The following is a 144,179-nucleotide window of genomic DNA, read 5'->3' on the forward strand; positions in this document are numbered from 1 at the left end:
AATTCGATTTCATTTTTTGGAGTCCTAATGTAGCTGAACTCTATTAATCTATTGTTTTAAGAATGCTTTTCTGTCAGTTACCAAGATATAAATGATATGGTTATAGTAACATTCTAGAAACAGAATTCTGGCTGCTAAACTGGCTTATTGACATTTTTTACACTTCTAAATGATTTTTTAATTTTAAAGTTGCTTTGGTGAGGCTCTTTGGACCAGACTGTCTGTTCAGGCACATCTAACGTTATGGAACATTTACAGATTTTCCTACTTGTGCTTCTATTGGAACATAGATTCACTGAATGTTATTTGCAAGTTATTAAGTGGTTTAAGGCCATGACCTTTTGGATGATGTGGTGGACCAGACTGAAATGTGTGGTTAATTAATTTGGAAATGATAAATGCATAAGTATAGCCAGCGAATTATTTGATGCTGTTTAAATGGCAATATTAGAATACTGATCAGGGTGATAAAAACAGTGGCCTGAAATAGACTTTGTTCTTGTCACTACTAAGGGACAATTTTGGCTCTCAGTTCTGAGTGTTGGAACCTCCTATTTGCACAACCCATGCAAGGGAAGAATTCAACCCCGATCAATCTACTGATTTCTGTTTCAAGGCAGAGAGGTATTTTTTTATTTTGCTTAGAATTTACACCACAAGCCTTATAAAAATTTGCATCTTGCTTATATTTGAAATCTCTGTTAGGGCCCACCATGACAAATTTCAGTGACAATATTGTCAGACATGAATGGAATTAGTTTGAGGTACAAGACACTATGTGATTTCCTTCCCTGGAAAGGTTACTTTTGGAGTCACGAAGTTTGCCAACTTGATCATGTCTTTAGATGCAGAGGTTTGTCCCTGTTCTGCGTCTCTGCTACTTTCTGAGTTACTGATTTCTTAGACAGCCCATGTCTTCGGCTCTTCAGGGACATCACTTTGCACTCGCGCTCCTGTTCCGTCACTTTAGGCGCTTTTTAGACTTTGTTGCATGTCCTCACCAGGATTCCCCCTGTGAAAAGTCATAGTCAGCTGCTAGTAAAGCTTGTTATTAATAAGGTATCTCCCTTAATTTTCATCTCACTGGATATTAGCTGTGCAGGATCACTAGGCTTTTCAGGTTTAACCTTATGTGGGATGTTTTATTTCCTATTGATTAGGCTTTTTCAGTGAGGATTCTCAACCTTTGGCTTCTCATTTTCAGTTCGTTAACAGGCTGTTGCAATCAGTCTTTCAGCTGTCCCAGTCTTAATGGAGTTTTGTTTCAAGTCTGTAGGCTACTTATAAAGACTTAAATGATGATTCTGCTGGAAAAGTGTCTTGAAAGGAGAGATGTGTGGGCCTGTTTTGACAGAGCAAAAGGCAGAGAGGGATAATTAGCACTACATTCATTGCCAGGGACAAAATGCCTATACATGTGTCCTTTGTTAATCTTCCATCTCTCTTGTTATCCTAGCACACCAGCTGTCTGAAGCACCATTTACAGGTACCTGTATGTAATGCAGAAAAACAGGAGTCTATGCAGGCCTAAAGGTGTTACCATTATTGAGGATAATATCAACTACAGGCCTGTTCTCATTTGTTTTCCATGTGTCCATGATATCAAATAGTCCCAAGAAGAGAACAGAACTATATTCAATTCTTTCTTAGTTGAATAAAATTATTGTTTTCTGCCACATTTTGTACATCAGCAGCCCTTTATTAATGCAATATGTGCAAGTAGGCTAGATCTTCCAAATGCGAAGAGACTGAGCTTATCCCTAAAGAGACAGAGAAACTCTTACTTAATTAGATGTCATGCACAACCCTTGCTGATGGATATATAATTTCAGTTGATGTGAAAGAAAGACAAGAAAAAGGACAAGAGTATCGCCTTCTTAGGTGTAGTTTGTGTGGTCATACCGGATACATCTGTGCTCTTTTTTCCATTTGTTTCTGGGCTCCGTCAGGGGACCCCTGGGAATTTCCCTGAGCTACATGTCAGGTGTTGACAGGAGGATTGCTAATTTTGCTAGCCTGCCATGCTAAATACTAATTTTGATAATTTAACACACTGTCACTTGGTAGAAGCACTTCTGTAGCTTCTTTATTTTCTTCTTAATATTAGGTATAGATGAGATTCATGTTTGATATCCCTCAAAATCTTTCTGTAATAATGATTGTGGCCATGAGGTGAAACAAGAGGATGTTTCAGTACCCAAACCCCCAAATTATGTTTGAGTACTGTAAAGTAACTGTCATTTTAACAGCTTTGTCTCTCTGGTCTCATTTATTTTATCAAAACACAACATCTACGGAGAAAAATTGAGTTAAAACATTTCCAAAGTGTTTGCTGGCTTTCTGAATAATGAATTGAACTTTAATATATTAATACAAAATAGTAATAAATTACAATTGCACAGTTTCTTACAGAGTTTTTATTAAGATCAAAACTTATTTGTTCAGACTAGATTTATATAAATAAATCACAGTACATTTTTACTTGTGTTTAGAAGATTGTAATACGTATTATAAAATTAAGAAATTTTTTGTCCCTCAAACCATCACTGCAAAAGGAATCATGCATTATTTCTACTAAACAAACAAAATGCCCACCTAATTGAGAGAGCCTTGATACAGGTATGGCTCTACTCTCCAAAATTAGACATGAAACATAGAGATACCAGGACTATTTATTGAACAAGAAATAATAAAGTATAGTACAATGTTCATGTGTTATTAGAAACAAAAGTATACCAAAACAACACACCTCTCTTCACGCACCTTTGCAATGGGTATTAAAAATGACAGCTGGCCAGCATGCAACTGAATAAAACATTCCAGTTTTACAATGTCTACATTTGAGCAAAAGAAGGAGGAACTAAAAAACCCAGACAAAACAAACAAACAAACAAACAAGCAGCTCAGATGCTTACACATCCTCATGTCATCTTCCCCTCTGTGCCATGTGTGCTCTGGTCGGGCAGCAGTTGAGGTATGTCCTGATGATACCTTTTCTGAATAGTGCCCATCACTGCCGTCTGGATTAGTGCTCTTTACGGACCTTCAAGGAGATGGAGGTCCTTTCAGAGAACTGCAGGACCCTGGAGAATTTCCAGCTGTAGTTCCTTGCCCAACCCACTGTACCAGAAATTAACTGTAAACGCAGCTCTTGAAACTACTCAGCCTTGAATGTGCAGTGCCCTTACAAGATAATTCACACCTTGCATAGCTTGGTTCACATATTCTAAGGCTGTCACTTCAGAACAGAATTATGGTTGCAAGCAAGGCCTTGCACTAATTATAGCAAGATTCAAGGTGATGCTGTTACAAAGTCTGTCCTGCTGCCATTTTTTTCAGCACAGAGGGCTTCTATTAAATTCTACATTATTGTGGATTACTTTCTTTACATGCTTTTTTCTTTCTAGATAAGAAAGCCATTGTTTTCTCACTTGATACTGAGATGTAATCATTTGACAATGCACTGTTCTAAAGGGAAGAAAGCATATAATTGAAGACACTTCAGATTGAGTCCCCTAGTCTGTTTTTTCACTTCTTTCTGTTCAAACAAAATGCATTAACAGTAAAGTAATTTCAGATAGATTTCTAACTGGGTCAAACAGACTTTTCAGCTGCATTTCCAGTCCTCTTTCTCCCTTCCTTTGTTTTTTTCTCCCTTGTTTGTTACTTTTAAACTAAAAGAGAATTTGCAGCTATTTTTTTTCAATGGCAAATAGGTCCCCTCAGTGCTTGAATGTTGCCAAGTGATAAACATGTAAATATGTCTCTTGTACCTCTGACTTTGCGTGCTCATGTTAATATAGCCACATGCCATGTTTGGTCTTTAAAAACACAGAAATGAAACCAAACCAAATCAAAAAAACAAAGAGCAAAACCAACAAACACCACCACCCCACCCCCCCCAACAACAGCTATCCCCTGAAGCCAAGAAGGGTAAACTAAAATAACCTCTTATTTTTTACTCTTTTGCATTGCCCTTTCCTGTTGTCTCACTTTGAATTGAACCAGCAGTTTCCCTACTGGTAGTTAAATTGGACCTCTATATAACAAGTTTCTCATATGTACTGCTTTGATGTTTTATGGATCTGCTGGCATAGAAAGCTGAAGTGCGCATTGACTGGTAGGAACAGTTTGAGCACTGGGGCTTTTATGCCACATGTTTGCTTTCTGTTCTGACAGTGCCTGCTTCCCCACATTGAGATGCATGTGTGTTTGTCCACTGCCAGGATTATTTACAGGGAAAAAGGAAACAAAAGAGAACAGAAATGCTTTTAATATCTTGTGATTTCAGTGGAAACAGATAAAGAAATATTTGAGTGCTCAACTGCAGAAGGGTTGTGCTGTGAGTATTTTGGCATGGGAATATCACATAACTGCCCATTATACTCTGCCTCAGTGTCAGCAGCTTGGAAGGCTTTCCCATTGACACACTTCTTTTTCATAAAACAACATCTGAAATGGTGGCTTGTTACGGAATACTAAAAGTAACAGTTTAATAGCACATTGTTAATGAGTGAAGTGGGATTAAAATCTTGCTGAGATGCATTTCTAAGGGATTTCCTTTTCTATTTTAGAATTATGATACTTGTCATACAGCGTAATTATGTATTCTCAGGAAATAAGAAAACAAATGAGGGTTGCAGCTTTGAAATTATTCCTGTAAGCCTTCTACTAATTTACCTCTGAGAATCATATTTCAGAAAAGAAAGGCTGAACAGTATTGGGATCATATTTTTCCCTGGGTCCTCAGGTGATTTTGTAGCAGTATATCCTCTGTTCCTTCCAGTGTGCTGTTCTATTATTGTACTACAGTCCAAAGAGAGCAGCAGTCTACTGGCCCACCAGAACCATAACATGAAAATATTTCAGGTCTAGGGAATAGCATTGGTTAAGTGAAATATAAAGGTGATGAGTGAAGCATCCAAATACAGAAAATAGCTATCATTCCATATATGCTCTGCAATGATAAGGCAGGTATTTGTAAAAGTCATATAGTAATGCCACAGCCTGAATAACCATTTGCAAGTCATGAATCAGCAAGAATTAGGAGAATTTAATTAAAAATTAGCTTTTCTTCCTCATCCCTAAGCCTTTGAGGTGTGCTGGATTCCACTTTAAATGCTCACTGAACAGAGTTTTCTTTTATTTTCTCTTTTTTTTTTTTTTTTAATAGAGCTGTGTTCAAAATCATTCTCTTGATGCCAGACCCTTGAGCAATAAATAAACTGAGTATGGTAATAAAATAAAAAAACCACTGGCAATTATAATGATACTACTTTTCAGTTGATGCCCCTTTGAGTTGCTAGAGACAAATCTTAGAAAGGCTTCTGCGCTCTTTCATGGACACAAAATGAGCCTTCTGCATAGGTGTTTTCCTGTTTACAGAAGTTACTGTTGCTATTATCGCAGTGGGAAAGCATGCAGCTGCCTGCTCTGCATTCCAGGCAGGGATGCATGTATAATGATTTGTCCAGGAAACCCAAGAACTCTATTCCAAAGGAAGAGGTCCTCCTTCTTTGCTTATGCCCATCTCCCCATGTGACTCATGGGAGATAAGCCTGGCTAAAGAGTGCAGGATTTTGCTTGAAGTGAGGATCATGCATGAACAGGTACGAACGTTGTACCTATCACTGGCCTGCTGATATAAAACTTCAGTTGAAAGTGTAGTGAAATAGTTTTGCCAGGGCAACCTTATATCTGTATTTTTCTTCTGGAAATGCCCAGTTACCCATCTGAAATTTTGCTTGGGCAAGTTTTGAAGAGTTGTTTAGTTTGCCAAGTGTATCCTTGTAAGTGGTAGCTGTATTCTCCATAGCATGGCATGAGATTTTTGAAAACCACTGTACTTACAGGACTTCTGCTTTATAGCTGCAGCACACATTTACAACAGATCCAAGATTTCCTGCAAGTCCCAAGCTGTGCTTTACCCACTAACAATTCTGATTTTCTGGAATATCCTCAATTGATAGGTTATAAAACTAATTTTGCAGATTTTGGATCAAAATTTCAAATATTTTCTTCAATATTTGTGTCAGCAAAATTGCAAATCCAAAATGCTTGGTGAGCATTCAACATGGACAAGACATGAAGCAATGTGTGTGCACACAAACTTATCTGACGTATATATAAAGACCAGGGCTCCCTATCTGTAAGTACGTAGCAGGCAACTAGATTGTATAAAATACCCATACTTCGAATTTGCATTTTTTGAATAAAAATCCCCATGTAAAAGCTTGAATCAAATTATCTCTAGGAAAGTTTGAAGGAAGAGAGAACTCCATGCATGGCTAAGTAAGTGGCAAAAATTTATCCCAGGGGGCCTTTTTTGGGGGACATAGATATAATGTGAAAGAGTTCAGTGTTTTGATTTTTTTTTTTTTTTAATGGTCAGAATTTGACAGCATTTACAATATACCATCATGTAAAATAGCCCTGTTAATTCTACTACAAATAATAAAGAAAGTCTTCACAGGCACTATATATTTGGAACAGCATTTTAAAATGACATTGTGTGTGTATGTGCACATGCACGCACATGTGTGTGCTTGTTAGTATGATAGAGCATAGCCACCTGTGATATGCTTCCAACTTTTTGCAACAGCATGGACACAACTAAGAAACATTGACTGGAAAATCATCTACAAAGGTTGAGGACTAACAGCCTCCATGTTATACAGATGGTTATCTTCTTTCTAAAAGAACATACTGTCATTATAAATACCATATGTATCTTGTTCTCACCCAACAGAACTTTTTTTCAGTTTTTCAGATTTGAAGGATTTCTGCAAAGAACCATATCAATTTGTTTTCATGTAAGGTGAAAGGAGGCACCAACTGAGATGGAGGATGCAACTTGTCATCAAAAAATAAACATCTGATGACAATAATTCTTGAAAAAAAAAGACTTAGCTATTGATTCACAATACTGCACCTTTTTTACAAATACAAGAACCATATTTGTTGTTGCTTCCCATATTTGTTGGTTTTCATTGCTATCATGTTGCTTGTAAAACCTGGGTTTTTCTAATGAACAGAAATTATGACTTGAATTTGGGTAATGCTTGCGACCATACAAATAATCTATCAGTAGCAAGAGTGTCAGCTGGAGAATTAATGCTACAAGTGGATAACATTACACTACTTGAAACCAATAGCTCTTCACATAGTAGAAGACTGAGGGTCCTATTCAGCAAATATTCAGGTTCCTATGGCTGTGGCCACAGAGGTTCCAGAAGCTCTCGCTGAGTCTAATCCTGATTCAGGAACCAAAATGATATGCTGTGTATATATTTCTCTGCACAGCCTGGATGCGCTGGACACCCTCCCCCACTTGATTCCTGGGAAGGAAAAAAATATGTCTCTGTTTAGCTCAGTGACATGAAAAGCAATCCACAGTAATGAAATCTAAAGAAGTTAGCCAGGCATGTATGAAAAGAACAGGATGCCTGTAGGAAGGCAAGAGCTGTCAAAACCTAATTGTGGGCTCTGGCTGCAATAAAATTTATCAGAGGGAAGACGGGTTGGATATAAGGATGTACACAACTTCTGCTAAGAGACACTTCTCTTATTCTGGGAAATAGTAACCATTACACTACTCCTTACGTGCTTTGTCAAGCCATTCCTATCACTGCTTGGCTACAGCTGAGAGCTGGGTGGTGTGTTTTCTAAACCCAGCTCCCAAATGCCCAGGTAGTCATTTCAAGTATGGCACTTCAGCCAGTAGCTAGCTTGTCACTGAAGGCACAAAAATATAGGCAGAGCTCCCCTACTTTGCTCAATCTTCTTTCATAACATACTTGCATGTTGGCAGCACCCATGCTCTGAAAAGGCATGGTACATTCCGACTGCAACAGAGCCTGTGAGCACTCAAAGGTCTCCCTGCTGAAACTTGTGCTGCTGTGGTCCCCAGGCACTAGTAAAGGTAATCGCTTATGGACACAGGGCAAGACTGTGGTATTTTTGCCATTCTGTAGCACCTTCCTATTGCCCAACAATTATTTATGGAAATGCCTAGGGTTAGTGCTTACAACCAAGTAGATGAAGTCCTCAGTTGCTTTCTAGTAACACGGCTGCACTCTGATGCATAAAGTATGCTCAGAGGCTGCGAACTGCCTGCCTCTGTATATTAGGCGCTTATGGCATCGTTTGTGGCTTCATATGAATACCATGGTCTTTCCTGTCTTTCAGCATTGCGGGTAACATTGTGGCTGTTCATAAATGTAGTAGTTTCTTTTGACTGGGATTACTGCCTGACTTTAGCCAGTGATAGCAATAATAGAAGTAAGTCATGGTAACTCTTAGGAAGCAATTTAGTTAGATCTTTGATGAATTTTTGTGTCTCATGAATCAGGGTTAGTATTCCCTGTATTGGGGAGAGGATTAGACAGAGGGATTAAAAGGACATCTTTACCCCACTGGACTCTGTGGAATAGCCCCTGAGGATATGGCTAAGAAAGAGTTCAACAGGAATGCCAAATTTCTGCTGAATAGGTTAAAAGGGTGAGGAAGCCTCTTCGGCAGCCATCCAAGCGCAGAAGACCTGCATAACATTTCTGCTGAATAGGGCCCTAAAGACAAAAAACAAAACAAAACAAAACAAAAAACCATAGGAACCTTGAAAAGCTTTTCTGATTGTGTCGCTTCTTATCAGCGCCTCAGATCTCCAGAGACACTTAAACATTTTTTTTTTCAGTGCAGTTAGGCATCCCTTGAGATGTGCTAGTGACATGGATGTTATATTGTTACGAGAGAAGAAGTCAAATTAGGTTGTTATATATAAAAAAATAGGTCTTGGTTGTTCTGTAAACAAGGTCCATTTCTTTATATCAATTATCAGCGAAAGTTACCCAAGATCTTATTTAAAAAACAAAACCAAACCCTTAATCCAGTGTATAATGTTTGGTGTTTTCATGTATATATTAAAGACATTAATTACTTTCTGTCTCCCTAAAATTGAAAGGAGCAGACTTGCGTGTTATGCTTGACTTTAATATCAGAGTTTCCAAGCCCTTTTGTAGGATTTAGTGCATGCATGTGGATCTTGGTTTTGTTCATAAAATTTTATCCAACGTCTAATGCCATATGGAAGGATATTCACAGTTATAGTAATGGAGAAGCAAGAAATAAAAGTCTTACCTCTGCAAGAGGGTGCCAGTGAGCAATGGGTTTCCGAGGGTATGAGAGCATTTCGTTCCAGTGGTCACGACCTAGACTTTCTGCATCGTTGCCTACTTGACATACTCCAATGACCTCATTGTGACCTACACTGTGAAAATGTTCCATAATATTTTTTTCTTAAAATTTTACCTTTAGAACCATAGCATTTACATATTTCATTAGAAACATTAATCATGGATTTTTAGAGTTAATTCTTGCCTGAAAAATATAATGAACAATAAAATATGTAGGTTTGCTCTTTGCATTTCCCACTAGTCAGGATAATTTAGTATTTTCCCCATTATAGGATACACTGTGTGTCTGCGTGCATTTGTTTCTTATTTTTGCATGAAGAATGTAAAAAGTTCTTTGCCTGTGTTCTGTAATTAGTTGCAAACACAAGTAAACTCTAAGCCACAGTTTTAGAAACGGAGGCATGTGTCTAAGGGGTTAGCATAATTGTGCACAAACAGAACATCAGTGTGTGGACTGACTACATGTTCAGTTATTTCAGTTCTGGCAAACATATATGCAGCTTAGTTATGTCAGTTATGGATGCAAATCTATATTTTAAAATTTAGAAAGGAAATTCTGCCTTATGATCCAAGAAATTTTAGTCTTCTACCAAACTCAACATGACATTAATTTCCCATTTATTGGGAAAAAATGATAACTTTGTTTCTGGATGCAAATCTACTGTGCAAGATTTTATAAGCCAATAGATGATGTTATTTTACAGCTACAGGTATCTCACCGGTCATAATCCATAACAGCTATCGACAAGTTAATTTGGTCAATGTTTTCTGGAGGGACGTCAAAGACTATGGCTTCATTGTAAACGGGATTAAGGGTATTCCTCTTGGTGGAAGTTTTTCTTTTCTTTAGTCGCCTTCCTTCACACATTAAAGAAACCTTCACGTAGGGATCTGTGTGAATCATAAGAACAACGTTGGTTTTCTTTTGTTGTTTTTAAGCAAACATAAATGGAAAGTGAAGGGAGCAGTCTTCTTGTATGCCCATACCTGCTTGCAGAATTAGTCACCTGGACCTGACTGGAATTTGAGCTTCTTTTTTTACCATGGAATGCCTGGGAGGCAGTGCAGCTTTGAAAGCTTTACCTGGTTGACTGCTTATAATGAACAGTTTAGGTTCAAGAAGCTCCTTGTTGTGTACCGACTTCTCAAAGGGTATTAAAATATCCACCGAACCGTGTTATACATGACTGTTTTATACAACAGCCTGTGTATCAGCCTATTTATAACAGCCTAATTACTTGTACAGATTTGTAGGACAGACAGAAGATGACAATATTCTACACAGTGGGATTTTCTGATGTATGGTTAAATATAATTCAAACTGTAACAATTAGTGGCTTATATTTCTCAAGAGAATTATAATTATTTTAAACTCCTGAATGTAGTAAAACCAGCTATTTCTTTGTAGCTCCTTTCTGGGAGCTCTGCAGCTCCCTGCTAGTATTTAAAAGTCATCTATGAACTCTTATTTAAATTAGTTTCTGGGATCTGACAGTGCTGAATTCTGTGTCTCAGGAGGGAAATGGGACAGAAATCCACATTGAGCATTAAATTCATTCCTACCTGATGCTCCTGTGATATCCATTGCCTTTAAATTTCTTGCCTTTATTATTGTAATAGTTAGTCTACCAGCTGTTGGAAGGTAGCAGAGTGAAAACATCAGGTCACCAAGATCCACGTTATCCTGTTCCAAGGAAAGAGAGATAACGTGAAGCAATAATAACAACTTTGCCTACCCACAACAGGAGCTAAAGATTAAAATATACCTTTGGGGATCTACAGTTATGTAAGCAAAAGCCGAATTCTCATTCTGAAGCATATCTGAAAAAACAGATATCCATCTGCATACAAGGTTCAAGTCACTACATTTGTTGCTAGACCACCGAAGTTCTCAACTGTAAATGTGGTTATAGTTTCTAGCACTCAGTCCTTGGAGATGAAACACATTTAATTGTTGAGGTACAGTGTGAGGCACTGGAATACCTGTGTTCTAAAGTTTCGTAGTGATTTGCCTGTATCGCTGACAAGCTGCAACAGATCTCTGCGCCTTTCCTTCTGGTCTGCAGAAGGGTACCCATAGAGAGGTTCACAGAAAAAAACATTGGTTGCGCAGGGCAAAGTTTTATGCAACTCTCAAGCTTGCATAAACTCAGGTGTGATAGATGTGAAGTCACTACGGTAATGGGGCAGTCTCTACCAGAAGTAAAGACATTACTTCCTGTGCCGTGTGCAGACAAGCTCTCTCAAGTAAGCTAATCCACCTGTTTCATTGATAGAATGATTTGCAATCCTTTCCCGTGTCCATGGTATCAGGGTTTCAGAAAGGTAGTAGAAAATGAGCAAACCCTGTTTGCAGTTACAAAGCATCTGTCTTTTTTTTTTAAAAAAAGAAATCCAGGTCTTTTATAAAAGAACATAGCGAATAAAGGATTGTATTAAATGATTTCTGGGATTTGATTTGCATTTTTTTGACTGAGCAGTGAACTGGTACTTTCATAGACCTATCTCCTGTAACCTAATATTTAATTCTTGACTGAAAAGTGTTATCCTGTTCAGCAAATTCAAAGCTATGTTCTAGGTTTGATAGGGAAGGGAAATACAGCTGCTGTAGAATATGTGTATCTTGCCCACTTAGCTTTGTGCAATAGCTACTCTCCTTTCCCAGGTTGGCTCCTTCTGTGTCAGTCACCAAAAATGAAGGGTGGTGGATGACGTAGAAGGTGAGTGAAAATACCTCAAAACAGCACCTAGCAGGTTAGTGTTTGTCTCTGAACTAGCTGCTGTATAGACCAATGCCCAGAGCCTATGCAGTCACTTTACGTAGCTTCATAAGTTAGCAGGGGAGACATGCAGGACAGAAAGAATTGCTGTCACGGAGTTGTAGAAAAATGTTATGTCGGAAGGGATTTCTAGAGGTCATTTGATCCAAGCCCTTGCTCAAGAGAGGCATCTTCGCTTTAGTTCTCAGCTCATGCAAAGAAAAAAAATAATCATGTACATTCATTCAGAAGTAGGTCCTTTCCTTGTGCTGTTATGGGAGAGACATTCTGTCAAGAAGGAAAAAGCTGATATTATGGGCCCTTTGTCAGTAATAACTAGCTTTTAACCCTGGCTTGACTTCATCAACTATCATCTTTTCCATTCTAAAGATCAGTGTTTCATGGTAGCCGTAAAGCTGATAAAGGTCGTGACAATATCAAGATAGCTGATAAGACTCACCCTGTTTAGTGTCTCTTGATGGCTCATGCTTGGAAGCAGACCTGCTGCAACAAACTCTGTGCCACTGACTCAATTTGACTGTGGGAGGATCAAAGTGCTGTTTGAGAAGGTGATGCTGTAAGAAGTCCTACAGGCTAAAGTGATGTCAGCACATTCAAGAGAAATTTCTCTTGGCTGACACCTGCACTTAACATTACAGGAGGAATAACTGATCTCTGAAATTTTCCCAGTGGTCAGCTGGAGCTTGATACCTATAACCTGGGGAACAGGAAGCAAAGATTTCACTTATCCTTCCCATTGTGAGGAAGAACAACTTCCAGCATTTAAGTGTACTTCCCCAGCACTGAGGTGCTGAGATTTGTAGCTGTGGAATTCTCTCCCGTGCTGCAACTCTGAGGGGAGCAGAATTTCGTAAGCCATTTAAAGAAATTATTGAGTGAAACCACCTTTTGGCAATTTGGGGAATTTGTCACTCTGACAAATTTTGACTGAGAGGTTATTTTTCATGAATTGGTCACAAACTTTTAGGAGAACATAGCATTGTTGAATCACTCAGGTTTTCCCTGACCATTAAGCAGCCCACCAGGCATCTGCTGTTTTAACTATGAATCTTGGTATTCTTAGATATTGTCAACCATGGCAAAGCCATTCTGTATTCAACTCCAGTGCTCCACATGGTCACTAGGTAATTCATTATGTGAGTACTTAAATGTTTTACTGTTACTACCAAATACAAGAGTTTCCATTCCAGACTTGATCATCCTGAATGAATATTTTAAAACCTTTTATCAATTCTTATCAAGAAGTTCATAGGTAAATTAATTACTATACAATTGTTTTAGATGCAAATTCCAAGAAAAATGTTAACCCTCTGCATAAATGAACTGGTTAGGAAAGAATGGATCACATGTGTTGAATGCAGTGTTAGGAATTATGCCATAATATACTTATCCACAAGCTTTGCCTTATGTTTGAAAAATAATCATCACCTACGCTGTGATGTATTTTTTAGCAAATGCTGCAATGACAATAATACTTTGTTAATGCTTTTTCAAAAATTGCACTGGGCATTATACAGGAAAAACATTGTTAAACTGGAAATAGAGCCTGTAATTTCTTCAGTCTTTTCCAGTTCTAGAGGTTGTAGGTGTTGTAGCAATAGATCACAGATGATTTTGAGATTCAGTCTGTTCATAAGCCAGTGCTAGTAGTAATCTAACCATGGCAGTCTAAGAATGCAATTGAAAGAAAGCTTGCAGGCAGCAGCAGGAAAGAGATGTACTTTTTGGCATGTAAATCCTTCTCTGAGTCTGAAAAAGAAGCCCTGTCTTCTTACATTTTCATTTTGATTTGTAGGGAATTAACTACTGCTTCATAATACTTGTTACTTGTAAATGTTTTCTTAATTTTGAAAAGAGAGATTTCATAACAGAGTGAGCCTTTCCCTTTGCCCTGGTTATTCCACCCTGCTTACCCCTATTTTCTGTAACAGAAGGGCAACATTTTTAACTGTTCCAAACATCGTAAATTTTGCTGTTGGAGCTTCAAGGTTCAACTTAATGAGGGAATGTTCTTCAAAGAGTACCACAAACCGTGACTGCACCACAGAATTTGCATGCGTGTGTTCATCTGTCTGGGTAACTGGAGTGGAACAGGCAACATGCTCTGACTGGAGATCAGCAGTGTCACAGGCGTGAGCGTTACATCCAGCAAACACAGGTCCTTACTATAAATTGAGTTTCTTAACAGAACCAAGGTCTATGTAACAGAGCACAGAGAGGCTTTTTACACATCTTCACTAGTTTAAAATCGCTGAGCCACATGGCTTAAGCCATGGATTGTCACTAAAGGTATACTGTATTGTCAAGAAATAGCTTTAAGGAACAGCATTAACAAGCATAGAGGGTAGGATCTTCTGCAAGGATTATGCTTCTGTTTGAATTGAGTATTTACTTGTTACTATGTATGCTTGACAAAATGTGGCGATATAAATATTACACTGCCAGAGACATATAAAAATTCCTGCTTAGGAAAAGATTTCATAATATTGTAGGTTATCAAGTCATGCTTTTTGTACATTCCAAATTTGTGTCTAACTTTGTTTAGTGTGGTAGTAATACCATACTGTGCATGTTACAGTGCAACCAGGACAGCCCTAATATAACCAGACCAAAAGGCTGGTTAATAATGTTAATAACGTAAAAGAAAATATTCAGAAGATAATTAATTTACAATAATAATTTCTTTATATGAGTATGGCCTATATTATTTTTCTTTTGGTCCTGATCAGCAGGAAGCATATTGTAAGAACTGAATAAATATGCTATAATAAACATACCTAAGGTCCAAGCTCTTCTCCCATTGTCCTCAAAAACTGTCCATGTTCAGAGGAAGAAAGCACTGCCTCCATTTTTAATCTATAACCTGCTCATTCCTGTATTCTAAAAACGGTAGAACAAGATTGACGTCTGCTTTGCTTTTCCAGTGCCCCAGGCTTTGGCTTCAGGCTTGGGGTGACAGCTGAGTGCCTTGATGTTAGCTGTGAGCCACACGACCTGTCTGTTTCTGATAATCCTGCCTAGATTTGCCTCTGAGCCCTTGTTCTGTTAATGCAGTCCTTTACTCAACAGGGCAAGAGCATGAAGTTTCTTCCTTAAAAAATTGCCCAGTGTTACCTGGGAGAGTTAGATGTATTCAATATTGGGTAAGCAGTCAGCTGGAGAGTTCAAATGAGAGGTGTAAATCACAAGGTTTGCCTGAAAATTGTATCTTCACAAAGGGAACAAATCCCATACTGGAACCTCAAGATAAATAAGACCCTTTCATTGCTGTTAGGAGCACAGAGATAACAACCTCCCTCACATTACGCTTCCTCCTTGTTCAATTTCTAGTGGAGATACTTGATATATCATAAAAACCATATTATTTGAATAATTTTCAGTGGCTTCTACTGAAAGGTTTATTGTTCCTGCTTTTCCCAGAAAACATTTCTGGTTTCCCCCCTGTAAAATTAACACAAAATTAATATATCTTTTAAAATGCTGAATTCCAATAGTAATGTTAATAGCTTGTTAGTCTATAGTCACACAGTATTTATAGATTTTAAAATTATTAATTTCCTTAGATATTAGCCTGCAGGATAAATCACTCCCTAGTGCTGTGTCAACAGCTCCATGCTGGTGCTTAGGTGAGTATAACTCAGCATATTAAACAGGGAGATGTTTAATCTTAGAGGACTGCAACAATGGGCCCTTTAATGGCTTCACCTTTGATTCCTTGGAGGCTGTGTTAAGAAGCTCTGGCTGGGTCAAACCTTCCCAGTGAAACCTGTAAGTTACCTGGTAGTTAGGCAGTTTCTGACAAATGGGGATGACATTTGGGATCAGATTTCTCCTCTCCCTTCTCATAAATACATTTGGGTGCAGAGAATGGCTGTGTAAAACCATGCAAAACAGGCAGCAAGCGGTGGAAGGAAACAAGACAAATTATAGGTTACAGCCTTTGCCTCTGGTCTAGAAGAAGATATGCTGTCCTTGAGTTAGGCAATCATAAGTTTTGTGCCCATTTCTTCTGAAACTTGCATTTTTTATTTCTGCAGCAGACAAGCTGTGATAGGCCTGCTATCACACAGTGCCTGTGCCACTCTAATTAAAGCATATGTCTCAATTATACCAGGTTCCTCTGTTCCCCATCTATAAAAAGACAGACACTATTTTTTTACTTTTCTAGTATGTTGCAAAAATAATGCTAATTATGGATCGTGAGGTGCTCAGATGTATTTTTATGCGTCTCATCAACTTACCATTAATGGGAGCACGTACAGGCAGTGATGCCCTTGCTTATTTCTTTTAAAGTTGCTAAGTTTTGAAAGAGGTTTTCAAGGCACTAGTGATTTTAGAGATCTTATAAATTCTTATTGCTATGTCAGAGCTGTACAGCTCAGGCAATGGTAACTTTGCACACTACCTCCTTTAGCAGTTATACATGTATCTGCAAAGATCACTGGAAAACAGAAAAATAGCAGAGGTTTCATGAAATGAGGTGATATCATTTGAGCTTTTGGAGCACAGAAAGGATTGATTACTAGTATTTAATTAAATTCTCTCTTTTATTTCCCTCCTAGCTGAGGAGTATTAGTTGTATTTAAAAAAAAAAAAAATAATCTTCCTACTTATTTCATAATCTTTCCTGAAATTAATGGAATTATACTTCTGTAATGCAAGACAAATTTTACTGTACATCATTCTAATATTTGATAATGTGGGGTTTTGAATTTTGCAAGGATTTATTTTAGAGGAGGTTCACTCTGCTAAGATGAGGATAGTTTATGTATACTAGGTATATGTGTTAAGTCTAAATGAATTAAAAATACTTTAAGAACTGCTATCTGCTTTTGGGGATATACATTTATTAAATTGTTCATCTGTGTTGAGAAGTCTGGATTCAGATTTGCGTGAGCTAAGATATTAATTCAGTTCAGGTACATGTCCAGGACACAAATATTATGCAAATATCATACTAAAAAAATTCGAGACTCTAATCTGTTTGGGAATGATAGTAAATCTACAGTATCTAACATGATGAATTCATGAAGTTAGCTCTACATTTTTTATTATTTCATCATAGAATTATTTTGAGTTATATCTATGAGAAAATATATCGAGAAAAACTCCTTAGAAATGTTGTTTTTAATTGAATTTGCATGTGACTAGAAGAGTGCCAGCTGCTTTCTCATTATACATTTTAAGATGAATAGAGAAGATATGACTGGAAAATTCTATTTTCATAACATCTTAAATCAAAGAAATGAACTCTAGTAAAGTAGATATTTATTAATGCCTCAATCAAACTATATCTACAAAGATATGATTAAGTAAAGTTTGTGGAAAATGGGAATGGCCTATCTTTTACAATTATTCTTTCAATACATCAATGTCGGGCTATATTTCATGTTTTAAGTTAATTTGCAAATTGTATTATTTTCTCAGTATGATTCCATTTTTTGCATTTCATTGTCTTTATTTCTTTTATTCATGGTTTTCTTAAAAAATGAAAGCAAATAAGTAAAGAAGCTTTTAGAGGTAGGTATGTGAAAATGAGTCTGATTTCACTTACTAGGAAAGAACATTAAAAACCAGTTCTGAAGCTTGATTTCACTACAGTGAAGGAATATAAGAAAGCTGAAATGTTTGCATGTCATTCACTCCAGATTTTATGCTGCTTTGGGTACACAATATAATTTTCATGTCAAGTCACAGACTGGCTATCAGCTTTTATGCCTATACAACTGAACGGAGTGTATATATAGAAGCTAGTCTGATGGGATGCACAAAAAGGCAGGATAAGAAAGGGCACCTTTGAATCCCTAGTACTCTCTCCATGGGCTTGTCTGTGGCACAGCATTTGCTACTTAGCACACATTGATATAAATGCTGGACCTGAGAGATTCTCGCATGACTAATACAGTGAAAAGTATCATCAGCTAAAGAATCTACGCAAAAAACCCTTACAAGGGGGAAATAAAGCACTTAGGCCAGCCAGCCAACAGAAGGTGTTGCGTGTTCTAATTTAAAAAAAATGTCCTCTGACAGCTAAGTACAACTTCAGCTTTGCTGCTTAACTAAGTACGTAGCTTGATTTTTCTCTATTAGGATTTATATTAGTAATGCCACAACAGAGTTTCTGTTACCTTTTCTCGGAGGTATTCTGGAGCACCTTCTAGTCAGACAGACATCTTGCCCGACAGACCAATTCTGAATACCACAACTTCGTGCTCTACTTCGTAGGGACTGAAAGAAGTGGGAATCCTTCCTGGAGACTGGGTCGTAGAGAGCCACTATGATTATCAGCTTAGGGAGTTTATGTTCTTATTTTAACTTACTCATAGTTTTGCCTAGCATCTTGGCAACTTCTATATAAAGACAGTATCAAAAGTAAAGCATCCAGCAGACAGCATATCCTCCATCTCCACTTCAGAGCCTGAAGATCTTTTGATACGGATTTTGGTGGGTTTTTTTCCCTCCTGTTTCCATCATCCTTGTGTCATGAATACTTTTCTTTAAGGCAGATCACTGCAGTCCACATAAGAAGGATCCTCCAGACATGACTCTGTGTTATGCCAGTCAGTCAAGATATCTTAGAATGTGGGTAGCTGGAGTCAAAGAATAAGACTTTTGCCTTCATATACGTTTCAGAACAAACCTAGTTAATGTCTTTGAGAAGAACATACACGTAACTTGCTCTTGCCACAATGTCCTTAGTAAGTCAAGGAGAGAGGCCTTTTCCTGTAGGCAGTCAATGTACTTATCTCTCTAAAGACCCAACATCTCCATTGTCATAATTTATATCCTATAAATAGGATGGCAGTGATTTACTGAAACTGCCTTTCCAGTCAGTTAGCTGCATATTGTCCTCAGTTATCTGAATGCATTTACAGAATATATTTGTTCTTACTGAGTCATTTAAGACTTTATTGGTAAATTATTCTGTAATAAGTTCCTTACTTTAAAAAAGCCTCCATTCAGTAAAGATAAACTTCATACACACCTTATTTTTAAACATACACTTAAATCCTATAGATTTTACTGGCTTTGAATCCTTTACATAGATTTTCAATTCCCAACAACTAAAGTGCATTGCTGAATCTTGGCCTAGGACTGAATCTAATGAATTATCCTGTAGCTATTGAGATAGAGATAATGTATTAATTTGTTCAAAACTAAATTGATGAACTGAGGAGATAGTCTGAATTGAGCTAATGAAAATTAGTAGAGACATGATTGGAAAAGCTGGAGTACTTGTCCTGTTGATGTGTGTGTGGCCGTGTCAGAAATTGATTTCACAGGAAAAACAGCAATGAGGCATTCTGAAAATGAAACTTCTGTAGAAAGTTAATATAAGTAATTTTTTAACTTCCTCATCAGTTATTAAGAGGAGGAAAGAGTGTGTACAGAGTTGTTTCTGAAGGCTTGCTAGATGGCATTGTTGGTCAGAGAAAGAAGTTAATTAAAGTTTAAGTTTCTCCTTGCATGTTAAACTGTTCCTCTGAAAACTATTTTGTTTTCTTGAATTGTTACTGCTTTTTGCAGTTCTTCTATGACTTGTTGCTTTCTACAAAATACAAAGTTCAGTATAGATTCAATAATACATAAAAGTCTGCCCTGACTCTTCTTTTCCAGGCATTGCAGGCTGCCTTTTAACATTTTGATTGTTACTGGGAGGCAGGGGGTGCGTGTGTGTGTGTGTGTGGGGATAGGCAACGCTTGAGAGCTAGAGAAGATAATTGCATCTTCCTGATCTAATATTTAAAAATGAAGAGGTCATAACCTGTAAGATGTGGGTTTACAAGTGAGATGCTGTGGACAGATTTGCTCCTCCCTTTCTTCCAGTATATCCCACTTCAGTGTATCCCACCTTGTCAGTGTTAACAGGTTGCCACCTTTGGTATTGTGCTTCGAAAGTCTTTTGAAAGGGAAGCCTCTTGAGGGTGGGTTTGATTTCACAATGCAAAGCTTTAAAGAAGAGTAGCACAGAGCTGACTCAAACCTTTCCCTCTGCAGAGAAGGCACTGGTGCTTTAGAAATGTTGACAAGCTTGGGAACAGCAATGAAATGTAAATTGTTCTATATAGGAATAGATGTTTGGAGGGAAAGTGTTTTCTCGAAAGGAAATGTAAGCGAGAGCTTCAGCTGGGAAATGTAAGAGTTTTGATGTTATGTGAAGATGGTAAAAAGGGAAGGACAGGTAGGTCAGGCAGACAGGGCAAGCCTCACAGGGTGAAGTTTCACAAAACAATCTAACAGTGCAATCTGGAAAATGGGCAATAGTTTCCCCAAGTGAGGACCAAAGTTTTTCATGAATGTCCATCAGTATCTGTTACGTCAAATCCAATAATTTTTCAACAGGCTGCAATTAATTTGGATTAGACCTCAATTTTTTGTGAAATACCGAGATTGAAAAAACAAAGAAAAACAGAGGTTAATAGCATTCTAGTGTGCAGTATCTTACCATACAAGCTAACCTGGGTGGGCCAACCTTGCTGACTTAAAAGAAAACTCTTGATGAACATCACACAGATGGAAGGAGACGAGAAAATAAAACCCTCACGGTTTCAAGGCTAAATGGTAGCTTGTTGTAAGAAGGGGAGGCTAAATTACATGTTAAGTGTTCACTATCTCTAGGCAAACGTGATCTTGAAGAAAATGAAGCAGCAAATCCATTCTAAGGCATAAAATTATTTCTACCATGAATTATTTGTCAGTTACCTCTTGCTTCCATTCTGACATAAGTTGAAAGTAATGTTTAATTATTTCAATATCCCACTAATAATGAAAATCTCAAATACACCCAAGAAAAATTGCAAGGGAGGAAGCTGGTTTTAAAAATCAGGTAACTAATCAAAATATTTTAATCCAAAATGTCTTGCCTGGTAATATTTTTTTTCCTAGAGCGTTAAAATGAAAATGTCAGTTTAAACTAAATGTGTATGCAAATTAACAGATTGGCCTTTCGCTCTACCTTGAGCTACAACGGCTGCACGCGAACTTACAAATCCGCTAAAGCATCAGAAGATGCTCTGCCTTCTAACCCCACTCAATCATCTGTTCACGTCCAGGGACGGAAAGCAATCGGGAGGTCAGGGCCCCAAGGGCATTAACGGGCCTCGCCGGCCCTGACCACCCCCCAGGGCTTCCCCCCCAGCCCACGGCCCGGTCCCCACGTCGGCCGGTCCCCACGACCAGCCCGGTCCCCACGCCGGCCGGTCCCCACGACCAGCCCGGTCCCCACGCCGGCCGGTCCCCACGCCGGCCCGGCCCGGGGCTGTCGGACGCCCTGGGGCTCTGCTCTCCAGCTCCCCGCAGACGCGGCCTGCCCGCCCACGGGCCCCGCTGACCCGGGCCCACAGGCCCCGCTGACCCGGGCCCGCGGCCTGGCCTGGCGTGGCCCACCCCCACGGAGCCGGCTGAGGCCGGGGGCTGCCCCCCGGCCCCCCGGCCTGCCCTGCTCCCTGGGTGGGGTGGTGGGACGGGACCGGCCCGGCGAGGTCCTGCCCGGCAGCGCCGGCGTCCCCCGCTGCCCATGGCGTCTCAGCCCCAGGGAGCAGCCAGCCCTCGTGCCCTGCTCACGCAGCCTTAGCTAAGGATAAAGTCTCGCAGAGTGGCCGTTCTGCGTAAAAAAGCTAGTGTAAACGTGCTGCCGGAATGAGATGATATTGAAGCTTTGGCCCTACTAACGGTCCCTCACCTTGCCTTAGCACTGAATGTCACTCTCAGTGCAGGCGTTTTGTGTTGCGTGACGCAGCCGTCTTTCATATCGTGCGTTCTGAGCACATCATTCTGAAAAGGAGAGAAACTAAGTATCTGGGTAGTGCTGAAAAAAGGTGGGGAGAGTCACAGTATCAGGAAAAAAAAAGATGTTCTTTTCAGTCCGTGTAAGCACCTGTAGCGTTTTCTGGACCTATTCATTATCCTCACATTAGGTGCTCTGTGCCGACTTCCTTGCTACTCAGGCTTAGCACAGGTTGTATGCAAAAAGGGTAATAAAGAAAGGCCATTTTTATAAATCTGAATCTACTTTTAGTCTAAGTAAAAGTTTGCTCTGCAATTTTGGTTTTGAAGAAGTGGATATGAAAAAGAGAATGGTCCAGATAATACAGTATGCTTGAAAAATAGAAAGCTAATGTCAAACTATGTTGCAGTAGCATGTCTTTCTTGCCATTCCAGAGCTTTTCTCCGAGATACGTTTAATTTATTTTTTTTTTTTAATCAGATATCTTTTGTTGGATTTTGCCATTTGCTGGGTAATTCCACCCCAGGTCTAATTTCAGTAGAGAAGATATGGTGGCCCGCTCTACCCTTTTCTGTGTACGTGCCCTGGAAAGGCCAGGAGGGGATCATTCTGCTCAGGACTCTAGTGTAATGAATGCAGAAGCTGGAGAAGCACATGTGCGTTGTTCATTGTAAACAGGCAGCGAAGAAGCGCTTTGCCCCTAGATTTTGACCACTTAAATATAATGGACTCCTTTCACAGACCACTAAAATAACTATTAGTGAACAGTGTATTGCCATTAATCCAAACTCTGCCTAATCATTTAAAAATTCTTGTGATATCTGGAAATCAAATCCAAGTTCAATGAAATCCCTAGTGTGCCCTTCCTCTCTCTCTTTCTGATCCTTTTTGGCTTGTCATCCCACTAAAAAGTACTAAAAGAATTATGACCTCTGTTAATAAGGTATACCTATGGCAGACTTTTCAAAAATAGTATTTTCTATGTGCAGCTCCCTTTAATTTCAGTGCCCATTTAGCAGGTGGGGAAAGAAACATGGTTTTATGAATCTATTTCTCCTATTTTTTTTCTGAGTTACGCAGACATTTTCTTCATCATGATTTAGATTAAAGTTACTTTTTCTTTCAAATAGGTACCTTTCCTGGGTTTCCCTCTGATTTTAAAGCTAAGGATCAAGTATCTTTCTGTTGAAGTTTCTTCATGTGTTTGTTTCTCTAGAGACAATTCTGTCGTGTCATGTCATACACCCCCTCAGTGTCAGGAACCACTGAAAATATTTCATGTTTTTTCTGGTAAAAAGTAGCTTTTTTTCTAGAGCTCCCTGATGTGGAAATCATGTTACCTTTGAAGTTGACTTGACTACTATTAAGTGGTGCAACTAAATACAAAAAGTTGGCTTGTGATTTGTCACCTGTATAAACAATAACACTGATGCCCTGCAAGACTCAAATGCACCATCCACAGAAAGTATCGATATAAGAGAGAGGGTGAAAAGGGATCATTATGGCTTAAAAACATGTCTGAGAGCATTCCATGTAACCTTCCATTAGACTGAAAGCACAACTAAATTTCACAACAGGCATTTTACTAGTAACACTTCTTTATAAAATTATCCACTTTTAACAATAGAAAAGCAATTTCCGTAGAAGTTTCATTTACTTTTTAGCAATTTATTTAAATGGGTCATATAGAAAAGAAAATCACTGCAAATTTCAAAGCGAAGCAGGCAAGATAAAGAGACTACTTCACTGCTACCCATATTCTGTTAATGGATTGGATGAAAAGGTATGCAGTTGTACTGCTTTGATTGTCCTTGCACAGCAATTCCATTTTAATTGCAAGTTAAATGGAAGAATATAATCATGGACGCTAAGGTTAATCCTACAAAACACATGTATTAAATATGTCAAAATAGACAAAACCCCTAAATCTTCAATACTGCAAAATTGTCTCATTTTACACCTTAGAATCTCTCTGGTTTTCAAATACAAAAGGAATTAAAATAATAGAGGGAAGAAGGAAGAATGAGAATGACAATAAAATTAATGATAACAAGACAGTGTCACTCCAGAAGTGTAAAAAGAGGACTGCTTTCATCCTTTATTTCTTAAACCACGCTACAAAGAAAACTTCACGTTGGAATCAGGAGAGAAGTTGGGATTTTGGTTGGGTTTTTTTAAGGTTGGGGGGGAAACATGGGAGAGAAGGTTCTGTTTCCCCCCAGAGATGCTACTGACAATTTCATAACAGACTGCTATGTAAATTTTGCTGACTGCATAACATGCCAGTATGCTGTTGGTATATAACCCCCTAAGGGCAAACCTCCCTCCCGCATCTCCTGAATCAATGCCGTGGAAAATCTGTGGTGATCTAGCAACAAGGGGTTACCTTCCCCGCTTCTCTTAGGCAATGCAGGAACATTTCAGTGTTTCTCAGTATCTTAATTACTGATGCTGCCCCAAAGCTCATGCAAATCCAGCTACCCTCCTTTCTTCAGACACAGTCCTGGACTGTCGCCATTAGGACACTTAGGCTATGTGGATCTGGTGAAGGAGAATTTATGCTGTTGCCATGTATCATTCACCTACCTTGCAAATAAATAGAATATTTTAATCTTGAAGCTGCTAGGCAGTTTACCAATCCAGTACTACATCTCCTTAGGAGCTGTACAGAAAAAACAGCTTTAAAATAAAACTAAAGACTGTGAGGAAGCTGAAGGAAGGGGAAGGAAGAAGACAGAAATCCATTTTAGAAAATGCAGACTCTGAAATAAAGTGTATCATCCAGGTGTCTACAGTGTGAGCAGGGGAAGATGTGATTGTGTACAGTGTGATAACAGTTCTTTTTCTGTAATACTTGTTCTCTATCAGATATGCTTGTGCCTCCCTATTATATTTAGATGTGTACTGTAGGCAATTTTAGGACCACTTTAGTGAGCATGTTTTCTCTCTTAAAGAATGCACAGAGGGTACTGTAAGATGTGAGATAAAGAGAGCACTAAATATAGAAGTGCTCTAGTGCTTTAAGTCCATAAAAGTGAGTTGAAAGAACTTCCTTCTCTTAGAAGACTTTTCTTCTAACTTGTTTTACTTTACACGTGCTACATGTGAAATGTACCTACAGAGGAAAATTATTTTTTTCTGTGGCTTGCTTTACTCTCTTCCTCATGGCATGATATGCATTTGTGTGAGGTGAGTCTGGTGAGCTGCCCAGACTTTTACCTGGTTACATTTGTATTCAGAATAACTAGTGTTATTAAGTACATACTAGCCTACGGGTAGGAAAAAAAAGTTGCAAAGTCTGTGAGTGACTTAGTGAACAGTATCTCGCAGTCACTTAGATGCCTTCTCAGATTTTTGGTTTAGTTTCTTGCAATTTAAATAATTTGATAGTTTTTAAATGAAATCAAAGTTGTGAGTTGACTTGTCCTAAATGGCAAGTTCACTTTAGAACTCTGTTGCTTTGAGAATGATCAGTGATTCTGGGTACTCAGTTTGACACCTTAAAAGGGTCTAACTTCAATTTTTTGGAAGGAAGTATGATTCTGAAAGAATTTAGTGTAGTTATCTCTGACCATCCTGACTCCTAATTTTGGAGCAAGACTGTCTGAAAAGAAGGATAGTATCCTTTTTTTGTGTGTGCTGCTTTAGCACTGAAAGATTTCCTGAAATAAATGATTTTTGAGAAGGACAACAGAGTAGCTGGATGGGGGTGAGGAGAGTGAGCATCTACTGCTATATCTACTGGTTTGTTTTTAAAAAAATATCTATATTTTGATGAAAAAATTATTACAGTTATAGATAGGATGAAAAGCTTTTTCTATGTTGTTTTACCATAAAAGCTTTGTGTTGAATGAAGTGTTTCTCGCTGCTTTCCCAAGAATGCTGGCACCCTATACACTGATTAAAGTGAAGAATTTGGAAAAGGAGCTGGCAAATCAGAAACTCTGCTGAGCTACTGAAAAGAATGGGTCAGGGGTGCTCACTGCAGAAATCTTGAGAGAAAATAATCTATTCTGTTTTCATTCTATTAGGACTGCTGCAGCCACTCAAAAGTTGAAGATGTGGATGTAGAACTCAGGTCATTCCTGATGGAGAGATTTCTATCTGCTTTCTTCAGGACCAAATTTTATAGCTCACTCATATTTTAGCCATCAAATTTTGGGGGAGGGGGAGGAGGAGAAGATTCAAACCTTTGTTGAGCAGGTCATTGTCACATATTTATTTTGCAGAGAGGAATAAAAGGACAGTAATTTGGTTGTTCTGCTGTTCTAGTGAATTTTCTGATGTACCGCTCAAGTTGTTTAGATTATTTCTTGTGGCTTTTTGTACTGTTTACAAGATACTATTCCCAAACTATAGCAACAGGGTATGTATGAAATCTGAGCTTCAGTGGGAATTCTTTCCCTGACTTTACAGTAGAGTCAAGATCTCATCCCGAGTACTACTCATTTCTACTTGCATAAAATGTTGCGGTCCCAACAGAGTGAAATTTATTGTTAGATTAGCATTTACTGTAAGATCTGTGCTCAGTGGAGTACAGACATTGAAAGGTTTTCATTATTTTAAAGTGATTCCTTTCTTCCTGATGATCATAAATAACTCTCTAGGGGGCTTGAAAACAAAGTCTGCTGTTTTCTTCCTATCTTTTTTGTACACACTTTTATTTCCCTTTACTGCATACATATTTATTTTATTGTTTGGGTTGTTTAGAAGAGTTATCGTAATGTAGATCAGATGGTTGATTAAACCACAGCTGGCTTTTAAAAATAATTATACAACCCCAGCATGCTTTTAAAAAGAAAACATGTAAAGGGTTCTATGAATTCTGAAAACAAATATACAAAATACAGTATGGGGAATTGTTATTTTCCTCTTCTGTTTTAACTTTCATAGTGTTTGAGTAGCAGTTTCTATATGAATAGAAAATGTTAGATATTGTGTGATATTGCTAATCTCCTATTCACTACTCCTTTTAAAATAATTTTACTGCAAGAAATGGAAGAGGAAATGCTAGGTAGGAGGAGCGGTGGATTTCAATGACTCGTACTGTGGCTGTTAGTAATTGGTTGCCTGGCAAACAAGGTTATGCTTTCTGATGTTGTGACAAACTGCTATTTTTAAGATGCCAGTTTTGGCCCAAGTATCTGTGTGGGGAATTTTATCCCAATAGTTCGTATAATCGGCTGTGAAAACCTCCATCAGTTGTTTTCTATTCCCTGCCTATCACAAGCAAGATGCCAAAACTAGTTGGAAATCTTCTTCCAGACGTTGTACGTAGCTTTAATGTTGAGTTTGTCTCATGAAAGGAGTAGTGAATGATTAAGCACTCACGAAGGTAAGCTGTAGCTTCTGACTACTGGTTTCTTGAGTAAATAGAGCAAGGTGTTTAATCAAGCAATGAAGTGCCAGAAATGTAGCTATACAAATCTCAAATGTCATGATAACACAGATGTTGCTAATGCAGCCTCGTCATTTGAGCCTGTCACTTCACCAAAGTACATGGTGTGAAATACTCATTCTAATTCTCTGTGAGGGAGCCATGGGAAGGCTCAGACACTGCAAAAGACTATATGCTTCATTTACCCACGTGAATACTTCCAGTGACTTCAGTTGGGCTAACTACAGAAGTTATTATATCTGTAATTCTACAATTTAAGTGTGCATTGCAAATTGCCTTTCAGTGTTTGTGAGGACGAGTGAAGAATTCAGAGGTTTGCATGTGTTTGTCATTTAATCCTACCCAGGCAAGCACAAAGTGATGTTGCAGTGGCCTGTTGTATTTTTTCAGGAAACACTATACTTTATACGTTGTTCCTCATACATGTATAACTTTCTGAATGTTTAGAGAAATGTATATGCATGAGGAGAATAAAACAGTGAGTTAAAATGAAGATCTCTGCTGTAAAAAGTTAGTAAACTTGGGACTAATAAATCTTGATATAAAGCTTTTAGTCAGATTATAGGTCCCCCAGTTTTGCCATTGTTTCTTTAGCCCTGCTCTCAGAAAAATAGCTCAATTGCCATGAAAGAATGACATCTTTCTGTCCCTCTTCCCTTGGATAGTTTGGCTGCCAAGTAATCTATTTTTTACAAACTGAAATAGCGGAAGAGCATAGCTATGTATCTTTCTGCAATAATCTGAGCAAGGTTCTCTACAGAGCCTCAGAAGTGGCCCTCATGCTCTAAAGGGCTGGGGACTGAAGAGATAAAAGCTGTCATGTACATCTCTGAGCCCTCCCAGGGACAATTAGGGCCCATATAATATCTGGTATTGTACTTGTTGACCATATAACCAAATCTTAGCAAAATGTAGTGTGTGTGTGTCTTTTAAAGTTTCTACTCTGATTTATGTCAGTTCAGTTGTTTGATCTTTTATTTCTTTCAAACTACATTATCAGCTGCTAAAAGTCTCCTAGACTTTTAGGAGAAAAGCTAGAAGATATATAGATATAGATATAGATATATAGATATGAATGATATATTGTTCCCACAATATGTCCTTCTCCACCAGTCAGCTCAAACCTCAGCTGCAACTCCTAATGCTTTCCCCCCACAAAGACAGTGGGGAGGTCTGAAGAGAGCCCTTGTGTGATTATTTAGCAAATGGTATCATCTTTTCTTAATTTCAGCAAGCTCTATAATTTACCCTATAAGCATAAAAAACATGCCTCTGAAGCACTACAGTTATGGTCCAGTAATTCCTTCCTTCTGTACAGATGATGTTTTGTCCTCCGTAACAGGACTCTGGAAAGACCCTGGAATCCTGAATGGTTGAAGTGTGAGACAGGTTACACATCCTCTAAAGTGAGTTTGAAAGGGGACAGAGAAATCTTTTGGTGAGAAGAGCCTGTGGGTAGTGGCACTTTATTTTTCTACCTATTTACCTGGGACACAGGTGTACTAGAAAAGATGAAGTCAAGACTGTACCCCAGCGAGCACACATTTTAGGTAATGTTAGGATGGCAGCCTGTCAGTTATGGTGTGCAGGAGGTGCTTCCCAAGTAGCTAGGCTATCCCCTGCACAAATATCCAGTATGTCTTGGTAAGAGTTCAGAGCACAGTTACAGTTAATCCCTAAGTAAATAATACACAATAACAAAATAGTCCACTTACTGCTTAAATATAAGACCATGGGAAAATAACATGAGAACTGGATAAACAGACTATACACAGAGGAAAACTGCAAAACTCTGAAATACCCTGTCTGGTGGAGAAAGACGCCTGATGGCTGTGGTATCTTGTGGGGATTAAAGACTAAAAATGGCTTCACATAAGTACAGTATGTTCAGAGGGAAGAATACTTTCAAGTTTGGCTCCAAATATTGAAACTAAATTTAAAGAGTAGGACTTTTCAGAAATTTTGACGAGTCCACAAGCTATTGAAATGCTTTCTGTGACCTCTAGTAGAAAAAAAGACAAAGTAAGCACTCCCAAAACTGTTCAATAATTAAATGCATGTTTGAAGTGGTTTTTTTCCCTGCCTGGCTAAACACATGTTTAAATTGAAAGTTATACAACCCTGTAGAAAAAAGGCTATGGCACGGTCTAATCTTGAATTACGTGCAGAATGGTTACAGCCAAGATCACCTTAATACGGCTATTTTAGCCTTAACGCTGTGCAGGTGCTCTTTGCTCATCTTGAAGAATTGCTGCCTATGAATTGTAAAATAGTAGAGCAATTTTTTCTGTGTTTGCGGCTCCCACTAACAATTTTGGATGGCATAATTGAAGGACAGGCTTGGCTGACCAGGACCACATTTTTGCTTTATGTGCAATGTGTATGTTACTGTGAGCTGTTTCACTGAAGGCTATCTCTGAGAGCCTTGTTTAGAGACAGATTTCTGGAAAAAAAAACGAATTGGCAGAGGATTGTGAGAAGAAAGGAGAAAGGGGATGTGTAGAACAGGGATAGTTACAGACTCTTCCACTAATCTAGAAAAACAGGAATTTAGGATTGGGTCTAACCTTTCTTAGCATGCAGCTAGTGTGTGGAGGAAAATGTTCTTCATACACTATTGCTGTTCTGGGGCTGTTGCACCAGGGAAACATGTATGATATAAAGACAAAAGAGGGAGCTCAAGAATATGCAGCATTGATGGTCAGGGTAAGAACCAGTGTGGAAACCAGGATTTTGTTTTCATAAGGAATTTTGAGTTATTTCAGTTTTGAAGCAGAATATCCCTCGCTTGACTTGAAACATTTTGCTTTGATAAAAAACAGGATGTTTTGTTCCTATTTCAACTTTCAAAATATTTGAAAATATTGCAGTAGAAGGGCATTCCAAATGAGAAATCAAAACATCTTATTCCGAAATGTCAGTCTTCTCAAAATATTGACTTTAAAAATTTTTTTTTTCTTATAAATTCTTTAACTGAAATGGTCCCATTTCTGCTACATGGTTTTTTTGTTTTGTTTTGTTTTGGGGTTTTTTTTTGTCTACTTTAGTTTTGACTTTGTTTCTTTTGTTTGTGTGTTTGTTTGTATGTATGTTTTTTGTAGAGAAGTATCCAGACTGAAAAAGCTCACTTGAAAACTCTGATGGCCATACTCCCGGGTTCTGTAAACTTCAAGTGGTATATACATATACGCACAATTCTCTGAACTATCATTTTCTTAAACTAGTCCCAAAACCCCTATAAATGTTAGCTGAGGCTTCACTGATATTACAAGATTCATCCTGTTTCTGACCATGCCTGTGGAGCTACAAGGCTGTTAGATAATCACTTGCACTGAATAGTCACCATTATTTTTAGAGCCAAGCTTGGAGTGCTTGTACCACTGACTCGGGACCAGCCTAGCTACATCTCAAACCATTGCTCCTCGAGGCATTTGACTTTTTTTTACTTCCAACCATTCCCAAGCTTTATTGAATATTATTCTTACAGTTACCCAGTTGCTCCAAACAGAATTAGGCATCTGCTGTCTTTAAGGTTTCTGACAATACATGTCACTATTTTATCTCTACCCCATACAGTTGTATGAAACTGTATCTGTCCTTTGTTTAGCCATGTTGAGTGCTGCCTCCTCATCATTTAAACGTGTGTCATTTCTGACAAATCTTCTCCTACCAAGTAATTAGCAAAATCATTAGATTAAAAAAGAAACACAAAAAGACAAAAGGAAAAGCTCAGTTTTTAAAATGAACGCATTTAAATAGATGCTTATTAAAAAATGTAAAAACCATAGGAAAAACACTGGCTGCAGCCGTTCTCCACTGTACGGTGACTACTATACCTGCTGTGCTGATGCTGAAGGCTAATTAATTTCTTGTTCATCCTTACTATGGGTATCCTTAGAAATCTGAAAGATTAAAGATCTATGACTTTTCAGCATTTTTTCGCTATGAAATGATTCATTACACATGGACTTTTATTTTTTTCTGTACATTTGATTACATAAGAATAGTCAGAAAAAATCATGAAACAAAGAGTGACCTTTGTGACTTAGGAGAAGATGAACAACCACTGATCTGCCTCTTGAAGGTAATTATGCTTCCTGTATTCTTTTGAGTTTGGATGTTTTTGGGTTTTTTTTAATAAATCTAAAATTTAAGTGAGGTGAATCTTACCTCTTGTGTTTACTGCCTTAATTTGTCTAGCCATTAAATAGTTGTTGCTCCTTAAGCTTTTGGCATGCTTGAACGTGGGCAAGATATATGGGTATGTAAATCTCTCTTCTAGAGAAACTTGCATTTGCAATTCAATTAAATGGGTACGTGTCCACATCAACAACTGATTGCCTCCTGATGCCAAAGCCTATGCATTTTAAAGAAATGGAACATAGGGTTAATACCAGATATGTCTTCTGTATTACAAAAGAAATCAACTAGTCTTTCCCATTTACTGCTACTGTCCTAAAAAGTAGGCATGGCACTTAACACTGATGGTTTGAATTTTAATTCATATGTAGAGCCAGAGATTTTATTTGTTTCTGTTCCTTCTCAAACTGTTGAGTCCAAAAATTTTGTTAACCATTGTAAACATTTTAAATGTTTTTCTGAGATCTTGCTCAATGCCATCGCTTTTCTAAACCCAGCAACTTGCCAAAACAGGAATTTTATATACTGGCTAAAACATCTTGACAAGCTAAACATTTTTTAAAAGCGGAGTAGTGGACTTAGTTGACTTACTGCCAGCTGCAGTATCTCTACACTGCCGAAGAAGATAAGCAGTGCTACACAGAATGGATTAAGGCTGGTGCCAGGAATCTGCAGATTCTGGACCTGGTCTCATTTTGGCTATTCAGTAGTGTCATGTCTTGAGCAAGCCACATCCTTCTTGTCTGTGTCTGTTCCCCTGTCCATGAATTAGGGACAGTATTTACCTACTTCTTTCAATGAAGGAAGTTTATTTTCCTCAAGTTTTGAGGGTGTAAGCCCTAAGGATTATGACCTGCACCTATGCATGTGCATTTGGCACACATTAAATTGCTCACAGCCTCTTAGCAGGAGTGGTCCAGAGCAATGCAACCTTTGGGGAAGTTTTTTTCAGTTTGAGGACAGACTAGAGTTTTGAACTGTAGAAGATCTGGTAGGTTTGGTCAGGTTTCAAAGTTTTAGACTTTTATTATGCTTTCTATAAGGAACTGACTGAAATACTTTAGTCTCTTTTTGTCTCTCTTTCACACATGCTGTGGTTGGCATTAACATCTCTGAAACAGGGAACTTGAAACTTCCTTCCGGTGATGTTACGATTCTAGTTGCACCTCAGTTATACAATATAAATGCCTAAAAATACAAATTCTCAAATCTTTCTTTCTTGGTCAAACTTGAGAACAGCAGCAGTGACCAATTAGCATTTTTAGAAAACACAATTTCAAATACTGATAACCATCCTACTTTTTAACTCTCTCTTTGTCAAACCACTAGCATGTATACCAACACGCAACTTAAATTCATTTATTTTTTAAAATACGGTTTTGTTTACTGCTTCTGTGCAAAAGGAGTTCAGCATTCTCTGACACACTGTTTTATTCTTGACCACTACCTATAACCTAAAAGAGCTTGATGATTCTTAAAAGCTGATGCAATCATTTTCTTGGCTTTGCAACTTCTAGCATATGCTGGCTCTTTCTGGATGTCAAACAACTTGATATATAGCTCATGTTTCTTTACAGCTTTGAACTCTCCATGATTATCTTTTGGATTCTCAGCAAACCATCCACATTCTCTAAAGTCTGTGACATGTTACTTCTCAAATTCTGTATGTATTACCCAGGGTTTTCTTTCTGTAATTTCTTCTCTGCTCTCTTTCTTTTGGAAATATTTTTCTTCTATATTTTCACTCTCCTTTTGTACCCTGATATATGTTTTTTTAAGTTTGGGGGCTGGATGCTACATTCATCAAGGCTTAGCTAGAAACAAAAGCAGAAGTACTTCAAAATAGCTATATTCGAAACAGAGTAACCTTTTGAATCCTTTCTAGTACTTTGATTGTTTGCAGATAGAGAATAAACCATGGTTTGAATCTGACCAACTGCTTTCACCTTTATCAGAGTTTCAATTTACTTCACACATTCACAGGAGGTGGATACAGCAAACAGCCTCAAAGGAACCACAAGATAAGGATAAATGGTAGCAGTCAATATGGCAGCTACGATTTATAGAATATTAGGTGCATAATCACTGCAAATCTTGTAAATATCCTTTGAGAATATAATGTTATAGAAAGATTCATGAAAACAGGTTAGTCTGGGATGTTCAACCTCAGGGTGAGATGAGAGAAAGTTGCCAATGGGGTGTTGTGAATAAGATTTTTTTTTTTAAAGTGTATGTATATAAGCTTAGACATTCAGAAAAAGAACAGTTTTCGTTGTACCATGCCTAAATCTCAAGTATAACTATATTTGACAGCAGAAAAGATAGCATCAATGTCAAAAGCTACATATACTATAAGACCAAAGTCACAAATTTGCCTCCTAGTAGTCATTTTGGAAACTGCTGGCCCAGGTAAGAATGCAAATTTATATTGTTCTTTCTTACTCTGATTATCCCCCTGCTTTAAGTGGAGGCCACTTTTAAATACTCCTCTCGTCTAGAAAGATCACCTGTTTAGCAACTGACAAAGGCCAAGCATTTTGAGAATGCAAACAGCCAGTATGAACCAGAGCTAGGTTTCCAGTTCCCAGAAATCCTTCTCTGTGCCCTATAGCTGCCTGGTGATGTTTAACAAGCAATTCTTGAGAAAAGATTTTGCTTTCTGGGTGCAAGTTATGCAAGTGGTTACATAGCATCTTCTGAAAGAGAAGGTTCTCCTTTATCTGAAATGCACTGACAGCTTCCTGTCCTTCATAGTTGTTTATTTTATTTTGTGACAAAGCCATGTATTTTTGCCTGATCACATTTGAGTTTGCAGATGGCAACCAAGGAAATATTAGCAACTCTTTTCTCTTCAAAACATGTCACCAGTCTATGAACATTACAAAAACCAAACAAAAAACCCCACCCCAAACCCTGAATATGTTTGAGAGGCTACTAAACAAAACATACCAACTACTGAAACCCAGCCTAAAAATAAAGAGTATCATTTTTCTTGATGGGCCAGAAACCAGTGTAAACTGTCCGGTAGATATACAAACAGCTTATCTAGTTCATTTCATGTTCATCTAAAGTTGATCCACTTAATTATTTCTTACATTAAACAGCCCACTGCTGCTGTTTTCTGGTTAGAAAAAGTGTCACTGTTACAGGAGAGGGATTTTATGCTCAGAGGACCTGGGATTAGAAGAACAATCATTTTGATATTGGAGATTTGTGTTTGGAGGCAGATTGCTTTTGAGCGTGTAGAAAACTTTTATGCTGACATGCATCTATGTTATGAAAATTTCAAACTCTGAGATGGTAGCAGATGTTATAGTCCAAAGAACCCAAACTGTTGGTTTTAGATAAAAAAATCTTCCAGTCTTATTAGAAAACAGAAGAAAGCACATGGCATAATAGGTCAATTTAATGGCATTGTTTGCAGTAAAGCTGACATTTCAGGCATAATCTGCAGTGCTCACTTGAAGTAGGCCATTTTGCTGGGCAGAGAAGGACTTGATACATTCTTTTATATTATATATTTATATATATAATTATATATATAATATATCAAATTGGATTAGAACATAATAAAATGGAGAATGTAAAATAAAGGCCTTTGGGATCGCTGGTTATGCAGTGTAATAAGATGCACAAGGAATTAAAATGAATGTACTGTTCAGAAATATGACAAACTTGTCATGTGTAGTTGTGCGGACCTTCCCGTCTTCTAGTACATTTGCTTGGCTTATCCCTCCTGAGTTGCACTCTTTGTTGATCTACATCGAGTGAATTTCCTTCAGTAAGCTTGCCTAGCATTTGTCTGTTTTGTAATTATTATTATTTGAAACGATAAGATAAAATGATTAAAAACCTGCTCCAGTTGATTCAGTTTCTGTTTGTAACCATAAACTGCTCAACAGTGCTCAAAACTTTGCTAAAATTTATTTGAGACATTCACTAATACTGCCTGCTGGCCTGGTCTGGAGTGCAGCCACAGGAGCATTCACTTCAGCAGCTTCACTGAGCAGCCTGTAGGATTCAGCTTCTGCTGTCAGTCTGGGAGATATCTAAGCTACACAGACAAGAAAATGTGCTGAAACTTGGTTTCTTAAATGATGCTTGGAGGGTTTCTCATAACTTTATGGAGTAAGTTCTAACCTTTGAAATTTTGGAAATGTTAATTAGTAAGCTGAGTACTCCACACTTTCATTTATCTGATACTCTTATCTCAGAACTCACATTAGCCAAAATTGGATTGTGTCTCCTATGTACCATGAGTCATTTGCTTTGAAAAGGTCTCTGTTAGCCGAAAACCCAATGACAAGTCTAGATGGCAGGTCATGTGTTCTGTTTGGATAAACAGGGTTACACTTCACACAGGCATGAATATTAGTAGGAATTAATAAATGACTCATGTTTCGGTCCTGAATTTAATTTCAGAGATCACAGAAAATCTGAATACAAACTATATGCTGCATCGCTTTTGAAATTTGGAAGGGGAAGTGATTAAAAAGAAAATACCAGAGCCAATCTTTTGCCTAAGTTAAAGCATGGAAGAAGGACTAGTACATATCAAAGCAACTCCAGCGTGCATGTGCATTCAACTTTCAGTTAATTGTAAAACTGAAAAGTTGAGCTTGGGACACTTAATGCTGTACAAAGGCAGGCTTTCACTTGGAATGACTGTCATCTGCTCTGTCTTTCCCTTGTGGTTGAAGAGCAGTAACTTCTCATAGAAAAGCCAGGTTCACCCTTCTCTGACACTGAGCATCCATGCCCCTGCCTGTACCTTGGGTGAGGGAACTGCTAGTGCTGCTGCTGCAGTTCCATTCTAGTGTGGAAGAGGATTGTGCAGTGGGTGCACAGCATGTTCCACACACGAATATGGAACACTGACTAAGAACACTCAGAAATCGCCTTAGAACCAGAACAACATCAATTTTCAAAAACAAATCCATCCCCCCCCCCCCCCCCAAAGGATTTAATCAAATTTGGTCTGTAACATGGGCATGCTACCAGATCACGGAGGTGTAAGGTGAGGGTCTGAATACACAAAAGTACTTGTCTCAACATCCTTTGCTTTTCAATGGCTTCTTACACTGAGCTGAACATATGCTTAAATGCTTTCCTGAACTGAGGTCTCACAAACTTACACTTTGATCTTACTGCTAAAGATGTTTGGTTTATTTGGCTCTAAAATGTGCACTCTGTTTGAGTACGGTTTGACATAGCAAATGAAATAGTTACTGACTCTTGGCACTAGTACCTTCACCTTTGTGGATTTCTGTAATGTATCATTCTCACTGAAAGTCTGTTCTCCATAGGATGCACGTGATTAATTTCTAATAGTATTACAAGGAGGTCGGCTCATGTTTTGAGAAGAAAGTTCTTTCTCTTCCAAAAGTATTTTTTGTGATTTTGTACCTAATCACTAATTGGATTCCTGCACAGAATTTGATACCAAAGACTTTGGGATAACAGAAATATAGACTTGCTTTATAAGTTTCCCATTTCACTATGTACCAAAGTGATGCCAAATAAAGAGTTAAACCAATTCAGTGTGTTTCATTGCTTTCATGGAACAGCATTGTCTGAACTCCGTTGCCTGGATTATAGATGTGGTGTTATCTCACTTTATGAGAATATAGCCTTTGAAGGACTGAAGATCACTAGGTAAGAAATCTTGAATCTGCAGTTCTGGCTGATTAGTATGCTGTAACTTATGTGGCAAATTACACAATACACAGAAAGACAGGCAAAATAAGAAAAGTAGTATTTCCTTAAGTAAATTTTAGATTAAGTAAGATTAAGAGAAAAACATTGTCTAGCTTTTCTAACCTATCAGTACGGCAATGACTAAATCCACTATCTCCTGCATAAGACATTCTTTAATATATCCAAAGAATAAGAAATGAGGACTGAAAATGTACTGTCAATTTCCTTGGATTAAGGTCAAAACTTCAGAGAGAATAGAGTATTTTCCTTCATAAATTTATCAGACAATTTCAGTTACAATCAGATTAAGGAAATAAAATCAGAAACAAAAAAATTTCAAAAAGAAAAATTATAATACTTACATTGGTGACATATTCAATATCCTTCCAAATATTACATTCCCTGGGAAAATCTGCCAAATCTAAAAAATTATCCACTATCACTTGGCCAATCAAGTCATGCCTGGAGAATCTGTCAAAGTCATACACAGAGAAATGGAGTTTCCTTGTGTTCAGATCATTGTATGGGACAGTAAATAAAAAAACTTCATCAAATACTGGATTTAGGGTCTTTCTGTGCACTTTAGTCTGGTGTTTTGTTTTCCTGTCAGGAAGCAGATATATCTTCACATATGGGTCTGAAGTTCCAGAGAAGTCCTTTGCTGGCAGGTTGATGGCCTTGTGTATCTTCACTATCAGCTGCTCTAAATCACAATCATATTTCAGAATAAAGTTCAGTCTTCCACATGCCTTGCTATTACTCCTCCGGCTATCGTCTGTGTCCACTGATCTTTGTTTATATAGCTCTGGCTTAATGCGGCCAATCCCCGTCAGTTGCTCCTGTTTCTGAACCTGCTGGATGTTGAAGTCGGGGTTGGAGAGGTTGAGCTGTCTTCGGATTGAATTATGCCTTAAGTGAAAATGAAAGAATTGAAACAGATTGTGTTGAAGATGATAAGAATCTGTGCACACACACTAAAGATCCTGTTCTCATTTGATGTGTTTTTGTAATGTATGGTGGGGTCAGATTTTCAGTCACATAAAGTGATAAAGCATGATACCCAACAGTTGTGAGAGCTCACCTTCAGCATTAGACTGCTAATATCACATAACTTTCTGTTGCTATGTCTCAAGCTAGTGGTATGCACTTTCCAAACCTGGCTGAAGAAAGTGACAAATGCAAATTCATGGCCACTGCAAATCCAAAGGATCTGCCTTACTGGCAAGGATAATGTGATATGATAAGAACTGTCGCTGTTCTTATCAGTTACCATTTTCAACTGAATCCTTTGGATTAATGCCTATGAAATGAGTAACATTATGTAAGTGGCAGCAGGATCTGGCCTATTATGCCAGCTGAGCTTGCTGATTTTTGGTTCTAAAGTAAAGCTGGACAAAGGAGGATAATTCCTGACATCTCTGCATTTTAATTACTTGTTGATCTCTACAACTACTTCATTTACAAGTGAGCTGTTCTGGTCTGAAATGGTTTGTTGAGCACCCCAACAATTGTTTTGTTTTTTCTCTCATACCTGGTGTAATAAGCTCTGTGGTACTTTGGCTGAAAAGCTCCTTTAGTTTCATTACTCTGAGGAGAGAAAGTTGCTTTTAGCTTCGGTCCAGTGAAATTTATTACCTGGAGTCACTCAGGTATTGTGATTGAAATTTCCACTTCATGAGATGGTAACAGAAAGCAAATTTGCAAACCCTGTCAGGGTAGTGGGATGTGAAAGCTGGATTAGGTAAAATCCTAATCTTATATGAGTGGGATTCCACTTTGTTGTCCTATTCATATGCAGCAATCATTCAGTGTATTGGAGTACCACGAGCTGTGGTTGAACACAGAAAGAGCACGTGGAAAATGCTAGCACAGGATTAGTCCAAAGCTATTTATGTTGAATGTAATCAGCAATAATTCCTCTGCTATCATTGTTCATTCATTCCTTGTAAATATGTGTTTATGCATGCTTGAAACAGGAACAGCCTCTTAAATACTATCCTAATTTTTTTCTCTTGTTGCACAATAAATACATTTTATAGCTATACATTAGTCATTTCCACGATAAAATATTATCAAGTCACAAAAAAAGATTTTTATCGTTCAACCCTTAAGCTCCTCATCGCAGCGGGAGGTGCAGAGTACCCTGGGGAGGAATAAAAAGGAGAGTACTGGAGAGATGGCTTAGCGAGGATTGTAGCAGGGGCAGGTGCCTGGTCTCTGTGGCCACACAGGAAAGCCCCAGCTGGCTACCCAGTTATGCCAGAAAGCAGCAGAGACAAAGGGAAACAAACAAAGGATGCAGTACAAGGAAGATGGGCCCTCCTGCGGAGTGAAAGAGTCTTTTGGAGAAGAGCTGGGCAAAAGTAAGGGGCGATGAAAGAGAGGAGTCAAGAGCAAAGCCTGTATCAGCAAATGGTATAGGGTAGGGGTGGGACCCGGACAAGTCATGCCCTTGTGGACAGAGAGCCAGGCTGGGAACAGTTGCCAGAAGAAAGACCCGCAGAGATTCACAGGAGTGAAGATGTTGTCCATGCACTGAGGGTGCTGAGGCAAGTTCTTTTACAGACTGGGATTGCTGCTGCTTCTTGTGAGATGACTATGCTGTGGTGATACTGTGCATTTGTCATTTGATTAAGTATCAGAATTGCTGCCCCGTTGTAGCAGAGAAAGCCTGTACCTGACTCAATACTTTCAAAATACCGAAGACACACAAGAGCTCTTGCTGTTAGATGTTGGATATGAAATCTTTTGTTGTTGATGAATCTCAGGACATACTTATTTCCCAGCAGTTTGAAAACACAGAGGCACCAGCCCTGTACTGTACTTCTGCACTATTAGCCCTTAGTTGCAATGCAACCTTGCGTGTGGTAGCATGCAAGCTTCAGTATCCATAATTATAGCTTTGACTTCCCCATAGGTTCCTACAACAATATAAGCCCAAGCCATTCTTATGCTAATCTAAGGAGGAAGGGCACCTGGAGCTTTTGCTGCATAGCATTAATAATATTCTGGGGAATTCTCAAATTCTTTCTGAGACACGTTTTGGACAACTGGCAATTACTGAACTGGCTGCTAGCTGCTGTCATCTTACCCATGTTCAGGTGTGCCTGCAGGCAAACCTTGGCTAAACTTGCTCTCCCAGATGGCCAGAAAGGAGCCTAGCAAGAGCAATTGGGCTAGTGCTGTACCTTCTCCAGCTGAAGTGCTCTGACTCAGAAATTTACTGTCTCTTCACGTGCTGATCCTTCTTCTTACTGTGTGAAATATAATCCTTTTATCACCTGCCCCTGCATGCACTCCTACCCTCCCTCTTTCCTCTTCCCTCCTGTACTGGTTCTCCAGTTCCCCGGAGACATCACTGATTCTTGTTCACTCACTTTTCCCCCCACGGTCATAATTGTGGCTAAAATCTATGATTTTTAATCCCATTTCTAACTCTTGCAAGTGCTTCATTAGCTTGCCCTACTTTTCTTCTTTGGCCATTTTAAAAATCTTTGAGGAGATATTACCGAGTGTTCGGCATCAGCGCTAAGTGCAAATGAATATGCCTTACAAGCTAAATCTAGGCTGTTCTGGTACTTTAAGGGACACACAGTGCTCTGTCTTGCCTAGCTTCTGGGGGAGAAGCACAAATGAGACAGTATTTGATAGACGAGTGGAATAGCATTGTGATCCTGTCCTTTTAACCTAAGAGGTTTGTGCACCTCGAAGAATAACTTTTGTGCATTATTTTTTTTTTAAAAAGAATGTGGCAAGTAAATTATGCATTTTTAATGGATTATTGTACTGGATAATCAAGCTGTGCTCTTTTGACTGTATCTGTATTCATTAATGTCAGAGAGAAATTGGAGTTACTGACCGAGCAGAAGAGGTTGGTTCAGTGATCTGACGATGCATTCGCACATTGTGTACGCAGTTCTCCTTCGTTCCCGCCTGAGCATCTAACGGAATATCAGGGGAGGTGTGGCTGATCTTCATGGAGGACTCCGGATAGGCTGTAGGCTGACCCAGATAATCCTCACTGTAGTCATGGTCATTGGTCTCCGTATCTGTGTAGTTCAGTGATTCTTGTTTGTTGTCTTTGTTCCCAAATGGCAGACCACGCTCTCGCCAAGGGATCCAACAAAGCTTCCAGGATACGAACAGAGAGACACCAAACAGAGCAAGACCACAGGCTGTGACAACTAAGGAGAGCAAGCTTATTGAGATATCTGCAAACAAGAAAAACACATGCATGTCACATCTTTGTGCTCTTTGGAGCTCTGCATCTCCAAGGCATACAATATGTGAAGTAATCATCTCTGGATTGCAGATCTACAAAAATTAAATTCTGGTCCCTGCAACAGACATGTAATAGAAACACATTAAATGTTCTCTTCTCCCCCCCCCCCCCGAAAAAAATTAACCTTGTTTGGAATTCATTATAAGGCTTGTCTTGACAGAACTTAGTTTGTGTTTTCTCTCCATAACCTGGGTGGGATGAAGGGTCATTCTAAGTAACAAAAGGGCTGTTCATTTGTTCACCCAGCTTTCTACCGATGCAAGAGCAGCGCCTGCAGTACATTTTGTCTTTTATTCTCCTTTTATGTAGTGCACTTTCCTCCACCTCCTTTGCCAGCTCTTACTATCTTCTCTTCCAGAGGCTGTATTATACTTAAACACCATGAAAATATGCGCACATGCATGTGCACAACATGGGTTTTTTTTAGTTATTCAAATGAAGTATCTTGTTTCATTATTTTAATTCCCTTCTAATCTTAGACTCATGTTTGCAAATTATTTTGGACTATCAATACATGGCTTGCTATTCATAATTTAGTTTAGGTACCAATATCTCTTTGAAGCTGAGATTTTTCTGGTTTTTAACTCCAAAGGCTTTTTTTTTCTGTTTCCAAACTTCTGCTATAAAAAGGAATGTGGAGATGAGTTTTCTGTTGTTTTCCCCCACATTCCTAGCATTATCCTACTCCATAAGCATATCAGCACAAATAAGTTACAACTGGGAGAGGCTTTTTCTCTGTTTTGCTTTGGTTTAAGTTGCACGTTGGGAAAATGACTCAGTGGAACAGCTGTTTTTATGGTTACAGTGTTTTTGAAATGAGTTTCTCTGTGGATTACATAACACATCATGCCCTAAACACAATTAGTAAGAATTCTATTTTACTGCCTCAAATTATAAACACAACCTGATCAAAGCAATTTTTCACACTACGTGTAGGTTCAGAATGTCAGGCTGCATCTCTCTAGCTAACAGCTAGCCTGAATTTTCAAAGGATGGCATGAGGTTGAAATGTACTGCTCCTACTAGGACAATTATTTAAGAAGGACAATTCAGATGAAACAGCCTCAGCCAATTTGAAAAAAAAAAAAAAGAAAGAATATTTTTCAAAAAAGTGGAAAAGTCAATACCTTCTGCCCCTGCTGTGAGTCTCATTCTCACTAGCCAGACAGATTAAATTTCTGCAGAGGGGTGAGTGACACTACCATCAGTTTCACACAGGAGCTGTTCAGTTTGTTTTGCATGCTGAAAACCCATTTTAAACAATTTTAGCCAGCGTGGCCCTTTCTGTCCTTCTTCCAGTCATATGAAGACAAAGCTCATTAACAGTGGGGACAGCACAGCAGCTGTTTGGAATTATAGCAAAGAGTTTCGGAACGGAAATTCATTAAAGAAATTCCTCCCGTGCATAAAAGGCAATCTGGGAGAAAGCAGAATGGTGGTTCTCGATATTTTTGAAATATTTACTGGTAAGCAAGCCTGGCAGTGGAGGCAGAGCACAACCTCTCCATTTGATTAAAAAGCAGAGGAACTGGGATGCAATAGTGAAAGAAGACCTTCAGAATAAAGCAATTTGTCTTGGATTCCCTGAAGGAGAAGGAAGATATACATCAGAGGTCTGCAAAAATGTCACTTTTTCAAAGAACCGAATCAAGTAAATGGTCCAGCATTGAAAGAAATGAGAAATTGGGAGTTGTCAGAACAAGCCAGAAGATTACAAGGTGAGAACTGGAGACTGCCTAATGCCAAGGATGTGTGAAGGTGAGGAACAATTGGAAAGGTAGACCAACATTCCCCTACCTTGAGGATGGCTTCAGTAGAGGACAGAGTCATCTAGAGAACTGACATCGTAAGAAAAAATACACAAGTGTAATACAAACTACTTTTCACTTGGAGAGTTTGAAGGGCTTTAATAATGTACCTCTGCATTTAACAGCGTAACATTGAGAACCCTTATCTCACAGCTTACTTTCGGAGAAGCTGGGTAATAAACAGTTCAGGTAAGTTGCCAAGTTGCAGAATAAGAAGGGATTATTATTCATTATCTTGGCTTTACTTCTTTCTCACTCCTTGGGAACCACTTTTGTATGAAATTTTTGTTTCTGTGGGTGGAAAAGGGGCAATCATGTATCTGTCTTACTTCTATGAAAGACAGTGGGGCTAAAGGGCAGTGCTCTAAACTGTTTACCTTTTACTGGACAGTAATTTTCATTTACTGCACACCTGGCTGGCAATTTTCAGCAACTGGGCAGGGCCAGTGTGAATAGCTGGGTTGAGTGCAGTCCCAAGTGAAGATTTTTGGCTGCATCCTGGAGCTGCTTTTACGTTAGCCATTTGTACTGTTACATACTGTATTTTCTGTACAGTTTTTACTCCATCCTTCCAGATGTCTCAGTTTTTCTAAGCCTATTTGTCTGTATTCCCATGTGGTAGCAGTACACATCTGATGCCAGTGATGTTCTCTGCTTCGTAACGAGAGCAGGGTCAGCCTTTACCTGTTTCTCCTTACAAAAATCAGAGATCTGCAGCACAGAAAGTGTTCCTCAAAAATCCAGCTGCTTCTCAATTCACTCTGCTTTCACAAGAATTAGAGCAATGTGTTTTCCAGAGCAGTATCTGATCTAAGTCTACACTGCAACTGTGAATCAAAGTGCAGGCGAGCACTATAGGCAAGGCTGAGCAGTTTACAGGCAGGCATGGGCTTCGGGAGCAGTGAGGAAAGGTGCTCACTATTTCAGAAGGAAGGTTTTTTTCAGTGTGCATGTTTTGCCATGTTTTTGATGGTCATCTGTGCTCACTTTTAGCATTTGGCCAGTTCCATTAGTGGCTCACTAAAATACCTACTCTCTGTACCTACTCTGCATCGATACGAGCTCTTGATGCTCTGCAACGGAGAACCTCGCGAACAGAAGGCAGGCCCCGGTGCCACAGGTACTTGCATCGATCTCTTTCCTGGTGCAACCACGAAGCCAGCCAAGTGTCTTGAGGTGTTGATGTGAATACAAGTCAAAATTTCTTAACTATAGCTTCTTGATCATGGCTGCAGAGTGACCTGAGCTCCCAAATTCCAGCAGGTCAGAATACCTGGACAATAGTATGTGTTGATAATGGGTAATTTGTTCCATAGAAAGTAAGCCCAAATTTTTTGTTAAAAACATGTTCTTTTAAAATGGGTTAAAGGAACCAATCAATGCAATTGCATATACAAACAGTTAATTTTTATAAGCACATCCTCTGCAATGTGCTTTCATATACCAGTAGAGGCAGCCTTTTGATAGACAGAAAATAAGAAGACAGATCTTACGGGTGGCCCCAGATTAAACACTCTTGAGACTAGAGAGCTTCATCTAATTTTTTGCCTATTAAGACTGTAACTTCATTGTTAGAGGACTTGGAAGACACTGCCATTATTTCCATGCAGTTGTAATAACTCAGGTACTCAGCTGTGGTTTGCAGTAAGGCCACAGACACATAGGTTCCCTGAATATCTTACTCATGGCATGTCTTAAAGATATTCTGATGTACTAATCAATTTTTGACCAGGTTTTCATGTCTGAACCCTTTTTAATCTACTGACTTTCAATTTCTTATTAATCTCCTGTACTTATCAGCATAATTAGTGCATTTGTTCATTTTTTGGTAGCAATCACAAGGTTAGAAACAATGCAGAAATAGCAAGTCAAATAATAGAATTTTCTACCTATGGATCACATCATCAGTTATTATCACAGACTGGAGAGATGAGCATGGCCTTTGTCTCTGGGACAGATTTTATTACAATCAGTTTTATGACAGCTTTATCAAAAAGACCTAGTTTGGTTATTGAGTCATTGTTGGATCTTTTTTAAATTTTTTACATTTTAAAGTAGACCTAAAGAAAAATCTTTATGTCAAGAGAATGTATGATAGGAATATAAATTCTCTCGTCTTCAGATTACCCTATTAAACAGAATCACAGAATCACTGGGGAAGGGACCCTCCAGATCATCTAGTTCAACACCCTGCTCAAGCAAGATCACCTAAAGTAGGCTGCCCAGGACCATGCCCAGACAAAATCTCTCCAAAGATGGAAACTCCACAGCCTCTGTGAGCAATGTATTCCAAAGTTTGACGACCCTCAAACAGGCTAATAATGTAATTTTATTTTGGTAGGGAGAAGATAGTAAGTGGGTAACATTTTTTTAGATCACAATACAAAAATATCAATGAAGCTCTAAGATATAGCTACACTTTGTAGATTATCTAGTAAAAAAAATAATTATGCCCCTATTTATATTGCGCAGGTTTTTAGTACAGACCTACTGAACATAAGCTCTTCTATTGACTTTGAATGAAATCGTAGATTGTTCCAAAAGAATTTTAGGTAGTGTTGAATTTATATATACGTACTGCATGTTTCTTGTTCAGTATTGGAGGTTGTAAGACCAAAGGTAAATGTATAATGATTCCATTCAAATTCTGACAGTACAAAACTGCAGGCCTGTGCCTTGTTTTTTCTGGCACAAATGGTTGTGCCATACCCTCTAAAACTCTGATGTTGAAAAAATTTATGAAAAATTTAGACATGTGAAATACATAAATAATAGTGGTGGTTTTGACTGTTCATATGTGAAACAAGGAATGAAATATTTTTTTTTCCTTCTTGTGTTTATTAAGTTACCATTTGGATTGCTAAATATTATACAAAATCCAATATCTAAGTTAGCCAACAATGGGAGAGATCAATACCTAACGCAGATCAATGCATGTGTCCAGATATGCAATTGGAGTTACAGAGTCAAAAGGCACAAACTAAACTATTTGGATTCATCTGACTCCAAAAGATGCAAATAAGAACAAACATATGAAGAGGAAAAAACTACCGGGGATTTCTGATCAACCAGGCACAGACAGGACATTCGATTAAAAGAATTGCTGATCATTAATATAATTATTTGGGTAATGAAGTTGTTGGTTGCCTAGATGTGATTGGTGTTCTATCAAATGAACTCCTTTCCCAACAAACTGGCTGTAATCTGGTTTAACTTGAAGATGAAAGAGTTTTACCAGAAATCCTAACTGGGAGAGTTCTTTTAACAAGTTCTTATTGAAATAAAACAAGCTTTCTTCTCTATGCTTATTTACTTTTCTATTAAAATGAGTATTCAGATATTCCAGCATTATTGTAATACACACATTGATTTATTAGGTGAAGTTTGGCTAGCAAGAAGTGAAAAGAAATTTAGTAATTTAAAATCTTGCAATAGAAGCAATCTTTTCTGATTTAAAACCCAACAAATTTTGAAAGGCGTTCCATTAAAATGCTAAAATTAACTTGTTCTGAATAATCATGTTACTAATCTTTAGGATATATTGGGACAGATCACTCAATCTGTGAATATGATTCTGTCCAAATTCAATGGTAATTTCAAGCTGTTACTTCCTGAGAAAAAAAATGTTCCTCCTTTCATTAAGTTTTTGTTGCTTAGGGGGAGATTTTAAGGAATGGGAAGTGGTTAGACATCTAACTTCTTGAAAAACAATGGAAACATCAGTGCCTATTGTTTAAATCCTAGCTGTGCTTTTGAAAAACCTAATTGTCTTTCTTTCATGCAAATACATCTACAGAAGGTTAGCCACAATTCAGCTCAGTAATTGTACTGTAAGAGCAACTTTTTTTCTTTTTAAACCTAGAAGTCTAAGACCCTAACTTTTCCAGAGGAGATGTGTTGTTAGGATGAAGTATCTGAAGTACTTACTGAAGCAGTTTTAACCTAATATTGCAGTGTAGTTTCATTTGTGCCTCACAAGTTTTTCTTAATTAACATAGCTGGCGCTTGTTCAGGATGAAAGGTGTCTCTTTGCAAAGACTCCTGAGACAAAGGAATAATTCTCAGCTAATATATTCTTCTCTGAAATATTCCTGAACACAGTTAATTATCGTTAACACTGTGTTTAGAAACTTTCTGGAAAATTCTTTAAAGTAAGGCAGCTGAAAACCAAGGGGGTGAATCTCAGATTATATTAATTTTATTACACATACAGACTCCAAGTCTTATCTGTCTGACCCTGAAATTTATGAACATGGACCAACAAAACAGGCCTAAGTGAGATCAGTGACAGGGTTTCATATAGTAATAACATTTTCCATGATCTAAAAATGTATTTGTAACTGGGCTTTACTGGTATTTGAGGCTGTCATTAGCTTTTAGATACTTTTTTTTCAAGTTATGTGTTCTACATCTTATAGGTAGGCCTTAGGGTATGTAAAGCTCTTGTGTTGGTTAAGACACTGTTCTAATTCTCGGAGTGTCTTGCATATGTTTTTATTTACAAATTTCAGTTTATCAGTGTATGCTTTCTCTTCATCTGCTTTGCTTGGGTTACAAATTTGTGTAAAGTTTTTTCCAGGTATTGCTTAAAATTAACTAAGTTTCATAAATGAACTAGATCAATGAAATATAATCCTAAGACTTCACCAAGGTAATTATTAATTAGTTTAAATGTACATAAATTCCACAGCACAATTTCAATATGAAATGAGAATTACTAAATGGCCATACAAAATACTCACAACAAAAAGTGCATGAGCAATAGAGGTTTCTTTACTCAGAATATTTTTCCAGTAGCAATTGCAGCGATATAATTCAAAACTGACACAAGATTGACATGATAGTTTATTGGTAAGATCACAAAATTAGAGCTTTAAGCAAAAAAAAAAAAATTAAAGCAAATTGTTCATGGACATTCATAAACAGGAAAAAAGGACTCAAAAGATAGCAAAGTAGTCTTTTTTATTTTGTATCAGAAGAAAGATTTTAGTTTTGCTTATTAAGAAGGAAAGTTATGTAAGCAAAATGTTTTGTTTGTAATACAGGTAAGGTGACTCCATATTGAGAGAGTTTATTAACTGCAATCAAAATTGTATGTAAGCACAACACTCGAAAGTATACTTGCTGAAGAAAACTGATCAGTCTCTATGATAAAGCTTAACATCTGTAACCCAGTAAGTTAAACTTGTTATAAGAATTTCCTCGTTTGCACATCTATTTCCTCTTAATATATTTAGTCTGCATTAATGCACATTTCCTTGACAACTTAGCTGACGTAATATTCTGCTACAGTTTGTAAGTGACAAAAAATGTCTTTACTAATCGGAGAGCCGACTGAATGAGCTTTAAGTGATTCTTAAAGACACAGTTGAGAGGAGTCATATGTTCAAGGGCTTGCATTTTTCTTTCTGACATCTTGCAGTAGTATCTACTGACAAAGAATTATGTTGTTCCTCTTGTGAAAACTAAAGCTTCTGTTTCACAAGCAACATGGATACAAACAAGGCATAGTAGAAAATAAAATTTGTCATGACTGCATATACGCAACTTTAATAAGATTTATCGAGGTTCCCAGGCCGCAGACTTGGTTCTTTTTGGTTATTCCCACATTCTCTTTGAATGCAAACTTCGCACAACTGGTAACATATGCAAAATTACTGTATACGTTTGGTCTTCTAATATCCAGTGAAAAATAGTATAATCTGGAAAAAATGCATAAATAATACAACAGAAGAGAGGACACCAGTTTAAAAGATACCATGCCAGACTGTCAAGTACTCTATGTGTAACATGACATGGAGATGGCTTCAATGGCTCTATTTCATCCTGTTAGGCAGAATCAGTTAGGGTGCTACATTTGCAGGACAGGAAATGTAGCTGGAGCAAATGGATATGAATCTTCTAAAAGCCATTTGGCATTGTTAGCTTGTTAGCTAAAGGGAGAAGCTGGCGATCTGCTGAGTGGGAAAGACATTTTTGGAGTATACGTTTATACTGCAAATTCATACGACCATCAGGCCTGTTAGGTCCTTCGTGCTGCAAAAACTGAGTAGCTGTGCTTTTTAAGAGTTGCAGTTCCCATGACTGTAGTCAAGAGCTGTAATGCACATTTCCACCCACTCACTTTCTCTGCTACTTCTTGGGATATGTTAAATAGAATCAGATTAATTATTTGCTTGGAATAAATAATATGATATAGTTAGACTTTTCTTTTTCTTGTAGGACCATTCACAAGGCGAACTGAGTTGCTAATTAATAATTTGCAAATGTTTATCCTGTTTTTTTTAGGGGATGAAAAATAGTAGTTCATAGGGTTATTGAAGAATTTAACTTCTCATCTAGTTGTAGAAAGTCACTAGTCACTTTTGGCAAATACCATATATGTTCCCTCATTGGCAGAATGAAAGGTTTTAATAGAGAAATGAATGATGAAGAATGAATAAAGAACAACCATGCTTTCTAGTAGAAATTTTTGGACAAATTGTGTGTGTTAACAAGTATGAAACTTTCAAGATTTGTGAACATTTTCATGAATAAGCCATCAGAGCACACATTAATCTTGAATGTTATGACCCTATGAATAATAATGAAGAGAAATTGCCATTTATTTCTTCAATATACAGCCAGTAGCAGGAAGTCCCCAGGTTATGAAGAAGAGCAAACAGCTTATTTGAACCGTGCCAATAAGCTTTAAACTCCATTATAGTCCTTGAAAGCCCAGTAAGTTGCAATAAATAGTAAAGAAGCATTTGAGAGCACTAAAAGAAATGAGAAGCATTTCATTTCCCACTTGTATGTATCTGTACAATAATTTTTGTATCAAAGTGCTCAAAAGAATAGTTACAGAGATATGTTATAAAAAAATAATAACAAAGTGGCAACATTTTCTGCAAATTTTTAACAAATTCATTTTAATTTTGATCCCCTTTAGGGCACAATCTTTCCTGGGGAAAAACAACAAAAAAGTACTTACCCAAATGCTTCATTGAATGACTTTCTTTTGGTGGGAAAAATCTGGTGGAATTAAATGACTTTAAAGGACCATGGGAGATGTGGACAGACCACTAAAGTGTTTAAAGGAGGTTTAGCAAAATTTAAGTTTCACATTAATATCTAAAGACATGTATATGTAAATATATATACAAACACATCTATAATGTGATGAATATGATGTAATATGATGAAAAAATATTTTCACAGAACTAGCCATAATGATTAATAGGAATTGCATCGCTCATATAGTTCTAGAAAAAATCTACAGAACATATTTTTCTTTCAATTTTCCATTTTCTTTTCTATTGGAAGCACTGAGTTTCATCTACCAGTTGGCTACTTGTCCCTTTAATTTTCTTAAGCCCAGTAGAAACCATTAGCCTTTCTAATTTTGAATAACCTAAAAAAAATTATCTATTTTTGAACCTTACTTTCTTCATTTTGGTTTTTTTTAGGAAATAAGTATGTAAGAAATAAGAAGAGTATTACTCTTCTGGGCAATTTATGTGGAATAAAAGTGCAAGCTTCTCTTTAAAGTCAGATTGCTTGGAATGGAAATGAGGTCAATTATTTCATTAGCTTGCTTTTCAGAATCAAATACTCTAAGCCTATATTATGGGAGTTTGGCACATCGCAGTGGTTCAATATTTACCATCCTTCCTTTACATTTAAGAAAGAGCCAAAATTCATTTGCTTCCTGTATACTGGCAGATCATAAAAAGTTTGCCGCAAGTGTTGAAACCTCACAAGGGACTTCAGGAAAGTTGCCTGCATAGACTGATGTGGATAAAGAGGAAATTTATTACTTATCTTGACCTTCATGAAGATAATGAGATGTTTATATCTGTTTTTCAGTTTGCCTGGTCTTTACTTTTTTTTTTCCTGAATGACTGCACTCTCAGCCCTACATAATATCTAGACTAGAAAGATAGTTTACAATATTCTTAAACTGCTCTCGTTAGGACTTCTTCATACTAACTGATTGTCCTGGACCTGTTACACATTATTCTTCCTGAAAAGTAAACTATCATAAACCACTAGCATCTTAAACTGACTAAATAGCCTCATTTTTCCTTTAGGAGGCAGCTGGTGGCATAAGGAGAAATAAAGACAGCTTTGAAAGCATTTATCCTTCTCAGATGAGGAGCCAGATGCAGTGTAATGCTCACGTTGACTTTTTTTTTTTAAAGTATTTCAGAAAATCAGCCATGGTGAATGTATTATCTATCTGCTCCCATTTTATAAAATGAAGCTTTTTGGTCTGATCCATATGTATTAGGGTGTAATGGAAGTCTTACTGACAGGGACATTTACTACTAGGAAAGATAATGAATTAGTAATTTACAATCAGATCAAGTTTACTATGAATTTACTGTTAGAAAAAAAAAAAATGGACTGTACTTCTTTCCCATTCACACTCCTCTTCATCTCCAGAGAGCAAAAGAAATGAGTTCAAGGCTTCTACAGACTTAGGAGTGGGTGGGTAATTCTGGAAATCCTGTCTGTCTAAAATACTGTCTAAGAGAAAATTGTAGAACAGATACAAAACCAGAGACATTGGGAGCAGAAATTCAAGAGAAATCTAAAGTGAAACAGCTTAAAAATGTAACAGCCAAAGAACAGAACTGAGAAACAGATTTGGTAAAAAATTATCGTTCAGACTGCTCTTCTGCTTTTTCATTCCTAGAAAATGTTTACTTTAAAGCTGAGATGCTTTCGGAAGCCTTCCTAATTTTGGCAAATCCAAATAGAAAGGAGAACTTCAACTTCCTTATTTTTGCAAAGCGTATCCTAAATAATGTATGCCTTGAGTAAGAATTGAACATATCTGGATTTCTGCTTTCCTAGGTGTAATTGTACAGTCGTGCAAGACATTCCTTATATTAAAGGGAATCTGTAAAAAGAACTAGTAGCAACAACTCTTTGAAGTTTTCTTATGAACTACACAATTTCATGTTATACTTAGTTGTGAATGTAAAATTGAAACTGGACAGCCCGAGGAGTTTTTCTTCTTGTATTTAACTACTGTTATGGAGAGGAAAGCTGATATACTCTAATTATGACCAACAAAGCAAATACTAAACACCGTGTAGTAGTGACAGAGGCCCACCCACCCCAGATTACCAGACCCACCCTGATCAATATTTGTTACCAAGAAACAAGCAGTAGAGTCTTATCCTGTTATTGCAGTGAGCGTACCCAAATTGCGCACTGGGTTACAGAAATGAATGCACTGAAGTTTGGATATTGACAAGGATGGTAATAATCTTCATGCCCAACAGTTACTTTCTGAGGCTTGTCAGTATTCTTACTCCACATCATGGAGGAGGCATCCAAATATGTGGCTTTCTCACTGAGTAGCAAACTGGCAGGCAGCTTGCTGTCCGATAGTTGACCGCAGGGACAAATTCAGGGGTTTACTCTCTACAGCTGCTGATCTAAGCACTTTTATTGAGCTACAACAGATTAAAAAAAGAAAAAATCAAGAAGATAATAAATCAGAACCGTGCATTTTTAGCATCAGTGAAGTAACTGTGGGATTGCTACTCTCCAAAATCTAGATGTCAGAGTTTATAGATGTGATGCAAACTGTTGTCAGTGACTGGTGAAGATTAATGTACCCTTAAATTCCTTGAGTAAAATTGGGCAGAGTTATACCTGGAGAAATGTGGCCCTACCACATGGCCAAAGGGGCATGCTCAACAGACCAGTTACTGTGAAAGATCAGGAGTTTCTGAGAACCTGATGGATTCACAGGGAAAACAAATCTTTAGAAGGAGAGAGGTGGGGGACAAGGGACGAAGATGAAGGCTTGATATAACCCTCTGTGCCGTTAAGTTCTAAATTTGCCAATCCCTCTTGTACCTTTCTGTCAACAATACCCATAGCTGTGTACTATAGAAACAATCAGATTATAATAAAATATAAATGCCAAAGAACAGTATCAATAGCTAGTTCATTAAGGCTAGAAATTCTGGCAACTGTCAAGATTAAGATGTTTCCGCTTTTATGGAAAACAGCTTATTTTTGCCCTTACACCTATGTGTAAAAACAGAGACATTTTCTAACAAACACAATCCTTCAGAAAGGCCTGCTGAATCAGAATTTGATTTGTTCTTCATTCATCTTAACATAGAGGTCAAGATACTAACACTTCAGCATTTCAGGGTTTTAAGGCTGATAGTAACTGAACTGAATACATTAGCTTTGCATCTGTCTGGAGGCTTCAAAAGCTGCAAGGGGCTTCATGGTGCATTTTGCACCCAAGAAAAGCAGGAAGTGTTTTTATTTTAGATGTTTAAGAAACACTGTGAGCCTTTTTGCACAAATAAGGCAACATCCACTTGCGAGCACCAGAGACTCTAAGGTCAGTGGAAGGATCAGAAGCTCTTACATTTCATACAAGAAGTCATTTATAGCAATGTCTCCCTGTTGAACCCTATTTACCAGTGTCAACCACTGTGAAGAAGTGCATTACTTCAATGCATCTAAAAATGTTCAGCAATTAAAAATTAACAGTTAATACTTTAAAAGTGTCCTGAAGATTTTGATCTACTTCCCTCAATGATCATGAACAGAAGCAGTTCATACACTCCGTTTTTCAAACATTGCAGACTCAGGCAGATGGCTCCACACCAATTTACCTTGTTTTGTGTGTTCCAAGGTTTCACCTTTGCTTTCTGTTCTTCTCCCTCACTCCATCCCTCCCCTCCGATACACACACTCACACACGTACATCCCAAGTCTAAGATATATCAGCGTGGGTGGAAAGCTAAGATCCTGAAGTATATATTAAATTCATAGAAAGTGACCACTGACATAAGCTTAATGAATGATGTTGCCTCTAGGGCTTTGGTGTTTTAAAAAATTACTAAGTTCTGATGAGTAAAATAGATATTGAGGGGCATGACTCCTCCCAGATCTGTAAGGCTGGAGCCACAGTTTACTGTAAGGACCTCGCTCCATTCTGACTGAGTTTTGATGAGTTGTATGAGAAAGCACTGCAAAATGCAAGCTTCCCTCCTTGATCATACAGGTACTGAGTCACCATCCCTGGAGGTATTTAAAAGACGTGTAGACATGGCGCTTAGGGACATGGTTTAGCGGTGGACTTGGCACTGTGAGGTTTATGGTTGGACTTGATGATCTCAAAGGTCTTTTCCAACCTAAATGATTCTATGAAAAAGCCATCAGTTGATGGCTTATCACAGTGACCTCAGAATTACAAAAATAAATCCTCTGTGCGCCTATGATACCCTGATTTTTACTACCAACTAGATACAGGCTTAGTGCGTGCCCAGCAGTATAACTTTTCAGGAGTGATTAAGATAAGGGGTCATCTGACACCTTTCTTGTCAAAGTCTTCAGACTACCTCTCAGGCATGATGTATTCATCATTACTGTCCATTGACTAACAGTATGCCTCCTGCCCTCTTGGATGACGACAAGAAGGTCATATGGATGGAAAAAAAATGCAAATCCAGATTTTTAAGAGAAAGATGTAATGTCAAAGATTTTTAAGAGAAATATGTAATGTAAAAGATTAAGAGAAATTTGCAAGCTATCTTTTTTCAGATTTTGTCTTTATTTAACAGCTTAGTGACCTCTGCTACATATCTGAGAAATAAATGACAGCCTTCTGTCCTTATTTAACTAATTGGTTATGTTGCCATTGTTGATAGGATGAATAATTTTTTTTTTTTTTTTTTAAATCAAGGTTTATTCAGGAAAGCCACTAGAAAGCATTAAAATTTTGCATGTGTTCTCTCCGAGTGTCTGGACATACACAGTTAAAACCACTGGGAGTAAATCTGGATCTGACAAATGTTAATGGAATGTAAACAGGGCAACAAATGTGTTCAGAAACCCTAATGGATATTTGAAGAATTGTTTATAGTGTTTTTCAATCCACATTACCAAGTAGCTTTGGAACAAAGCTGTTAAATTATCACAAAGATTAACCTGTTTATCACTAAGTAGCTTTTTCCCTCCTTTTATACATGTCAATGTTATTTAAATGCCTTTTTACAAATAGGCAACAGAAAGCAAGATGGAGCACAGTTGCTCAAGGTGAAATTGGGTAAATCAGTTGAAAAGTTAAAAATGGAACCCAGATCTTCTCACTTCTAATTTTGAGTCTAGCAACTTTCCAGTTGCTTCTAGTGAAACAGCATGCAACTAAATAGAAGGGATGCAGAGAGTTTAATAAGCATTGCTTAGCACACAAGCAAGACTTTGACCACTAAACAGATGGTATGGCTTTTTCAAATAATCTAGTTATAAATGAGTTAATTAAATAATTGAGTTCTGAGAAAGCTGTCATCTCTCCAAATGCACCTGCTTTCTGTGAGACAGCAGGCATATTGCCAACACGTAAAGTACCAACTGATACAATGAACAGACATTTGCGGAAAGAAAGTGGAACAGACAACTGAAAAGCCATGTCACCATACTCTGTAGCATAAAGGGACTGCTAAGCATCAGTTCTTAGGTTGTAAAGCAAAATAATTTGGTTTTTTTCAGAGTAGATCCCAGAAAGCCTGAAATACCACAAAAAGCAATTACAATCAACATCTGTAATAAAAAAATGAAACATAGGTTTTGATAAATGTAACAATGCTGGAAGATCTAAGCAGAAAATCCAAGCAATGGTATTTATGTACAATCCTAAACGATTCCTACAGTAAAGATTTGTAGTAGTCTTCTATACCCCATGTAATATAACACATCTTCTTTTGGTATATACATGTACATGTAATTGCCATCACAGTTAACAGCCTCTTTTAACTTGGAATAATGCAGATTCCAGTCTTGCTATGCTTTCTTCTAAAGCAAACTCTGCAGTATTTCTTTTATAATCTTTTAGTATCAAAACACTATTTTACATATATAAGAACTTTAATCAGATAATTAATTGAATGGAGAATAGCAAAATAATTAACTGGATTAAAAGTAAGCTCTAAAATAGTTTGAATGTGCTGGAAATCAGTCCATGACATTTAGGCTTGTCTTTCCATTTGCAGTAGGTAAAAAAAATTCAAATCAAATAGTCTCTATTTTCATCCTGCATTCTGATAGAAGGTATTTCTAATATTTTAGATGTACAATTATTATCGTTATTTGTCACAGCCAGACTCTTGGAGATTTTGTGCTTGCAGCAAGTAGAATCTACACTCTCATTCTACTGGATTTGCATTTTCTTTAATTAAGTTAATTTAGCTAGATCTGTATCTTATCTCCTGAAATTATTTTCTCCAGAAAAATTAGAACAGCTAGTTTCTTAATATGAGGAACTAAAGAGTATCTTCTGCTTTAACAAGGACAGCAAGGAAACTTATGATTAGCTGTTCCTTCAACAATCCACTATGAAATGAAAAGAGCAGGTGCTGTCAGTCTAAACTTGAAAAACAGACCTGTGCTCCAACATCCAAACCCTGGGTGGTATCAGCAGACAATGTAGCTCTCCATTCCTGCAACGGAAAATTTTGCAGATTCCTGCCCTTTATCTGTACAAAGCCCTTCACTATTTTTGCTGTCCTAGACTGCTTCTTGGCAAAGCTGTTTCTTTTATTGAGGTTTCTGGACAGTCCATGTGAATTCTGGAGCTTTGGCTGTTTAAATAGAAAATATTGCCAGGCTAAACTGGCAGATGAATTCGTGTGAGCAATTCAGTGCTTCTTCCACCTTGTAACCCAGACGATGTGGAGGAGGTGTATTCCTTTCAAGAGTTACTGTACAGTTCCACATGCAGAAAACAATTGCCCTGTCTTACAGACAGCACAACAATTTGTTTCAGCATCTTTAGCTGGAGTCTTCCTGAATAACACACGATGTGTCCACATTAGTGATTTAGCATCGCAGGAGGGAGGGGGAAGGATTCTTTTTGCTGCAGCTTTGCCTTGTATCTCTGCTTGGAGCCTGGCGGTACTCACCTGAGTGAGACACACCACTGGTGGGTGTGTTTGAAGTAGTGTTCCTCCTGGCGGAACCAAGGCTGAAGCTAGACTCCAGGGTTCGGCAACGTGGACGCAGGGTCCTCCTGCAGTTAGCGTTCTAGGCTTGCCTGATGTGTGCCTTGAACTGGCAACTGGCTCAAGTTTCACTGCTGGTAGCAGCACAACGGGACATTCGGTCCCATAACCAGAATGGTGTGCAGCAAATCAAACTCCTCTCGTTGTGCCACACAAGTTGGTAATGTAGATCTACCTGTTGCATCTTTATGCACCAGCTACTCTCCCTGAAGTCGGTGAGATTTCAAGTACAGGAGGACTATGAGTTTGGAACATGAACTACATCAAAATCTTCGTATTTTTCTACTCTGAAAAAAAATCCCTCACCACAGAGATCCCCTTATTTTGAACTGTATTTTTGTAAGCAATTAACTCCCCAATTTTGAGATCCAAACAACAAAACAGTCATGTATTGTGCACTTTAGAATAAATACAGTATAGCAATTACGGTTAATTGCATATGAGATTCTCAATGAGTCCTAGGATGAAACAAAGGTGACAAGCAATTTACTAGACTGCACTTTCAGTGCCAAAATCAATTAGGACATTCCAAATCCTGTAAACATTAATAGTAATTAGTAAGCTATGTGTCAGTGTGCGTCTTTGACTGATGTCCAGCATGTACTGTCTTCTTGCATTTAGCTACAGGGAAGAGTTACTGACAAATCTAAGAGACACTCTACAGCATACGTTTATAGAGGGAGAACAAAATATCCACATGTATATATACTGCTGCTCCCAGTGGCTCAAGCATGTTTAGGCCAGCCTCTGGATGTCATTGATAGCATAAATACAGAATAATAATTAATTACTAGGCAATGCTAACTACAACAGAATGAGGCTGAATATGAAGCTGTGTTCATAGCGCTGAGCTTACTATTCAATTTGGCTCACTATTAGATGATGTTAGTACCAGGGGATTACAAATCGCTTCGGGGGTTATTCTGCAGTGAAATACCACCAGTTGCACAGTATCTTACTTCTTCTAAAACATAATTTCAGATATATTAGGTTCACTCAAGCAATAAATAAGAAAAAGAGGATAAACAACCTTACCAGAGAGAGAAATTATAATCACGGTATACAGCATCGGGTTTTTTTAAGACTAGTTCAATTATAATCAGTAATACACCCTCCATGTTATACACTAGTCTCTCCAGGTGGGTGTACATGAACAAATGGGATGTAGAGAAGGGACCATCAACTTTGCAACGCCTTCTTGCAGACTCATGGCTGCTCTTCCTCAGGCCTGTTCCAAGGGGAGAACGACTGCTCTCCTTACCTCCCTCTCAGAATTACAAAGGGAGTGTAAAGCAGAAAATGTTGGCAGCAGCCCCTTGCTCCCAGAAACCATAATACCACAACAGCGGGATACTTAAGAAAACAGTGTGGAACACTGAACCACAGCTTTTACGTCTTCTCTCCTCCCCCAAGAACTGCTCAGCTGGTTTGCTTTCAGATCTGGGGAATTCCTTGGATTTTGAAGAACTCCAAGAATTCTGCTACTTCGAAGGGAAAAACAAACATAGGTAACAGAGTAAACTGATGGTAAATTTCTAGCCACTGTTTTTTCATCTTCTCATCTCTACATTTTTTATTCTTGCCCAGAAAAAAAAAAAATGCAACTAAAAATAGTAATGGGGGTTTCTTCTCAGCTCCACGGAGACAGCTACAACCCACTTTCCTTGCTAACTGGAATGCGCTGGGGGGATTTGCTAATTTTTCAGCTACTTCAGCTGAATCATTTTAGGATAATTTGTTTGAACACTTGGTAATTTTTTCTTTGTCATCCAACATCCTTAGGTGGGTAAGGCACCCACCAATTTCTCCTGCTTATCCTGGTCCCACATGGCCCCCAAAATAAATAAAGAAAATGAGATTAAAAAAAAAAAACAAACAAAAATCACACTTCCAATAGTTTGACTATATTATGAAAAAAATATACCTCAAACTATATTACATGAACATTATTTTAAATCTTCTCTTTAGAATCAGGTGCTTGTATACATCCTTCTCTCAGGAACTGCCTGTGATCCTATTTCCTTTAAATTAACACTATTCCCACCATTGGGTTGACATTTAACACCCTATATTTGCCTCACTAAGTTAACGAAGATTGCCTTTCACACTGTAAATTTCTAACCTTTGCTGACAGTGCATAGCATTGAGGGGAAAATTGATTACATTCTTATATTTTTAAGGAAGAAGTTGTTAATTCTTGTAATTATGCTTGTTATAGCATACATTTATTATTCAAGTACGACAAAATGGAATAAATGAGATGAGATCATTCAAAACGGATCACTATAATGCTGGATTAAGTATTTTGAACAGAAGCAGGCATTTCTTATTTTATACAACCACAAACTCTAAGGCTCGGATTTTAAAAAATACGTGAAGGGCATATATATCAAATTTCCACTCAGTTTCAGTGGGGTACAAGTCGTTTCACTCATGTGTGTTTCTTTGAAACTTTTACTCTTGGAGATTATTTTGAGTGAAACTATTACTACAGAAATCATGAGGTCAGATTTAGAGGCTTTGGTTTAGCAGCTTTTGAAATCTGAATGACAGCAGGATTGAGTTTTGCCCCAAAATTATAGAAACTCAGATAAATGTAGTAAAAAGGAACAATTTTTTGCATGACTAAAATGTGAATGTTAAGAAAACAGAAAACATTCCACTTTCAAGGATAAGATTACATTCACTTAAGAAAAAAACCTGACAAAAAGGAAGAAAAAGGGAAGGGGGAAAGGAGGAAGAAGAAGGGAAAAGGACCATGCACTTCTAAGAACTGCATGTTCCAAACTTCCAGACTTGTGAAAGTCGGGCTGTTAGTGGGTTGTCGAGTAGAGTTACCTCACTGTTAAACAATTTCTATAGAGGACTTTCATGTAAGGGGTGGGTGACTCATTTTATAAGTTTCCTAAACATGAGCAAAACATGCATGTTGAGGTATACTGAAATTAATAAACAAATATCTCCTTAATAACAAGTAAATTGAGTCAGTAAACCCACACTGTTTAATCCCAAGTGTGTGCGTGGGGGGGGCAAACTGGAGAATGGGGGCACATTAAAAAGGCCTCTCCCTCCAAGAAACATACTTTGTATTGTGCATTTACGCTACAATAACGTGAACAAGACTACCATTACAGTAGTCCTTTCAGTGTCAGTCTCAAATGGTATCACGCTGAGATGTGCATTTGCAATCCAACACAGGCCATGAAAGAAATGTTTGAAACTTCTATGCTGAAAAAGGGGCAGTAAATGGCAAAATGCTGGGATATGCAAAAGATAACTAAAAGTTACCCTGTTAGTACTGTTGCACAGTCAGGTGCAGGCTAGAGTGTGTGGTGGGATTTAGGTCTGAAAACATAAATCCAAGCTTGCAAACAGATATCATGAATAAATTCCATAGCTAAACATTCAGATTAAGCCCAGTACAGAAATAGAGGTTTTGAAATCCTCCTTATGCTTTTATTTATTCCCATTTGAATGTGTATTCCGTCAAATCTCTGCCTCTCAATTATGGCTTCCTTGCTGATAAAAGAGGCACATTTCCATTTGCTAACCTACACAGGAGGAAAATATATTCTGTTTATTATTTATAAGAGTAAAGTGCTGAGAGGCCCCAACAAAGCACAGGCTCTTGTTGCCTGTTCACTATGAAAACAGGGAGAGCCGTATTCAGGAAGACTACTTTCCACCTAAGTCCTTGGGCCCACTGTTTTCTCTTGGCTGCTTTTCAGGCAGTTTTCTGCTCAGTGCTTTACTGACACCACACTTGAGACGTGCCCTGTTTTCTCCACTGATTATAGACAGGGGATTAGCTGCAATTTTAACTGCGTATCAGTACTGAAAAGGCAACTGAAAGGTCAGGGAAAAAGCAGCACTGAGAGATTTCTCCAAGATAACACCCCAAGTGACTGGCACAGTTAAGAGCCTTCGTTTTCACAGTCCCCAACTAGTAATCTATTCCAGCCAACTAAACCATACAGCTGTCTCTGAACAACATCCCTGAATCAAACAAGTTTGTATTAATGTATTGTAGAGTAATATTTCATTCACAGGATCTACAGCCTGACATCGCCTACACCGCTTTGTATGTTCACAGTCCTCCTTAGCTGGGGCTAAGTCCTCCCATTACCTTGAACCAAGTGTGTCAGCATCATTCCTTTCATTCAATTGCTGAGTCAGGAAATACTCTGTAAAAGCTTGCTTTTTTTCCCCGTCTTTTTTCCAAAGACTACTAGGCAAAAGAAAAAACAACATTGGGTTTTTAAACTCAACAATATTAATTTGTCTCAGAAGTACTTAAGGATTTAGCATCTATTTACTGTCATTTACTGTTAACAGTACTGCTTGAAACATTGTAAAAGGGGTTCTCCCCTGTTAATGAAGGGCTAGTTATACAACACTTCTGTATCTAACATTTTTTCTGCTCCTGTTCTAAGAAAACTATTTTAATTTATTAGCAACATTTCCAGATTTAATAACCCTGCCACATGCTATACTATTTACAATGAATCCAAGATCTTATGTGAATACCCACTTGGAGGTGATGTTTCTTTTAACATCAATGATGATATGATTGCAATAAATACACTGGGATGGCTGCCAACCATGTTTCAAACTGCTGGGACTGCTACAGAAAAGTAAGAATTGCTCCTCTTTTAGCGCTTTGGAGGTTTTATACGGTTCGAGTCCAAGGACTTGTGTATTTCTCAGATGCAGCTGGCTGTTCTTGCTGTCATGCATTCCACTACACTCCATTGTAGATCTGATTGCTTTATCACAACTCGTTTGCTCATATATCTTTGAGATACCATTTTAAGGCACTAATTTTACAGCCTTCTGATCTGTTTTGCTTACTGAGTAAATAAAAAGGGATTTTTACATGGTAAACATACTAGGTGTTGATGCAGCAGTGACGATTTGAGAAAGGAAAATAGCAAAGGATGGAGGGACTACACAGCTTCTGTGCTCCTCCATCTCCTGTACAGCATACGTCATACTAATACTGTTAACAGGGTTGGGGAGAAGGAACAGAGGATGGAGAAAGAAAAGCAAAGGGAAGAGAGGGGGCTGAACTCCTCTCTGTTCACTGTTAAATTTACCCTTGGCAAAAACATCTCACAAAGTCAGCAAGACTGTCCTGAGAGGAAATCCAGTGCGGGAGACAATGAGGGATGCTGCTCAAGAGAAAAAGGCCTGGTAAAATAAAAGGCAGTAGTGATTTGGGGCTTTGAATTCCCTAACTCCCCTCCCCTCCTCCCTGGCTCTCATGATTTTGAATGAAACATTAATACTGCTTCAGATGCTTCTTCCCTCCAAGGCCAATCAGCTGCTCGGCAGGGCGTGAAGCGGTTGTTCATATGAACAGCTAACGAGGGAGTGGAAGGACAGAGCTAATTCGAAGGCTTTTCCAGCCCTGCTGAAGCTCGCATTTGCCTTGACACACAGGGAATGACCTGAAGAGCCTCTCTCCACTTTGGAATAAGAGAAGTGGTGCTGTATTAATTCTGCGTAAACAAGCCTGACTTGTCAGAAGAGATAATTTTTCACGATACGGCCATACATGTGTATGTTTAAGATTGGAGTAGACACCTTGTCCTGCTTAGTACCATGGCAACAACTATCACTGGAAATCTTCCTCATAAAGAGGGGTACAGAAAAAAAGTAGGTAAAACAGCCAAACCACTGAAAATGTCAAATCCCAAGACTTCCATTTTAACAAAATTTCTGTTTCTTCTTCTCTCGGTGCACAGAGCCTTTAGGATGAGAAGCGAATCCTGAGATTGAATTTTAGATGTTCCTGAAGGTGAAGAATTGCTTCCCCCCAATTTGGGAAGGAAAAAATAAAAGTTAAGGTGGCTGAAGGTGTTGCTGGTTCTGTTGCTATTAAGGTCTGTTCTGGTTTCCAGCTCCCAAGAAAAACAGAAAAGAAGGAAGAAAAATACATCACAGGAAGAAAGAGCAGGTTTTGTTCACAGCGCTGGGCCTCACTTGTAACACTATACCACAGAAGGACAGATACAGTAATTACTATCAAATCGCTCTGGCAAACCTATACCTGGGCACTGCTATTTTGGGCACTGCTTTTAGCAATTTTATCGTCACTGGCTCATAGCAGCAGTATGAAAGAAATCAGCTTGACTAGTCAAATAACTCTTTATAACATAACAACAACAGAACAAGAGACAGGTAGAGAATGAATAAGGTAGGCAGGAACAAGACATTAACTTGAGAATGAAAGCAGATATAAAAACATTACGCCTTCTGCAGTTCCCAGAAGCTGGCAGGAACGCTGATGCTGCTGCATAGGAAAGAGCCGAGGTGACAGGTTTCCCTTATGAGATGAAGCCACAATGGCCAAGCTTTCTCTTTCCTGCTTAGCCACAGCCCTAATGTTGGTGTCAAATCATGTGTTCTCACGCATGCTTACCAAACTATGAACCCTCAAAAAAAAACCCCCAACAAACAAACAAAAAAGCAATGAGCATCTGATGGGACCCCAAGACAGCCAAAGCATTTGGACAGATCTGCTTTTATCTTTTTTCTACAGTGAACTCCCCAAAGAAGCTCAAAAGCCTTTTAAATACAGAAAAAAAGGCAAATTTTAGTGTAATATAAAACAGAAATATAACTTCTTACAAGAGAGGTATAACAAGGTATATCCATAACTTTTCCTGTCTATTATGTCCCTGTAGGCAGGTCTTCAAAATCCCAGGCTTCAACTCAGTTAACTCTAATTTCTGAGCGACAGCAAATCTGCATGGTGCTCTCTGGTCCCTTAGGAACATGAGCGAGGTCTCCCTCTTCAGAGGCTTGGCTGCCTGTTCTGTTCCTCACGTCCATCTCCTTAGCAGCACAAGCAGCAGGCTTCATGCTCACGCCTGCTGCACCATGAGGTTTCACCCCTCTTTCTTCGTGGGACAGCTATAAGTTTAGAACAAACAAATCAAATGAAAAAAAAAAAGGTCAACCCCTCACCTTTCTGTTTACCAGCTAAGCCCAATTTCTGGTCTCCATTTTTTTTTTTTTTGACTCATTAATCATCATATTTATCAATTTAAAAAAAAAAAAAAAGAGGAAAAGTTTAAGTTAGACTTTCATTACCATGGATGCCTTAGTGGCACCTGCACAAATAGGAGCCTTTACTGATGGCATGATCTACTGCAGAAGAGAGGACAATCATAGAATTAAACAAAATTGGAGCTATTAGTTTAGATTTGTGTCTTGTATTACCCCAAGCAAATTGGTAAAGCTTACAAAAAATAGTACTGATAAGAGAATTTTCTCTTCAGAGCTTTCTGTATTTTTTCAGGCAATACGAGATCTGTTTTCTCTTGTATTTGGTTTCTAATGGACCTAAAGCTCTTTTCAGCAGGTAAGAATTGCCATAATGCCACTGCTACATATCCTACATCAGCCCTACTACTGGGAATAGAATGGCACTCAGGGAGAACCAACTCAGTACCTGCTTTATTTCCCTGTAGCCAGACTCAAGAAACACTCTCTTCCTTTATGCTGTGTAGAGAGACCTCAGCATAATGAATACTTGAGATCACCCTATTTATGGTAGGCTTCCCCCCAAAAGATAGAATAACTAGGCATTAATTTATCCATTAAACTTCTTTAGGGGGAAAAAAAAATTTTAAAAACTCTTTAAAATGGGTAAAACATCTGCTACAAATGGAAAGAGAAGATCCTAAGACTGTTGGTCTCATTGATCATTTTCTAATTAGCATTCTACATTCCTTTCTATATATTACAGTAGGATAATTCTTACTGATTTATATAACTTGATAGATGTGAGAAACACCTTTCATAATATCTTAATATTTATTAGCAAAACCATTAACTCCACAGGCATGAACCTCTTGCAAATTAAAAAATAAGTAAAAAGTTTTAAAAGGGAACTCTAAAGAGAACTTTATATAGATGTGGCCAGATGCCCAATGAGATGATCTGTGTGTAAGATGGGTCAAACATTATATATTGATTGATTAAACAGCAATACAATTACATTCTGAAATTACATTAAATGTGAGGAGAAAACAAACCATACTGTTGAGGTCAGAGAATTAAAACACAGATGAACTAAAAATATGAGAAATATGGGCACTAAATAAAAGGAGATTCTGCTTGAGAAATGGACTGGGAACACCCAGATGAAAAAACATCTGAAACACAGGTATATAACACACACAATCTAGGAAACGAATAGAGAAACCAGACACAAAGTAACCTGGGTGGGAATGATGAAGACTGGTTTACAAGAAGAAATTTTAAGAGATAAATATTTAGTGTTTTGTATACACATAAAAAAGGCCCATCACATGGGGGAAGGAAACATTTGGGGAGTTTTGCAGACAGTAAGATAGAATGAAGACATTTTGAAAAAACTTCCTGATGGAAATGTAGCAAACTGAGGAAATGTATTTCCATGGGAAGTCAGTAAGGCTTTCTTTCTGTGTGTGTGTAAAACTAAACTTGAAAAAAAAAAAGTGAGAAAGTATACTGGAAGGAATGATCCTATTTCAAATCTGAATTCTTATTATTTTACATGCCCTTTGAAAGTTTTAACTCCAAAATCATTAGTGCCTGACTTTTTTTGTTAGTATGGTGGATTTACATCAATAATCTAAAAGCTTTTTCTGACAGATTATGTATTCTTGGACTCTTCCAACATTTATCTTTGGTAGACAAACGTCAACTGTAAATCGGCTCAAGACATACAGATACATATGCCAGTTTCGACTGCATCCACTGTATTTCTGAATTCCAACTAACCATAGGAAGTATACAAGATAAAATCCTGTAGCGTACGTCTGCCAAAGGAAGCCAAACTAAAATCCCCCAAAAATGCAGCTGAACATATTGAGCAACTTAAAACACACAAGACTCAGTGTGATTACAACAGCTAACGTTAACAAATGTGCAAACCTCCAGCTGTTACACATCACGTTTTCTTTATGTGACAGAATTTTTTCTGTACTCTCCAAATGAATGTATCAAGTACTCACTACTTAACAGTACTACAGAACATGCGAAAAAGATTTATCTTGTAAGATGATGAACTTTAGGAATTACAGATTTTACAAGTTGCAACTGACAGCATTTTTATGAAAAATCCTTCCATCTGTAATTAATTATTCTAAATTCTTATCCCTTGAACTAAAATTTTGTTAACAATATGAAAGGGACATAAAGCTTTAGACCAAAATAATCTCTCTTTATCTCTTTGGTCTAAATAAAGCCACAAAAGAGCTTAAATTAATGACAAAATATAGCAAAAGATGCACAATACAATGTTCTTAAGTACAGCTTTGCACTAAATCAACAACGATCATTATTTTCATTGGGGGAAGAACTAAAACCTAGAAATGTGGTTTTAAACATAAATACATAAATTGCAGTTTATATTCAACCTCTGCTTATTACACACCAAAGATGCTATAGTGCTGCACAGCCTCAAGACTGAATTTAACCAGATCTGCTGTTATGACAGCAATAATTTTGGACTTACATTTCTAGGTCTCTGAATTGTCAGTGTAATTAAACTCTCACAAATTAGCTTGGAAAGGAAATTTCCAGAAAGCTATCTGGGGGGACATGTGGCCGATCATTTGTACTTGGGTCACTAAACGTATGGATCACACAAAAATGTTAACAGTACGGTGTCTCCAAATGTAAACTGTTGCCTGTGGAAAGCTTATGGATATTTCTTAGGAAATTATAATTAGCAAATTCTTTCCCCTCTCCCCCCTATCTAGGGGGAATGTGCAAATCCCATTGAAATAAGAATTATGACAAATGCAGTGATAAAGTTTTAGTGGCAAGTACAGTCGTATGTACAAGGGCTAAATTTAGCCTACTATTTTTCATCAGCAAAACTGGCATTGAAGATGAGAAATCAGGTATAAGACAGACCGTATGCTATTTAGCCAACCTAATTTTTAAAAGGTTCATGTTTTTATCGTTACTCTTTAGGTTATTTTCAATGATACATATTTGTGTTACTCACAATTCAAAATAACCATTCGCTTTAACGTTCACTGCACATTTGGAAGAGACTTGCATAAACTGTGGGATGACTATAGAGATAACTGACTTCTGATTCAAATGGTATGTTATTCTAACTTTTAGGATTACTTCTCACATCTGCTTGCAATGACTTCAGTAAATAAATATTGTTTTTATATATATATACAATGAATATAGTATACGAGTAAACATACGTTTTTGTTGTTAAATACAAAGGGGCATAGTTGGCATCAGTCTATTTAACACAAGCATCACGCAATGTTATGCTATAGTTTCAGTGCCTAAGTGCACTGTAAACAACAGATATTTGGTCTAAATCCCATGTAAGTGACAAGTAAAACCAAAATGGAAATGGAAGCCCCAGAAAGCTCTTGCTTTCCACACCTATACTGAATATGGATGCAGAGGCCAAGAAGGGCTAGAAGCCACCTTCCTCTTGTCTTTTTCTCATACAGTTAAACTTGGTCTCCTCCCCACAACGCCCAAGAGCAGCCACAGCTCAGCAGTGGCCTGAGTCTGGGTCAGAGGGACTACAGAAAACCTACTCATGTCTGTCTGCTCAAGTTAGAGGAAAGTACTACTACACAGAAGTTGCTCTGCACCATTGAAAAATGTAAAGTGATTTAGTAGTGCAAGGATCTGTCCTTTCATGTTGGAACAGTATTTCATATGACTATGCTCCAACCCGATCAAAGCTCAACATCAGTTTTATTGTAAGAACAATCTTTGTGGTCCTCCCTTTTTCTGGTTCTGAAGTATGAATTGTAACTTAAACACCTATGCATCTTTAGATAACCTGTAAAAAGAACAAAAATCTATTCTAGGAAAAAGTTATATGCAGTTATATTAAAGTCAAGACTTTAATTTACTTTTATTTAAATTAATTTACTTTAATGGCAGCTTCAAACCATTATTAAGCACACAGGTAGTCTCTTCTTTTTTTGACCATAATTTGCTCTTTTCTACACTTTGTTTCAAAGTTTAGTTATCTGTTTAAAACAGACTTCCCAGGAAAAAACAATACCAAACTCTTTCAGAATGACAGGAAGATCTCTGAGAGCCTATTTGTTTAAAGGGAATTAAACTAGCAGAGCATCTTAGAATACAAGCAACAGGAAATAATTATTTTTACCTCCTGCAAACTTGTTCCAGACTTTTCAAAAGAGAAAAAGAATACATATTTTTAGTCTAAAATACATAACATCACTGTATTATTTTTAAACTCTTGAAATAGCACTTTAGTTCTTGAAAAGCAAAGGAACTTGGGCTTCACACTTCTTCATTCATTTGACATCATGTCAGCGAACACGATTCATACTTGTCCTCTATCTTGCAAAGAGTTTTGCACTAGCACGACAAAGAGAATACTAGCAATTTGGAGTGGCAGCATTTTACATTCATTTTGCAGGAGGAAAAGAAAATTAAAAATATGGAAAGCAATGGCTCATAATGAGTAAAATAAAAATAAAAAACATACTGAAAGTTATTTCACCCACTCAAATCTTTTTCCAGTCTTTACAACTCGTAAATGCTTTCTGCATTTATCTAGATAAATCTAGATGTACTTAGCATCTTGATGGAACTCTGCAGCTTGATATGTTCCTGGAAGTCTGGGGGGGCGGGGATAAATCAGTAAGTCATTTGAGTTACAAAAATTTAAAAATACCCTCTTAAGAAATTAAACTACTTTCTGAAGACAGGTTTTGTTTTTAAACTCAGTTCTGAATTAAAGGGAGGCTTGCTAGGATACTATTTAATTGCAAGTATTAGCTTCCTAGGGAATGACCAGTCTATTGGAATGATACTTTCCGCAGAAAACCTCGGCTCTCACATTCCACCAGTGGGCTGGGAGGCCACGTTGAAGCCACTTAGGCCTTTTTGTTTCTTTGTGCTTTTCCCTTTCCTGAAGTTGAAAGTATACGTGAAAAAACGAAGTACTGATTAATAAGATTCTTAAATTCTACTGCAAGACCATAACTGCACGTTCTCATGCATTGTGTCTTCAATATCCATCACATTTCCATGCCCGCATTTTTTAGTTTCTTGATTGTCAACTATCTTTACCTCCATCAAGTACTAAAATCTGACTTTCTGTCACTGTACAATATTGATCTCATGTTTATGACCTGTAGCACACTTTATGCCTAATGGCCATCGCTATACTCACAATATTCACAATGTATTTTGTTTTAGCCTCTATTACTGAGTTTTAAAGCACATAATTAAGAACATTTTAAGACCTCACTCGCTCAACCTTAAGATGTGCAATCCAACGGAAAAGGAGAGCAAACTTTACTTTTTATTTCTATTCATTTTTCCACTACAAAATTAATGAAAATTCATTACGATTAATAGACTAGGCTTTTTTTATATTCCTTACTTCCATATTTATCCAGTCCTCAGGTTCGTAACAGCTTTCTCTGACTTTTTTTAAACTTTTTATTCCAAGTTTTGCATACTTTTTAATTAAAGGAAAAAAATTCAATCTGTAGAATCTGCTAAGGAGATGAAGTTTTGTGTAAGGCAGTCTCAGTGTGCAAATCTTTTATACTCTTCTTTTATATAACTTAATTTTACTGATATTCAGCAAATGCCAGCAAACACGTAACTATGCATTAAGCACTTTGTTGCTATATCTAGCAGTCACTGGAAGGTACGCAGGCAGCACAAGTTGCTGCAAAGAAGTTGTCAAAACACTACAACAACAGGCAGTGCAGAAATTCATCAGGTCCACAAAGAGCAATGGCAGCCTACCACTGCCATCTCTGGGAAGCCGTTTTTTTAAAAACAAAGATTCCCTACAGAACAACAAAAAAAAAATCCCCAAAAGACCCAGAATCACCTACAACCAAGAACTACAACAACTAGTGGCAAAAGCTTTACAGTTGATTTTGAAATGTAGCTCTAAAGCAGTCAAATCAGCTACAATGGAAGCGTAATGCACAGTCACGTACCAGGTAGATTGAGAACAGGGCACTAGCTCCAGCCACCAAAAGACTTTCTTCCTCTCTTCTACGCCAAACTCTAAACTATCCTAAATCAAAACCATGTAACTCTTCCTCTTGATTCCCACTCCCCCCCCAAAGTGTCTGTCCCTTAAAAAGTCCAGTCACATGTACAAAAACATATACACGCTTTCTGGCAGCCTTGATTCATGCCACACCAAGTTTTTCAATTAAGAAGTTGCAAGGTAAATCTATTACAGAAATGGTCCACAAGGACACGCAACTTTTTTTGGTCTTAATGCCTCTTTTAATGGTCAGTCTCTCCATTAGAGATTTTCTGCCTTCATGGGTTTTTTTGTTTGGGTTTTTTGGTGGTTTTGGTTTTCTTACACATTACTATAATTTTTCTAGTCAAGCAACTTCCATTTCTCATCTACAATATTTGCTTTATCTGGTGTCATGGGGTGATACTACGTGAGCTTGAGTGATTGTTTTCAAATGCCCATATGACTAACACAGTTTTCACCTGAATATCTCCAAGAGGTCCATATGACTCTCCATTACAAATGTATTACATACTTGGTGTGCTCAGACTTAGCAGTTTACCCTTCTATGATAATATAAAATATTATCAACATTTTACGAATAGGGAATGGAGCAATGGAACAGAAAAAGACGCAGCTTATTACGGTATCTAAATGCTTAAGGATGCCTGTTGGGATTTTCAAGGGTGCTCTGACATACAGCTCTTACTGAAGTAATTGAAGATTTTTCACTAAATGCCTAATTTGCATTTTTAGTTTTCTGAAAACCTTTAAAATCTGACTCACCCATGTCACCCTTTAAATCCAGCAGACCAGCGCGTTAAACCCAGAACTCATTAGCCCTTAAACTTATGCTCTGAGCACTGTACAGTACTCCCCATAATAGGGCAAGTTACATGAAAAATAAAGATGCTGCGCATACCACAAGCATCCAGTCCCCTCCTGTCCCCCCCCCTCCTGCCCTCCCGGTCTGAGTCACACACAAACACTCAGGCGGCGGGGAACCACACAGCCACCTGCATCAAATGTCAGGCAAGAAAGAAGCGGATCTCCGGGGATCCGGCGGCTCAGTGCTGGGACTGAGGGGTGCCGGGAGGCTGAGCTTGTAGACAAACCCTGGTATCAGGCTCAGCAGCCCCTCAGCTCCCTCCCTCCCTCAATTAGGGTTTGATTTTTCCAATAACTACTGCACCTGTACAGCCCCCCACCGCTCCCGTAACAGAGCCAACGTACACGAATGGCTCAAACCAAATGTGCTGTAAAATCATCCGTATCCACTGGGTTTAGGCAAGTAGCCACTTTATTGCAAAACTTCTATAAGCACGGGGAAATGCTTTCATTCCTGTACAAAAGCTAATCATGTATGTTTTCTAGCTGCACTTTTCTCAGCTGTAACAAAGTTGTATGCATTTTTAGACAGCTCTTTTGGCTGGCCTAAGAGGAAGTTGCTCAGTCTGGCTAACGCACATCACCTTCACACAGGGGGAGGGGAAAAAAAAGTTATAACAAGGATAGCTACCTTCATCTTTTGCCTAATTCTGCTAAGAAGATGCTGTCTTTCAGTATAGCTTTTCTTCACACCCCTATGTTTAGACCACTAGTGGCTAGAAAGTGAATGGATCAGCTGTTGGGGCTTTTTAATGCCATTTTGCCATCACTAAGTCAATGAAACTCACTACGTAAATCAAGCTGGTTTTGGTCAAGCTACCACCCTCTGATTGTGAATCGTATTACTTCTTTTTGGAGGTCATGTACGCTGTCTTCTTACAGCCCATACCATCACATCCAAGGACCAGCTAGACAAACTACATGGGCAGCCAGTGTACTGGGACAATATATGTATTTTAATCAAAGAAATATAGGAAAAGGTAATTAATAAATTCCTGACATTGCTACCCTACAGAAGTGGTTTCCAAGTCAGGGCTTATGGATAACATGTTGCCTGCTAGACCCTCTGAGACTGGCTGCAGCTGCGAAAAATAAAAATGTTAAAATTGAAGCAAATAGGAAGATGCTGCCTGCAGTATAATTGCTGACTGTTGCTGCACATTGGCTGGCGAAGGTTAGGGACTGCTGCTCTGTGTAATTGAGCAGGTTTGCAACAATACCAGAAGGCTGTTGTATAATAATGGTTTAAGCAAAACATGTAGAAATAAATATAGATTTAATTTTTTTTTATCTTTAGTTAGAGGTGATAAATTTTTACTGAGCACACCATATTTTAAAAATGCTCTCAAACAGACGCTAGGTACTCTTTTTGCCGAGGCTGATGGAAAAAAAGCAGGTAGCTTCTGAAAGAAATCTGAAAAGCTGTTATCCAAGTAGCTGAGGCTGAAGTCTCCATATGCATTTCCAGTAAGTTAGTATTCAAAGTGAGCACTGATTTAAGTAGACATTTTTGGAATCATCACCTGATATACAAATATGTGATTGATCCCTTGGTAAATTGAAAATTACAGAAAATCACAGGTGTCTGTCACAAAAATTACTGCTTATATGAACAAAGCAATTAAATCTGCCTATATGAACAAAACAATTAAATTTGCCTAGCTTTAAAGAATCCTTATCAAACATTGCATGAATCACTTTAATTTGAATACTTTTAAGTGAGTGAAAAGCCAGAATGGATGCAAATATCTTTGGATACAAGCGAACTGAATGTCAGAAAATTCCTTATTCAATTATTGTGACAGCAGATCTTTTTTTCCCCCTGAAATTCTTCTCTCAGTTTTACCTGTTTCCTCCAGGTCTTTTAGCATATCCCAGTATTTGTCAGTAAGTTGCGCTCTGAGTGTTACTTCAGACTCACCAAATTACAGAAAAATATTTCAGAGTGTCATTAGACTGCCCTATGCTAAACAAACTGATTTATTTCAGAGAATATTAAAGGAATTAATACTGTGCTGTGATGATCAGCTGCTATAACAGCAGGTCTTTCCAGTACTGCAAACGTTTATCAGCTTCTAACTCTCTAAATTTCTCCTCTGACTGAGCAAACTCAACTCGATAGTGTAAAAATAAATATAATAAACTCCTACTTCAAATTGCAATTTGCCTTTCCCTTATGGCCAGAGATGTACCGAGCATCATCAATCTTTCAACATTTTTGCGCAGCTGGAGCTCAGCTTCCTTATTACAAAGCTCAAGTTAAAGTTTTAAAGTCAGAGTGTTATGCCGAGATACGGAAAGGCGACCATAATCCAGACACACCACACACACACACACACACACAAAACCACTCGGTGTGCACCTAGTCTGACCTACGAGCCCCACGACTGCTACAGAAACGCCAGGAATAGTCTTTGCAGCTTGTGAAATGCAGATCCGGAAAGTCAGCTTAAATCGTGCTGCATTTAAACTCAGCTCGGACCCCCTCCCTCGTCTTTACGATCAGACCCAGAGCGACGGGGAGGCCCAGAGGAGCACAAGAACCGTCCCCTGGGCTTGTGACACTGCACCAAGCTACGGACGAGGCAGCGCCGGGCAGGGAGGCTCCGACCCGCTCCGGGGCCGGGCGGAGCCGAGGCACAAAGTTGCCTGCCACAGCCCGCCCGCCCCCCGCGCTGCCGCCACTCGGGCGGCGGGCACCCACCCGGCTCCGGGGCGGGGGGAGACCTGCCAAACGAGGGGGCTGCCTCTCCGCCGCCAGCCCCGGGCGCAGCGGCGGGCAGCCGAGCCCGGACGAGCGTCCTCCCCCGGCCAGACCGGGGCAAATCCTTCCCCCCCCCCCCCCTTCCACCTCAGCCCCGGCCTACCCGGGAGCCGCCCCCCCCCCGCTTCTTCCCTCGCACCCCCGGGCAGCCCCCGCCGCCCCGGCAGGCCTCTCCCCGCGGCACCCGGCCTCCGAGGGACGCCCGGGGATGTTCGTCCTCCTCCGGGGACGGGGGAGGCCGCCGGTGCCCGCGCCCCACAGCCCGCACACCTAACGGCGGCGGCCGTACCTGAGTCGGTGAGGCGGGGCCGGGCTCTGTCCCGCAGGTAGTAGATGAAATCCCGGCAGTTCTCGTTCTCCACCGCCCCGACGGAGCACAGGTCGGCCAGCAGCTGCAGCGCTTTCTGGCAAATCTCGTCCTCCCTGTCGCCGGGCATCGCCCCCCCAGCATCCTCGGGAGCGGAGCGGAGCCCTGCGGTCAGGCGCCGCGCCGCTGCCCGCCGCCCGCCTGCAGCCGCCCGCGCCGCCGGGCCGCCGCCCGCATCCTCAGCCAGCGGCGCCCGCCCCGCCGGGCCGGGCCGAGCCGAGCCGAGCCGGGCCGGGCCGGGCCGCCCGCCGCTCACCTCCCGCCCCCGCGGCCGGCTTCGTCCCGCCGCCTCCTGCGCGCCGCTGCCGGGGGCGGAGGAGGCGGAGGGGGGGGGGGGGGGTCCCACCAGTTGAACGCGAGGGCGGGCCGGGCCGGCGCCGCGACCGCCCAGCCGCGCTGGCGCAGCTCTCCCCCGCGGCGGGAGCGGGCGGGGGGCCGGCCCTGCCTCCGCCCGGCCGGGCCGGGCCGCTCTCCGCCCCCCCCCCGGGGGCAGGGCTGCCCCTGGCCCGCGGAGCCCCGCTCGGCGGAGGGCTCCGGTGGCGGCTTTCCCCCCCTCCGCCCCGAGGCGAGAGCCGCGGCCGTGTGTGAGAAGGGGCGCGGATGAAAACTTGAGAAGCGGCGCGGGGTCTGGTGAAGGACGGTCCCGAACGCGGGTGCTGGTGGGCAGCACCTCGTCCTCCTCCCCTCCCTCCCTCCCTGGCCAGGCCCAGACCGCCTCTTCGCCGGTCCGCGCTTAATGTTAACAAACACTTTGTTAAATGCCGTATGCTTTTTGCGTCTCGCTGCCTACTCCTGTGCAGAAATTCTTCCGTTCGCTCAGCTGACTGTGTTGAAATTACTCGCTATAAATAATGCGCGCCCTCCCTGCCGGGAACCTGGCGGAGGGGAAAGTGTCAGAAATGCACTGCGGGCAGAACGGCGTCCTTCGGCGGGTTCCCGTTGTGGCCTGGGCGATGGGTCGGAGGAGTTAGAGCGGCGGTGAGGAACCTCCGGCGCCAGGGGACCGGCCGTAGCTCGAGGGGAGGGCGGGAGAGAGCCTTCGCCGGAGGAGGTGTGGAGGCTGGGAAGCCGTCTGCCATTAAGCGTGTTTATCCTGACAAGTAGGAGACTTGTAAGGTGCCGCTTCGCTTTCTGGATTTGTAGGCGGGGAGGCTGGTGGGTGTCATGAGGGGAAAAGCTGAGAACGGGCTGCTCCATTTAACTTAATTTATTTTCTCTCTCTCCCTTTTATAATAGCTTGAGCAAATATCAGAGGCCATGACGAGCTTGGAAAGTTCAGACCGGTGTGGATGTTCAGCCTACTGTTTAAAGACTGGGGATAACAGTTCTAGAAATAGCGTAGACAGCAACATCTTCTAGTGGAAGCTTTTTTCTTTTCTAAGGAAAAAAGTATGTCGTTGAAATAAGACGTATTCTGCAAATGGAGTGGATGTTAACAACAAAAGTTGCTCGCTAGTATAACTTCTTGCCTCCTAGTGCTTTGGCAGGCTTGCTTATGTCTCAAAGGTATTACTTTTTTTTCCTCGCTTTTAATAGAAAAATTATGTCTATAAAACATAATTGTATAAGCCATCATATAAGGTATATATGGTATAATTCCATCAGTAAACAGGCAACTCTTTCACGCGGGCTTGTTGTTATTAGCAATTAATAACAGATAATAAAATGGTGTGTAGGTGTTATAGTTGTTGAGGTCATATTTTTGAAGCCCAGAGATTTTTATGACATATGTTTTCACATCTAGGCATGGGGAAACTTCGTACTAGTCTCAATAAATGCTGCACAAATATTTATCTTGGTGCTGGAAATACCAACGCGATTGTCTTGTTTCTCCAAGCATGCAGGGCCGGGGGGAAGAGAGACAATTCTGAAGAGGTCCTGTCAATCACAGCTCGCTCTCTGAAACTAAGGACCAGGCTTTAGCAGTGCTGCTGCTCTTCCTACTTCAGTGAAGAAGGGGTAAAATGTAAAGAAGTTGGTAGAACCAGAGATACCAGAATCCCTTTTTGGGAAAAACAGCTTCAAGAGGGCTAGTGAATTATTTATACGTACGTAAGCTCTCTAGAGGTAGAAGCTTTTCCATTTGTAACACAAAATCAAGTCCTGGCCAATGCTGGTGATATGTAATAAAGAGGAGGAAAGACAGAGGAGCTATCAAAGTCCACTGACAGAGACATCAGTGAAGTACGGCCCAAGCAGTCCAGTGATCACGTGTGACCGAATTTTGAATTACTGTACAATTCGTGCATTGTGACTCACTTAGGCAGATTATTTAGCTATATTTTGGTAGTTTGGCCCTGACGTAGATGGCTGTGCTGTTCTATAGCTTGTAGTCTGTCCAGGACAGACAAATATATCAACGGCAAAGTGATATTAATGCATTTACTAGAGTGTGGTTTTTTATCCTGTGAGACCACAAGCACATCACTAGCCTTGGATTCTAGCTTGCTGCAAAGTGAACTCTGGACAGCCTGGTGATGAAGTGGTAATTTCTTTATCTTTCTCCTATAACTAAAATATCTTGCTTCATTTTTTAAATAGCAGCAGTTTGAAGGTGCTGAGATATTTGTAATGCAGGTGCTGAGGGTTGGAAATTTTTCAGTCTGGTGGAGGAAAGACCATGAAATTGTTTGGACATCACTGCTAGTAAACAAAGGCATCTATTCTCAAAAGCTCTGAGCACGTACTAAGTGCACGGTGTAAGCAAATGCCCGTGTCTCTCTCTGGTGATAATGGCAGTAAATGTAATCTGCTGTGTCTCAAAGCAAATACAACTTTGCCTTCCTGTGGTTGTTTGCGAAAACTGGATTATATCTGCCATTTTGCTGTCATCGATTGCATGTTTCTGTTCTTGCAGGCACCCTTAGTTGTGATGAGGTTGCTCTTGTGTCAGCTGCAGATTTTGCCCATTCAGGGGATCGTGTTGTGTTTGAGATCCCTGGTGAATGCTGTGCTGATTAACTTTGGTCCTAGAAGGGCATTGCATGATGCAGTGGGGCACTCCTGTTAACCTTATCTTGAGAGTTACAACTTGTACTCGCCATAAGTCTATTTTTTTCTGTTTAGCTCAGCGCTGCCCTCATACAATACAGTGTACTCAGAAAAAAAATCCCCAAGCCTGCTACACATGGAGTCAAAGTAAGTTTAACTGTTTGACCTACAACAGTTCTGTCATCATCAATTGACACGTTCTTCTTTCTTTTCTTGAAATAAAGCTTTTCCCCAGTGTTCTGGCAGTAACACAAGGGTTGCTTGGTAATGAGATCATCTTCAAAGCTAAGGCATTCATGAAACGAATGCCTTTCTGGAAGAAAGTAAGGCAACTTGCATCAGAATTTTTATTATGGTTGTGCTGCAACAAGAACTCATCAAGTATTTGTATCAAGTATTTATAATTGTTTGAATGACATTTGGCCACAAATAGGTGGATATAGCTCATCATGTCAATACTTTTTTCCTTAAGAAAAGGGAAGAAAGAAGCCATGTGTATTTCAGGAAATCAAGGAAACATGAAGAGCAGTAAACTTACTAAATGCAACATGACAAACAAGGTTTTTTTGGTTGGTTGTTTTTTTTTTTTTCCCCCAAAAAAGTCAAAGTGGGTGAACTTCTGTGATTAAAGAGCAGGAAGAAAAGACAGAGATCAAGGAGGACGTGGCTGTGGTTAAAGGATGCCATTGCACTAAAGGCAGTCACCTGAAGTCCAGGCTGGAGAAGGGAAATGCCATTGTAGAATCAAAGATTGATACATCTATCAAATCTTTCTGTTATTGGCTGTGCCAGACTTTCTGCCTCACTCTCCCTCATATATGCATATACTCTTTACCTTCCGTTCTTAATGGATTTATCTTTTTATGCTACTGAGAAGTAGAAAATGCTTAGGTGAACATATAAGAAATAGGAATGTGGGTAACTACTGCTGAGTTTTTGTGAGATGGTGCTTTTCTGGGCAGCTTCATTCTTGAGATGTGTTAGTTATTCTTCACAGAAGGTTTTAGGAATGCTTTTAGGGGGAGGGTAGTTAGAAAATAGGTATGCCCCCATTTGGGCTTTTTACTTATCATTGAGTGCTAGAGGTCATACGGAAACAGGTTAGGGTTAACTAAAGAGAAGGTGATATCATCATTTTGAGAATGTCTTATAAAACTTTGATAGCTGTTTGTGGGTACAGCTGATAATATGGAGACGTTTAAAGATCCTGAGATTAGTATTAAATACTGTGATGAAGGAACATGAGAAGGGATGGTGGTATATTTTCGTGATGGTATTTATAAAATGTTAAGGTTTTTTATGTGGAATCACATGTCATTTATTGACATCTGTTCAGATTTGTAAAACTTAATGCATAAAACCAGTGTTAAACACGGGATAGTACAAAGCTTTGTTCTTTCCTCTGCAGGAGGCCTCTAAGCTGTTTCTATGTCAGAATTAGTAAAATGTCATTTTGGAGTTTTCGGAGTGATGGTAGGTAGGTAGGTTGCTTTCTCACAGCAGGTCCTGAAGGAAGAGCAAAATGTCTATCCTGCACTGAGCAGAAGAAAAGTATGTAAAATCTCTTGGATACCGTCAAGCGTCACTAGAAGCCGTGCTGTATTAGAGCTGACAGCCAATGTCCTGATACAACTGGGGCTCAGCTATGTTTTATGAAGTGAGTTGAAGGGGTCTAGATAATGAATTAGTTGTTTGAATGAAGGTTATGAGAAAAAGCATGACAGCTGCTTTAAGTCTACTGTAGGAGTGGGATGTGGGGGAGAATGTGTGTGGGGTGGGTGTTTGGTTGGTTTTTTTCCCATGTCGCCATTGGCCAAAGCTGTTCTGCCTAGGGAAGGGACACAGATGCAAGCTCAGAGCAGAAGATGCTGCCTAGAAGACTGTGAACAGTGTAACATTTCAAGATGATGGATCACTTTCATGACCTCTTTATAGCAGATAGCCATTTTTTTCCTTGATCTTCATACCCCCCATGTTAATAGAGAGGATTCTCGGTGCCGTAGCTTGTCATCTGCTATTTTCATCTATCTTAAGAAAGCTTCCTCAAAACTAGAGAAAAAGGGAGGAAAACACATCTTCTCTTCTGACTTGACTTTAATTCTAATTTGACAATCTCTTCCTTGACAGCTTTTGCAAACACTACTGGGAAAAAAAAAAAGTTTACTGAATAATTCAGTCCTGAGAGTGAATTGAGCTTGAGGAGAATTGTTGAATTCCCAAGTCTGTGGTCTGTGGTTTTTGTTATTGACTGCTCACATGGATTTAAAGTCCTGTCTCTGTAGTCAGTGTTTTTTATCTCCCCTTCGGATGCCACAATTTTGTCTAGCTTTTCATACCTTAAAGCCAGCTCTCTGATCTTGTGGATAAACATATGAAGAACTGTCAAAGGACCTTCCTGCTACCAAGGGGAGCCGTAGCTATCATGCCACACTGAGCTCCTTTCTAGCTGAAGTTCTGCATATATCTATGCAACTATAAATCAGAATTTGACCATGGACCTGAATGTTGAAGAGAGTCCAAGGAAAATTGGTGGAGTCAGCATGCTGAGTATGAAGCCATCTTTTCTGACTTCTGAGGTCTGGTGGGTTTTTTCCTGTTCTGTGGGGTATTTATGACACTTTCCCTTAATGTTTGCCTGTTAGTTGACGCTGCTTTTATTGTTCAGGTTTTAATCTCACAGATACACATGAAGGCATGGTGTGAAAGAAGGAAATTGATGTCCCAGGCATAAAAAATCAAATGAACACTTTAGTTTTACCTTGCAAGTAAAGGATGGTCCAATAACCAAATCATCACCTGTGATGTCTTTCTTTTACTGCTAAAGTGTGTTCCCTAAACTGCACTATAACTGTAGCTAGGTTGGAGGCACAAAACCGTCTTGCTCTGTAATAGCTGGAGTTATTCTCGGATAAAGAGCAAAAGTGTTGACCTTTACATTCTTTGGTGGATTATTGTTTAGAAAAAGGGAATATGCCAAAAAGAGTGTTCCTACATTAACCTGGACAACCACTGCGCTGTTCTTTTCTGAGGCACTGTTCCTAGTATCCTCCCCTCATGTGCTGAAGCATCCCAGTCCTTAATGAAGACGAATGCTTGGTATCAGAATGGAATCTCCTGAGGATGGGGTGTCTTACTCATTCCAAATACTTACTCATTCCGTGAAGTTTGTTATTTATATTAACATGCTAATGGGAGCCAGACAAGTTAAGAGTTGGTCCTGTACTTTGTGCACCTACAGTCAATAAGTAACAAAAAGAATAATCTTTATATCATTTCAGTATTTGTAAATGTGTAAAAAATAGAGATCATTTTCTGCAAGGTGGAATGATGATGTGATAAATGTCACTGAAAGTAGCTTGTCCAGGAAACAAAAAAAATGATAAGAGTCTAGCTAATATTCAGGACTGTATATAAAACCTGAACCAGGCTTAGCAAACCTTAAAGCCAGTGAAGAAAGTAAATCTTATTACCTCTAAAGCATTTTTTTTTTACGTAGTTCAAGAAGCAGAATCATCTGCGACAAAAATGAGTCTGAAAAGTGGTATCATACTGTCTAGTAGAACCTTTATATAGTTAACTCTTATTGATGGTCTCACTCAGTGGTACAGTTCATATGAGTAAATATATAAGAGCTCAATTATAATGTGAACTGTAGGAATGCTCTGCTAATGTATTTCCACTCAGCTGCTTACAGCTACATGTTACTATTTCCTAACCAAAAGAAGGAATAAAAATGTTTTGTGGTTTTATGGCTTATAGCTTGATGAAATTTGTAAAAGGATGCTAAGAAAGTAGCTTTTGATGAGGAGGATGTAGTCCCTTTTCTTTGAACCTTAAAAGGTTACAGAACCTTCAACTAAACAAGAATTAAAAAACCCCAAACACCCGAAAGAAAACCCTTTTTTGATTTCTGGTAATTTAATGCTTTTTAAATTATGGATATGACTAGTGTTTCTGTAGTCATGGCCTTCTTTGAAAGGTAGTTAGATCTAGAAAACATTTTGAATTAAGTGATAGATCACATGGGATCTGCTTGCAAGTAAAATAAATCCACAAGTCCCCTTGTGGACTGATGAAAAATTTTATTCCTTTTAGATTTATCTTTAGTTCTGGTTAACATATAATCAGATAAGCTAGAGTCCATTGCGAAGTCAGTATTGGTTAAAAATAGTCAATTAATTGCATCAAGAATATGCTTTCTGCTAGTTATTCTTGAAGTAGGAAGTGTAGACACAGTAACTGAAATAATAGAATAAATTAATTAATACTAGTGTGGTTTTGAGGATTCACTTGGACAGAAAGTTCAGCTTTTGTATTACAAGAATCTGAAAAGTCCAGGTACCCTCATTTGGCAGGTTTGGTTTCAGATCCATGCTCTCTAGCTAATACACTGATGAGCAGACGTGGACTGATGTAATCTCTGGTAAAGAAAATACAGGGATAGAGAGGGCAAGTGTTGATCCATTCCTCTTCAGGTCTGTTGAAGAGCAGCATTTTCTTGCTCAAGTTGTTCCTATGGCTTTATTTTAAACAGGAAAACTTGATGATGATTTATTTTCAGTCTCATTGGAGTTCATTTTTTTTTGACATGCATTTGCTGCTTTCTTTTTATGTTTTATTTGACATACCTAAAAAGGGAAGATCTGGAAAAAGAAGAGAAGAGGAGAGGAAGTTATGAATTTGGGTTCTGGCAGTAAATACCTATGTAACACTTGTACCTATTATTTTTATATGCTAACTAAATTTTGGAGAATATGCGAACACAGCATTAATGTTGCCGCAACTATGGTGTTCCAGCAGGCATGTTGGACCTTTGGGATCAGGCCCTTACGCTGGAGGTCAGGGATAATCGACTGGTTTCTTGAAAAGGTTACTCAATATTCTTCTTTCATAATGCAAGACCAATATAAAGCAGAGCAGTAACATGGCTTTTGGCCACAATATAGATAGTATTGAATGCAAGCAAACATCTTATCTTCTCGAGAACCACTCTTAACTGTTCTAAGGGTAATGATGTTGGCCACAGCTTTCACAACACTGAGGACAGAAGTTGGTGTGTATGGGTGTTTCAGAAAGGGAGGTGTTCTGCACCGGGATGAGGAGGAAGCAAGAGGGTGCAGGGCTCTTTCTGGATCTCAGTAAGAAAAGACCAACAACAAACGGCTTAATAAGATAACCACTTTAACAGGACAGAATAAGAAGAGGGATATAGATAGTAAATCTTACATCCCTTTGTGCTGCAATGGAAGGAGCCTGGATGGATTTTCCTGCGGCGTGCTGTGCAGAGCAGCTCCTGTCCGAGGAGAGCTCTCCCGTTTGGTCGTCTGAGCTATTACAGGATTTCCTTACAAGGAAACAACTCTATTCCTAAAGGACGCTCCCATGAGAACTTGTTGCTGTGCTGGCAGACACGGGCAGGGCCAAGCGGGTGGCACGGTCGCCGGTGCTGCGCGGGAGCTGCCCACGTCTCCTCTGCCGCAGCGAGCTGGCCGAGCCCGTCCTGCGGCTGAGGAGCTGTGAGCGTGGAAAGCCTGATGGACTGCTGTACGCGCGGCGTCGGGCTGCCCGGCGCTGGCCTGGGCGTGCTCCCGTTAACTGTGAGGTGCATCACTGACTCCTAAACGTGCAGGGGTCTCTCGGTCAGGATGGGGACCGTACTACTGCTCTCCCCGTGTGTCTAACTTAAGCAAGTGGATTATTAAATTGCGACCGTCTCTAGTAGGGGACGGTATTTAGTTAAACTTTTCCTTTCTCCTGGGTATTCAATGAATGTTTTCAAAGTGTGTGTGGCCCATGAGCTGATGGTGTGTGTGGAAGTGTAGGGACTTAAAGACCTCTTTTCACTTTTGATGCAACATTATGCTGGTTTTTAGGAAAGGTTTTGTCTTGTATGTCCAGTTTTCTTCTTTTGGGAAGCTTCCTTGGCTTGACCTTTTTTTGTAATACCTCTGGAGCATGTGTCACGTCCTTCGCTGTTTAGGGCTCAAGGCAGAGTTTGGGTGTGTAATCCCTTTTCCCACAAGGGTGAATTCAAATCAGAGTTGAAGCACGTCCATGTACATTGCTTCAAGCACCAGAATACCTCTGGTTTTAATTAAATGGGACAATCCATGTCCCTAAAGTTAGCTGCTTCCCAACTATCACTCTGAATCAGGACTGCCTACGGTAATGCTCCCGGACTGCTTGTTTGAGTAAAGTTAGTAGGATCCTTTTCTCAAATCTTTGGCTAAAGATGAAAAACTTTATCCTGAAACTACCCAGCTTTTATAACAGCTAACTTGGTCAAAGCCTTGTTACTAAGCAAACAAATGACAGAAATACCATTGTTCAATTTCCTCTTCTCTTTTGCTTAACTCACTTGAAGAAGGAGATTAAGGAATCCCAGCTGAACATGACGTTTTGGCCACAGTGTCACTTGCGGTACCTCAACGCAATGGCTGCTGGCCTGCTGTTCTCGTGCAGTCACAGGACCCAGTGCTTGGCGTAGGTCTGACAGTGAGAGTTTTAGGAGTAGCTTGGACATCTCCCTTCCCAACAGACTAACAAACAACTTCTTTCTTCTATTACAGTTGAAACATCGGGTGAATAAATGAGGTGTGCTGCTGTATGAGATACTTTTGAGGGCAAACCAGGTAAGCTGTTTCTTTGGCACAGGCATAACTTAAACTTATGACTGAGGCCCCATGTGTAAATGAGTTTCTTTGAGACTTACTGGCAACACAGTGATAATCACTTTGATTAGAAGAGTAGTGGGGTTTTTTTAATATATCTGTTTGTGATGCTGAGGCAATAGACTCTTTGGTTTGCTTTATTGGTTGTAATAATTACAACCTATACCTTAGAACAGTTTTTCTTCCACTCGCTGATCATCTCCCCAAACAGTTAAGAGCTATTTTTCCTTCTCTGAGGATGTTCTGATGAAGTTGATGCTATGTGGTAGGTCCTGGCCACCTGCTTTACTTGCTCATGTGACTGCTTTCTTGAGTCATACTCCCAAAATATGTTGTTGCCTAAATCTAGGGAAGACTGGCAATTGGTAGCAGCTGAACTTTCATATTACACCAGAGTTTATGTTAAAAATAAACTCTTACATATGATCAGCGTCTGGAAAACATATGGGTTGTTTGCTAAGAAACAAAGGGTGGTAAGCACCTAGTTTGCTGTCTGAGAAGGGTGTTCTCTTGCTATTAATTACTTCAGGAAGAAAAATCCACAGTAGACCACTACATAGGAAATTGAGATTCATTGTTCCATACTTTTCTTGTTAAATATTGAAGCTGTCACAGAAATGTTCCCCATCCTATGTCAGCTACTGTAAGCTTTAAGAGCCATGTTCATTCTTCTTCAGGCACTGTGCATTTTCAGTTCTTTTGAACAGAGTAATATCTTTTCAGCCAGAAGGGTTAAGGTTGCTTTAGCAAGGCAGAGGGCACAGGGTGTCCCTAAGTGCCCTGTTAAGTTGTTCTATGAGCCAGAACCCGTGGGCAAAAATCTCTTCTGCAAAGAATTGACTCCTGGTATTGCCTCTTTGGAGTGTGATCCAAGTGAGATGCTGTTATACCAAGGTCCTGTCATTTTGTCTGCTATGTCTTTTGATTTTAACCTCCTGGAAGAGTGTCTGTCTTTGGGAGAGGATTCTAAATGGTATTCCAGGTGGATGATGGGGACAGCCTTTCAGTTGGGAGGAAACAGGGGGAAAATATAAAATATTGTGCTGGTCCCAGCATTCCCTTGGGCTGTCTCTGCAGTGGTACTTGGAGTGCACTGACTCCAGCAAGCTCCTTGGTCAGTAACTGAGCTATTTTGAGTTTTGTTGAGGCGTGCGCCTGTTCCCATGGATTGTGTGTGAAAGTAGACGGGCCCTTTCCCCCATATTAGAAAGTGGAAAGTGAAGAATGCATTATCTACCCTGTACTTGTGCTGTTCAGAATAACTGTCTAGAGCAGGACTTGGAAAACAAATTTAGGGTCATAGGGAAAAACAAACAGAGTGAGTCAACAATATGAAGCTATTGCGAAAAGGGGCAAATGTGATTTGCAGTTTATGATCAGGAATATTACGTGGAAGACAAGGGACATAATTATCCTGATTTGAAATTGCTGAGTCTTCATCTAATGCAAGTTTTGGATACTGCAATTTCAGATATAGACAAGCTGAAGAATCTTCAGAAAAGAGAAACAGAAAAAAGTCTTAGAAAACAGTGGTTTGTAAACATGACCTGTGAGCAAATCCTAAAAGAAATAGTAGTTTTTATAAGCTTTTCTAAAGAAAGAGAATGATCTTTTGACTGTGGAAAAGTTTGTTATGTTTTCTGGCTTCTTTAAATAGAAGATAGGTATGATTACATAGAAGGGTGGGACAGAACATAATCGACTTGACAAACAGTAAAGAAAATGCAGTTTTCTGTGCAATAGAAGGCTATCTAACTGGATAAGGAAGAAATTCAAATGGGCAATGAATTTTTGTCTTTAATGCAAATCATGCAAAACCATTTTTTCTTGATACCTTGGAAGTGGTTTAGTTTAGCAAAAATTTACTTTGATTTAAAATATTTTTTCTTGAGTAAATAAACATACCTTTGCAGTTGGTGTTGAATATATATTAAGCTTAGACAAAACATAAAAGCTTGTCTTAATTGTTTCAAAAGCAGTCCATCTCAGACCATTTAACATCCAGTGCAATTCCTACCAAATTCATTGTGAAGACTATGGTGACTATCTTTCCACTGTATAACAGCCTTTACTCATAGGGTAAAAACAAAGTAATCTGTATGGGTGCCTGTATTTGATGTTATTTGGTGCAGTAGGAACATTTCAGCAGATTGCAGCAGTCGGTTCTGAGATTTGTTTGTCTGTGTGTCATCTGGTGATTTTAGTTCAAGGTGGATCTCATTTAGTCCTCTGGACCATACGTTTCCATTTGTAAATGCAGTTCAAAGCTGACCAATGAACTACTCATGGTTTTAAACTCCCACTGGGGGTGGAGAGCATTTAGTGAGTAGCTGGAGCATATTTCACTTCCCTCAGAAACAAATTTATTTCATTCACATCAGCTTTGAACTGTCCTGGTGTACAGTAAGCATGGATAATTAGGAGATTCACTTCAGTACTGCACTGTTGCATTGAACCAAATGATTAGGAGATGAAACCTTTACAGTTCCTCCTGAATCACACAGTGGACTTTCTTAACTTATAACACTTTCTCTTTTGTTTTTACTTAAAAAATACAAAATTATTAAACCAGACAGATATGCCTACTTTTCAGTGTAGTATGTAGCCACACAGCAAGTAGTGGTATGATTTTTTTATTGGTAGTTCTCCTCAGTGAACTGTCAAAGGTGACTTAAATTTCTCTACTTTACTTAACAAAGAGGTTATTGGTAATAACTTTGCTTTTTCTTCACAGACATGCCGAATATCAAAGGTACGGAAATTTAATCTCATTATTGATAGCATCTAGACGTTTTTAAGATATTCATTAAAAGGATCTTTGAACTTTTTCTTCTATTGAACAACTTGACACTCATAAAACAAGGAGAAATTCTGATAAAATGTGAGCACCATCTTTTTTCCAAGCGCACATCTGTCTGTCATAGGAGTTCTTTAACATTTGATCAAAGTACCTAAAATCATACGGTAAAGACCTCAGTAATTAACAGGTCAAGATTTGCATTCAGTTATGTCTCACAGCATAAGCTGTATTTGTGTGAATGTAGGAACAGAGTCTTCTGACCCGATTTGCTGCTTCTCATGTTGGGTACTAACACTGCTTAATAAATGTTAATTAACTTACTGTAGCCTTACATAATCGGAGTGTAACTTTTTAAGTTGACAGTTTCTGACCTTAAAGTTGTATTTATAGTTTGTATCTGAATCCAAACTTTCCTTCTGTTCATTACGGTACAACCAGAGTTGGAAGAGAAATGTCTTTCCAATTTTTTGAAATTTTGAGGAATTTCATAACTTGTGTTCCAGTGTGGGCAGAAAACATGTTTTTTTCAGAGTGTTTTGGCTTTTTTGGTTTTGCTAATAGAAATGGGACTGTCTTCATTTAGCCAAAGACTTTGGCGGGTGGAACGCATCCTGGGAAGAGAGCACCCTGAATCAAATGCCTGATACCGCCTTCTATGTGAGTCTCCCCACAGCTAGTATTGTTATATCAGCTGAGAGGAAGGACAGAAGACCTACCTTCTAAATTTTTTTCTTCCTCACTCTCTCAGAAAGTTTATTTTTCTTATTAACATTCCTACACCAGACAAACAGATTGACATACCCTTACAGAAACTTGTTCAGTTAAAGCATTCCTGGTGATGTGTCTCTCAAAGGCTTTGGCAGAGTAAGAGGTGAGTGGGGCTTCTCTACTCTAGTCTCAGCTGCTGGATTTGGGTTGACTAGCAAGATTCTTCTTCCTCCCTTGAGACCTAAGATGATGTCCCATTTCTCTATCTTTTTTGTTGTTATTGTTTTGTGGGTTTTTTTTCTCCTGTGCAGCTCGTGAGGGTTGATTATCTGCTCTCCCCAGAAGTCTCAACTCTTCAGTCCTAGACTCCTTGTTGCCACTAGGTCTGCAGGGCTGATATGAGCTTGCTTACTGCAGATTGGCTTCACCCAGTGCGTCCAGCTATTTTTCCCTCAAACCATGTGGAGAAGGAGAAATGATCCATAGCCAGCTATAGTCTTTGTTTTTTCCCTGCTGTTATGTTTCTGTTCATACACAGGCTTTTCAGTTTCACAAAGCCAGCTTTACATGAAAGATGAAAAGTAATTGCATCCTCCTGAGTAAAATGGACAATTTCTGTGCCAACTGTGTTTTTAACTAAAAAGATTACAGCATTCACTCTGCTGCCTGCTTTCTTTGCCGATGAATCCCTTTGCTGATGTAAAGGGATTAAATAGTTGAAAACACCAGCCAGACCAATTCTTTTTAATTCCATAAGTGCACAGAATAACACCTTCGTTATTTTTGTCAGGGGAAGAAGTGAAACATAACGGGTAGGCCTCTTCCAATACACCTTGTTTTACTTTACCAAATACTAGTGAGGATTCAGTTCAGTATACATCATGCTTACTGTTCCTCTCAGCTCTCTATGTTAACTTACTTTAATTTCCTTGTGGAATTTGTGGCTTTTTGATAGTTCTTGTAGATCTAAGGCAACATAATAAATATTGTGCAGTTTGCAGGTTTTTTGTTTATTTGTTTGTTTTAAATTGAAGACCTTAAGTGTGATAATATTTGTTTATGTCATGGAAAAAAGTTTTTAATAAGGGTGCATGGTTGCACACAGAGCAGTTTCAAATATATTTTTCCTCCCTTTTTTATAGTTTGTAGCATTCTTTGTATCGTTCATAATACCTTTACACGGCCTCAGGAAATGGGTGGCTTTTTCGGAGTTGAATTTAGATACAGTATTTTGTTTTTCATTGATCGCATTTTGTAAGATTTCCAGGCTTACTCATGCATTTTTTGCTTGCCTATGGACAGTCATAAAATAGTTTACTTATAGTTATGTTGTGAGTGTAACAATGCCAATATATCTCACTTTCTTTGAATAGTGTACAGACTTCTCTTTTGTTGCAGACTTACCTGAAAGAATACTTGATAGCAAGATTATGCAGTGTAGTTCTTGTTCCCAAAAATGTGCTTCTCCATCTCAAGTCTGCGTAGTCCTTCCCTTAACATTGGAATTTATTCTTTGAAAGCCATCTCTGATATCCCTCAGATTGGTCCAAACCAGCTCAATGAATAGATGTTAGGAAAAATGGTACTCTAGCTGTTTTGAAAAAGGTTGTATTTGCAAAAGTGGGAGAGGTTCCTAAACTCAGGATGACCTGAACTCAAGAGGCTGGGCTATCTGGGGTAAAATAGTTCTACTTTGGGCACAGCTAATTGGAAGTATAGTTAAACTGTAAGACTTGTAGTCTCCTTCAGGAGGTGCTGAAGGGCTAATTCCAATTAATGTCCAGTTCAGCAGGTTCAGCAGATGTTCTGTATCATGGGATGAAGGGAGTGACAAGCTGCTTCTCCTTCAGTTATTGTCACAGCTACATCCATCCTAGCTACTGATTACAGCTCCTGCAGGAGACACGCAGTGGTGCCACATCATTGAGGTTTTGGGCACTGTATGTTCATCTCAACCAAGGAACACAGCAATAACCAGACAAGCCCTAAGGAAGTATTAGAGCCTATGTCTATAAAGTAAGATTATGTTCTGAAAGTTGTTGAGCATCAACACTGAATATAATCAGTAAGAACACGGAGTGTGCAGGGCAACACAAAGCAATGCAGAGAAAGTACTGTTAGTCTAAGAGCATTGGAAGTATGAAAGAAACTGTTATGAAATTAAAAACAGTGACCTGTATGTAACTACACTCCAGTAGACTGGATTATAAACCAATGTGAGCACTGGTACTTAGAGGCTTGGGAGAGGAAAAGGTGGGTAGAACAGAAGAACTGTAAATGCCAAGAGAAAAGACTAAAACATCGTAATACTGTAATATCATCATATGGGGTCAGATAAAAGAATGAAACTTTACAATGGGAATTGTCATCTGTGTATCTGCTTCTGTATGTGGAAATCTAATGGATTCTGAAAGACTTCTTAATGTGCACTTTTTGGGGAGATTCTTTAACTCCTATTTTTTCCCCACTAAGAATAATAGGAATTTACTTGCTGAGATGTCAGGTGCTACAAGTGCTGTACCTTTTTTTTTTTTTTTTCCCCTCATTAGGAAGCACAAAAAAAGGTCTATAGTGCATTTTCAGAGAACAGCTGGGTCTTTATAGTATGTTTTCTTACTGGTAACTTTACTAAATCATGAGGGATGTAACCATAACCACTAACCTGATTTTAGCCAAATTAAAGCTAACTTACTCTTCAGTCTCTATCTGAACAAAAGCATTCATCAGTTGTCTTCATGAGTTCACAGAATCCTAAGATTACAGGCAATTCTCATGTATTGTATAACCATTTGCAGATCTCAATGCCAGCCATCTTTTGGCAGTGTCTTCTGCCCAAAAGGAAAAATGGTTCAAAGCTGTTGTGGGAGAGGATGGAGTTTTTTCTCCCTTCTAAGGCAAAACTTGCCATTCTCCCTTCTTAGCACAAGTCTGTAACTATTTCAACCTCACAAAGTCTGCCTTTCAAGAGATGCTTACAAATTATAGAGAGGTAGTACTTGCAATCTGAAGCCAATGTTTTTTCTACCATCTACACTACTTAAGATGTATTAAGTCGTCTGTGAAATGGTAAAAGCGAGAGCACTTTATTGAAGGCTATTGATGATTACTTGCTTTTTGAAGCACTGATTTTTTTTGTGATATTCATGTGCAGCATTACTTGAGTCTAAAGTTTCAGTCTTTTATGGCAGATGTTTCTACCAGGCCTTTAGACCTTTCCCAGTCTAGTTGATCTTTGAGAAGGCAGAGCCTATGCTGTTGGACAAATGCTACCGAACCAGCCCTGCGCCTTGCTTAGCCCCTGAGGAACAATATCAGCACTCTGTGGGCTCTTATTTCCCAAGATTGAATCCTACTCTAAATCCATTCTTATCCCTGGCATAAACTGGTATCTGTCTTATAAAGAGCAGTAGCTTAATTCCCGCTGCTTCCTCCAGCCCTCATTTTATCCCTGTGAGGTTTTAAAGAGTCACCATTAATTTCAGCTTTCCAGCTATCCATTCCCAACTATAAACCAGCCTAACCTCTCCTCTGGATTGTTGCCAGAGGCTCTGTACCTGCTTTAGCAGGAGTAGTAACTCCTTTACGTTTTTTATCATGTGTCTTCATTTTAAATTATTCACGATCCATGACTAGTTTCACCTCTAGCGTTTCTCTTTTCCTGACCAGTCGCAGCCTAGGCTGTACCCTTGAGTCTCATACCTGCTTTAGGAGTGACGTTACATTTCTTCCTGTTTCTTCAAGCTCTTATTTTAGCCGTGTGAGCATGTCAAGATCTATCACTCAACTTCATATGCTCTTTTTTTTCAAGCTCTATCCTTAACCTAAATCCCGTCTTTCAGCAATGCAATGGGACTTGACCTACCTTACAGCCAGTGGCAGCATGTTTACACCGCTGTCCCACACTCGCCACATCACCCTGAAGGCTCTCAACCTGCAGCATTCATCTCGCTCCTGCTTCTCTACTTTCCTGAAATCTAACTCTAAATGTAGTCTTAGGGCTAGTTAGTACTTGCCTTAACTGGAGTGCCACTCATTTAGCCCTGCTTCCTCCAACTCTCATTTTGGGAGCATCTGCCTAACTGAAGGTAGTGCTGAATCTTGAAGGGCTCGTAGGGCTGAAGTGGGTGCTGTGGACAGGAGAGGAAGATACAGTCCAGTTTACAGGATTTGGGAGAGGGTGAAATGCATGCTGGATTTTTCAAGACCTACAGGGCTAAAATGGGGTAGGTATAAGTCGTATGTCTGGTATAGCTTCTAACCTTATTAATACATTTTTATCATTCTTTTACCTGTGGTCTTGCTTGTCTTTAGTGATCTAATACAACTTCAGCTTCATAGGCTCCCCTTTCTTGAGCAGTCCCTAACTACAGTCTAAGCCATGACTGTTGGGCTGTTATTTGTTTTCCCATGCTAGGAACTCTTTTCAAGATGTAGTGCTAAAGATTTTTTTCCCCTCATCCCTAAATATATCCCTGGCCATATGACTCGCGCTTCCCATTTAAATTATAAATCATTAACTTGTGCTTTCACCATAAGTGTATCAAATGGAAGAAGGCTATCTCTCTTACTCAGGTTGGAACTGGAATTAGAGTTACATTTTGTAATATTGCTCTCTGGAAGGTGTCCAGCTGCAGCAGTGACCCTAGATTAAACATACACACCAAATTCCTGTACAAAGATAGCTTTTTTCTCATTTATCGTTGGTAGCATCAATCACCATCTTGGCTCTTTAGTCCTTGCCTTCCTGATCCCTGTTCATAGTTTGGTCTGAGCCTTATTCCAAGTAATAAACCTAGTCCAGTGATACCAACCTGATTCTCTAGGTAGCCAGCCAAGTAATTTTTGTCCAAAATAGAGCACTAATCCAATAATAATTCTAGGTTTACAGCCCCTCCTATGCTGATCCATAACCTTGGTACTCATTAGTCCAGCTGCTCCTATCCTCTTCCTAACTTTGAGGCAGTTGTGTACGGAGTACTGAATTTAGTTCTTTATTATGTTTTCTGGAACTCAAACCTTCTCCTTGACTTTCTAGCCTAGCAATATATAACTGTTACTTTCTACACTGTATTTACTTTGGTAAACAAATAAATTGAGCTTATAACTAAGAAGTACAAATCATAACTAAAATTTTAATTGAAAAGCATGAAGAAATAATGTATTTACATAAACTCAATATACATGTACACATTTTTACACTTAGAGATGACTCTCTCTTTTACAGAAAGCTATCATATATACTAATAGGACTAACAAAAAGAAATATTTTTTTGTTTGTAGCCTATCCCTGTGCAATTACATTACATTTTCAGAGCACAAGGAAAAGGCTCAAACCCTCCACCCCCTCCCTTCCCTTAGGGCTAGATTTTTCCAAGGAGCTCCTCTCTTTAGGAGGAACACAGGGAGTACTTTGTGTGCTGTGCTCTCTTGAAAAATATGTCAACCTGCTATGATCTCTACATGGCAGCTGATCTCTTCGAAAATCTGGCTTTCATCCAAGTGAACCAGCATGTATGTATGTAGTACAGCCTTCCTCAGTGGACACATGATGAGCTTATTAAAAAAAGCTGTCTGCATACCGTGATTCTTCATATAGACTGAATTCAGTCTAAGCACGTTTTCTCTGATGCATTCAAAAATACTTCTCAAGAAGGGATGTTTCTAGGCAGCTGCTCAAGTATGTTTTTTCAACCATTTGAATTGTAGAATTTTTTAAATATTTAACCCTTTTGATGATGAAGTGTATTTATAAAATATATTCCATCTTGCAAAAACTAAGATTACTAATTTTGCAAAGGACTTGCTGTGAATTAAGTGCAGTATCCTAGCTGTAAATAGTAGAATTTAGCTGGGAAGGTTATGTTCTCAGAATAGATTAGGAGCAGAAAACCCAGATTAGAATTAATCTATAAACGCAGTTTGTTAATACAACTTCTGTAACGGGAAATCGGTTTTCAGATCTTGAGTTTTCAGACTGAATGAGATGTTAGTGCACTTTAATGACCTACTGTTAGATTAGATTTGTTTTATGAAGAGATTTCAGTAAATGATCTAAATCAAGTGAGCATACATGAGGCTAACTGCATACACATGGTTATTGTAAATTTTCAACTCTTTTCTAAAGGGGATGATGAGAAGCATAAAAGAAGACTGCCAATACCTAAGTTTCCTGGAGTACTACAGATGTTCTGATTCCTAAGGTCTTGCCAGCATCCTGCTGTCTTTAAAGATCATGAGGCTGGTGGCTGAAGACGATGATGTTCAGTGATGTTAAGCTAAGGAGTTGCAGCCAGCAGCTGTGAATCCCTGGAAGACTGTATTGGGTTTGTGTGGTAAGGCTGTGGTAGCAGGGGGGCTTGCAGGGGGGGGTTACAGGGGTGGCTTCTGTGAGAAGCTGCTAGAAGCTTCCCCCATGGCCGACAGAGCCAATGCCAGCCGGCTCCAAGATGGACCCGCCGCCGGCCAAGGCCGAGCCCATCAGTGAGAGTGGTAGTGCCTCTGGGAGAACGGATTTAAGAAGGAAAAAAAGTTGCAGCAGACACGGAAATGGCAGCTGGAGAGAGGAGTGAGAACATGTAAGAGAAAGAACCCTGCAGACCCCCAGGTCAGTGCAGAAGGAGGGGAGAAGGTGCTCCAGGCGCTGGAGCAGAGGTTCCCCTGCAGCCCGTGGGGAAGACCCCGGTGAGGCAGGCTGTCCCCCTGCAGCCCAGGGAGGTCCACGGTGGAGCAGATCTCCACCTGCAGCCCGGGGAGGACCCCACGCCGGAGCAGGGGGATGCCCGAAGGAGGCTGTGACTCCATGGGAAGCCCACGCTGGAGCAGGCTCCTGGCAGGACCTGCGGCCCCGTGGAGAGAGGAGCCCAGGCTGGAGCAGGTTTGCTGGCAGGACTTGTGACCCCACGGGGGACCCACGCTGGAGCAGGCTGTGCCTGAAGGACTGCAGCCCATGGGAGGGACCCACGCTGGAGCAGTTCGTGAAGGACTGTCTCCTGCAGGAGAAACCCCACGCTGGAGCAGGGGAAGAGTGTGAGGAGTCCTGCCCCTGAGGAGGAAGGAACGGCAGAGATAACATGTGATGAACTGACCCCAACCCCCATTCCCCCTGTGCTGCTCAGTGGTAAGGAGGTAGAGAAAATAAGGAGTAAATTTAAGCCCAGGAAGAAGGGAGGGGTGGAGGGAAGGTGTTTTGAGATTTGATTTTATTTCTCACTACCCTACTCTGGTTGATTGGCAATAAATTAAGTTAATTTTCCCCAAGTTGAGTCTGTTTTGCCCATGGCAGTTATTGCTGAGTGATCTCTCCCTGTCCTTATCTCGACCACGAGCCCTTTGTTATATTTTCTCTCCCCTGTCCAGCTGAGGGGGGGAAGTGATAGAGCAGCTTTGGTGGGCACCTGGTGTTCAGCCAGGGTTAACCCGCCACAAAGACTTTCTGCTACAGGGATCCTGTACTATCCTGGGATAAAGTAGAGATAACATAGCAAATTCCATAATACAGTTTACTGCAGGCAAAGAAGGTCTTTACTTCCCTTGGATTGAGATTGACATGTGGCTGCAAACATACCTCACCTGTTTGTTGATAAATCATAAAGGGCATGGACCTAAAGAGGTTTGATTATAGTCAAGAAAAAACCTCCCTCTTAGCCAAATTATACTGCAGCTTTTTGATTTATAGTACTGTGCTTTTAGTTTGAGGACTTTTGAACACAGACAGATGCTTTGTTGCTTGCTAGTAGGAAAGAGAAGAGCCTTTTGTAAAAGCAGCAGTTTTAGCGAGAATTCCATGGCTAAGGTTCATACTGGTCTGACCTTTCTTTAAACTGTATGCAGCAGTCTTCTTTTTATTTTTTATGAGATGAAAAGGATTGATAACCTTGCTTAGCCTTGCTCCATGCTATGTGATTCACCTTAATAAAACACCATTTTGCCTTGGGCTTTCTGCTGACTGTGCTGTAAGACTTGTACCCCAAAATGTATTTGTCAGTATGTGTCACATCTCTTCTTATCTAGCTTGGCCTATCTGCCTATTTATGTAACCTTCTGTATCATCAAACGCTTATCAACACAGGAATTCTGGAAAATGCCCTGTCACAGAGATAGCAGTGCAAGAATCCTGGGTTTCTCATCTTGTTTCTGTAATGATGCCGTACACCTGTGTCAGGTTGCACCATTCAGCTGTGGGTGCTAAGGATCTCGTAATTAGGTGAGGTTGTGCTTCTGAGGAGAATTAAGAGTGAGCACAGGACTGTAAATGCTCAACGTTTGATTTCGGATTTGCTTCGTTTTCCTTTCTATCTATGTAATGAGAGAGCTCACAGTAGCAGGGAGATGCTATATGAATGAGCTATATAAATTTCTTAGGAAGCCTTGAGGATAAGGAAAAACAACAGTGGTAACTTCAGCGCTTTTTCTCTAAAAATAAATTTGAGTAGTGACTATTTGTCTGTCCTATACAAAGTGAAAGAGTATCCTTTATGCAAAAAATTGGAAAGGAGAGAATTACAAACCAAGTAAGAGTGTCACGCATGCTTGACTGGTCAAGAGGTAGAATCGGGTACAGCAGTATATGTATGTCAACAAAAGGGTGTAAAAATGTGGAATTCTGTAGTGGAAAAAAAGTCTGATTACAGCTGGCTGTCCGTAAAACTCGTCATGAATAGCAGGAAGTATATGATCCAAGTAGGTGGTAAGTAAAACAACCTAAGTGATAATTCTGCTGTTGAGTTTGTAGTGGATCAAAGCCCTGCTCGATGGTAAAGGCACTGTAAGCGTTCGCTAGGCCACTTCAGTGTGTTGTGGGTTTTTTCCTGTTACTTTCTCTTGTGTTTGTTTTGTCAGCTGTGGGATCAAAGGGAATAGAATAACTAGGTATCTTTTTCAGTAAGATATCTTTATGATTGTCTATGTTGGGGTTTTGTGTGGTGTTGGTTTTTTGAGATTTTTTTTTAAACTCTATTCTGTTTCATCACCAGTTGTGCTTAATATCTGATCATTGGTCTTTGGAGATTAAACAAAACAGGTCTTGAATGTGTTTAGGGTTTTTGCATTTTTTATTTCCCTTATTGGGGAAATCCTGGACTTGCATTTTTCTAGGTCTTTTTTTTAATGTTTCTTATTGCTGTTTTTGTCTCTTCTGTAATCCATTTTGCACTGCAACTCCTGATTCTGGAATTACATGCTGATGTTTTTCTCCTGTGTTTGTTAGCATTGCACTTCATTTAATGCATCTGTGAACTTGACCTATAGCTCTCTTGTTGCTGTTGAGCTTCTCTCACTTCTTATTTTCCTCAGAATCATGGGCTCTGCCTCTCATGATCTCATGCATAACACCTTCACACATTTATATTCTCAAATGCTTTATTAGTCAGGTCCAAAATAACTGTCTCTTCCAGCTTTTTTTTCTGTCTCCTGAAACAAAACTTTCTCAGCATATTTCATGAGTTTTCTGCTTAGCCTGTGGCCAGATATATGTTTAGGATGCAGGACTTATCATCAACAGTTGTGAATCTTTTAAAACTACTTTCCCCATGCTACCACCCAGGTAGTACAGGGCTCTAAAGCTAATCTTGGAAACACCACAAAGAACCTCTTCATCTACTACACAATTACAAAGTAGAACTGGTATCTAGGGCTTTCATATATTTTGATGATCTCTTGGTTTCCTTTTATTACTGTCAGCTGTGAGAGATTAGAACAGGCTGAAATTAGTCCTAACTTAGCCCAGGCTTGCTGTTTGCATGCTGTTTTCTTGCAGTAGCACACTAGAGTCCTGCAGCTCACCATCTCCGTCTCTGTGTTACTGTAGCATTCTGCCTGAAATGAATAGGTGGAAGAAAGACAGCAGGAAAATGAGGGTAAGGGACACAAGGAGGTTAAAATGTGTGCAGATGCCTGGGAATGGACGGTAAACTTTAAGTGGAGAAACTTGAAGCAGTTTCTCCAAGAAAAAGCTAGGTCAGTTTTTACCTATTATGTTGTGAATGTGTGAGCGATACTTGATAGGGAAGTGGGGGAAGACAGAGAATCTCTTTAACTGTATGCTTTGCCAAAATAAATCTGCTTTTTGTAGATTAGGAGGGTATTGAAAATATGATTATATATGTACTGTGGGCTCCAGTAAGTTTCCTGAGCTTGGCTGAGGAAGAAAGCAGAATCCTCCTGAGATTCTGGAAGACTAAAATAGAGGATTGCTGATACAACGTAAATGTTTGCTTCAAAGTCTTGCTGATGGACTGAGAATGGATGGATTCCAGATCACAGGAAGTTTTGCCCCATGTGTGCTAAAGTTAGATTACTGCCCGGATCATTTGTTAGTTTTAGTATACTATCTGTGCTTCCATATTGGAGCCTATCTTTCCTGTGTTTTCCCATCTTTAAAACAAAGATTGGCAATATCTATTACAATGAATGTTCTGTTAAAAGGAAGCTTGTGAACTGACACCAGTAGTGAAGCTGTATTGGTAAACACACTACCCAAGCTGTTATGCTTCAGACTAACTTCAGTTTTGAGGAGGTGATTGCCTCTGTAGCATTGAGCTTCTTTCCTATGGTTTTTATGGCTTTACTTGCTATGATATGACTTTGATACGCTTGTTAGGAGAAGCGTATAGAGGTCACTTGTCTCCCTGGAAACCAGAAGATAAAATTACTCTAGTTGTATCTGTTGCCTGTATTTTGATATAAATAATTTTTTGTTTCCCAAAGGATAGCTGCCTAGACACTGAGGCATTAACCATTTTGTAATGACTTTCTGTCTTCTGCAAAGGCAAGGGGGTCTCACAGTGGAAGAACAGTAACAGCACTCTTAATTGACCAGCTCAGATATGCTATTTGCCTCAAGCAGCTTGCATTCTAATTAGAAATCAAAGCATTACAAGGTGTTCCCTTCGCCTCCTGACAGTTCGTGGAGTGTCTCTGCCTTTCGTCCAGGCTTCTCTTCAGTGCAAGGTTGTTTCTATGCAAATATTTTAAATAAAAGCCTCGTAGAATATGTTCTTTCTATAAAACTTAGACTGCTAATGGTAAAGAGCTCATTTATAATATATGTCACTGAGGTAGTTGTTATTCCCATGGAGATACTAATGCTGCGCTGCAAGGAGAATGAACATGGGAAGGTGCAAAAAGTCTGGTAACTGTGGGTCAGAAACACTTTAGCAGGTGTAAAAGAAGAGCTATGTTCTCTTTAAAAGATAGATACGGTGTGACAAGGGATGTTTACTAATAGCACTGTGGTAGCAAGCGGCAACTAGACAGATGTGGTCTTGGGAGTTTTTTTGTCTCTAAGCATCTTTATTTACTAGAATATTTCTTGTGCATTGCAATGTTTAACACAGGGAAAAATGACCACCTACAGTGGGGCTGTTTGGGTTTGAACTGTATCACAACCACTGATCTTATGACTTGTTTGAAGGCATTAGAAAGATGATAGTGTACTAGGCATGTTCTCCAGTATAATATGTATGTATACATACAGTGTAATACATGTACTCTAAGATAATAAAAATGTTCCTGCAATACAGAAAAATTCATTATTTCATCCTTAGATCTATCTTTGATTCCTCTCCAGATGCTACCTATGATGTGTTACATAAATAACAGCAAAGACCTGAGCTTCTTAACTCTTAAAGTCCTTTATATCATCCTTTTCTTACAAAGGGAAACCACAAGGTTTGCTTCAGTGCTAGACTTTTAAGAGAACTAGAACAAATCCATTTCCAAGACTGAACGGAGCAGTGTGTTGATACGGGTTTTGACTTGTGAAAATTCCAGGTGAAAAAAAATCTAATTTAAGTTGGTCAGAAGAATCGCATGCTAAGACAGTCTGAAAGTGCTCTGGCTGAACAAACTAGCACGGAATGTGTGTATCTCTGTGGAGGAGGATTTTGTTTTTTCTTCAAACAAATTGCTGAACATTTTCTATAGAAATAGCTAGTTTCATTGCCAGGAGTGTGTTGCACCGTTCTAGAACAGCGGCTATGTTTATGCTGTCCTGTGTGTCTCTAGAGCTGACTTTATTTCACACATTGCATTTTATTGTGGGCTAAGGCTGTCCAACTGCCAGATCATTCCTCTAGTACTAGTAACAATTTTGTAATTAGTATAGCATGACAATCCATATTGTTTCTTGTAGAACATGCAGTCTCCAAGGCTGCTATATTCTGTTAGATTTCCAAGCTACTAAAAAATAAGGAAGGATTGCCCTGATGGCAAAATGGGCATTTCCTTTCCGCTCCTTGTTGTGTGCCGTAGTTTTTATTGGGTTCTCGGAGGCTGTTGGTGATGATGGAGTCAGAGCACACTGCTTCCCGCAGCGTTTTCACTCTCTTTCAGGATTTTTCCTGGTCAGCAGGCTTTCTCCTATCACCATGCCAAACAACTGCAGTTCGTTACCGAAGATCTTGTGACTGTGTCCACTGAATGATGATTTTGGAAGTTCAGATTTTGCATTGTTGGGTTCTGCTTTGGGCAGGTTGCTGTAGGGCTAGAAGTGGTTTGACTGAAAACAGTCGGTGGATCTGAAAGTGAAGTTGGGTGTTTGGGTGAGTTGTGTGGCAGATGTTAGGTGGCAAGAAATTGTAATGGCATTGGAATAGTTTGCATACACGTTGTTGCTGTGAATTTCCAGCTCAGGACCTGATTTTTGGTTACTTTCATGTTCATATGTCCTGATAAACAATGTCTGGAGCCTAGCTTTCAGTGCTGTGTTGATACTCCTGAAGGGAAGCTTATTATAATCTGAAACAAAAATATGAAGTAAACTACTTGGTGTCAGCGCAAAGTTTGTTAAGGGGTTCAAGTTAAGTTATCCATGGAGAAATGGACACCAGTCCCTATTCGCATTTAACGTTTTGCAGTACTTTTCTGTGGTTAACCATTAGGAACTTTGAAAGTGACAGCAATGTGCATGATGACTAAATTGTGCACAGTGGTGGTCTTTTATCACTTATAAGAAAAAGTTACCACTGTTTCTTTTTCCTGACTGCTAATATAACAAGGAATAACAAATTGTGTAGCACTAAATGTAGAAAAAGATATGCCTGTCTAAACTATTTCTTAATTTTTATTCTTTTAGCCTCATATGACTAGGAGTTTTTTTAGGGGGCTCTGACATTAAAACCTGCCTGTTTGTACTCTTCTTTGATGTTTTCCTGGGCTTCGCACTAGGAATCTTGGAAATTTATTTTATTAAAACATGTCTGCTGGAAACACAACCACAGGGGAACTGTAGGTGTAAGGATGCAGTCCTGGTAATAGTGTCAGTGTTTAGCTTAGTTTCTTTAGCCTAAAAAAAAAAAAAAAAAAAAAAAAAAAAATCCTTACGAGTCTAAGGGAGTCTGGAGATATGAGTGTTTTGGAGTAATTTGACAGTTTTAGTATGACAGAGAACCTTCTCAAAGTAAAATGATCCTGCATTATGAATGATTGCAGAAGATATCTACAAACATTACTCATTGTCTATATTGCACTTCCCATTCATTTAAAGTTTTTCTGACTCTATCACAAGCTTGTAACACTCACCAAAACAAAAAACCGTTTAATGAGAAAAGCAGTTAATCTCTGTTTGAGGGCTAACACAGCTTAATGTTTGTAATATAAATTACAAACTTAATATTATATTGTAATGCAGCTAGCCAGCAGTAACTAAAAAATGCAAAACAATTCACCATTTCAGGGAATTATGTTCTAATAAATGTAAGGTTGATATGGCTGCTGTGGTACAAAGAAAATCTCAAATCACTATGTAAACTTCTGTTTGAAACACGTGGATTTGACTTTCAGTGAATTAATGACAAGTATAGTAGTATATTAGACAAACAAAACTGAAATAATGAACAGAATTATCCAGATCAAAATTCTTTCATTTCTGGGTAACTAATTATAGTGTATATTTCTGATAAAGCTTTGATAAGCATCTTCTGTTGGCTAATTTGTTTAATGTGGTAATAAAAGGCCCACTTATATATGGGTAAACTTGGATGAAAATTAATAGGTAGACTCATTGGACCTTAGCTTATTCCATACCTTATTAGTACCATCTGTGAGCTATTTTTTTTTTTCCTGTTCTGTAAACTGGTCTGTATTTAGCTACTGTAAGTAGTTTTTAGGAAAACCACTAAAATTTTGACATACAGCTGTCCTGGTTTCAGCTGGGATAGAGTTAATTTTCTTCCTAGTAGCTGGTACAGTGCTGTGTTTTGGATTTAGTGTGAGAACTACGTTGGTAACACACTGATGTTTTAGTTGTTGCTAAGTAGCACTTATCCTAAGCTAAGGATTTTTCAGTTTCCCATGCTCTGCCAGCAAGCCAGGCGTACAAGAAGCTGGGAGGGAGCGCAGCCAGGACGGCTGACCCGACCTAGCCAAAGGGATATCCCATACCATAGAGCGTCATGCTCAGTATGTAAACTGGGGCAGTTGGCTGGGAGGTGCGGATTGCTGTTCGGGCATCGGTCAGCAGGTGGAGAGCAATTGCATTGTGCATCACTTGTCTTTTCTTGGGTTCTATTTCTCTCTCTTTTTGCTAGATTCCATTTTAGTACAATTATTGTTGTTATATTTCTATTATTATTACTATTATATTTTATTTTAGTTATTTAACTGTTCTTATCTCAACCCACGAGTTTTACTTTTTTTCCCCAATTCTCCTCCCCATCCCATTGGGAGGGGTGAGAAGTGAGAGAGCAAGCGGCTGTGTGGTGCTTAGTTGCTGGCTGGGGTTAAACCATGACAACAGCACAACACTCTAAAAAGCATATGAAATTATCTAGAAGCAGAAAAATAGAACATATATTTGGAAGTCAAAGCAGCTTTCCAAAAGACACCTGAATTCAAACCAGAAGAGAGATTGTCATGTCTTTGGATGAAAACTAACAAAATTTGAGAAGCTTAGTTTCATTAACTGAGTCATCAGTAAATGGAAAATGTTTGGAGCAAGTCTAGAGATGCTTACTTTTGTGTCCTTGTAGCCAACGCAGTGTTAAGGGTCTATATAGCTTGCTGAATGATGCCAGGGATTAACCCCTGTGGGTTTTTGCTGGTCTCATAAACTAGCCTTCGAATTTGATCAAGTGACTCGCCAGGCAAATATGTCCATATTACCTGCATACATGACAGAACTTAAGAGTCTCTTGATGCTTATTTTATTCCCGGAAGAGTAATAGAATGGAAACCCTTAATTTGGATATATAGTCTCGGTGGCAATGATATTGAAACCTAGCAGAACTAGTTTATAGTGGGGACTGTTTAGTTTGTATCTTCTAGCTCTTAGGAAACCATTGGTATTTGTAAAATGATAGATCGTATTTTGGCACTCATCTCTGAGGAAATGTCATGGAGATATTTGCGAAAGTAACAAATTTAAAGGCAGCCAATTGCACAGCTGAAGAAAAAGGCTACGGAAGCTTATGAAGACAATGCAATAATAAGCAAAAGTCTGCATGTAAATAGTGTATGGTCCAAATAAAGATGAAGTCTTATGTGCAGAACTTACAGGGCCCAGGGTAGGGTCTTATCTTTTTAGGCCTATCTGGAAAGGAAGATCAAAAGCCCACAACATTTGGTGTTTGGGTTTGTTGTGGGTTTTTTTGGTGTGTTTTTTTTTTTTTTTTTTTCTTGTGGCAAGTATTTTGTGAAAAATAGGAGTTTCTCTACAAACTACTATAAAGGCACTTACATGCCTGTATCAATTCGTGGCGGTGTGCTCCTCACTGTGTTGTTCCCCTCCCCGACCTTTATTTCCCATAACTCTGCTAAAGTGGATTCGACTGGTCTTGTGGATTTGGGGAAGACGGATAACAACACAATAGGGCTAATTTGAGCAATTTGCCCACCTAAGCACAGTGCTGGTCAATGTCTGACTTGAGCCAGATTTGGAAGAAACCAACTTCTGTAGTCGATATGTAAATATGACTATAAGTCAATTATCTTACTCCATAAATAGTGGACAGCCCTGGGCCCGTCGAGCTCTCCTGCATGGCAGTGGGCTGCACACCAGCATCTCCCCTCGAGTAGGGACGCTTCTCAAGGTTACCCCTTGAGGTTGAGAGAATCTTTATCACGTTATATACTTGGTAAGTGAGTTGGGAATAAGCGCGCTGAAACTTTGAAATCTTAGCTAAGTGATATAAAGGATTGATTGCACACATGTAACCTTTTAGACAGAAACTGTTGACCAAGTCTGGGACTAAGACTAGATCCAGCCGCACCTAAATTCCCCTCTGAGAAGGAGTTTAGAATGCAATGGGATCCTTTCTGTACCTCATGGCTTGACAGGAGGGTCTCCCTGACAGTTTTGTCTGACCCTGTCCTCTGTGCAGTAAATACTGAAGTGTACCTTGCCATCGAATCTTGTCAAACCACTGTCGCATTTACTATCAAACTTTGTTAAGTCGCTGTCTTATATCAATAAAATATAGTGTTGCTTCTCTCTTGTGAGTGAAGTGCACGACTCCATCCGTGACACAATTGGATTTTTTCCTCTATGGAATTTGGAGAGGACTGTTGTAGGAAGTGGAGATGAGAGTATTTTTTTTTCTTTAAAAAGCACACAGCATTGACTTGTTGCCCTTTCAGAATCAGATATATAACTCCATGTAATTTAATTAGGCTTCCATGGAAATAAATTGTGAATTGTCTCACCCTTTCCCAGTGACTACTATAGCATTTTAATGGTTCAGGATTAATCTAACGAGCCCTTTCTGGAATAACTAATATCAAAGTAGTTTGGTAAAGACTAATTTAATTTTTCTGACTAATACTGTCAGGTTTTTAGACCTATTAGGAATAATTGTCAAAGCCAAATGGGTGTACTAGGGGGAGCTGAGGTTGCATAAAAAGGCCTTGCTGGCTATGGGTGGTATGATGTTCCTTCATTTCCAGCTTAAACCCTACTTTACCTGTATGCATCTAAGATTTTTACCCACTTTCAGTTTGTGTCTGTGACACTGGTATGAGTATTTAACAGCAGAAAGCAAGCAGAATTAATAATAGAATTTAAAAATGTTACATAATAGAAATGTATTGAAATGAGAGTTTGAATTTCAGTTGCAGATAAAGTTTGTGTAATGCAGCTCTACTTTCATTAAGGTAATTATATGAAGTTGGCATTTTATTACTTGTGATAGATCTCTGCTTTGTGGAGGATCTCTACAGCTAGATGTATTTTAATGAATATGTTTTTCTTTGGTATGCATAGTCATCTTAGTAACTAACTGCAGCTTGGCTTAGAATATTTTTATCCCACCCAGAGGGAACTGGGAAAAGAAGCTGGAAAATAAAAGCAAAAGCAAATGTTTTGTTCTAATAACAATGCTTAGTTTTCTTAAGAGTTTATAAACCCCCTGGAACTTTTAAACTATTTACTGCATACTACTGTGAATTATTTACATAAGTCAAGGTTATATGAAGCTACTTATCAGCAAGGTGGCATTTTCAATATGATTTTTTTTTTTTTTTTTTAATTGGGGGGCTTTGGATGTTTTATTAAATTAGCTTAACACCTAGGTTTTGAGAGCTTTTGCAAATATTATCTCAAAAAAGCTTTTCCAGGAGACTGCAAGTGAGCTCTTTTTCCAAAATGCTCGAGGTGAATACAGCTGAAGTTAATTAAAATTTGATGCAGAACTTCCTGTGTTTCTTGTGTAATAGATATAAAAGTGTAGGAACGGCAAATTGGGAAGCCCTTGTTCTGTGGAAAGGTTTTTATTCTGTATAAATCTTGGTGACTTTGATAAAGTATTCATAGATTAAAGGGCTCCTGAGCATATGGGTATTTTTAATCTGGTCCTAAGGGATATGTATGAAGTTTTAATAGTGTCTGAAAGATATACATTTGTATTATTTCAGCCATCACCTGTTATTTAGTTTGCATCACTTGGTGCTGTACTGTCTGTTAAATTCTAAACTGACCAGTTCTGAAACTCTTATTTTTTAAAGCAATGTGTTTATATAAATAATATATTGTTAGGTCACTGGAAAAGCAGAAGTCTATTGGGGTGCTTTTTCAAAGAAAGCAACTAATTTCATAATTCTTGTAGTTTATTTGTTGTTGCTGTTATAGTGCCAGGAGAAGATAATTTACCAACTGTTACATATCCTATTGACCTGTCCTGGTTTTATAGAAACTGAAGCAGAGACAATTTGTCAAGCATACTCAGCGCAGTGCACTAAGGCTAAAGAATGCTGAAGTTTTGCAATTTCTTGGAAACATCAGATTGACCTTGCTTGTTGGTTTAAAAAGAAAATTAAGGATGGTATGTTTGCTGTGTTAGGATATTGAGGCTGTTTGCTAGAATCCATTTTGGGGCAATAACAAAAGTGCTAGATTAAGCTGCCATGTAAGAAGAAATGGAAGTGCTGATTCTACTTGTATAAGTATTTTTGCAGAGAAAAGATACAACAGATGTGTTCAAGAGGATGTTGGGAAACAGCCAGTGTGTTAACATATCATACAGCTGCTTCTTTTGCCTTGCCACATGAAAATAAACATGGTAACAGTTGCTATTATTTTTGCCATGGAACTCCAATCTCCTGGAGTAAGTATGCTTGTGACTTCCTATAACTTATCATGACTAGGCAGAAATCATTAGATAAGAAACGTTAACTGGATTTTACTTAGACCAAATCTAAGTAGTGCATTCCTGGAATATGATAGAACACATCTAGTAGTGCTCTTATATGCATATAAACCAACATCCGATAAACATAAATATGAAAAGTAATCAAATATTAGAGCCGTTGCTGAAGAGTCAGGGAAAAGATCTTAAAGACTTAGATAATTTCCTGTAATTATTTTTTTTTTTGATGGATAAAAATGGACCTTCATTACTTTAAGGTATGCTGTATATCCAAATGAAACCTTCCTATGCAGGCTGTTGGATGCAATAGGCAGTAAATTGGTAGTAAGAGCTGATAGTCATCAGATTAAAGTGCTCCTCTCCATTACGAGAAAATTAGTCTCTTTTATTTTTTTTTTTTGTTTAAGGCAATTTCTGAGCCAAACAGAAATGGCTGCTGTCAGACATTCAGAAAGCAGGATTTAAGAAATAGCATATGATAGCTATGTTGGCTTCAAAGTACAGGAATTTTTGGGAAAATTCCTTCTTACCTAATTCCCTTTGTAGCTGTTGGCAGCAGCTGTGTGGGATACAAGTTGTAAAACGCTACTGGGAGATAAGTACTCAGATGCTAGAGCTTTTGTTAACTTGAGTTTTCTGTTTCTTTATATTGCTATCAATTCTATCCTTTGCAATCAGTACTGCGACATATTGCATCACAGAATGAGAAGAAAGGTGAAGGTCCTTAACAGTTTCTAAGTGTGTCAGTTTTTTGAATAAAGCAGTGCTGTGCTGGGCACTACTGTTATGTATTTTAAGAGCATACGTAATTTGAGTGCATGTGAGCAAGAAATTGCATTGACATAAAAAATTTAAAAAGAGCAGAACTTTCGGGCCCTAGCTACAAACTTTCTATCTCTGTATAAAGTAATTTATTAAGGGATGGATGGAGCCTTTTGACTTCATTGCAATTTGAAATGCTTTTCCCCTCCAAGAGGTCTGAGAGGAGGTTGCTCCTCCAGGACACAAACTTTTCTTTCCTCTTTGTCCTCTAGACCTCCTGTGTTAAGAGTGTCTTTGCTGTGAGATAAAAGGGGTAACTTCTAAAGTGCTGCAGAATTTATCCTGCATGCTTAGCTGTGTTTTCTCCCATTCCTCACCACCTCCTCAGCAAACCTAGTCATGTAGACCCTGCTCTCCACATGCATACTCAGAGCCAAGCAAGTCCTGAGTGGGAACAGCCAATATGTTATATTTCTCCAAATGCTCATCTTAAGGTGTGGCGTGGTGAAAAGTTCTCTCTGCATGCTTTTTCTTTCTTCAAGTCTAATAGTAAGATCCAGCACAAGTCAGAATTACAATACTGAAAAGATGATGCTACTAGTAATTGAACTGGAGGCTTTAAATTGGGGAGTAAGTAGCACAAATGATCTGGTTTTGATGTTGTGATTAAGACCATCTGGGAGAGGAGTAGAGTTCTGTTAAGCTGTAGAAGTAGAAGAGTGCAGCTCAACAGGTATCAACTGTGCCCAGAGCAGAGTTGACAAAGATTGCTCTTCCCTTGCACCTGCATGGGAGGAGTGGCTATGACTTTCACATTTGGGTCTCTGTAGACTGGGGAAAGCTTGTTGGGAGCAGGCTGGTTTGGAAACTGAATTTTTCTTCTAGTAGCTGGTTTGACAAGGCTTAATACTTCCAGTGCTGTCTGTCTGCTGCATGAGGCTATGAAAAAATTGAATTATATAGATGTGCAGTGTTAATGTGGAACATAACCAAGCCTGTCAGAGTTCAAGGAGCATTTGGGTGATGCTCTTAGTCATATGGTTTAGTTTTAGGTAGTTCTGCGAGGAGCAGGGAGTTGGACTTTATGATCCTTTTAGGTCCCTTCCAACTTCAGCTATTCTATGATTGTATGATAACTTCCATTTGTAATCTTTTCTGTTTGGCAATGCTGCTTTTCCTGGGACTTTGATAGGAAGTTCCTGGGCAATACTGTTACAACAAAGGTTTGGAGCTTTTGAGGTGGTTCTGTTTTGGTTTGCCTTTAAAATAGTTAATTAAATTGTGGGATTTACTGTTGCAGGATGCAATAGAGGGCTAAACTAAGAGTTCAGAATGTAATTTTATATACTTGTGGAGAGAAAAAAAAAAAAAAAAGAGCCAGAGTGTCCAGCAGCCTGGTCATCTGAGGTTCAGGAGGCTTCCAAACAGCAGATTTCCAGAAGCAAGTAGGGTATACAAGACAACCTGCCTTATTTCCTTATTTCTTGTACTTCCCCCCCCCCCCCCCGCCCCAAAGATGCCCTTGGTCTTTGTCAGAGAGTAGCTGATGAAAATAGCTATACATCTGTGCTGAGGCATTTATCTGTTCCTATGTCCAGTCTCAGCTGGGCTGCCAGGCTAGGTCTGAATGTCCTCTTTCCAGCAGCAAACTTGAGACCTGAATCTACTGGATTTGGATGTGGAAGGTATAAACAGAAAAGGATGGCGGGGGAGAGGAAATAATGGTCATCGGCATCCTTAGTGCCACGCCTTCCAAGGCTGTCCTCTCTAGATGGAGCCATCTATCTGGCAGGCTCCAGACATTCTGCGTCCTGCCATCTGCCACAACGTGTAAAGTTAGAACAGTTTGTCCATTGATATGTCTTATTTTGAAACATACTGATGTGTTTACGAGATAATTTGCATAAAATGACATCCACGTACAAAACTTGGTAGCTCTGAGCCAGATGCTTTTCAAAGTTATTTACATAATATTTGCTGAATAATTTTGGCGAGGGAATTTCTGTATGACCTGCTTGTAAATAACTCATGTCGGTACTTCTCATTGAAAATTTGAACTATTTGGGTTAGAAAGAACTAAGGTCATGTATTGTTCCTCCTTGATAGGATAATGCATAACTTAATAATTGCAAACATGAGGTAGTGTTGCTTGATTGCTACCATTTTAAGACTGTTGCTTGCAAATATGCACAGCATTTCCATATTTTCAGTGGTTAAGTCATGATTCCGCACTCCCTGCCTTCAAAAATACAGTAATACTGATGTTAATAATTCATCTTATGAAAGAACACTGAAATAGCTATGGAAACATTTCTTGCAATGTGTACTGCCTTTGTAATTTTATTATCACCCTGAATATAAATACCTATATTATTTCTGAGCAAATATAATTAGAAGTATGTAATGGAGTCTTGTTAGGGAAAAAAAAACAAAACCTGCTGCTTTTCTTCTCCTATTCTACATTGTCAGCTTCTTTCTCTTCTTACACCACGCTTCTGAAACTACTTTCTCTTCCTGTGGTGCACGTGCAAGAAATATTTAGGAAATCTTTGCCTTTGAGGCTGACTTGGACACTGAAGATTCCTGTGCATCTTTAGAGTTCAGAGGTGACTACCTGCTTAGACCATCAAAAGCCATCAAAACATGCTTCCAGGTGAGCAATGCTATGTCACCTTGCTAGGCATAATTTAGTAGCCTATATTTTCTGTACATCTTTCCTTGGCTGGTATGCAGCTGACTTTTATTAGCACTGGAACTGGTGAAGATGCTGGGCCCGTGTGTCTCTGAAATGTCAGTTTGTGGAAAAAGGAAAGTTGTTATGGTCGGCAAATATTAAGTGCTGTTAAGCTTCTGTGTTCTAAGGTGTTCTAAGCTGCTTCTGTCTTAAGGTAGTAAAACATCCTCTGAAGCATGTGTGAATTCCCCCTTAGGTTGGACAACTATTGTGGAAACTAATTATATTTCAAACCACTTTGAATCAGTGATGCTAATAAGAACATAAAAGCTTCTACCAACATTATCACAGGCAGGAATTTCAACAAGGGAGATGAGAGAATAATGCACAGAGCATCTTGTTCTAGTCCTTGATTCTGGTTCTCTCAAAACTTAAAGGCATCTGTTAAATGCTGGATAGAGTGATGAATTCTTTGGAAATGCTCTTTTCTTTGTTTTCAAGACACTATCATCCTAAATTTCCTGGACATATGTTCTGTTTGTCCTGATGGCAGAACTTCAGAGAATGATTGACTGAATCTGTTACTAAAGACTATACCCAAGGGGAAAATGCTGCTCAATCTTTTGGTCTGTTGGATTTTATTAATTTCCTTCTATATATTTTTATTAATATTAATTGCTAATATTAATTACAACCTGTAGCTATATTTCAAATTATGCATTTTTGAAGGTTTAGCAACAATTTGTCTGTAGTGTAGTACAACTGTAGGATCCTAACTATATGTCGTAGTTTCTTTCTGATGTGCAACTGCATCCTGGGCTATATTAATGACAGTGAAGCTGACACTCTTTCCACCCTGCCCCTCTGTTCAGTGCTTGTAAGACATGTGGAGTACTGTATCCAGTTTTGGGCTGAGGAGGAGGCTGGAGCCCCGGCACACGAGGGGAGGTGGAGGGCAGTGCCTGTGCCCAAGGGGCAGCAGAAGGGCACAGGGGAGCGATCCCCAGGAAAGGGGCCCTCAGCCCCCCGACCGTCCTCCTTCTCCCACATGAGGACATCTTTCAGGCCACAGGCCCCCCAGCTCCCAGAACAGCCCTATTTGGCCACATGTTGCCACCACAGTGGCCTCCTGATGTCATGAGCTACCTCACTGCCCATTGTTCTGGACCCTATAAATACGGGGATTCCGGCAGCTGGCCCACAGTTCGCTGAGCTTCGAGGCACTCGGATTCCAGCCATGGTTGGAAGAAAGAGGACCCACAGCAGCGAGGCGAGTGGCTGCCCACGTCTGCGCAGGAAGGCAGAGAGGAGGCTGCAGGAGGGCTGGGGGAAGAGGAGGAGGTGTTGGAGGGGGGACACCATCAGCCGCATGGTAGCGATGGCCGTTGCTCATGTGGCTGATGGTGTGGAGCCCATGGAGGTGGATCCACCGGAAGACCAAGAAGAACCGATGGAAGTGGATCCACCTCCAGCGTGGCTCCCCTGGCACCACTACACTGTGCCAGGGCTCCCCTCCATGACGCCGTGGCAGCGGCGTCGCAGGAGCACCCGGCCAGGGCCCTACCATCGGCCCAGCCACCGCACCTGCCGTTAGCCGGGAGGCCCAGCCTCCACGCGCAGCCATCCAGTGGGCTCACCCGTTCCATCTCCCAGCACCAACAATTATTTTGTTGAGTGCCATGGGTGGTGTGAGCCCGTCTTTCCCATTCCACCCCTCACCCCCGCCCCTCCTGAAGGGGTGCCGTCTCCTCCGCTCTGAGCCCCACGAAAAGGGGATGAGATGTCCTGGCTTCCACCAGCCTGCTGTGCCGGGGCGACAGGAGTTGTCCCTCAGAGGGCCACCGAGATCCCTGCGGCCTGGAGGTGGGGTTTCTTCAGTCTGAGGATGAGGACGTTGCCGGATGGGTGGTTGAAGTTGAAGCCAGACCCTCTGCGGCGGTGCACAAAGAATAGCAACAGATCAAGCACAGGAGTTAGACAAGTGTTCCTTTGGAGAAGCAGAAGACTGCAGCCCTGCCAGGAAGAAGTGCTGGCCTTCAGCATGAAGGTCCCTTCCAGGTGCCTCAAGAGGAGCTCTTTTCAAAGTTGGGCAATAAGCAATTTAAAGAAAAACCCAAAACAATAAACCAAGAAAATAACAGTAAAAATGCTTTCCTCCTCTCTTGTTTGGTACTTTGGCGACTGCATCTGGACTCCTCTGTCCCCTCCTGGTCTCCCCAGTCCAGGAAAGACACTGATGTGTGGGGTGTGGGCCCAGCCCAGGGCCTTCGAGATGGTGAGGGGCCGGGGCACACGGCACACGAGGGCAGGCTGAGGGTGGTGAGACACTGGAGCAGGTTGCCCAGAGAGGTAGTGGATGCCCCAGCCCTGGCAGTCTTCAAGGCCAGGTTGGCCAGGGCTTTGAGCAACCTGGTCTAGTGAAAGATACCTGGTCAGCCTCACCTCTGTGCCAGGGGAGAGCATAGGACAGATCCTCCTAGAAGGTATGTTAAGGCACATGGAGGACAGGGAGGTGATTTGAGAGCCAGCATGGCTTCACCAAGGGCAAGTCTTGCCTGACCAACCTAGTGGCCTTCTATGATGGAGTGACTACACCAGTGGACAGATGTCATCTATCTGGACTTCTGTAGGGCCTTTGACATGGTCCCCCTCAACATCCTTCTCTCCCAATTGGAGAGATACGGATTTGATGGATGGACTGTTTGGTGGATAAGGAATTGGCTGGATGGTTGCATTGAGAGCAGTGGTCAACAGCTCAGTTTCTGGATGGAGATCAGTGATGAGTCCCTCAGGGGTCTGTGTTGGGACAAGTACTGTTTAATACCTTCATCAGTGACATAGACAGTGGGATCGAGTGCACCCTCAGCAAGTCTGCAGAGGACTCCAAGCTGAGTGGTGCGGGTGACACACCTGAGGGATGGGATGCTATTCAGAGGGACCTGGACAAGCTGGAGAAGTGGGCCCATGTGGACCCATGTGAGCCTTGTGAGGTTCAACAAGGGCAAGTGCAAGGTCCCGCACCTGGGTCGGGGCAACCCTTGGTATCAATACAGGCTGGGGGATGAAGGGATTGAGAGCAGCCCAGTGGAGAAGGACTTGAGGGTACTGGTGGATGAAAAACTGGACACGAGGTGGCAATGTGCGCTCGCAGCCCAGAAAGCCAACAGTATCCTGGGTTGCATCAAAAGAAGCGTGGCCAACAGGTTGAGGGAGGTGATTCTGCCCCTCTACTCTGTTCTGATGAGACCCCACCTGCAGTACTGGGTCCAGCTCTGGAGTCCTCGGTACAGGAAAGACATGAACCTGTTGGAGCAGGTACAGAGCAGGGCCACAAAAACGAGCAGAGGGCTGGAACACCTTTCCTATGAGCGCAGGCTGATAGGGTTGGGGTTGTTCAGCCTGGAGAAGAGAAGGTTCTGGGGAGACCTTATTGTGGCCTTTCAGTACTTAAAGGGGGCTTATAAGAAAGACGGGGACAGACTTTTCAGTAGGGTCTGTAGAAATAGGACAAGGGGTAATGGTTTTAAACTAGAAGAGAGTGGATTCAGACTGGATAAAAGGAAGACATTTTTTATGAGCTGGGTGGTGAAACACTGGAACAGGTTGCCTGGAGAGGTTGTAGATGCCCCATCCCTGGAAACATTCAAGGTCAAGTTGGATGGGGCTCTGAGCAACCTGATCTAGCTGAAGATGTCCCTGCTTATTGCAGGGGGGTTGGACTAGATGGTCTTTAAAGGTTCCTTCTGACCCAAGCCATTCTATGATAAATGACGGTGCTGTGAGACTATGATTCTAAAAACTGGCTAGAAATGTTTTAGCTCTAAAACTTAAATACAACCCAAAACTCTGCTAACAAGGATCGTTGGGATTTGTTGCCATTCTTGGATGGCGTGAAGCGGGACAGCTGATAGTGGTTTCTAGCTGAGTGTTATCCTGAACTTGGGGCTTCTTGGAGTGCTTTGAGTCATAGGAGAATGGTCAGGATCATGCTAAGTGTACACTGTAGCCTGGTAAACTCCACACCTTTGGGACTTTAATCGGCTGAGCTGGGTCAGACAAGGCCTCATGGCTAGTCCAAATCATTTGGAAGAAATCACAACCCCATTGCAAACCTCTGCTGTGTTGTGTTGTGTTTTGGTTTTTTACCCTTCCATTTACCTAATTAACTGAGGTCACTGCTTTGAAAGCAGATACGTGTTATTAGAATGAATTAATAATACAGTTGCTTTTTGCTATGTTTAAAAGAGTCTGATTTATAGTAACAGAAGGATCATTTGATTCTAAACCTGGATAGCTTAAAAATAGACGTGGATGATCGATTCTGTTGTAGCAATATAACATCAAAACATATTAGCTGAAGAAAGGACAAATAAACTAAAATGTTGACTGCATCTTGTAAAACTGTCTTGGTGGAACTCTGACAGCTTTTTCAGTGCAAGCTTAGTTCAGCTTAACGTTCTGTGCTTTAAAAGGCAAAGATGTTCAAGATGACAAACTTATTTAAAAGCATGTATTGTTGTGCTCTGCCAGGGAAGAGTCAAACATGGCAAAAATGTTCACCAGCAGTCTTTCAAAAGAAGTTTTGTAAACCGGGTGTATGGTCAATGTCTAAAGTCTCCCAGAAAGATTATCCACAATAAAACTAATCTCACTACATTGCTAAGAGCTACTGCTGGAAGACAGGCTTTAGGACTTTGAAGAGTGTCCATTGTATTTTGATGGGTGGCTTAAAAAGGCAACCAAAAGAAATCAGAATAAAACTGAAATACCATATCAAAGTTTCATAAACCAAAATGAGTATATAAAGGAGAGCTTTGAAATATCCTAATTCTTCCAAACCTTCATTTAAGTCCTTGTTAGCTTCTTTGAAAATTCTGGAGTTAGCAAAGGAGACATAGCCATTAAGCTAGGAACAAAGCTGTGTTATTTCAATTCATGTTTCTGTAAGTAGCATACCCACACTACAGTATATGGAAAGGGTTAGTACTTAAATGACTCACAAAATATTAGTAAATTTACCTTGAGTTGTACTTTTTCAAAACCGCTATATACTATTATGCAGATACAATAGGAGTGGTTTATAAGGCAATCTCTGCTCTCCTGAGACCCCACCTGCAGTACTGTGTTCAGCACTGGGACCCCCAACATAAGAAGGACATGGACCTGTTGGAGCGGGTCCAGAGGAGGGCCATGAAGAAGATCAGAGGGCTGAAGCACCTCCCTTATGAAGATGGGCTGAGACTTGGGGTTGTTCAGCCTGGAGAAGAGAAGGCTCTGGGGAGACCTTATAGGGGCCTTCTAGTACCTAAAGGGGCCTACAGCAAAGCCAGAGAGGGACTTTTTACAAGGGCGTGTAGTGATAGGACAAGGGGTAATGGCTTTAAACTGAAAGAGGATAGATTTAGAGTAGATTTAAGGAAGAAGCTCTTCCCTGTGAGGGTGGTGAGGCACTGGAACAGGTTGCCCAGAGAAGTTGTGGATGCCTCATCCCTGGAAGCGTTCAAGGCCAGGTTGGACGGGGCTTTGAGCAAGCTGGTCTAGTGGAAGGTGTCCTTGCCTGTGGCAGAGGGGTTGGAACTAGATGGTCTTTGAGGTCCCTTCCAACCCAAACCATTCTATGATTCTATATGTTTGCTGATTAGTTACTAAACAAACACAACAGTTTTGGGGAAAATACTGTCCAATACTGAGCCAGAACTTTTAGAACATAAATATTCATTTCTTACTGTTGTGTTGGTTTTTTTTTAAACTCAAGACATCTACTAAATGCATGGTATGTGTAGCGGCTCAAAGGAAAGTTAAAAGGCTGTGGAAAACTACCCACCTGATGAGAGGTAAACTAAAACAACATTTTGGAAAATGGGCTGTGTTTGGTGGAGAGAGAACTGACCTGGGAGAAACTGGAAATTAGTTGTATTAAAATTTCCTGCACATAGCATCTGCTTAAGCACAAAAATTTTCCTTTGCTTCAATTTTGCAAGAATTTCTTTAGCTACCCTAGCTCTTGCTCTTAATAGCCAGCAGTGTTATGTTATCAGAGATGGGACTGTTACATTAATATCCTGTGACAGTGTGTATATTTAAAAGATGGAGTACATTGTTAGCTGGAAATGTTGCTTAGCAGTTTCTCTCAAAGGACAGATTTTGCTTCAAGTTATTGTACAGTTGTAAGAAAGTTAACTGCAAGTTAAGAACTAGCAAGGAGAGTAAATTTTCTACCTACACTCTAGTGGCTTTCATGCTTTCTTTATTATTTATACCCCATGAATATTCCAATGCAAGTAAAGCCTGCTTATGAGGATACGGGTGGGAAAGATAGATGTTAGAATAAAGAAGATTTTATACACTGTCTCATGCTTATAATTTTTCAAAGGACAATGGTTTTGCATAGAAGAGGTTTTAATAAGGACTTTAAAACTAAGCCAAATAATAAGCAAAAATTAAGATGGAGGTAATAATCAAATGGCAAACAAATCCTGTCAGCTTCTTTTTTTGCAAAAAATAATACAAAGAAGTTTGAAAATATGATCAAGATGTCTGGCCCAACCTTTTTCAACAGTACTGTTGACAAAGTGTCCATCAAGAGCGTTTGTTTACTGTGGAAATCCTTTGCAAAAATAAATCACCAAAAAATCCAGATGATGCTTTTGCTGAATATGCTACAAGTTCACTGTAGCTATCTTGGTATTTAACTCGGGACAGATACAGTTTATCTTATCAGCCACTTCTTTCTTTCTGGGTCAGAGCCCATCATCTGATGCGCAGCCGTGCAATTCCTGTAGCGCGTGACGTGCTCATCAAGGGAGAATGAGCTGTGGGAAATGTCACCCCTCCGAGGTGGCTGAGGAAAAGGGAAGCCTAGGGGAGCTGAACCCTTGCTGCCATAAGGTACTGTTGAGGCATTTCAAACTAGTGGTATTCTAGATTTTTAGAACTCCCAAATGATATATTCTGTGTGAGTAAAATATAATTTGTTTTCTATATCCCATTTTGCAGTGGTTGTAAGGGCTAGAACAGCTGTGACTAATGCCATATAAAATGAACCTATTTTTGGCTTTAAAAATCTCATTACTTTAAACCCGTGTTTGAGACCTGACTTATGCACATCATTGTTTTCAGTCCTGCAAGAGATAAAATTGGACTGACAATACAGCTGTCTGGTGCTACGGTCCTGACTGGCAAATCTTTGTTTGAATCCCTTTATTTTACTGGTGTGGTACAGATTGCAACACAGATGTTTAAAATCAAGGATGCTTCAAGTTGCTGGGGTTTTTTTGTTATTTTTTTCTGTGGTAAGAAAACCCATTGCAGTATTTCTGAAATCTCCACTTAGTTTTGCATCTCCACAGATCTTTGTTCTCTCCTCCTGCTGGCCCTGTGGAGCATGGTGCCTTCTGGGGGGGGCTGGTTAGTACTTCCACGATAGAAGGAAGCCACTGCCTTGGACAAAAATGAGGAATGTACATTAAGCTAATTTTTCTAAGTAAAAAAAAATGCAGTAAAAAAACTCCAGTAAAGTTTGTGACGGTAGAAATTTACTTTTGTCACCTGTTAAGTTCTTCAGCCCTTGCTAGGCACCTGTGCGCTTGTACCAGTACTGTTTAATGGACTGACATTTTCTTGTTACATGCTGAGTAAAGAAAAAGAAGAAAATGTGTGAAAGTTAACCTTGCTTAAAGTAAGGCATTGGATTAGATGAACTCCAAAGGTCCCTTTCAACCTTAAAATGATTCTGTGATTTTTGCTGTTGGTTGGATACATTAACTGAAAGAAGTGCCAGCTTTAATAATCTGCGTGTCCACAGGCTTTCCATAGCATTTGGGGGATTAATATGCTTTCTGAGAGGCATCTAACATCTATCAGCAAGCAAAAATTACTTACCAGGGCCTTTTACCCCCTAATGCAAAACACTTCTTTGAGAATTCAAAAGCCAGTTCAAAATAAAATCAAACCAGTTCTGTCACAGATCATCATCTCAAATCGTTAGCTTGCTTAATCATAGGCTTCTACACAGGACTCTGCAGCTCCGTCTCTAATGTTTTGCACTACTTGTGAGCATCAAGATGAAGCTACTCCTGAATGATCATCCATCCAGCCGCCAGATAGGTTTGGAAAAGGGCTTTTTAAAAATGATTGTGTTCTTTGTTTAGGGATAGAAACAGGCATGCATCTTTTTGCATTAGTCTGCACTGCATGGTTTTCATTTCTCTGTCAGTTGAGTCCAGGAGGGCTGTTGTCTGCAGCTGCATCGTGCGAGATAGTCCTCTTTTTATTAAGCTGCTCTGTGATGCAAAGGCACTGCTTAGTGAGATTCACTGGTAAGAAATATGCTGTGAAGCTAGTTCCCTTTCCATGCTGTGCAGAAAGAAGCGTGTGCGTTTCGTCTAATGCCTCATCCTAATGACTGTCTGAGCGAGGCTGCTGTGGTCAGCCCTTCGGGAATCCTTCAGGAGGAATGTCTGCTCCTGATTTCCAGAGCTGGGGCTACTATATGATGCTGCAGCGGTGCAAAGTAATTGGTAATGTTTACACAGTGCTACAAGCACTCTGAAAGTAGTATTCCTTGGGGTAAGAACAAGAAATAACCAACAGAGAGAAGAACAGGTAATCATCTGCTAAGCTGTCATTTGGCAGTTGGAAAGCACACTAAACCTTCAAAATATTTAAGAGACACTGTAAAAACAGTTAATGCTATAAAATACTTTGGTTAGATGAAGTGAAAGTAGTACCACATGTTTGAAATCTGTTGGCACTCCCAACGGTAGCAAGCTCTCCTTTCTATATTTGAGATAGTACAAAGACCATACTCTTATGGGTTTTTTTAACTTATGCTTCTCTCTTTGGGAGACTGATATGCACAAATAGAAAAAATATTTTAAGCCACATAATGGTTTTGTAATAGATAAGCGGTTTAGTGCTATAGGCAATAAAGAATACAGGTAAAATAACTTATGTTTTAATGGTTAGTTATTTCCTGTCACTTCTGCCAGGCTGCATTGAGAATCAAGGAAAAGCCTTCAGGTATAAACTTTGGGAAGCAGCTCCTGTCTCAGAGAAAGAGACCTAATTGGTATCTGACATTGTTCCGAAAGGAAGAAAGAAATTAGCACTGGTAAAACGCTGATTGCATATATCCTCACCACATGGCAGTGTGGGATGTGCAGCCTTTCATAAATGTTATCCAGATACGTGATCAAATTAGAAAAAGGTGTGTTTCCTTTCTGAATGTGTGTACAGTGATTCTGGAAAAAGAAGGAATTTGTGAATTAAGTTTAGCATTACGTGATGACATGTTTCTGGTTGTGAAATCCCTGTGCCTTACACTACAAAAAGCAATGGCCGGTTGTAGACTCAAATAAAAACTTTTTTTGACTGTAAATGACAAATATTTTTTAATTTTTCAGCATTTAATTTTTGTTAAACTTGAAATCTACAGAAAGGAAACTTTCAAGGAAAATTACATTTATTTTGGAATCACTAGTTTTTAGTTTACTTTTGCTCATCTCCATATTTTGAGAAGCGTTATAAAAAGGAACAGAGTGTACCAAAATCAACTGGATATGCAGTCCTTTCCAGATGTATAAACCTGGGTACCTTCTTGTCTGATACAGTCAGTCAAACTCACTTTCTCCTTTTGGCAAGCATCCCGGTTTTCTGGGGTATATTTTTGGTGCAGGAGGACACCTGCTTGTTTCCCAGTGGGCAGTACCCACCACAAGTATCATCTCCCAGAGCAGCGTTGAGCCCTCATCCCGCGGGAGGGGAGCAAATTGGGTTTGCTGTATGGGATTGCTGAACGTGCCTCTTCTTCAGCAGAACTGTTGCTGGTAGTTTAGAGAGATGAAAACAACCAACAGTGTAGTTATTATCCCTCCATTTCACCCATGTCAACAGGTGGAGCTTGGTCTGTGGGAACCCTGTGTTTGCACCATAGCTTGTATTTCCTTGTGTTACAGCTCGTTGCTGAATTAGCCGTTGGTGCAGGCATGAGAGCTGCTGGCTCCTTCCCGTGCTTGCCGTGGTTCCTCTTGCTCAAGCAAAGGGCACTTGCTCTCTTCTTCGCTAAATAACTGTGGCTCCTCCTCTGCTTCAGCCAGGTCCTTCCCTGGCTGCATTGCTTGCCTTGAATCCCAGAAACCATCTATTTAGCAGTTTGGTTGGATGTAATTTGAGTTCTTTACGAAAGGACTCTTCATTTGGTCTCGTATCTTCATTTTCACGGTTGTGCAGCTTACATTTCGTCTTGCGTTTGTTCCCTCTCTTCCGATGTCTTTATACTGTAAGTTTTGGCACCAGTATAGACTAACATTTTGAATTTTATGTCATGAATCTGAGATTTTGTTCTAAATTGAAGAACCTAGCCTGTGAGTGGTTTGGCCTTCGATAAACTAGTTAAAAAAGAGTTAACAAGTGGGTTGAGCTTCCCTCTTGTGGCTACACTATGTAACTAAACACTTTCTATAAAACATCTGAGCTTAATCCTGAGAATCTTTTTCACGGAGAAAAACTCTGTGACTTCCCTTAAGATTGCTTGGCATTTGCTGGTTTTGAAGGCCCTAGTTGTTGTTCTCTTACAGGCATGTCCTGTAAGTTATAGTTAGTGTTCAGTTACAGTTAACCTATACTTTACATGAAATGAAAAAAACCCTAAAATAAACTAAGAAAATTAAGGGTGACAAGGAGCAACAAGTAGTAATAAGTAGAAAATTTTATTTTCTCCTTCTGACACTTGGCAAAAAATCCCACTTACATTGCTGAGGGATTTGGTCTCAGGGCTCCTCTCTGCCAACTCTCTTCACTCAAGAAGGCAATTTGGTATGAATGAATAAGCTGTTGATCATTTCTATATTGATTAATAGCATTTACCCTTAATTTTTCCGGTTTCATATTTGCTGTAGCAGAAAGATGTTGGGGGTTTTTAGTTACATTTTTTAAATGCTGCACCCTAAATGACCTCTGTTAACTGTTTATAATAGTCATCCCAATGTTATTTTTGGACATATTCCTCCAGGAGGGAGGTCTGCCGTTAGGTGTGTTGCATGCACAACTGGGATGCTTCCTCTCAGTGCAGGAGTCTGCAGTTACTTGGTAGGGAGTAAAGTGCTGACAGTGGAATGATTGGCACCCTAAGCAGTTCATAACTAGAAACTACTTCTCAAACCTTGTGCACGTGGAGATTAGGTGGTATTATAGAAGATAATGCAATGATGAGATTATATTTATTCCTCCTGTCTTTGGTATTGTGGTGTTAACCTTGAAAGACCATGTGTAACTTCTTCCTCTTCTCGCTTTGTTGTTGTCTAGGGTAGCTTCAGCCTTTGCAGTAGCAACAGATCCTATTCCTCCAGCTGAAAGGGAATCTTTATTAATTTTCAGGAGATAGTACAGTGATTAGAAGGCTTTACATGAAGTTTTTTGCAGTCTTTTCTGCTATGTCGTATCTGGTCATTTGGTCAGGACCACGCTGCATGCATTTGGAGGATGTAGTAATGCATACAGTAAATAGAATATTTTGAGAGAATTGAAAACTTCAACTGACAGTGCTAACAATGAACCCCAACTGAAGGTTAAAAGCCTCTTGAAAACGTGATACTTAATGGAGTTTGAATGTTAACAGAAAAAAAGTGTGATTTTCCTCTTATTGATCATTAAGTTTCAAGGAAATTTTTTACCTTAATAACCACTTCCCTGGTTTAGCTCTAATACAGATGGTAAAATAGAAGTCCACATTAGAAGTGATGCTGAGCTGAAAGCATGCTAAGATTGTTTGCACAGTGGGGAAATTGTGTCAAGATGTCACAAGATATTTTGTCTTAATACCTAATTAACTTATAGATGAAAGTTAAAGGATTGTAATTGCTCACCTGGAAGAAATTTTTGTAGAAAAATAGCTACAGTATGTAGAATATTTTTATAAGTAAATTAACTTCTTCATTTTTTTCTTTGAATTTATACTGTGGAGATAGTATGTTTTTCTCCACATTGTTCTACTTCATTCTCTAACCCCACACTTTACTATATCACTTCAGTTAACCAATTGGAAAATCAACATATGATCTTAATCGATATTAGTAAGGAGATGTAATTTGTTGGTTAGTATGCAAGACTTGACCCCTTGGGAGTATTGTGGATGATTATTCATGGATCAAAAATTGTCTTATAACATGAACTATTTTTGTCTTTTTGAAAGCACATTCAAGGAAAAGCATTTCTCTCTATTCACAGAATATTAAAAAACGCACTGCAGCCTGAAAGGAGAGAGAAAATCAGAATCATGGTGTGGATCCTGGGGACTGAAGTTACTGCAACAAGTTCTGAAAACAGCCTTGTGTTTTTTCTTGGTAAGATTTTGATCCCATATCCTAAAATACTCCTCATTATGTTAGCTTGGAATTACATGTTTTCATTTTCTGAAACACTTGATTCTAAAATGTCTATTTAAAGTAAATATTTAGCATATATTATTAAATCTATGCATTTTCTCATTTAATAATTAATATGTTTATGACCAGCAGCGTAATGTCAGTAGTCAGTATTTAACATCGACAACTTTATTATGTTAACATAATATGGTGTGTATGGTTTTCCTTATTCCATTGCAATAAAACCTGAAAGGTCTATGTCAGTCTTTGAAGGATGAAGAGACTAAGGATGATGTTTATAGGATAAAGGAAGTATTAGTAATTGTTTATCTTCATAAGTGGATTAGAAAAAGCAGTTTTAATGGTGCTTTATTTTAGGGCTGTTTAATATGGTGAAGAAGAGGTGCATGTGTGTGTGAGCATCATTAAAATTCATGCTCTTTCTATTGCTTTTGGGGTAGACTTGATGTGTTTCTCACTGTGGAACTGTAAGTGGTACTGAATCTATCTGAGGAATTGTTTTTTTTCTTTCTGAGTATCAGAGTGCATAATGTAAAACCAAGGGCAAGGTTATACTGGTAAGGTCCTCTATTACATCCTTTTGCTTTGGTGGGAGGTAAACAGGTTTCTTGGTAAGCTGTGGCTTTGGAGCACACCGAAAGAGCATGTGTCGGCTAGTAGTGGCAGGATGAACGTTTTATTCTATTTTTAGTATTTTTAGGTTACTTGGTTTTATAAAAGGTAACGATGGTATCTAATTTTTGGCAAGTGTTCATGATGCCCAAGATCGGTCTGCTTTTCTCTTTCTGAAGTAGAAAATAGCCCAATGGTATTTTGGGTCCTGTAATAAATGTTATCTTGGTACCTCTAGTTTAGTATGGGTGACTTTTTAAAAGATTACTGTTGCATGTAGATTATACCATGAATGGCCAGATGATAAAATGAAAGGCTTTGATTCTTAGCTATTATATACCATGAAGTAGGGGGCGAGGAAAGCGAACTAACAGGTGCAGTCATGTTTAGAGCTCAGGTGGGGATATTTAAACCATCAGATCTCTGATCAGCTATGTGTTTAACTATGACTTCCCCCCCGCCCCTTTTGTTACTTCTGCCTTTTATATAGAGAAATATATGTCACAACACTGTGATTAACAGCTGAGTTATTGAAGCTATAGCAAGGATTAAGGGTGCTTTTGTTCTCAGTGTTGAAAAGTAACGTCTCTTCAGAATTGCAGCACTGATTTGATGGATATTAAATGTATTTTCTGAAAATATTCATTGACATCTGTAGATTTATAATTTAATGTGTATCTTAAGTCATCACAGGAGATTCTCTTCATACTTTGGACATAGCCATAACTAACTGCAATCTCAAATATATCCTATATTTAAAGGTACTTCTGAGGTTTATTATTGAATTTTGGCTTTATTATAGCCAGAAACACATTTCACGTGACCGTACACTGAAATTCCATCCTCTGGTAAATTTATAAAAATCTTCATACCAAGTTGACTGGCAGGCTTTCATATGTTCACATAGTCTGGTTTTTGAGGACTGGTAGACAAGCATTGTTTCTTTTAGTTGTTCCTCATTCTTCCAGGCTCCTGTGATTCTCTTTTGTGCTGTGAGAGGCTAATAATTCACCTCTCATCATTCAGTTACTTAGATTTTCAAGTCACAAAGGATTTTTAAAGTCCTGAGATTCCCCGAAAGAATATCAAATGCAACTACAACTACAGAGTACTCTGGTGGTACTGTAAAATTTCTGGTTCTGTAAAAGTGAAGAGCCTTGAAACAGGATCTTTTTAGATGTCAAGAACTGTAATTTCTCTCCTCCAGACACTGATGATCTTCAGGGGATCTCTGCTTCAGTTCTGCAGAGTCTCTCAGGAGTCATTTTGGAGAGAGAAGAAAGACAGAAAAGTGATGGGGTAGCTGATAAAAGGGTCAGGCTGCATCACAGAAAACAAAAAGGAATTAGACTGGAGAGCAAATCAGTAGATTTAAGGATGAAAAGCTAAATTCTGTGATAGAGGAGATAATGTAGGCATCTGGGAGAAGAGTAAATACAGCAATGTGATATTAGGGTGAAAATGAAGAGAATATAAACCACAAATGAAATCAAACAAAATGAAGGCTATTTAAAGAAATCACCTGAAAACTGGGAGAAGGAAACTAAAGGAAGGTGGCACCGTCTTAGGCATCAAAATGAGCTGTAGGAATCTGGGCGCATAAATTTATCCTTTAAAATAAAGGAATCAAGACCATTAAAAAAAAATGGTTGTGGTGTGTATAACACTCTGAAAAGTGAAAAGTGGATAGCTTACAGTTCAGTCTGCATGTTTTCTTGAACTAGTGACCTCATTGCTTTATACTTTCCTGTAAGCTCTTTGCTTAAAGCTATCATGTTTAGAATTTATTCCAACAAGGATGACCTCTTTTGTTACATATTGCATATATTCTTATAAGTCCTGTGTACCTGCAGTTTTTCCCCTTGTCAGTTTGTTCTTTTTGTCCTCTAAATATAGTTTTTATTCCCTTGAACTTACATTACTGGCCTGACATACTGTCAATAGTAAGAAATATATTGGTACATAAAGAAACCATCAAGACTCAGAAAACCACTAATGTTTCCCAGGTTAATTGTGTGAGAGAGAGTGAACAAAATATAGTGGCTAGTCTAAAGGAATGTTTTTAGGAATCCATTTTTATTTTGTATTCTGAATAACCCTGCAGTAAATGTTCTTGTCTTCAGATACAGTGGTCATTTATTTTTCCATATTAAGCCACTGATGAGCATTTTTGTGTTATTAAATGTCTTCTTTGTAGAAGTCATGGGATCTCTTTGAATTTAATCAATTCATAATAAATGTTAGTGCAAATATATTTAATTGGTTTTCTCATTTGTAGTCCTTTTTTAGAGGTGATCCCTATTTTATTAATTAATTAAATATTGGTTAGCTATTAGAACTGCTGCTTGCACAGGCAAACCTCTTGTGTTTGAAGTTAATGCCTCAGTCTTTCTCTATTGCTATGCTAGACTACTTAAGTACACAGACTAGTTTAGGCAACTTTACCCCAGGATGCAACTTGTGGCAGAGGCATATCTGCTCAATGTAGGGCTGAATATACCTTAACCAAAAACTGCAGATGAAGAGCTGGCATTGCAAGTGCTCTTTGGCAATTAATAGAAGTCAGCAGATGTTTCTGAACATTATTAATCATTTGAAATTGATATTGATAGGTCTAGAAGGCAGCTTTGAAGTGAGGTAGAGGTCTTCTGAAACTAAGTGGTAATACAATTTTAGTCTGTTAGAATATAAGACATTCTATGGGAATGGTATAAAAAGTGTGATTCTTACAGCCCTAATTATGCTCACAGCTAGAAATGTTTTCGCTGAAGTCAATTCTTTACTGGTTGAAATGGAAACAACACTTTGAAAATCTCAGTAAGGATGTTAATAAATTCAGTTTCCAAAGACATTTCAGCTTGGGACAACCTTTTCTTTTGTGTAAAAGAACCATGCTGGATGTCACTTTGCTGCCTTCTTTGAATTAAGGCTGCTGTCTTACAGCAGAGAAGGTTTGATAAGAGGTATCAGAATTAGAAGCATCACATTTAAACTCAGATATCCAGATACTGAGAGGCTAATGTGAACTGTGCGTCTTGTCTAGTAACCATCCATGAATCAGCATGCACTCCAATTAAAATAAATTTCAGAAGCTGCTTCCATCAGTTCTGATGAAGTTTTGGCTTCATTTTCCCATTGTGTTGATGGTGTGTGCCTGTATGTGAGGGTGTGTTTCTGACTTCTGAGGGTTTGAGGATAAACTGGAGGGATTTTTGTTCGTATTAGTCTGTGACAGAAGTTGTTCACTCTTCTCAAAGAGAAATTTGGAGGAAAGCCATTCTTCTGGTTATATTCTTTTTTAAAAAAAAATAGCAAAGAAATTCTTTGGTGAAGAGCATATCCAGCTGTTTATGAAATACACTGGCATTTTTTCTCCAGGATGACTTTGGAATTGGGTAGGTCCCTGGATGCCTCGTTGAACTAAGCATGTATTTTCTTCCATGTGGTGAAATTAGATCACGTCAGTGCTACTCTTTTGTTCAAGTATTAGCTAGGGCTGTTTGCAAAGATGCAGGGGTGAGCCTTCCTCTGAAACAGCATTGAAACACATTTAGTGCTTGTGGATGGGGTTGGATAAGGAGCTTTCGAGGCAGAAATCCTCTGCTTATCCAGAGAGCACATGGTGGAAGCAGTCTAAGCTCCTGATGGCCCATGTAAAATTTTGATCTGGAGAGCTTAGTAAAAGTGATAGTTCATTTGGGTTGACCTTTGCACTCAGTCAGCATGTAGCCTTTATAAGGAAATTTTTGACAGTTCACATTCAGTTAGGACCAGAAATCCAACAGCTAAGAACAGAACTGAAAACATGAGTACTGCTCAGATAGCCAGCCAGAATGCTTTCAGATAATGGCTTTCAGGTAATCCCTGGAGTTAGTAATGAAGGCTGTATTTCAATTGCTGGCTAAGCGGTAAAAGATGTGATGCCACTTAAGCGTGATGCCACTTAAGCACTCATCTGATGATGAAAACTTTAAAGAAAATTTAGAAACGCAAGTCACTCCTTAATAGGTAGAACTTATATCTGAAAACTAAACTCATTCTGCAGCCTTCCTTGCCATCAGTGGGGACTGCAAGGGCCTCTCTCCCTGAACATGTTATGAAGTTTATAAGCATATTCAATACCTCGGGTTTTTTACTTCCCCATTGCATTTAACTGAAATTTGCAAGTGGATTTACAAGTCATTGAAGTTATGCAGATTCAATGTATAAATCTCATTTCCTTAGGAGATCTGGCTAAGAAATAAATTTGCCTACACCTTAAGAGGAAAAAGTTAAATGGGAAAAAGATTCCCTTTTGTAACAGTTTAATAGAAAGTACCAACTGAGCCTGATTAATTTAGATGACAGTAGAAATTATTGTTACTGCAACAAATACTGTTGCTCATGTAGATCCTCATTTGTTTAAAGCTATCCAAAGGTTTGTACAAACGCAGAAGTGCAAATTGCTTTATTCAGAAATATAAAACCAGCCACCATGTTAGTCAATGTGTTATGAAGGTACAAACAGGGCAATATGCCAAAGGACAATTGGAAAGAGCTGTATTGTTCTGTGTTGAGGTACTGGGCTTTACCCTAATCCAAGAAATGACACCTTATTTATTGCTCTTTATATATTTGGTGATAGTGGTCATTGGGAGAATATGTCTTTCAGGCATTTCAGGAATTCTTTTAGGAATATCAGTAAGGGTTATTTTGTGAATTTTTATTTTAAATATGATTAAGAATTAATTCTTCCTAAGACAATTTTCGCTCTAATAATGACACCCCAAATGGAAAGTTAAAGTGAAATATGGTTATTCCAGTTCTGTACCCATAAAGACTGTAACTAAATTAGCTAAATTATCTCTTTTCTTAAAACAATTCCTGCAGATTTCTGATGGAAGTGCCGTATGGCTTTGTGATCCTTAAAATACTAGGTTTGTAGAAGGCTGTTGTGACTCTCCATATGACTTCTTTTCTTTAATGGTAGCAGGCAGCATAATTCTGTTGATGAAAGACCATTACAATAGAAGAAACCTGTCTCTTAACATGGTCCCAGCCTCTGACAAAAGAGACAGAACCATCTGAGGACAGCACATTTCTGTTGAATCACGTATAGAAGCCCAGTTAGCTTTGACAGCTGGAGACAGGCATCTAGAGCAGTTGGGAAATGTTAGTGAAGGACCACTAACAGTGCTGCTTGGAACTCCACCTCTCGAGCTGTGAATGCAGAGCAGGACCCAGGCCAGGTGGAAAGTGCCTGTATGGTTTTGCTAGAGGACGGATGCACGCTCTGTTATTAGATTACTGAAGCTCTGGCTGTTTGCATTGATTTTCAAAGCAAAGACCGGTCTCTAAACTTAGTATAGTTGAATGGGCTCTGAATCTGAAAACTGCTGACTGCTTCTCTTTCATAAACAACACATCTTTTCTTTGGGCTTTTTAAAAATCCCCTTAGGTTAGCCTGTATGTTATCTGAATCTCCCTAAAACGCAAAGAGCTTTGCATGCTTGTCTCTTTTGCTTCTGCAGTGACATTTTTGGCCTGGGATTGAGCTTTTAAAGAATAGTCTTTTGAAGGACTAAGCCTTGGTGTCTTGCCAAGATTTTTTTAATTGAAACTCTCTTCATCAGATATATGTGTTTCCTTAAAAAAAAATAAAATGTGGTAAAGCAATGACTACAACATGGTATTGGTGGAATATGCTTTAAATGTATGATTAGTTTGTATGCACTTGAAATTTAATTTTACAGTTTTCTCCTTCCCCATAAGTTTCCTACTGTGGCTTAATTGTTACTGGCAGTGAATATCTGTAATAATCTCAAAGACATTTGGTTCCTTCAGTTTTATTAACTTGAAGCAGATAGGAGCAGATATATTATAGCATAGTTATGTCCCAGATATTTGCAATCTTCAAAAATATTAGTTATGTCTTATAGAAATGGTTCAATCTTTTGTTCACAGGCTGCTTAGCTTTCTTAATGTTTGGGGGAAAAGATTTAAACCTGTGTTTCTGGTATAAACTGTGAAAATAACCTAATATTAAAATCACATGGAGTTGGAGAGCTAAACTTGGGGAAGGTAAAGGTCCAGGAGGAACCTTACTATTGGTCTTTACGTAAGATAGAAAGAGAAGAGAAACCTCATCAGTTCCTTCTGGGAGAAGTAGCTGGACTCCAGCAGAGTCACTATGAATATGGCAAAAAAATGTTGCAAGAGTATTTGAATATTGTGTACAACACAAATAGGCATTCTTTTTATTGTGGCATTCTATTATAATTTTAAGGATGTCTAAAGGACTTGTGCTTTTGTGAGTGTTTCAGGTGGGGGATGTTTTAACCCTGTGATTGCTTATAGTTATCTCCTTGAATGAAGCACCAACTTGCATGACAGTCCCAAACCTGGGGAAAGGTCAGGCCAGCCAAATACATGTTCTGTGTGTAAGGATTAACTGCCAAAATAAAAGAGGAGCGTGAATGCAGGGCAGATAGTTTGTTTGCCAATCCTTGCAAACTTGAGTTTAGGCTCCAAAAATGACATTGGGATTTTTCCACTGCAGACCCAGCAATAAATGAAAAACAGGCTATCAAGTAGCCCTGCACTAAACCACTTGCCTTCACTTAGCTTAGCATATGTGTAACAGAGGCTGCTCTTTCCTTTGCATCATCCTTACAACTATTTTGTAAAATCCATCTAATCTCACCCTCCTGTACCTGCATTTTGTCTGGAATGCCACTAGGTATTGATGTTTTCTATAAATAAATAAATAAATGAAATACATGCCGATATGACTGAATAGCCAAGGGAAACCATTATGCTGAGTAAGAGGCACCATTTCTTAACCATCTTTTCAGCATAACATAGGTATATATTGTCATATAACCATGCTTTGGTTTTGTGAGTTATTAGTAATAATCATGGGCTTCTGTTGCTAGAAGAAAGAATTAAGGACCAATATTAGCATTGTTAAATACAAATAAGTACTTAAAGGTGCATCATGTTTTTATATTAAAAAAAAAAAAAACCCTCTGATTTTTTTCCTAAGTGCATAGTAAAGCTCTTAAGAGTAATAAAGCATTTTAAAGTTCTTCAACATTTGGTAAGCTATATTCATTATTCATAGAGGTAAAATGAATAAGTAATATTGAATGGCAGCAGATAGGTGTATTTTGGTTGTAAAAGACTACATTACTGGGGACTGCTGTTACCACACATCATGAAAACAAGCCTGTTTACTTGAGATGCGAATTAAAAATTAGGCAAACAATATTCTGAATTAAAGGAGACTCAAAAGTCTTTGACTTACTTATTGTGGGGATGGGACTTTTTAGCTTTCTTGTTTTTTGTTTGTTTTGTTTTTTTTTTTCTTTTTTTCCCCCCTGCAGACTTGTCATCAAGGCAACCGGGTTAATAGATTAGAGAGTACTGTTTTGTTCTAATCTGTTATGTGATATCAATTTCCTTATTTCTGTCTCTGTAGTACACTTTGCTGTACAGGAGGAATCCCCTAATCTTTGCTTTTCCAGTATTTTAATTTGTATTTAGTGCAGAATCCCAGAAAACAATACAGCATAAGCTCTGGAGTAGCTCTTTGACTCTGTCAAAGGATCTACTTGTGCTTCCATTATATCATTTTAACTTTATTTGACAGCTGTCTAAGCAAATTTTAGAAAGTAAAATTTCTTTGAACAATGAAGAAGTTCTTCTGAGTTCAAAATGCTTTAAATGATTTCTGCATTATTGGCATTATTCTAGACAATATCCTTAAAACAAAGTCAGAAAGGGGAGAAATTCATCTGACTAAAAGTAGGCAGTTTTAGATGACTACCAGGTGTCCGGCTGCCAGCCTTGGCAGGAGAGGACCCCATAGATTCCCAGTCATGTCTTCTAGGCCACTGAGGTATCTACAGTGGGAGGGAGGGTGGCTGGCAGCATTTGTGTTTGAAAAAATAGTGTAAATCAATGCATAATAGAAAAAAAGCTCTGTTGTGAAACCAGTAAGAGGATGGAGGGAAAGGCACTATGGTACACAGACTCAGCATAATTTAATAATGCTTTAGAAGTCTGAACCCCCAACTATAATAATTTGTTCACGTTTGACGGACTAAAACTTACATAGGAACTGTTACTGTCATTGCTGTTACTGGTATTCACAAGCTCTGAACTTTAAAAACCAGTAAAATAAATAAAATATACAATAGGCTAAAAGTAAAAAAAGCACAGTTCTCTCTATTCAGCTACTCATAGCTGTAATAAAGCAGATGGGGAGGAGAACATTTTGAATTACTTTATGTGTGTACAGACTCTAATGTAGTTTTCCCCATTTTTTCCTTTGTGTGTTTTTTGTTCTGATAGTACTACCTAACAAATGCCATTTCAGTATCTATCAAATGTCACATTTAGTTGGGAGAATTTACTCCCTTCTAATCCAGTCACTGCTCTTGAATTCAAAGCATCATGACAGATTTTTTAGCACATTAAATCAAAATAAATGAGAGTTTGAACTTTTATTCCTTCCTTTGCTCAATTTGAAGTTGTAATGATTGTTTAGGGAAAGCACATTTGAAACGAGTGTGGAAAATAGCTCGGTTCAAAGCAGCAGGATGAATTTGGGTTAGCTTCTGGTTTAGGAGCAGTTGAATCAGCACACAGTGTTGATAAAGTTGTCTAAAATTCATAGGGGTAGTGGTGGGAAAGTGCCTGTATTCTTCAAATCCTTCCTGTAGTACTATATACTTCTTACAGCTTTTAACAAATACATAGCAATATTTTTAGTAATAATTTGGTTCTATGAAAGTGGTGGGAAAAACCACTGTTTTGAAACAAATGAAGGGTTGCTGAATGTTTATGTTAGGATAATTTAATGCTGGGAAATAATTTTACCCTCATTTGCCATTGTGTTCCCTGTTGATTAAGCTACTGCGTGGGCTTTAGCTCAGAGTGTGGTTTGTTTCTAATAAGCATCAAACTACTCTTTGCTTTTGCACACCTATGTTTTATCTCCTTTTTTTCCCATACAGCTGGTAGTTTGAGATGTCAGTAGTGTCATACTTAGCTGACTACAACTCATTAGCAATCCTTCAATATAAATCTTCAGAGGATATTGTGGTTTGGTGGTTGGAAAAGGATTAAGATTTGCTTCCAAATAAATCAAAAGGCAGACAAAAATTAGCACAAACAGGGCAAATTTCTTGGTGTCATGGCTTGGACATTTCTTTGCATTGCAAAGGGAAATAGGTCCTAGTTCTGTAGTTGTCAACTCTTATATTATGACATTTCCCTGGCCACTGTTTGGTTCTGCTCCTCAAAGTAGCAATGACGGCACTTGTGCTCTCTGAATTGAAGTCAGCAAGTGCAAAACCATTGCTAACATTGAGTACTGAGAGCAAGAAATACAGTCTCCTGCGCTTCCTAGATCCGCCCATTGAGTATTTCACTTAGCAGAGCAAGTGCTCCACTGGAACAGTGTATGCCAGGTAATAACGTACTTTATTAACAATTTCACCAAGTTATGCTGATTCTGCACACTGGTAGTTAATCTGGGGTAATGGCAATATCCAGTACAATCGCAGGCCACTTGAGGGTTGAAATGAGAGATTCTTACTGTACTTGGCTCTTTTCTGCCGTCTCCAGCCCCAGGTTCCACTTGCAAGCTAGCACAGGCAAGGAGATAGAGAGGTTAAATCTCATGTGCAGCTGGGAGTATGGGAGAGAGAGCCCACAAGGAGAAGGGGAACAGTTTCTTCACGGTTAGGCAAGTGTCTGGAGTAGTGGAAGCCTATGCAGGAGGGACAGGCTTATCTGAACAAAAAAGTAATAATTAAAATGCTCGCACTTAACATTTAAAAGGATATAGAATTATTTTAAACCAAAGTAAATTTCTTGCGGGGTGGTGACTATCCAGGGGCACCATACGAGAAAACCAGAACTAACATACTTATCAAAATGTTTTGGAAAACAAAACCTGAAAGAAAGTGGCATTGTTGAAGAGCAGAATAAGGGGAGTGTAAGAAGCAAGAAAACGTCCTGCCATGGCTTATAGGCTCTGGCAGGGTAAATGTAAAAGCACAAGACAGGGAAGAAAAAGAAAAAGAAAATTAAAAAAAAAAAGGACACCTTGCAGACAGAATAAAGATGAACAATAAAGCATTTTTTTTCAAATACATTAGAATCAGGAAGCTAGAGAGTAAGGCTGATAGATGGTCAATGTGTAGAAGGAGCACTCAGAGAAAATAAGCCCACAGCAGAAACTTAATCTTCATTTTTACTTCTGTGTTCTTCAGCCAATGTAATCAGGCTGTGGAAGCCTTTGCAATAAGATGACATAAATTCTGAAGGCTTACACAGCTTTCAAGAGCAGATCAAAGAAATTAATGGAAGAGGAACTTACCGAGGGCTAAATACAAAGGTGTTCTCTGCCTCAAAAGTTGCCTGAGCTATACATCACAGGATGCTGAGAGAGTGCATCACGGTACATTACGTACTCTTCTTACATATTTCCCTGAGCATCCTCTTACTGCCTTGTTCTCCTCTCCCTTTCCTGAGAGCACTGCAAAGCTTTACTAAGTGACTTGGCTATGGCAGGATCTCAGAAGACTGGAGCAGGGTCAGGATTTGAAGTGTCAATGATACTCAGCATGAAACAGTATACAAATTGCATTATGGCGGTGCTGTATATGGCCTAATGGAGCTAGAAAAAGTGACATTAGCCTAGCTTATTGATAAATTAGTGGAAAAGTCTGGTATAAAGCTTGAGATTCTCCTTTTCCTACAGTATTTCACATTGTCTGTTAGACTGCAAAGAAGTTCACATGCTTCACTCTTTTTGGGACAGATTGCATATCAACTATCTGATTGCTGTTTCCTAGAATTTACCTACATGTTAGTCATTTTAGGCTGCTGTAGAAGAAATTACAGAGACTGAGTAAGCTGCTTTTATTCATGAATAAAATAATACTGCCTTTATTTCTAAATAAATGTTGTACTACTCAACACTAGGATTATTCTGCTTAGAAATTTTGTGTACAGATAATCTAAATTAAATCTGATACCTATTCCCTTACTCTCTGTCACTCATTACGTTTGCTTATTACGTATCTTGTATCTTAGATTACAAGATTTGTAGAAGGCAGGGACGAGAGCATGTCAGAGATGGTGGACCCTTTTCTGCTCGTTACATACTGTACAGCAAAATATTTGGTTTTCCTGTTTGTATCTTGGTAATGTACGGTACAGAAGTGAAGAGAGTATCAAACTCTTACGATCACCTTCTGCTCTCAGTTATAAACAGGCCAGGTGGTTGCTTGTCTCTTTTCATGGTCCTGTAGCATCACTTGAGCTGCTCTGTGATCTAATTTGGATATTGCTTATCAGTGTGAGAGATACTGTAAGCACCATCCTTGGGATGAGGAGCCTTCAGCTTCATGATTACACAGGCGTAGATAACACCAGTATAGAGAGAGATTGTGCCTGGATGGCAGAGGTGCCACTTTTCAGCAGTGGACTGGCAGCAATCTCTTATAAGAAGGAAGAGATGAACACCACAAGTAATTGGGCCAGGGGTTGGAGAGGATCTTTCCTTGTCTTTAGGGAGGGAAACCTCTCAGGGCAAGGATCCAAAAGAACTGTATGGGCAGTTGTCTTGTGACTGGGGCTGACTGAACCTGGATTTTAGTTTAAGGAATAGAAACTATTTTTCTGTTGGATGTTATCTGCTTGGAAGATGGATAGGATGTGAAGGTTGACCTGAAAGAGATGTACAATGCTCAGGCCAAAATCTATGGGCCAGAAGTTCAGATTTGTCATGTTTCAGAGAGGGCTGAATAGGAATTAAGTGAATATGTTCAGACACTTTCAAAATTAGCTTTAGGGGAAAAAAACTTAATATACAATTTTTGAAAGAAAATTTTTTTTTGTCATCTTGTGTATTCATTTGCATTTTTCAGCTAGTTTACGGTTAATTATGGATATACTTAGATTATTGTCTCAATCCAGTGTTCAGGGAAATCTTTTACAGGCAGAAATAAAAGAAGAAAGAAAGATTGATATTATTGGTGGTTGTCCAATTTCAACATGCAGAAAGTGACTCTTAAATCACCAGCAAATCTTGCCAACCCTAGGCCACTGATTTGATGTGGATGCTATAGGGATTTTCTACGAAGGTTTAAGCTAAGAACAAATGATTAATTTTCTTTGATTATTAATTCTGAAGCAAGCAGGTTATTGAATTGAACTGTTCGGCTTCTTGGGCATGAGGTGTTTGTAGCTGACCGTTTGCCGCTTGTCACAGAGTATTTTTAGAATTTTGAAAAATGGGAATGAAAAAGGCTTAAGGTAATACTTGATATTTCCTAAACAGGGCATGCCCTCTTGCTAACTTTTGCCCATTGCTATTGTCATTGTTCCCCAACTTTGTGCCAGTCCAACTTAATTGATTTTAGTGGCACTGCATCAATCTTATGTCAGTGTAACTGCTTACAGATTCTAAAACACATTTGCAAAGATATTCTCAATTGCCTCTTATAATTGCCTTACAATTAGGAGATGGCAATATTTGAAATGTTAATACTAAATAATTTATTATTAGGCAGGCCTTTTTTGTAGTTTGTTATGTGTCCACAGTATCACAGGTTGAAGGCTGGGAATTGTAAATGAAATTCTGCTGTTGGACTTTTTCCTAGTGTTTTACTTATTGTTGAAGGAAAGGGGCTAAATGAGGAAATTATACAATTTTAATCTGTTCATTTGATAGTTGCCCTCTGGTATTTGAGCTGTGTAAGCAGGAGACAACAGTTACAAGCAAATGTCTGGGAATGTTTTTTTGGTTATATGCTTATGTGTATCCAAGACTGATGATGAGATTTCAATACCTATTTAATTTGTTCAGGGTATCTTACCCTATGAAATGTGTAGTGGAAAATCTTAATTCAGGGTGACTTCAATGCTTAATCCAATATGAGTGTCCTGCATCACCTGCTAATGTAAGGAAATCGTATTATTCTCCATATCGCAAATAGTGTGTTGAAGTGCAGAAGGACCTAGGGCACAAACCCTCAAAGGTATTTAGATATCTGTGCAGGGCAGGGAATTTCCTGCATTATACAAATTGTGTTGGCCAGGTAGGTTTGAGCCCGGGCCACCAGCCAGGGAGCTTATGGATATTTTTCTTGCTTTGTTCAAGTTAATACTACTGGAGGTTCACTGATGCATGTCTGCAGTTCAATAAGTGCCTTTACGCCAGTCAATTCTTACGTATTCGCCTACTGGTAATTTCTTTCTAAAATCCTTGTCCCATATTTTCTTCTACACCTCAATAACTGTATATTGATAAGAGAAAACTGTCTCGACTAAAGCTATTCTTTCAACTTAGCTGTTAGTTACTGTTTTATTTGAGCTCTGGTTACTGTCTGAGTGATCATTGACAGTCCATTTCAATGCAGTGCCAAATAGATTAATATAAATCACTGCCAAAGGTGGTTCAGCCTAGCCTGTCGCAGCACAGGAATAGACTAGGGGCATTCATGAAATCAGTTCTGGTTAATGCAGTTATAGAAACTGTTATCGCCTCTCAGCCATGAATTTCTACAGGTCTTTATATTGCTCTATTCAGTCTCCAAAGATGTAAATGGGAGGGAGCCCAAGGATGTAGGAGGCTGGCTTCCCTCTGCCCGGGGCTCTTGGCAGCTTCCAGGCATGGTCAGAGGGGCACCCTATTGATTACTAATGTAGGTGGATGCCAAATAGGTTGGCGAATTTGGGCGTAATGAAGAATTATAAAATTAAACCTTCACTTGACTAAGTATGAATGGTGATAAGTGCTCGAGCTGGAGGTCATGAGTGACAGAACTATTCACGTATGCTAACCATGGGTATAAATTATGCATCTTCAAATTAATATTTAATAAATGCCACTATTAAATATGAAATTCAAAACTGTAGCTAAGAAAACAGTAATTTCGTCATCTTCAGGCCCATTTGAAGGGAGCACTTTATGAATGTTTGCTATGGAGTGAAATTTAAAAAAAATAAATTTTTCAGCAGCCATAACCTTGGTACTGAATTTAAGTAGATCTAAATATCTTAGGAAGCAGGCCTCCTGTCCAGAGTAATTTATAATTCTGAAGTTCCCTGCTTAGAAGTGAGATGGAGTACCTGGAGGTACTGTGTTCAGCTCTGGGGCCCCCAACATAAGAAGGACATGGACTTGCTCAAGCAGATCCAGAGGAGGGCCACGAAGATGATCAGTAGGGCTGGAGCACCTCTCCTATGAAGACAGGCTGAGAGAGTTGGAGTTGTTCAGCCTGGAGAGGAGAAGACTCTGGGGAGACCTTATAGCAGCCTTCCAGTAACTAAAGGGGGCCTACGGGAAACTTGGGGAGGGACTCTTTAACTGGGATTGTAGTGATAGGATGAGGGGTAATGGTTATAAACTGGAAGAGGGTAGATTTAAATTAGATATTAGGAAAAAATTCTTCACTGTGAGAGTGGTGAGGCACTGGAACAGGTTGCCCAGAGAAGTTGTGGATTGCCCCATCCCTGGCAGTGCTCAAGGCCAGGTTGGATGGGGCTTTGAGCAAGCTGGTCTAGTGGAAGGTGTCCCTGCCCATGGCAGGGGGGTTGGAACTAGATGGTCTTTAATTAATTAATTAATCATTCTATGATTTTGTTTTAATTATATACAGATCACTAAATAATCCTCTACTTATTTTTTATCTGTTTCAAATCTGTCTAGCTTCAAATCCAATCTCAGTATTTACCTTCTTTCCACTAGCTCTTCCTTCCACACCACTGCAGAGTCCTCATCAAGGTACGCCCATGCTACCTCAGGTGACCTGCCTTCTCCTTGGACCACCCGGTCTTCTCTCCACCTGAAACTCTACCAGATTCCTCACTTCCTTTGGAAATTTTTCCCACACTGTATCTCAGTCCCAGTCTCAGCTTGGTCTTACCCCTTGCCTTTAGAAGTTAGTTGGACTGCTTCCATCCCCTCTTCCTCTTGCCTCTCTGTACAGCTGTCTCTGCTCCGGTGCCGGACAGGCATGAGAGAAGTTTCTGGGAAGGTTCTGCACCCACTGCAGGAATATCCTTGTTGTGGGGAAAGCAGGGAGAAGGTAGTGCTAACAAGTCTCCTGTAAACTCCAGGATGACTGTGTAACACCTGGCTGCAACTTCTTCTGTAAGGGAACAGTCAGGACCCTAGAGGATGGTGTGTCTTGCTCCATGTAACCTGATTATGATTTAATTGTATGATTAAAAGTGACGAACTGAGCATGCAGTTCTGATATGTGCAATGGCATCTGATGATTTAATTGGTTTTGTTTGGCTTTTGTAATGGGAGGAGGGTGATCTTAAACATGCCACAGAATGTGGTTGTTGCCACATGCCAACATCTTCTGACTGCCACAGAAGTACCATCTGTAGCTCCCACAAGGTTTTCTAATATTTTCTGGGCCATAGGTTGTTTTTGGTGGGGGAGGTCTGTACTGAAGAAACTGCACAGCATTCATTTTATGCTTAATAACACTAATTTCACAAAGAAGGGAGGACCTGTACTGGTGACAAATACGAAAGAATTCATGTTCATTGAGAAGTTTTATCTGACAAAGGCTTTGTCAGGGGTTTTCATAAAGTTCAGGTCAGAGGAGACGGCCTTTCTTTAATTGAAAGAAGGTGTAAGTGCAAGAATGTAATTTTGTTTGAATTCCATCTTTTGCTAAAGTAAATTGTGAAAAAATGAAGGCAAGACATGCAGTTACAACTATATAACTGTACCAGTGTGTGGCTTATTAATGAGCAACCAGAGGGAGGTCTTGCCTGTCGCTGAATATTTTATACTTTTAAAATGTATTATGTATTTGACTTCTTGCTCCATAAGGAGTTTGACAGATGGCTGAATTTGCATCAGGGGAATACACTGATATTAAATGAGTCTAAAGATGGTACAATGACTTGGGATTTCTTTAAAGTTCCCTGTGTCTCAAATTGAAAAAAACCCCTCTGCTATCTGAGATGTTTGTATTTGAGTCACAAGATGTTTTTCATAAACTTGCAAGTCATTTTTCTCATCACACAAACCAATCTTTAGTCCTGGAGAAGTACTACTATGTGCGCTCTTGTTGTGGTTTTATAGGAAGAAAAACGTTTTTTTTAGCAAGGGGAGTTTTCTCCTTTACTTGTCTACCAAGGACCGACTCTTGAGACAGATACTGGTACTTTGCCGAGTGGCTACGATCTCAGTGCAACTTGCTGGATTGCCTTATCTGTTTCTGATCTGATGGCGTTACCTGGAGAGAACAGTATGGTAATGATCTGAAAACATTTCTGCTACCTGGCTCCAGTTCATTCAGGCACTCCAGCGTGTGTCCATCTCACATATGAAATGTCTTCTTGAAATAAGCTGTGTGTTTGGAGCGCTTTGCAGTGCAGGGCCCAAAGGGTGGCAGAGCTGAATGGATCAGCACAGGCGTGATAGTAGGGTACACACTCAGAGATCCAAAATCTCGAACCCATTTCTCAGAGTTTTTCACCCAGGTTTAAGTTAAGCTTGTGAGGAGTCTCGTTGACTGCTGTGAAACTGCTGGGCGTGCATACTGCACATAGGCTCAGATTGTTCCTTTTAGCAAGGGCTTTACTTCTGGACAATGTTTGAAAACCTAAATGCAGGAGGAAATGCCCAACTTTATCCCTGGGAAATGTTGTTATATGGATTTAATTTTTTCTTTGTTTTACCTTTGTGAGGAACATAGTTACCCAAGTTGAAGAAACCAATTTTCTTGTGCTGACTGTTGTTATGGAGTTACATAAACCATCCATCATGCAAATTCCAAATACATTATGCTAAGTGTTTCAGGCTAATTGACAATGTTCCATTAATTTCCACTGCTGAAAGGGATCTGGAACATTTCTAATGTAGTTATTTCTCTTTCCAACTCATGCATCACAACAGCCCTCTTAGTGCTGGTTTTGGTCCATTCTCTTCCAATTTTAAGAAACATATATCACACAGTAGTAATTTATCATGTTTTTAGCTACCTGCCTACACTGGGGAATCTAGTTTAGTCTGCTCACAGCAAGATCTTGTATTATTTTTTCCATTACCCTACACTCATCTGTTGTCTTTTCAGTTTTCTGTATGTGATAATTATAGTAACAAAGATTGCATAGTATCTGTTTATATAAGAAACCTACCAGGTATATGAGCATAGAGAAAATCCTCTGTAAGTCTAACTTCTCCTGCTGTCTGTAAAGAGGAAGAGGGAGAATGGAGTCCAAACTATCTGTTCTTATTTTTGTAATTTTGAAATTTTGCTTTAGCTGAAAATCACCAGCAGAGGAAACACTGCACTGCTGAAAGACAGTTACAGAGAAACTACCTTGACATTTGGAAAGTAGGTCCCAAACCTTATAAGTGATAAGTGAGGAGGTAACTTCTCAGGAATGATGAATAGCCATAAAAGAGACCCTTGATTATTTTATTTTATTTTATTTTATTTTATTTTATTTTATTTTATTTTATTTTTCTACTAATATTTTTTTTGATGCTGATCTGATGAAGACCAAAAATTAGAAATATGTACTGGTTAAATATATTTTTTTTCCTTTGTAACAGGGCAATCAGCTGGCACAATATTTGCAAATTTGTATGTTGGTGCAATATCAAGTCTTTGAAAAAGGGTGAGAAGTGTTGATTAAGATCAGATAGCATTCAGATTGGTTAGAGAGTCTCCAAAGTAATTAAAACATGTGCTACTATTGCTGAGAAAGTTTAAATTAATAGCAGTTTGTTAATAGAGGCCATGCGTGAGTAATTATTGTGCGAAGTGCTGGCAGATCCCCATCAAGCTGAAGATTTGGGAAAAATGAAAGCATACTTTCAAATATTTTATTTTGCTAAAGCTGCTTTTTAAAATTTTGTTTTGTTTCTCTTTGAGATGCTAACAAAGAGCATAAAATAACTAGCAGATCCTGATTTTCCTTTTCCTAACCCTGTTGAATCATGCCTTACCCTACAATGGTCACATTGAAATTAGGTGAAATTGCTTACAGAATAATATACTACTCTCAGTAAGCATGGTAAGAAGGGGGTTAAGCAGCAGCTTATTAGCAGCAGTAATAGCAACGTGGAGTTTATTTTAGCATATGCAATGTATATCTCTGAAACATCCTCTATGGTAGACTGATTGGGCCAAAGTCTATAGCTTTAATCTTAGTCAACTCTATCACTAAATAATAAGTAAAGATTGGACAGATTCACTATTTGAATGGTGTACAAATATCTGAACGTATCTACAGTCATCTCTATAAAGGTGGATAATTCCATTTCTAAGAATGGACAGCCCTGTTTCTCAAGGTCAGATTAGAAGCATTATGTCAGATAGTGCTTTATTTTGCAGTCATAGGGCTGTCAGCAGTGTAGAGGTGAGGTACCTAAGGAAGGCTGTCAAGACAAAATTTTTTTCATGTATTTGTCATCCTAAAATTACCTATTAAATGAAGGTGCTCACAGGCCACTGCAAAAACGTATTTGAGCTCTTTAACGATGCTTTCCAAAGACACTCTCATGATATGCTTTTAGACTTTCAAAATGGCATGGAGCTTATGGAACTTGAGGCAGACACAGTGAAAAGAGTATTTTGCAGCTTCTCTTGTATGAAGGAGGCTATGGGGTAAGATGAAGTAAACATGATTGGCAGAGCTTTTGGGGTCTTTCTCTACAAAACGCTTTTAAAAAAAAAAAAAGCTGAGTGACTGAGTCATATTCAGTAGACTAGAAAGATAACAATCTCCTTTGTACTCAAGTGCATGGATTTGTTGCAATAGGTACTTGTGGGCTGGGACAGAGCCAGATCTGCTGGTCCCTGGCAGCAGGGGAATATCCTGGTTCCCAGAGTTCTCATCAGTGCTTTTCTTCTGCAGCACTTGGGAGTTCAAGTATTCCTCTCTGCTGCAAGGGATTTTGCCCCAGAAAGCTGCGGCAACATTTGTAACTTTCTGCAGATACTTAGATAATACTGCCAGGAATGGTAAATTCTAGGTTCAGATGCCCAGGAGTTGCTCTTAAATTCAGCAGACACCACTGGCTTAATTTCTTCGTCTGAGTAATGGTGAACTCTCTAAAGTTACCTTCGTAAGTACCAATTCTGTATAAAATAAGAATATAGCATTAAAGGGGGGAAAACAACTTTAATCTCTGTAATATAATAAGGGCACATATATACATGTAAGTGTGTGTGTAGCATAATATAGGTGTAATAGAAAAAAGTGAAACTTTTGCTCTGCAGATAGGCTGGCAAGAGTCCCCACCTGATGGTATGAACATCAAATACCCCCGTAACACTCCATGATTTTTCTAGTCCATTCAGGTTGGTATCAGTCCAGGAGTATCAGGGGCACTGCTGACCTTGAATGCTCCAACACAGAAGCGTGAGTGATCTTGGGCCCTAACCTGAATTACAGTAATAAAGTATCTCAGCAAGAAGCTGCTGAGCCACGGTATCTGGTTCACTGCTCCTTTAACTTCTTGTTATCATTTTATAGACCCTTCAGCAGGGGGGAGCCAGTGTCATATCAGAACCTGGAGCAGAGTCCTCACTTCAAGGTGTAAGTTTTGCCCCTCTTCACCTTCAGTGTAGACCCACTGCCTCGTGGATTCAGCGTATGGGTCATCAAGCGCATTTGGCACAATTTATTTTTAGACAATAAAGCAAGTAAAGCATCTGATGACCACTTCTATGAGCCCTTCCCAGAAGTTTCCTGAAGCTCAGAATCTGCTACCACATATTAACTTTCAACCCCTAAACCACCTGCAGAGTCAGGTGTTTAAAAATACACAGACACTGCCCAATGTTCTTGGTAATTATTGCTGTGCTTCTAAAGAAAGATGTTAGTTTCATGCAAGCATGTATGTATAACAAATATGTTGAGCCGGTGTTATGGACTGAAAGCATGTGACAAAACTTCAGACCTAGGGAATCATAATCTCCCTTGTGGAAAATGGTTCAAACTCGCAAAGCTTCACAACACATTTGGAATCTGGCATGTTGTCCTATTTCTGTGGTAGACACCTAAGGTACCATAGCCCTTTGGTGAAGCAGGAATATGCTCTGTATTATAACATGAACATGTAACACCATTCACTTTTCATTTTATTCTATGTATAAAAGAAAAAGCGTTCTTAAAAATTCTACACTAATCTCTACACTAATTCATTCTCCTAAATGTGTTTCAGAACATGCATGTGTAAATTATTCAGGAGACTGTAGTCTCTTCGGCCTCAGTCTTTAAGGATAAAGCCTTAATCTTCAGATAATGTTTGTTTCATCCTTTCCTTATCGAGACCTTGTACGTCTACAGGCAGGCTCAAATCCACTGTGCCATTACTGTATTGCTTGCTGTTAAGACGCACTGTCTTCCTTTGCATTCCTTGGGAATTCAGTCTGTCTCGTGGTCTTTGACAATGAGAAAACCCATAAGGAAACAGCTACACCAAACCACAGACCAGCTGGTCTGCTCCTAGGGAAAGGAGGTTAAGCTCGGTTGGAGCCTTTTATAATCCTACGAGCAAAGGATGGAACAGAGGAAACTGCTTGCTACTACCTCCCTCAAACAGATTCCGAAGCCTAATACAAAGCCTCCAGGAGCAGAGGACAAACTATGCCTTTTGCGAAGGGGAAAGGACGGACTTGGTGATGTAACCAGGGTTACAAAAATCAACGTGCTTTTCTTCATATGCGTTCTTCTTAGACAGCTGCCGTTGCCCGTCTCGCACAAATCCTGTAATCATTGTTGTGGCCTTGCAAACATCAGATCAAGCCATCATTCACTAAGCATTAATGTCAAAAGCAATGTAATTGTGTGCTGCCCCGTCACCAGGCAATCCCACTACACTAACCACGATATGTGATTATGGGCATGCATGCTTGCTGTCCAGCTGTTACCTGGGTTTAGTAACATTTTGCAGTTTTTCAGAAAAGCTTGAGATTTCACGTCAGTGGAAAGGGAATGTTAATAGTAAAAGCATTCACAATTGTGAAAGGACAGTGTTAAAAACGGTAACTAAATATTCGTATCAGGGATGTTACTATCATCTGGGCTTTTAGGGTACTGCCTGAGTGGATGAAATGAATTCTCTTTCCATTTAACTCAGTGGCCAAATTTACTTGCTTCAGTGGGAATAGGATTAAACTCTTTGATAACAGAATTTCCTGAGGAAGGAAAGTATAGCATGGTCATGGACAAATCTAATAATTTTTCTGTTCTAATCATCTTATGCCTCAAAGAGGCACTTATACCCCAGGGGGGCTAATATTTACATAATTGTAATTTATTGGGTAAAGATTTTCCTAACGCAAAGAAACATCAAAGTGTTTGTCTTCATCAAGTTCCGGAACAATTTTGAACTTCACATAGAAATGAAAGGTAAACGAAAATATTTCTTTGGACCAATTAGAGAGAAATGGCACACAATATTTGAAATCATATAGGCTGTTTGAATATTTTTAGTGGAATGCAATTAACGTTTTGTGATGAGCACTTATCAGTGCCGTCACTGGACATAATGTATATGGCTGTGGGGGTTTTGCCTGAGTATCTGATTAAAATAATTGGTTATGTATTTGAGCAGGGTGTTTGTGCTAACTTTATAGGCAAAACAGTGCTTATGTAAAAGAGAGCTTTCCCTAGCATTTAACTTCTCTCTAAAGAATAATATTGGGTATTGTAATTCCAGTAATTCTACCACAGAATATATGTTCAGGTGAAATACTGATTGTGTATCAGTTACCTCAGGCTGTAATAACTCTGACTGCGCTGGTTTTTAGTATTAAAATGCAGGCTTGTTTATGTAATACTTTCACACAATTTCTGTTGAAATTCTTGATCTCCTTTTAGTTAGTCTCGGGTAAATTGAATTCAAATGACTTAACCTACTGATGCAGCGCTA

At 39.2% G+C, this 144,179-nt stretch overlaps 1 protein-coding gene across 5 annotated transcripts; it reads right to left on the reverse strand.

The window, feature by feature from the left end:
* Positions 1 to 663: 663 nt before the first annotated feature.
* Positions 664 to 74,257, reverse strand: SYT9 (synaptotagmin 9). 5 transcript variants are annotated; one of them, XM_030038165.1, is made up of 8 exons: positions 74,007 to 74,257; positions 40,793 to 41,144; positions 37,296 to 37,842; positions 10,755 to 10,875; positions 9,911 to 10,082; positions 9,136 to 9,265; positions 8,411 to 8,567; positions 2,400 to 7,337 (listed from the first exon to the last, which is right to left on the reverse strand). In XM_030038165.1, the coding sequence occupies exons 1-7, from the start codon at positions 74,152 to 74,154 to the stop codon at positions 8,460 to 8,462; spliced, it is 1,578 nt and encodes a 525-aa protein (XP_029894025.1). In that variant the 5' UTR covers positions 74,155 to 74,257; the 3' UTR covers positions 2,400 to 7,337; positions 8,411 to 8,459. The 5 variants fall into 5 exon arrangements, with proteins under 5 accessions (XP_029894029.1, XP_029894025.1, XP_029894030.1 ...); XM_030038169.1 differs by lacking the exons at positions 2,400 to 7,337; positions 8,411 to 8,567 and adding an exon at positions 664 to 1,342; XM_030038170.1 differs by lacking the exon at positions 8,411 to 8,567 and having other exon boundaries at positions 2,400 to 3,043.
* Between the last annotated feature and the right edge of the window lie 69,922 nt (positions 74,258 to 144,179).

This window comes from Aquila chrysaetos, chromosome 16 (assembly GCF_900496995.4).
Source record: "Aquila chrysaetos chrysaetos chromosome 16, bAquChr1.4, whole genome shotgun sequence".
Taxonomy (NCBI): domain Eukaryota; kingdom Metazoa; phylum Chordata; class Aves; order Accipitriformes; family Accipitridae; genus Aquila; species Aquila chrysaetos.

Coding starts and splice junctions, on each gene's coding strand:
- SYT9 (XM_030038165.1), bottom strand. CDS start 74,154: ATGCCCGGCGACAGGGAGGACGAGATTTGCCAGAAAGCGCTGCAGCTG. Junction 9,266..9,910: donor GCTGTTATGGATTATGACCG/GTGAGATACCTG, acceptor ACATTTTCACAG/TGTAGGTCACAATGAGGTCA. Junction 8,568..9,135: donor ACTGGCACCCTCTTGCAGAG/GTAAGACTTTTA, acceptor TTTTGTCTTTAG/GGCCCTATTCAGCAGAAATG.